At 34.0% G+C, this 144,179-nt stretch overlaps 8 protein-coding genes and 3 long non-coding RNA genes across 12 annotated transcripts; 5 read left to right on the plus strand and 6 right to left on the minus strand.

Moving 5' to 3' along the window:
• Positions 1 to 2,013: 2,013 nt before the first annotated feature.
• On the minus strand, positions 2,014 to 10,912 carry LOC123657197 (toll-like receptor 6; the record flags this gene model as incomplete). Its single annotated transcript, XM_045592775.1, has 7 exons — positions 2,014 to 2,244; positions 2,429 to 2,549; positions 2,997 to 3,178; positions 3,899 to 4,285; positions 4,365 to 4,632; positions 4,828 to 5,286; positions 10,647 to 10,912. Coding segments are annotated over 7 exons (1,914 nt in total), but the record flags the coding sequence as incomplete, so codon positions are not given.
• A 10,848-nt stretch (positions 10,913 to 21,760) lies between these two features.
• On the minus strand, positions 21,761 to 34,786 carry LOC123657284 (short-chain specific acyl-CoA dehydrogenase, mitochondrial-like). Its single transcript, XM_045592863.1, has 9 exons — positions 34,577 to 34,786; positions 33,842 to 34,011; positions 32,171 to 32,429; positions 29,377 to 29,538; positions 28,601 to 28,660; positions 26,240 to 26,401; positions 23,911 to 24,002; positions 22,908 to 23,107; positions 21,761 to 21,919 (listed from the first exon to the last, which is right to left on the minus strand). Exons 1-9 carry the CDS (start codon positions 34,611 to 34,613, stop codon positions 21,826 to 21,828), a joined length of 1,236 nt encoding a protein of 411 aa, XP_045448819.1. The 5' UTR covers positions 34,614 to 34,786; the 3' UTR covers positions 21,761 to 21,825.
• Positions 34,787 to 38,871: 4,085 nt separating this feature from the next.
• LOC123656975 (vacuolar protein sorting-associated protein 18 homolog) lies at positions 38,872 to 48,316 on the plus strand. Its single transcript, XM_045592583.1, has 11 exons — positions 38,872 to 38,980; positions 39,059 to 39,337; positions 39,699 to 40,030; positions 41,267 to 41,314; positions 41,439 to 41,750; positions 41,844 to 43,066; positions 43,525 to 43,694; positions 44,465 to 44,616; positions 44,715 to 44,780; positions 46,261 to 46,426; positions 47,694 to 48,316. Exons 2-11 carry the CDS (start codon positions 39,079 to 39,081, stop codon positions 47,927 to 47,929), a joined length of 2,964 nt encoding a protein of 987 aa, XP_045448539.1. The 5' UTR covers positions 38,872 to 38,980; positions 39,059 to 39,078; the 3' UTR covers positions 47,930 to 48,316.
• Positions 48,317 to 49,858: 1,542 nt separating this feature from the next.
• Positions 49,859 to 83,749, minus strand: LOC123656976 (BAG domain-containing protein Samui). 2 transcript variants are annotated; one of them, XM_045592584.1, is made up of 3 exons: positions 60,637 to 60,711; positions 52,196 to 52,340; positions 49,859 to 52,001 (listed from the first exon to the last, which is right to left on the minus strand). In XM_045592584.1, the coding sequence occupies exons 1-3, from the start codon at positions 60,694 to 60,696 to the stop codon at positions 50,164 to 50,166; spliced, it is 2,043 nt and encodes a 680-aa protein (XP_045448540.1). In that variant the 5' UTR covers positions 60,697 to 60,711; the 3' UTR covers positions 49,859 to 50,163. The 2 variants fall into 2 exon arrangements, 1 of the variants encoding a protein (XP_045448540.1); XR_006743628.1 differs by lacking the exons at positions 49,859 to 52,001; positions 52,196 to 52,340; positions 60,637 to 60,711 and adding exons at positions 74,883 to 74,906; positions 83,353 to 83,749.
• Positions 71,684 to 72,651, plus strand: LOC123656977. The gene is made up of 2 exons (XR_006743629.1): positions 71,684 to 71,864; positions 72,301 to 72,651. It is a non-coding gene; the product is annotated as an uncharacterized LOC123656977 (long non-coding RNA).
• A 9,032-nt stretch (positions 83,750 to 92,781) lies between the features above and the next one.
• LOC123656844 lies at positions 92,782 to 97,243 on the plus strand. The gene is made up of 5 exons (XM_045592463.1): positions 92,782 to 93,166; positions 93,769 to 95,186; positions 95,256 to 95,460; positions 95,953 to 96,128; positions 96,248 to 97,243. Exons 1-5 carry the CDS (start codon positions 93,043 to 93,045, stop codon positions 97,163 to 97,165), a joined length of 2,841 nt encoding a protein of 946 aa, XP_045448419.1. The 5' UTR covers positions 92,782 to 93,042; the 3' UTR covers positions 97,166 to 97,243.
• A 4,773-nt stretch (positions 97,244 to 102,016) lies between these two features.
• Positions 102,017 to 104,328, minus strand: LOC123656828 (39S ribosomal protein L12, mitochondrial). Its single transcript, XM_045592449.1, has 3 exons — positions 104,128 to 104,328; positions 103,639 to 103,918; positions 102,017 to 102,286 (listed from the first exon to the last, which is right to left on the minus strand). Exons 1-3 carry the CDS (start codon positions 104,187 to 104,189, stop codon positions 102,083 to 102,085), a joined length of 546 nt encoding a protein of 181 aa, XP_045448405.1. The 5' UTR covers positions 104,190 to 104,328; the 3' UTR covers positions 102,017 to 102,082.
• Positions 104,329 to 115,856: 11,528 nt separating this feature from the next.
• On the plus strand, positions 115,857 to 124,538 carry LOC123657392 (cryptochrome-1). Its single transcript, XM_045592943.1, has 12 exons — positions 115,857 to 115,986; positions 116,214 to 116,360; positions 116,661 to 116,848; positions 117,355 to 117,471; positions 117,584 to 117,717; positions 118,713 to 118,808; positions 118,882 to 118,955; positions 120,179 to 120,305; positions 121,190 to 121,372; positions 121,850 to 122,017; positions 122,271 to 122,394; positions 124,193 to 124,538. Exons 1-12 carry the CDS (start codon positions 115,857 to 115,859, stop codon positions 124,307 to 124,309), a joined length of 1,605 nt encoding a protein of 534 aa, XP_045448899.1. The 3' UTR covers positions 124,310 to 124,538.
• Positions 124,539 to 125,111: 573 nt separating this feature from the next.
• LOC123657394 lies at positions 125,112 to 141,001 on the plus strand. The gene is made up of 3 exons (XR_006743707.1): positions 125,112 to 125,540; positions 128,730 to 128,741; positions 140,991 to 141,001. It is a non-coding gene; the product is annotated as an uncharacterized LOC123657394 (long non-coding RNA).
• On the minus strand, positions 127,616 to 129,493 carry LOC123657393 (cytosolic Fe-S cluster assembly factor NUBP2 homolog). Its single transcript, XM_045592945.1, has 4 exons — positions 129,242 to 129,493; positions 128,896 to 129,166; positions 128,239 to 128,410; positions 127,616 to 128,006 (listed from the first exon to the last, which is right to left on the minus strand). The coding sequence occupies exons 1-4, from the start codon at positions 129,350 to 129,352 to the stop codon at positions 127,772 to 127,774; spliced, it is 789 nt and encodes a 262-aa protein (XP_045448901.1). The 5' UTR covers positions 129,353 to 129,493; the 3' UTR covers positions 127,616 to 127,771.
• On the minus strand, positions 129,539 to 129,825 carry LOC123657396. The gene is made up of 2 exons (XR_006743709.1): positions 129,743 to 129,825; positions 129,539 to 129,570 (listed from the first exon to the last, which is right to left on the minus strand). It is a non-coding gene; the product is annotated as an uncharacterized LOC123657396 (long non-coding RNA).
• Positions 141,002 to 144,179: the final 3,178 nt, after the last annotated feature.

A 144,179-nucleotide genomic window follows, 5' to 3' on the forward strand; every position in this document is an offset into this window, starting at 1 on the left:
TTCAACGTGATTAAAAAAATTTAATTGGCTTAACTTTTTTAATTAAGAACTGAAAAACTGAAGTAAACACTAAATGTTAAGCAAAGTTTACCATAATATATAAGTGAAAACCACATCTAAATCGGACCGGATGTATACACGGAACGTATACCAAAAAACATTTTTTACCATTTTTGTCTGTCTGTCTGTTTGTTTCGGCTAATCTCTGGAGCGGCTGGACTGATTTTGACGGAACTATCATTGGCAGATAGCTGATGTAGTAAGGAGTAACGTAAGCTACTTTTATTTAAGAAATTAATTAATTTATTTTATAACTCTGCGAACTGACAATATCTTTTTTGTTAAATTCCACGAAGACGGAGTCGCGGGCACAGCTAGTATGTAAATAAATATAAATGACATTTAAACTCTGGGCGGAAATCAAATCTACAACTGCCGGAACAGAAAACAGATTCATTGCGACGTGCGCTATTAATGGGCTAGTCAATTGGGATAATATTGAGTTCTCTAATGATTGTATGAACGACAAATAAATGACAACATTTGCTTTTTATATTTGTGTATCATTTTAAAAAAATTGGTTGTCTGTAAAGTTGGTTTATGGACGATAGTTCAACGTGATAACGTCGTAACAAAACATCTCCTCGGACGCATAGGCCAATCGAGTGGAAGAGAGATAGATGTGGCACAAGCGTACGATGCACGTAACCGGACAGCGGGTCATCATTTTTTGTGCATGCAGGCGGTGTGTATCGATTTATTAGACGTTGTCACGTCAAAAATGTGATTATATTTTGCTGTATAAATAGTAATAGTTAAAGTTACATGACTCTGATTTCACGGTTACATATATTCTAGTATACTTTCATTTGAATCACTTACGTATTTATTTCATACAAAATTGGCTCTGAGGACGAAATTTAACTAAATGTAGGTAAAAATCCTTAACCTAAACTAGATTATTGTAATCAATATAATAATATTCCAAATAAAATTTCGAATTCAAATTATTAAAACAAAAATTAACTTTTTTACATTGGAAAGGATATAATATAGGTAGGTTATATATGTACTCGTATCTATGTTTTAATATATAGGTATGACTAGGAGTGACTATGTGTTATAATACACATTGATTGCAAAAATACTTTCACATAAACAAGTCTAACAAACAGTAACTAAAACCAAAAAACAAACTTAACGAAGCTTAATAAAATATTTGCTTTGGAATTTTTTAATGGAATACTTCGACAAGTTTATCACTTATACCTACTATCAGTGTGTGGTTACGGCAGTAAAGAATATAGCCACCCCCTCTCTTCCCGTGGGTGTCGTAAGAGGCGACTAAGGGATAACACAGTTCACTACCATCTTGAAACTAAAAAGGCCCACCGATGGCGGCATAACCATCTAATTGCTGGCGCTGCTGCTGGCTTTAAAATACACAGGCCGAAAACGGGCAGCAGCGTCTTTGGTGCGACAAAGCCAGCCCTGCGGTCACCAACCCGCCTGCCCAGCGTGGTGACTATGGGCAACACACGTGAGTTTGCGCCATTTTTGGCGCGAACTTGTAGAGGCCTATGTCCAGCAGTGGACTGCGATAGGGTGAAGTGATGATGAAGTGAGTGTGAGTGATGACCTACTATGAACATCAACAATGACGTAAAACCGCACTTCATTACGTATTTTATAAAATATTATATCGAGGTTCATATAATCAAGAGACAATAAATGTATAAGTATATATCCTACATACTATTTCTACGCTTTGTGTAAAAAATCAGTCGTATAGAGTTTGACATATGGCTTTATATGTCTGAATATCATATATCTTGTGCCTAAACTTCTACTTGGCTGACTTTTTGGATGTAACTTCGTTTGTATGTAGTATGTGCCTAAACTACTGCTTCTACTTGGCTGACTTTTTGGATGTAGCTTCGTTTGTATGTAGTATAAGTGGTTTCATTTAATATCTCTCGCTTGTATCCACCTGCATACTTAATTACTGTATACTTAAGTTTTGTTCAAAGCAGTGAATTGTTCTCTTTGTAGACCATTCGAATTTTTCTCATCACTCGTGCTCTGTCTCTTCCTGTTCAAGGCAGCCTGCCTGATCCTCTGTCGTCTCCGACTCTTCACCAAGTACACGAACAGTGAGATCGCAATGAGCAATGCGACGAGGATGCAACCGACAAGGATTAATGTGAGAGAGGTCACCTTTGGACCAGAGTCCATTGATTGTATCTGGAATTTGCAACCGGTTTTGTTTAAATTATAATAATAAACTCATTATATTCTTTTTGGCTAATTTGAGTTTTTTTTGATGACTGAGAAGTTTATTCCAAGAAATAACGTAACATATTTGGTAGAAGTTTAGTTATTAGAAAATAGAAAAATTATAAAAGACAAATAAATAATACAACGTTACCACGTAGGTGCCTTGCGGGCCGCCTCTCATGTACTCGTAGTCATCATTGCACATCGCCTGCTCGGTCCAGTTGTACCAGTGCACGAGTCGTAGACCCTCGTATGCCCGTGGAGACCCGCATCTAATGATATTGTCATAACATATCCACTATTCTAAATCTATATTCAATTAGCTAAGCCTCTCGGTAGTTTAGCAATACAGAGTAGTGACATTTTAGTAATAATTTAAATTTGGCTCAAAGCGTCTCTCAAACCCAAACCTAATAAGCAAATGCCATATTTGAAACTAAAAAAATTCAATCCTATTTTTATTCCCAAACTGTAACTTTCAAAATGTTGAAACAAACTATTTTATAAATAGTTAGTAACAGCTTGAATAGTCCGGAAGTAGTTTTAGGGATTCTTAATTAGATTATACAATATATGCAAAGATTTGATTTATCGTTTTTATAAGAAATACACGAGCACGAGTAGAACTAAATACTGGCGTAAAAACATTTAATAATATTGTAAGCAGTGCTGCCCAACAAAACTTTTTTTAACCATTTTATCAGAAATTGTAACTATACCTCAATTCAGCAAGAAGTCTAGAATTGGCTCGGTACATCTGAGGTAGTAGGTCGTCCAGCAGCCACTGTAGTTCGCAAGAGCAGTGCCACGGATTGAACTGGAGATTGGCTCCCTCTGACAGCGTCGACCATTCCAATAACGTTTTAGACAAAGACGTTAAATTGTTTTTGCTTATGTCTAACTGGAAGAAATACTGCTTTTGTTATAATGTTAGATAATACGAGTAGTGGTATATGTATACACTTCAGTCTGTAATATCACACTGCTAGGCATAGGCCTTCTTTCCTCATGTAGGAGAAGTATCAGGGCTTAATCCACCACGCGGCTCCAAGGCGGGTTGGCGGATAAATTCCCTACTATGAGTAACGATCGCTATCAGATGCACATGGTAACAACCGGGGTCGACAGCTTAATGTGCTCTCCGAGGCACGGTGGGGAGACCCACAAGGATTGCACAAACACCCAGACCACGGAAAATATCTGTATGACCAATACAAATGTTTGTTGTGTGCGGGGATCGAACCCGCAACCGCACAGCTACAAACCAGTGCTGTGACCGTTACGCCAACGCTTGTAGTAATAAAGTATATTATGTTTATATGTTATTAAATGTTGGGTATCCTAGTTGTTAATTTTTTTTTACATTTACTAATTCAGCCTGTAACATCCCCGTGCTGGGTGTAGGCCTTTTCTCCATGTAGGACGGAGTTCTTTTATTTATTAGTATCAGTATATGTATAAGTATTTATTAGTCTGGCTAGTCTTGGCTAAATTTTAGACCATATAGATTTTAGTTACAGTGTCACAGTATTTCTAGTTTTTATTAAAAAAATTATTTGTTTTTCAATACAATAATATTATAATAATTTAAGCCATAAAACAATAAGTGAAGGTTAATTACCATACATAAAAACGTTCCATCAAATGCGCCCTCTTGTATTGTGTGCAGCGACGCACAATTTGACAGATAAAGAGTGAAACAATACTTTTCCCCTGACATTAGCTCACTAGTCCTTCCGATAACATTGCTGAAAGCCTTGTCCTCGACTACATGTAATTTGTTTAAATCATTCATGTATAAGGTCTTTAGTGCCAAAATGTTTTTAAAATAAATAGTTTCTATTGGGTTTCCATCTAACCGCAATTCCTCTAAATTGGGAAAGATTTGGCTGCTCAAACATTTTGGCACGTCTGAAATAAGGTTGTATGATATATCTAAACTAAATAGTTTTGGCAGTTTATTTTCAATGTGAAAATCTTTTATTTGGTTTCCGCCGATACTTAGAACCTAAAAACATATTATTTTTTTTTTAATTAAATGAATAAGTACAAATATAAATAAATTTCTGTGTCTAATGAATAAATACCTCTAAATTGTTGAAATCAACATTGTTTTCATTGTAAAGCGCAGATAATCGGTTGTATGATAAATCAATATACGTGATACTGCTTGGAAATTTTGGCCAATGGTATAAAGTGTTTATCTTTAGTATAGCAATTTGAAGAGTCTGTGGTAGAGCAAAAGTGAATGTTATATTATTCTGCGCAAGGTTCAGTTCTCTTAAATTAATGCAGGATAACAAAGCATCCTCTTCGACTACTTCAATTATGTTGTTAGATAAATCCAGGAGTTCTCTGGAAGAAGGTCAATTGTTTATTATTTAAAAAATGAGTTGCGTAAGTTTATGTAAGCACTAAAATTCACCTATCTAAATTTATTAGCTTTTAAAATGGTAGGTATATACTTTTGGTAATATAGATAATTATAAGAATTATTGAGAAAGAAATAGAATAATGATTATATTAAAAATAAATGTAGTATGTACTTACATATTATTATTCTCAGGAAAGGATTCTTTTCCAATTGATCGAATTCTGTTCCCGCTCAAATTTAACCTCGTTACTTTTTTTATTGATTCACTTTCAACTGTTCTTAGCATCACGTCGAATATACCATTCTTGCTAAGATCCAAGTCCTCTAACATAATCATTGGTTGTAAAGCCTCTACAGGAACTTTTTTTAAAAGGTTGCTTTGCAAGTTTAATCTTTTGACATGATGCAGGTTTTTGAAATCTAAAGGACTTATGTCCGTTATTTTATTATAAGAGAGATCTAAATCCTCCAATCCTGCTATTTTAGTGAAGAGATCAGGCGTTATCCCAGTTAGCTCATTTTGGGAAAAGGACAATTTCTTCAGATTTTGAACATCGCTAAACGGGTCTGGCCAGTACGTCTTGATGGCATTGTTGCTAAATCTGAGCGTTTCCACTTGAGCATTTGGAGGTAGCCTAAAAGTTTAATAACGAAACATTTATGTGTGGTTCAAATCATAAAAATAATCTTACTATAACATAATATAATATGATATATCAACATAACATAATATTATATAATTATATTAAATTGAATTTAGAATATTTGTATCAGTGACCTTCTAGGATATACGAGTATAGCTTGAGGTCGTATTGTAAATCTATTTTAAATACAATTAAATTAATTAAATAAAGAATATATTTCAATTACAATATTAGCAAATGCAAACGAGAATGAATCTATGTCAGACATTCGTATTTACATCAGAATATTTGTCATTGTTTCATACAGTATGTACTTTCCAAATAACTTTACAGCAGGATATTCGGTATCATCTCGGTATGGTGTCATCGGATAAAAATGGATCGTTACAACTTCTTAAGATTTAAACTACAAGACGGTCTCGATTATATCACTTACTCTATTTTTAATGTCATTGTTATTTATAGCTTGAATTCCAAAGGTCATGTCAGAAATAAAAAAGGACTATAGAATTTTCTAAAATAGGACTTATTAACAATGGGAAAGTAATAAAATATTAAAATAATTCTTAAATACTTCAGTAAACGGTTATTATGTAAAGGCGATTCAAATTTCTAAATTCTCTTTTTTTTGGTCAATCCATACCAGTGTATGAATCTAAACGAATTATTATAATAATTTAGTGAGTTTTTTTTTTTTTTGAGCTTCTTAAAGTGTTGTCTTTTTCGCATGAATGCTTGTGTAATAAGAAATTTTTAACCGACTTCCAAAAAAGGAGAAGGTTCTCAATTCGACTGTATTTTTTTTTATGTATGTTACATCAGAACTTTTGACCGGGTAGACCGATTTCGACAAATTTTGTTTTAATCGAAAGGTGGTGTGTGCCAATTTGTCCCATTTAAATTTATTTGATATCTAACAACTACTTTTCGAGTTATATCTAATAATGCGTTTTTACTTGACGTTTTTTTCGTCGACCTACGTTGTATTATACCGCATAACTTTTTACTGGATGTACCGATTTTGATAATTTTTTTTTTTTTTTTTGTTAAAAAGGAGATATCCCTAGTTTAGTACCATGATAAGGAAACCAGGATCTGATGATGGGATCACAGAGAAATCGAGGGAAACTCTTGAAAATCCGCAATAACTTTTTACTGGGTGTACCGATTTTAATAATTTTTAATTTAATCGAAAGCTGATGTTTATCATGTGGTCACATTTAAATTTCATTGAGATCCGATAACAAATTTTTGAGTAATCTTTGATAACACGAATTTACTTGACTATTTTTTCGTCTATCTACGTTGTATTACTTGTCGATGTAATTGAAGTCGGTTTTTTTTTCGTTTGCGAGCAAACACAATTATTAAGACATATCTTCTTTCTGAGAAAAATGGTAGTGTGAGTTTTGTCCGTTGTGTGATGATAATGACGTAAACGGAATATGATGTCAATTTACATTAATTGATAACGTGTAATTTAAATATTACAACTACATACATATCTCTATATTACATGCTTTTTATTTATTGTTTACACATTTGATTTAGAAGTTCGTGAATCCTTTCATCTATATAAAAAAAAAAATGAAATGTATTTTGTATTGTCTGTGTGGAAAGAAAAAAATGTGCAGATAATTAGTGGAAAATTAAATAAAACGTTTTCAAGCAATATCTTTCGGCTCAGCCAGTTAAAAATAGATTAACGATATTAAATTAACGATTACAAAGTAATTGAGTGCACGCAGATGTTTCTGATAGGTAATAATTATATCTACAGTATTTTCTGTCGATAACATTTTTAATTTATCTTTATTAGTTCTGTTTAACTGTTTTACCGCGTATCGTATTTACTGCCAGTTTCTAGTGACTTAAAAAAAGGGATTTTATATTACTTCTTTATGTAAATTTTTGGTATGTTCGAATATGTTAGTTAATTTTCAGAAAATTAATGAATTTTAGGACAATCGAGGACACTCCTAGAAAAAAAGACGCACAAGGACTTATGTAAATAAATAATATAAAACAGGTCGGTGTGGCAAGTAATTGTGGTGATGATTTGATGATGAACTCTAGAGATGTTTGAATCAATTTTTTAAATTTTATTAGTAAGAAGGATATTCTTTTAATGTTTTTTTTTGCAAAGACACAGGCTAGATTTGCATTAACTCCTTTCTTAAACAGGAGCCGGACAACGAAAACAATGATGGATTTGATCAGACTCAAAACTTTTATATTTATAATTTTCATGATATACCTGCACTGTTGTCCCCATTTTAAGTTTCATACAAAGTTTACTACTTCGTTGTTATTTAACTATTTACTGGCTGATTTAACTTGATATTTAGCACTTAATATATACATATACATATGTCAACATTGTAAAATAGTGGTATTTAGTCGGTGGTTCCAGAAAGCACCCAAAGCCGTTCGTGAAAGCAGAGCGTGGAGTAACTGAGTTAGGGAGTCTTACTGGTTAATTTGTTACGTTCAGTTTCGTTCATTGCTTTTCTTTACTATTATCAATTTTAAGTTTCGATAGCAAAGGACAAATATCGTCTACTTACAAACCTCACTAAGTACTTCAGATTTAAATATTATGTCAAATGGTCCCTCATCACTAAAAGCTAGTAACCACTGATATAGAAGATAGGTTTTTGACATTCTTTTAATAATTATTAGCGTAACAATGGATTTACTTAATTATAATGTGGTTTGGTTTAAACCTATCAATCAGTGTTGTATCGCGCATGTCACCTGTGTTTAAATTGCGAATCTACGCGAGAAGTCAGTAACCTTTTATCTCTGATTATGATTAGAACAATTTGGAACGCTACTAATTTTCTTGTCTTGTATTATTATTCTTCCTTGTATAAAGAGAAAAAATAAAAATCTATTTATTAACTGCGCCAACGGCTAGCCCGTTCTATAAATATCTAACTATGGTTAAATTTTAATTTTCAATTTTTCAACAACTATTTCTATAGACTAAACTGCATATTATATAATTTCGGGTGAGTGTAAGATTACGGGAAACCGTAATTTTTCTCGGTTTAAAGAGTAAGGTATTCAAAAAGTTGTTTTTTTATCGGACCAAAAGAATTTTTCATCGCCGGGCTGGAACTATATATGACTATATAGATGATTTTTTTTCTTTTCGTTGTTATAAAAAAAAACATGTAGCAATATTTAAATATGTACTTATATTTACTTTATATCTATATTTGTTAGATATTATATACTATTAAACGAGCAATTCTTGTATATATATATATATATATATATATATATATATATATATATATATATCGGAAACGGCTCCAACGATTTTCGTGAAATTTAGTATGCAGAGAATTTCGGGAGAGATAAATAAATCTAGCTAGGATTCATTTTAAGAAAATGTCGTTTTATCCCTGTTTTTAGGCAATGAAAAAATTGCTACAATATCGTTAGAATACGAAGGTAAATTTCGCGATTGTCAATAAAGTTGTAATAGCTCAGATGGGAAATCGGCCGGTCGCGATCGACCGAAATGATCACGTTTTAAATCCTCATGTTTCCAAGATCAATTATTATTTTTTCTTTTTTTTTTCTAGTTGCACTCGTTATTTTTTGTTTAAATAGCCAGTTCATATTTTTTATTATTATATCGGTAAAATTGAAAAATATTATTCCTATTTTATAAATATGTAATTCGTATTTAAATAAGATTTTCAAAAAACACGATTTACTAAAAATACCGAGCTAAGCTACCGAGCTTAGGTACTTTTTATTTTAAGGAATATGCGTCAATATTTTAAATTGGGTACATGTTTAATATGTTTAAATTAACTTAAAAATAATTTAAAAAACACTATCATTATGTGGGAAAGAGATGATCTAGCTATATATATATATATATATATATATATATATATATATATATATATATATATATATATATATATATATATATATATATATATATATATATATATCGTATACAATAGTTTCGGTCAGTCAATGGTTCAGATTGAAAGATACCTTTTTTCCCCTCGGTATTTTAATGGTATAGTTAGAAAACATTGTTTCATTAGTTACAATGTTCTTCATATCAGGTGTCGATATGATAAGTCCTTAAACTTTAGTCTTCAAACCGTTAGACATAAGTTCAGTACTGTCAGTGCTACATAATGGACGCTTTATGGAACATAAAAATATGTTATATTTTATCATAAATTGAATAATAGATACAACATAAGGCCAAATTCGCGTGAATTGCTACAAGTGGGTAGTATCACCCACTAGATGTCAAATAGAGGCCAGAATGCCTTGAATGCTGCGCGTGAATCAGAATAACAGTTACTAATATGTAAATGAATATAATAAGGTGGGTAGAATCTATAGATAAGCCGATAAAAACTTTTACGAGTGTCTATTGCAATGCATGCATTAAAGTGTAGATAATAATAGATAGATGCATGGGCGTATCCAGAACTTTGTAAAGGTGAGGCAATAACAAATAACTTGATACACTCGATAAGTAGTAGAAAATTAAATTGCTATTTATCATACTATTTCAATAATACCTTGCAGTTTTGGCTAAATCAACCTTAAAGTTACCATATTAAAATCTAAAATGTCATTATTAGTTTCATGTCAGGGTGGAGCAAATGTCAAACTTTGCCCCACTGTGGGTAGACCCATGGATAGATAGATATCGATTGAATGCATATGTACTTTTACAATTTAATGATGACTATGAGACTTATAATGCAAATTTATATATTATTTTAAAATTTTAATATATATTTATTTTAAATGAATCTATCACGTTTTGTGTCTTGTTCATAGATTACTATTTTTTAATTAATCAAGAAATAATGACTTTTAAAAAACATTTTTTAGACGTACCTATCTAAAAAAAATTAAAAAATAAAAGAAGTAAGCTTTACCTAATTTTAATATTAAACTTATTCAATAAGAGTGTATCCATTTTCTGTAGGTATAAAAATTCGTTATTCTAAAGTAAGATATAATAGAATATGATTATAGAATAGATAAAGCAATTAAGAGAATAAAGGTGATTCAAACCCACGGTTCCGCCTATATTATTGACATGTCGCCATATGATTTTCTCAATAACAAAACAAAAAAGTATTAATAGTAAACATTACAAGATAAACGTATTTTCTATTGAATGGTGTTAACATAGGATATATGAATCTTACTAAAAAAAAGTACTTAAATATATATTTGATACAGTTTTCATAGAATATTATCTGTGTAATGATTCACTGTCCTTTAATATAACCCTGAAAACATTTTTCATTTATAGTAGATAAAACTATGTACATAAATTGTTTACTCACTTGCCTAGAGTGGTAAGTCCTAACCCTTCGAAAGCGGCTGCAATTTTCAATCCATTGGGGTTAGCAGGCCATTGTATCTTGTCTAAATCAGCCAGATTTTCAATTTTGTCTAGCTCAGAACACTGAATATTTAAAACCAAATGTGTTCCATCAACATCAGGTATTTCACTGCATGTACAATAATTACACACTTTTATTAATCTGTGCACTTGCTCCGTCACCTCATCCTGGCAAAACACGGAATTGAAAATAAAAAAATAAAAAATAAAAAAGTTTATCGCGCCCATGTTTTATTTTTTAATCTTAACGGTACACATCTACGTACGGCTCGATATCGAGGTGGAATGATAAGATTCTTTTTATCGCAGCGTTATCGCAGCATTGGTGATGCGTGTGTACATTGCTGAAAATGACGTAGACGAGGTAGAAATAGATTAGCTTACTAGTTATGTGTTAGACCTTTATTTAAAGCAAACTTCCTCTTGAGAACCACAGTTACTAAATAGGTATATTGTATCACATTTAAACTATGCATTATAAACACTTAATAATAGGCAACTTTGAGAATATAAACACAGAGTGAGTGTAACATTCAAGACGTAGGAACGGTAGTCGTTCGCGCCAAACGACATAATGACCATTATCAGACCACCTGTAACATAAGCGTCATATTGACCACAATGCCACGGTATTTGTGTTTGGCTTTATGGTGATATATACTTACGAATCTATAACAATATATATACCTACATAATTATATATGTAATATATACGAGGTGTTCGACTCGTAACTGCGTTCCTTCAAATTGGGGGTTCTGTAAGTGAAATAGGTAACGTGAAAAAAAATTCTAGCCCATTTTAAAATTTGACTGAGTCTAATAGAGCTACTTTTTAGACCCATTCAGCATGATACATGATATGACGCCGCGTTGGCGCAGCGGTCACAGCCATGGATTGTACCCGTTGTGCTGGCGGTTGCGGGTTCGATCCCCGCACATGACAAACATTTGTATTGGCCATACAGGTGTTTGCCGTGGTCTGGGTGTTTGTGCAGTCCTTGTGGGTCTCCCCACCGTGCCTCGGAGAGCACGTTAAGCCGTCGGTCCCGGTTGTTATCATATACACCTGATAGCGATCGTTACTCATAGTAGGAAATATATCCGCCAACCCGCATTGGAGCAGCGTGGTGGATTAAGCTCTGATCCTTCTCCTACATGGGGAAAGAGGCCTATGCCCAACAGTGGGATATTACAGGCTGAAGCGCGGCATGATACGTTTCTTGAGCATGTATCTAAACAGTTAACAATGTCAAGACGCCATTAAATTACAATGAATAAAATTCTACGAGGAACAGAATTCTTTTCAATGCGTAGATCTTTAGTTATTTTCGCCACTTACTAATAATTTTCCTTTTTCTGGATTTTTAGGGCTATGTAAAATAGTATTAAATGTCTATCTAAGATGTGCTGTACGAACGTCTCGCATAGTATCGATATCTTTTAAATATCTAACACATTTAAAAATCACTCACGAAACGATAAAACTCTCGCGCGTATCGTGAACAAAAGATCAACTATAAACTATCGCAAGCAGCCGCTGACATCACGCCCTGACCTGCGACAAGAATTCACGAAGTCGCATAAGGATCTACATAAACCCAAACGCACGCACACATGATTCCAATTTTCCACAAAGTTGACCAGGCAAACAAATTAAATTAATGTTCAGGGAGAGGAGTAATAATAGGGCGTAATAATATGTTACCGTGTTTAAAAATTAGAATTATACGTTATTTAATCTTCGCATTTCTATTCTATTTTTCTATCTATTTCTTCGCATTTTTCTTTTTCTCACCAAAGCGTAATGGACAGAACCTTTCAATCTAACGATTAAGATGTGTCAAAACGAACTACAAACACTCTAACCTGTTCAACTCTTTTGTAAAGAAGTAATGATAGAATGAAGATTTTGGGGTGGTTGGGGTCTACCTCCTAGTGGTCCACCCTGGGCAACGGCGCCACTAACCTACCTGTGGCGACGGCTGAACGATCCCCACACAACGCGGTGGAAGGTCCTGCTTAGGGGCCGCCTGGCAGCGACCACCCTCCAGACTGAACCAGGCGCCAAGCAGCTTGCTGCGTTCCGTCTGTGTGCAGGAGTTCCAGTACCTTTGAGGGATAGAAGGGTGTCAGTTGCGCAGCTTGGCTCAGTTTTCGGAATCTTAAGCGACACCGTACCGGGTGGCTCATACTGGAGGGTAGCGGGATCTGAGGCACGGTCTTGCCGTTGACCGACCGCAGGCAGTTGGGGGCCCTAGCGCGCCAGCCACGTGGCAAAGGCTACCCCGCCACGTCGCGAAAAATCCTGAGATGGCTCCACCGTGCCAGTTGGTGACTGGATGGGAGGACCCGGTGGCGACTTCCAGGGGGGCTCGGGCGTCCCTGCAGTCTCCGGATGAGCTTCCCAATGGTCGGCTTAGTCCAAGGAATTCGCATGGTAAAAGCTGTGCCTCGACATCCAACTGTTTCCCCATCATCACTCCTCAACAACGAAAAAGTTTAAAAAACGGCTGCACTTCCTCCCACTGACGGTGCACCTCACTAACATCCGAGGTCTGCATTCCAACACTAACCCGGTCCACCACCACCTTGAGACCGCGAAGACGCAACTGTTTTTCTTAACGGAGACGCAAATTAAATCTCCAGCCGATGTGACGTATCTCAACTACCCATGCTACTCACTAGAACATAAGTTCAAGGAACACGCTGGGGACTGTGTGTACGTCCGCGATGACATTTGCTACAAGCGACTCCGGTGCTTTGAAGCAACCGGGTTCTCAACATTATGGGTTTTAGTAGACACCGACGTAGACAAAACTGTCTACGCTTGTGTTTATCGGTCGCACAGTGGAGATCAGGAGACGACCAGCCTTTTCGACAACCTTACAGAGATGGCAGACAAAGCACAGCAACGGTACCCGACGGCGGAACTTGTTTTTCTCGGGGACTTTAACGCCCACCACGAGTAGTGGTTGTTCCCGTACGAGAAAACATGCCACGCTGGGAGGGAAGCGCGTAAATTCGCGATAGCACTGGATCTCACCCAGATGGTACGGGTTGCAACGCGGGTACCGGATATCGTTAGCCATACAGCCAACTGCCTGGACCTTCTGCTAACTACGGATCCGGACAGACATTCGGTCTCAGATCTGCCCTGCTGCGTATCTTCCTGCTCTCCTCCGGACAACTGTCCAAGGGGCACAAGAAGATTATGGCGATATGAGTTAGCAGACTGGGAAGAGATGCAGCATTTCTATGCATCTTTCCCTTGGCAACAAGTCTGTTTTTCCTCGAGCGACCCCTCGTGCTCGGCTGAGGCAGTTGCGGACGTGATTCGGCTGGGAGTGGAATATTTCATCCCATTCTCCGACATGTCGCTCGACCATAAATCCCGACCTTGGTACAATGCTGAATGCGCCCATGCTGAGGCCCTCAAAGAGTCTGCTTACCAAGCTTGGGTACAAGTCCGCGATGCCAAAGCTGAAGCGCAGAGGGTTCGCACGAGGAAAAAAGCTTTTAGTTCAGCCGCCAAGTCCTGCAAGCGGACACTGCAAAGGGCCCGATCCGACCATATCCTTCGTATAGGTAGGTTTGACTAGCCCGTTGGCGCAGTTTGTAGTGGCCCTGCTTTCTGTTCTACGGGTTGCGGGTTCGATTTCCGCCTGAGTCTGGGTGTAATATTTATATTTTATATTTATATATGTATTATTTCTATGAATATTTATAAAAAAAAAAAAATAGAAATAACAGTCGGCTGTTATCTGTAACACAAGCATTAAGTTACCATAGGAACAGACGACCGTGTGTGTATGTTATATGATATTTATTTATTTATTATTTATTTATTTATAGGTGCAAAACTTGCCTCCTACCCCCTGGTAGTAGACCATTCTGGTCTCTGTCGAAGGCAGTACAATCCAATTTCTGCCGCCCTACATTGCTTCCTCTGCAGAAGCCTGATGGTTCGCTAGCTCACTCCGCAGTAGAAAAGGCAAACTTATTTGCATTTTTCTTTGCGAAAAATTCGCGTATTGACGCTGGCTCTACGCAGCCACCATCCCTGCCTTGATTTGACTCTTCTATGCAACAGATCACGATCCACAACAAAGAAGTCCGTAGAGTTCTGCTGAATCTTGACGTGAACAAAACTAGTGGACCTGACGGTATACCTGCGCGTCTCCTAAAGGCCTGTGCACCTGAGTTGTCTCCTGTTCTCACACGCACCTGTATATGTACCTCCTCTCTCTCCAATCTAAAATGGTCCAAAATTTTGGAAGCTATCTAATAGTAGACAATGCCCAAAAAGGGTAGCTGAGTCAATCCCTGCAACTACCGACCAATCGCCATCACCTCCATGCTTTGCAAAGTCATGGAAAAGGTACTTAACAGCAAGTTGCTGAACTACCTAGAAGACAATGCAATCCTTAGTGATCACCAATACGGCTTTCGTCAGGGGCGGTCTATTGGAGATCTTCTGGTATATGTCACACACTGCTGGGGCGAAGCCATTGTGAGGCCAGATGAGGCCTTCGCTGTATCACTCGATATCTCAAAGGTCTTTGACAGGGTTTGGCACGCAAGTCTCCTTAACAAGCTTCCTACTTACGGCATCCCTGCTGGGTTTGTAGCTGGATATCAGACTTCTTAAGCGAACGGTCGATCAGAGTGGTCGTCGACGGCTGCTCCTCTGACCTGATGCCGGTGCCCCTCAGGGTTCTGTTCTCTCTGCAACTCTTTTCCTGCTCCATATTAACGACATGTTACAACCAGGCATTGTTGGATACGCAGATGACAGTACGGTTGTTGAAAAATATCTGTCTGGCGCAAAAGACAACAGGGGCGTAATACATTCTCAGAGAGAGGCCATGGTAGAGCGTACGATCTCAATACTAGAGCACGTATCCCAATGGGGTGATTGCAACCTGGTCACGTTCAACGCCACCTAAACGCAGGCTTGTTTGTTCTCCCCAAACGGAGTCCTTTCAACTTGACTCCTACTTTCCTTGGTACACCTGTCCCTGTGTCCGATACCCTCGACCTCCTTGCCATGCAGTTGAGTTCTAACCTCCACTTTGGCAATTACATTGAGTCCAAACTGCAAACTGCAGCCAGAAAGCTTGGCATCTTAAACAAGGTCAAACGATATTTCACGCCTAAACAGCTTTTAACGCTATATAAAGCTCAAGTCCGATCGTGCATGGAATATTGCAGTCACTTGTGGGATGGCTCAGCTAAATATCAACTAGCCACACTGGACTCAGTGGAACGCAGAGCCAAGCGGCTAATCGGTAACACCAGATTGGTGCAGTCTCTTCACACTCTGGCCCACCAAAGAAAAGTTGCCAGTCTAACGGCCTTTTACAGATTGTACTTTGGGGAGTGTGCCCTACAGCTGCACGAGCTCATACCCCCAAGCGCTTCGAATCATCTTTTTTAATGCGCACGGCCAAGGAATTCCCTGCCGGCGTCTGTATTTCCGAGTTCATACAATCCGATCATGTTTAAAGCGCGAGTGAACAGGCTTTTTCTGTCTCTGCTCTAGAGCTAGACTGGTGTCAAGAGTAAGCCCATTATATAATTAAAAAAAAGATTGTTTTTGATTGAATCATAGCAGCATCACTACAGCGCAGCACAGCATCACTGCGGCCCTGCAGCACAGCAACACGGTAGCACTGCAGCACAGCAACACGGCAGCACTGCAGCACAGAATCACTGCGGCACTGCAGGAAAGCAGCACTGTAGCACTAAAGCACAGCATCATGGCAGCACTGCAGCACAGAATCACTGCCGCACTGCAGCACTGCAGCACAGCGTCGCTGCAGAACTGTATCACTACAGCACTGCAGCACGGCAGCCCTGCGGCACTGCAGCATACCAGCACTGCAGCACAGCAGAACTGCAGCACTGCAACACAGCGTCACTGCAGCACAGCAGCAATGCGGTACTTAACACAGCACCATAGCAGCACCGCACCGCACCGCACCGCACCGTAATTTAATTTAGAAAGTACGAATGACGTACCGGTCACTTTGATCTCAAATATGTCCTCTTTGGTTTAGAATTCCAAACCAAAATTATACAGCTATTTACTATTACTATACTATTTACTCATTTATTTGCGTTTCGCAAACCGTAATTTATTTATTTTTTCTCTTTTGTTTATCATCTTTGCGTCACTCAGTTTAGAAAATGGAAAACTTGAAATATCGTGTTATTTACAAGTACAATTTCCGCCGTGGCACCAGTGTCGCAGTAACGGCTTGAAGGGTTAATGATGTGTATGGCTGCTGAGTCGAAAAAGAAAACACAGGGCGTTTTTAGTTACAACGTTTTCGTTTTGGAAATTTCGACCTGCAGAACAAGCCCCGTGGACGGTCGGAGTCCAAAGTTGATAACCAACTAGACCATTTCCTGTGCCCCAAAGTTACCTTGAAGAGATCGCTTTTTAGCAATTAGACCGCTCTTATTTCCGTTTTTGGTGTTATATAAAGTGTATTATTATAATTAATTATAATGAAATAACATTTTCGGATTTTATCGTGGTTTATTAAGTCTTTTAGGTGCCGGAGGTTTCGGATGCTTTACAGCAATCATGGTCACAACAGGACTGAGATGTCAGACGTCCTAACTTTGCAAAGTTGTATTATTATTATTATTAGATAATGAAAAAAACCAGCTAGCTGTAAGTCAAGGGAAAAGTCGTCATATGATAAGATTCTGCTGCTTTATACCTTCAAGGTACCAGCTGACCAACTTTCCACCGAGATACAGCCAGCTGACATTAATTTTTATTTATAATAACATCTAAACTATCACCAGGTACATTTTTAGGGGAAATAAAATCATTGAAAAAAAAAAATTTTTTCCATGTTATGGTCACCTGATATTATTTTTCACATCCTGATATTATTTGACACATTTGAAGGTGGAAGGCAAGTATTTAAAAAAAAATTTTTTCTCCATGCGGCTGCCACTGGCCACCCCACCCACGGAGTCGCAGCTGGCAGTCGCGAATATTCATAATAAAAATCCCTTAAGCATTTAAGAAGTTTTGATTGGGAGGAAAAAAATGAAAATCTGTCACTGGCTCCCGGACCAATATCAGAATTTAAAATGAGGTTTGATTGTCAGTGCCAGTTTTAGTACTATCAACACCCTGGGCTAGATTTTAAGGGCGCCCCCTGATTGCAATTCAACGAGAGGATCTCCATAAAATTCCCGAAAATAAACCGCGATAAAATCCGAAAGAGTTGTTTCATTATAATGAGTGAAATTCGCGTAAACATTAGAAAATTAATTTCCTCAAATTCGAGCTTCAAGATTGCAAATAAAACGCATTAATAATTACAAAAATATATTTCATATAAATTGAACAACATTGTATATAAATCACATGTTATGTAAGTACTGATTTCATTAATGTAAAATATGAATTATATTGGACTTGGTTTAAAATTTTGCACAATTTTTGACGTGAAAAATCTATTGGTATTTTTGTATCTACGTATTTATGGATATAAGATTTACTATTTGAATAAAAAGTAGCTTTACATAATAAAGCTAAAATAAATCTTCGTAAAATAATATTATAAAATTTTTGGCACCAACCCTGTAACATAAAACAATTTCTAACAAAATTCGGAATGGCCATTTATTCTTACGTTACAAATGCCTCTCAGCCTTACAGACTAGTATTTCGTTTATACTTAAAATAAAACTGTAACAGGTCCTATTCTGTACATTAAAGGTTAAATTTTTATGTAGCTCCCTGTTCCAGACATTAAGCCAAAAGTATATTTTTTCTTTTTGTCTGTCTGCATCTTATAATATGACACTGGGTGTAATCTTGGTTCGTACTACGAGCTAAACCATTTAAGCACTGGACAGTTCCGTTGGAAGAGAGGATGAATGAAGATGTAACTTCATCGAAATTCATATATGGGTAATTTTTAATCGTTTATATCCAAAATAAGTTGAAACCCGGAATGTACAGAACGTTTTGAACGTAGGTCTCATCTTAAGATGAAGTCTATATTTTATCTAACAGTCTTAATCAAAGAAATGTTAAATGCGAACAAAGTCACGAGGACAGCTAGTACAAGATAAAACTGCTAACATATATAACAATGTTCGTTAAAATTAAGTCGTTAATAAATAATATAACCTTAATGATAAGCGCTTTTTAACATTAAAACTTTTTAATAAAATCAAAATGATATAGCAGAAGTTTTTTCACAAAAATAGAGGTAGTGAAGGCTAGTTTTTTTACCATTCACTATTTTGAAACAATGAAATATTTTATCTTTAAGGCACCTTGTTCAAATTTTCTTCTTCCTTTCGTAAATAAACTATACAACATTCAGCCTTGAAATGGAAGAAGATGTTATATAAGTATTACCTAAACAAGTAATCTTCTACAAAATCTGATTATTTTATATACGTAGCTATTGTACACGTAAATGTATACAAATCGTAAACGTATACATATATACGTAATACGTATATAGCTTTGTGACTATCTCTTATAGACTATTATTGTATTTTTTTTTATAGATTATTATTGTATTTGTAAGTACTTAAATAATATGCGTACATTTATATTTTTAAGACAAAAACCTATTTACCAAAACCCAAAGCTAATTAGTTCACTACGACATTTTATTCAAAATCAAAACTAAAATGATACAATTATAAGAAAAATAAATATTAATTCTAAAATTGTTAACATTTTAATACTTGATAAAACTTTTACCTTCCTTGGTCTTTAACGCGGCGGGAGGCGCGCCCTATAATGTAACACGGACGGTCGCTACCGCGTCAAAAATACCACAATGGATTTTATGTAAAAATGGGGGGTTTTTAACAGGTATTTCATAAAACTATTTTTTTCCTTAAATTTAATTACATTTTAATTTAAATAATCTGGGATAAAGTATTATTCGGTACTATTTTTAAATGAAATCACAGCGTATAATTATGTATTTCTTGCACATGTCTTTGAAAGAAACATTTTGACTCTAAGCGTATGGAAAATATTTAAAACAACTAGTTCAATATATAAAAAAAAATATTGTTAATTATGATAATAATTGTAATATGTGTTAAATTAAGAAAATTTTGAAAAAGAAACATTTGAAATATTACGTAAAAAAAATCAGCCTCTTTATATGTTATCGTGTTGATGATGACGTTCTTTAGAAATAGGAATATGTTCTCTAAATGTCTTTTTATGACACAAATTTTTATTAATTTTAGTTTATCGATCGTTTTTCCAAGGACACATTGCATATCGTGATGCTGATATATGCGAACGTGGATGCAGGTCTCTAACTCGCTTAGAGCGACTTAAATTGTCATGATTTCTATATATATATATATATATATATATATATGTTAATTTACCTAGTCAGTCATTTTTATACTAGGTAGGTAACACGGTAGCACAGTTTTAGTTTCATGAATTGGTCATAATATAATGCGATCGCAATCAACTATTCCGTGACAATTTACCGAGTTTGATGTAAAGCAAAGGCACGTCACCTGATTACTGACTATTTTGTATAAACAAGGCTGAGATATAATAGATTTTATAAGATGTCGAAATATGTGCGGATACCGATATGTGCTTGCTACCTCCTTTCTCTGAATTATTTTCATGGCGACTATATTATTAGTTATTGTCTTCAATTTTGGAAATATTTGTTCAGTACTAAAATGAGACACCTTGTTAGTCTAAAGCAGCAAAAAAAATTAGAATACTTAAAATAATAAAACAGAAATGGATACTAACTGATAAATAATACTATAAATTATGCGCCTAAAATGTCTGTTGGTGATGAATACAAACAGTAGTCAACCATTCAAACTGGTAGAACGTTGCACGTTTCTCGAAAGGTACTCAAAACGGCACAGCACAAAATTAAGCAGAAACCCAAAATATTCTCAAATATATGGACTATGTGGTAAATTTTACCCGGTAGCGCCTCCTGCCGGGTTAAAGTCGATCACTAAAAATTTTAAGACTTATATTAGATTTATTTATACGCTTATTGTACACATTCCCTATTTCTTCTTCTCTAGTTATGTTCCTTTTTTAACCGACTTCAAAAAAGGACGAAGGGAAGGGTTACTCAATTCGACCGTATGTATGTATGTTCGGGGATAACTTCGTCGTTTATGAACCGATTTTGATAATTATTTTTTTGTTATAAAGGAGATATTCTAAGTGTTGTACCATGAAAAGGGAACCAGGATCTGACGATGAGATTCCAGAGAAATCGAGGGAAACCCTTGAAAATCCGCATAACTTTTTACTGGGTGTTCCGATTTTGATGATTTTAAATTAAATCGAAAGCTGGTGTTTATCATGTGGTCACATTTAAATTTTATCGAGATCTGATCATATATCATGGTACTAAACTAGGGATATCCCCTTTCTAACAAAAAATGAATTATCCAAATCGGTATATTCAGTAGAAAGTTATGCGGTATAATACAACGTAGGTCGACGAAAAAAGCGTCAAGTAAAAACGCATTATTAGATATAACTCGAAAAGTAGTTGTTAGATCTCAAATAAATTTAAATGGGACCAATTGGCACACACCACCTTTCGATTAAAAGAAAATTTGTCGAAATCGCTCCACGCGGTCAAAAGTTCTGATGTAATACATAAAAATAAAAAAATACAGTCGAATTGAGAACCTCCTCCTTTTTTGGAAGTCGGTTAAAAAGGAGGACAAATACGATACAATAGCGTTATCCACAATTGGTGAAACAGGCCTTACGTAATTTCAAATAATTTAAGCTTAATAGCCAATACTTTGCAATATTTTTTAAACTTATTAATTTTTTTAATTTGTTAAATTTTAGTGACACTACTGGTCTTTTAAATTAAAAAATTGTTGCCATAAAAAAGGGACTTCATTAAAACTATATACAAAACATTACGATTTCAAAAACCTAATCACGCATTAGACGTTGTTTTAATAAGGCCTAAACATCACGCTACGAAGAAAGTGAAGCTGAAAAATTTACTATATATATATATATATATATATATATATATATATATATATATAAATCTGCAATGTGCTTTAGCTAACAGTCAATTTTTCAGCTATTATAGAGCGTCGTACTCTTTGAGAAGGTAGTGACCGACGAGACGCTTCTGTATGTCCGTCACACCGCCGTATATCTGCGTACCTCTTGCGTCTCTGTTGACAACATACACATTATATTATATCTGTTTTTATTAAAAAATAAAAAATACATTTCAAACAAATATTAATAATACGCTTTACATTAATAAAACGGCATTTTAAAGCCGCTTTGACGCAGTAGTTCAGTTCAATCACCAAAGGGGTAGTTTGTTTGTTTTAGCGCGTTAATCTCAGGATTATTCCCTATCAGTTTTAAACTAATCCTTCTGGTTCAGCATGCATCTTTATTGATAAAGCTATAAATACATCACGTAACGACTTATTAAAACGCAAACTATTTATGAACCCGGGCAAAATCAAGCAACCCCGCTCTATAGATTAATTTAAAAAAAGTGATATCAACAATATTTAACTAAGAATGCGAATTTTACTACGTCTCAGTTGATCTGTTACAATTTATTGGACAAAAAGGCAAATTTTCCAATTTCTTCAGGCCGGTCTCACAGTCGAAAAGGAAGATATTGGAATATTTGTTTTTATGCAAAACAATATCATTCTGCTTAAAACCAGAATCAAAAATGGCTCTTATACGATAGTTTCCTGGAAACAAAATTGCAGGGAGATACAGTAAGAGGCACACGAGTGTTCTGGACAACGCTCTGATCTATTCAGTCAACTACTATACTAATACTAACGTTATAAGCTAAAACGAATAAATAAATAAATAAATAAATAAATATTTACACAATATACACACAGTCGTCTGTTCCTAAAGTAAGCAACTTAATGCTTGTGTTATAGGTAACAGCCGACTGGTATATAGCTACATAATTTTTTTTTTTTCGATAAACATACTTATAAATAATACATATATGAATATATAAATAAATATTTATATTACACTCAGACTCGGGGTGGGAATCGAACCCACAACCCTCAGAGCAGAAAGCAGGGTCACTACAAACTGCGCCAACGGGCTAGTCATATATGTAATATGCATCTATGTCGTAACATATGTCATGATGGCTATTGTCAAGCGTACCTGTAGTGCCTCTCGGCGTCGTACTTGACGGACAGGCCGCGGCCGCCCAGGATCTGCACGCAGTGGTCGGCCACGGCGGTCGCGTTGCGGCCGGCCACGTACTTGGCCATGGAGCTGTTCTTGGTGGACACGTCCGTGGCCGCGCGGTACGTCAGCAGCCGCGCCGTCTCCACCAGGATGCACATGTCCGTCAGCCGGTCCTGGACGCACACAGAGTATTAGCGACTTTCATAAATTGACTCACACTAATTGTACTATTTTCGATATCACTTCCTCATTCTTACAACCGGTGGTACAAATTTTAATTTTAAGAGCCATTTCAGAATTATTTGCTCTGCAAGTTTAAGTAAATTTGGTCGCATCGCGCGAGTCGTACGAGGCGCGCGATCTTTGTGCTACTTGGTATAGTGTGACAACCAAAAAAACCATCTTGATCTTTTTCTAATGTATAATAAAAATTAATAACTATTCTAAGAAAAATATCTCTTTTAAAATCGTACTTATTTGTAAAATATTTGTAACTTTAAAATTTTATTACGGATTAACGAAGATACAAATGAAAAAAAATCTGCATTATGTATCAACAAAAACATATTCCACATATTACCATATTTTTCATATAGTTTTATATAAATCAAAATTCAAATTCATTATGTTACTACAATAAAGGTTGCTCTATTATATTTCAAAAATATAAATTACATTATTGCATCCAATATTGAGGTTAACGACGTCAAAATATTACAATTTCGCGGATTGTTACCGATTTTTGTGAAATGGCTCTTAAAGTTACACAAGGGTTTGTGCGATTTTAAATACTTATACTATTTTTAATCAAGAGATAAACAAAAAAAAAATCATTTTAACCTCATAAACATATAGACAAATAAAACTAAGCTAAGAATGTATATAAGAAATAGTAGTAAAGAAAGGTAATTATTTCCACAGGGCTAAATTACCGTGAAGCGATTGAAGTACGAGAACATTTACAGTCAGTGCTTACCTTGACCGAAGGTAGCCTCGTGAGGTTCTTATTAAAAGCGACCCTTTCTTTAGCATAATTGATAGCTGTATCGAGAGCGGCTTGAGCGATTCCTGTCAAAATATAATTTAATTAAAATAAATTGACAATTTTGTTTTTCAGATTTAATTCGAATGCATTGTTAATACACAAAATTTGCTGTTAAAATGAAAATGTAATAATATATACGACAATTTACTTTAACTATAAAAATGAGACTTTCCGACTTCAAGAAGTTTTATAATTATAGTCACTGTGAATCCCTGATATTGTCACTTGCCAAATATATATTGTAAAAAAAATTGACTTTTAATATACGAATGGTTAGAAATAAATGGAACCGGAGATTCGTACAGAGTATAGCATATTCTATTCGGTACTGAGTACACTCTATAGTTTTATTGTGATTGGATCGGCTGCTATAAATTGACAAGTATACATCGTCAATTGATGACCGATTCTTGAAAATTTCTTGAAGAAAGAATTTATATTTTTAACGCGCCCCTTATATTTTTTTATTTGTGTTAATCGATCATCGATAAATTTGAGTGGTATATGTCCCGCTATGCCCCACCTCAATAAATTTTTTTTTTTTTTTTTATTTATAAATTTTTGATCCACGGGCTCAAAATGCCCGTGCCTTTGTTTATCATGCATGCATTATAATACCACAGGCGATTTTTCTCCTTTTTATACTACAGATCAACAGTCCTGCCTAGTAAAACTAGGACATGGTCCGACGCTGACGGTTTTTTTTTTCCTTACTAAATACTGTTTATGCAGAAGTATACACATAATTGCTTTCTAATTTCTAACATTATTATTTTTCTTCTTTACGTCTATATTTACACTTATTTGCTAGTTATCATATATGTACACTTATTTCTAGTTACCATATATCGATGGCTCCTAAGTATACTGAGTCAACTCTACTTTTAATAACTTTATTTTTTTGTTACATAGGTAGACAGGAAATGAAGTAAATGTTATTAATATCTTAAAAAATTAAATTATCAAAAGTTGTTAGTTGGCTCAGTATACTTAGGAGCCATCGATATGTACACTTATGTTCTACTTACAATCATAGATATAGTAAAAAAAAGTAGATAATGCGCGGTCTTTGTTGTTAGTGAAGCCACAAAACTCGGCTCCTTCAAGTAAATACACGCGCTCACGCACACATATGCATCAAACTACGCTCATTTTCGTTAGTATCTCACGAGGCCTCGTACAGTAACTTTGCCTATAAAATGCCGTTCTTTTGTAGTTAAATGGTGCAAAAACAATACCAAAGTGAACAAAAAGTCTGAAGAAATATCGTTTCACACGTAAATACATACAAAACTTTATATTTTTTGTTATTCCAAAATAATATTGAGGTTATTAGGAACTTATAATTTCTATGCCTCGAAATGACGTACCGAGGGAGTGTTACCAGTAATTTTTATTTCCATTAGCCCAAAATGCGGGTAAGTAAATTGTAGGCAATCATAGAAAAATAATTAAGCAGAAAGTGGACATCATTATTGTGTTTTTTTTTTTATCGTGTGATTTTATGTGTTACCTAAATTGAAAATAAAAAAATCAAAATATATTTATGAATTATTAACTCGCTTGTTTTATGTTTTAACTTTTTACAATTTTTGAGTAAACTAGGTACCCATATTTTACTATCAAATTTCATGGTTTTAGGTTTCCAACGAATATTTTAATAAGAGGTGAATGGGTAGCGGCTGTAAGACTGAAAAAATGACTACGATTATGCTGGCCATGCGCATAAAGTCAATTTAATACGATTAGTGATTGAAAAATATTTGAACATAAGACTACATCATATTAGTAAAATGCAAACAATGATGACTCTGAGTTCTAAGCGACAAAAATTTAAAAAACTTATACAACATAAAGGATTCTAGGTTTAAGAAAAATAGTTAAAAAAAAAACCGACTGCAAACTGAAAAGAGATAAACAGAGGGGATAGGAAGTGTCCATTCATACGATTATCTTACGAATATTTTTTTTTATTATTCTACCGATTTTTTGTTTTATTTTTATTAAATTTATTTAAAACAAAAACAGGTTTTTATTTTCACATACCCATTTTACCTATATTAAATTAATTGTTTAATAAAAATTTTAGGGACTTTTTTTAAAAGGTGTCAACACTTCACTCACTCACACATCTTTAAAAAAGTGGCTTCAGTTTTCTGTTCTAGGTGCGTTATCTACCTTTTTTTACTTGATCTATGCTTACAATGTACACTTAACCAATAAAAATGTTAAAAATATAGAGCAGCACGCCCCGGCTCACCGACGGCGTGCGCGGCGATCCCGATGCGGCCCTGGTCCAGCTGCTCCATGGCGAGGCGGAAGCCGGCGCCCGCGGGCCCCAGCGCGCACGCGGCGGGCACGCGCACGTCGTCCAGCTGCAGGTCGCACGCCGTCACCGCCCTGGCGCACACCACCGCGACTGCTTTACACGCCCCTTCTCGCGCACACATTGCTCGCGGTCGGTAATACGCGCCAAAATGTATATGTATTTTTTTAAATACATACACCGGGTGTTAGGGGAATGGTTAGCCATAGATGTTGGGTAGGGGGGATCATTTGGAATCTATTTAGGCTAACTTACCTATATGCAAAGTGTTACGGATTTTTTTAATGATTTTTTTTCACTTTGATCACCAAATGACCCCCCCCCCCTACCCAACAATTCTCTATGGCTAACCATTCCCCTACCGCCCGGTACATAATTAGGTCGGCAAACAAGCGTACGGCTCACCTGATTGTAAGCCATTACCGTAACTTATAGACGTCTACAAGCGCATTACCGACCCTATCCCCAGTTCCCCCTAAGAGCTCTGGTTACCATTCTCACCAACAGGAACACAACACTGCTTGAAAACAGTATTATTTAGCTGTGATCTTCTGTAAAGTTAAGATACTACCCCAGTTGACTGCTCCAGATTTTGAGCAGGAAATGTCCTGCTGTGCCCTACATCAGTTCTTATATATAGGAGAGACGAATAGATATCGTACTTTATTCAGTAGACCTAGCTACGATTATGATATAGCCTAGTGTGTAGACTATAGGAGACGCTTACATTCATCGTTGTATGTATTAGAATTTCTGAAGAAAATCCTTTTCACCTTTCTATAATTAATGGTAACATACATTGTTTTTTATATTATATCTTCATTACCGAATCGAGTCTTTTCATGTAATCTATACAAATAACTAAAATTGGAGTGTCTATTTGTAATATTAAAATAACCGCTTTTTACTAAATGCAAATGGATTTATACACGGTACATATGCTAAGATGACATTTTTTTAAATTTTTGTCTGTCTGTCTGTTTGTTCTGACTAATCTCTGAAACGACTAGACCGGTTTTGCCGGGACTTTCACTGGCAGATAGCTGATGTAATAAGGAGTAACTTAGGCTACATCTATTGTAGAAATTTATTTATTTTATAACTCTGCGAACTGAACAATAACTTTTTTTGTGAAATTCCACGCAGACGAAGTTGCGCGCTCAACTAGTTTTAAATAAAATCAATTATCCTATAATTATTAGATAAAGCTTTACTGCAAATAACTAGATATATGATAAAACAAAAAAAAAGTTACACACAAAGTTACAAATTGATAATATCGTATTCTCTAAACAAAATATAAACTACTAGCTGACCTGGCGAACTTTGTACCGCCTTCTTTATTTTTTTCTTAAATATAATAATTAATTAATTTATTTATTTATATACAAGGGATGGTACACAGCACAGAAAAAATTATAAAACAAACAAGGATTAAATATAATTAAAAAGGCCAATTACGACCATCCATCCGTTTAAAATTTAAATTAACAAACGTGAAAAACAAAAAAAAAGGAAACACAAAACCATTAACACGGTGAAAAAAAAACAAACTTATTTCTATATTTAACCTATAAGTACCCATGGGAAGTATAATATGTATATCAAAATAAAATATAGCCTATCTTTCAAGTTGGATCGAACTGCACATGGTGTGCGAATTTTATTATAATCGGTTAAGTGGTTTAGGAGTCCATTGAGGACAAACATTGTGACACGAGATTTATATATATTAAGATTTTTGTCACGAACCATCGCTAATATTTGACTGTTGCGTTTATATTGAAAGAATTTAAGAAAATTAACTCACGTGCGTCTGCAAGAGTAACATTATCAATATTAATTTCTGTACCGTATTACTACATAGAAACAATTATGTTATTACTGAAGGTTTATTAATGCTTGTATACCATACACGTATGACATTTGTAGTAATCTCAAGACCATTCTAAAACGTTTTCTCGAAGATATTTTATCATATCTACTGAACGCCATACTGCTTACAACAATGTAATGTTATGCCACTACAGGCCAAATGCATTCTCTAATATATAGTTCATTAGTATTTTAATTTATTATAGAGTATAGTGAGTTATAGAAAATTATATAAGGAAATTCGACCAGGCTATTATATTGCAGTTATAATTTGATAATAAGTAATTATTACTTTTTTAAATCGTTGTCAGTTACTACAATCAATAAACGAATGGAAGTTTTATAAAACAATAAGATATACAATAAGATATGACAACAAATCATTTAGAAAACAAAAATTAATATTTACACACCTCACGCCCATTAAATGTTCCTTTTTTCCTCTAAAAACCCCCTCCGCGTCCAAAGGAACGAGGAAACCTGGAGAAAATACAGAGTCAAAGTATATACATTACATTTAAACTCAAACAATGGTTCAATCGTGTCATAATGACATTTGACTTTCAAACCAAAGATTATTGTTAAAGTGACTGACTACGATACGTGTACGATTGAAATATTGTGTGTTTCAATCTAAGAAAATAATGTTATTATACTTTTATTTAAAGAGAATACGAATCAACTGTTATTTTTCTAAGTTCTTTCTTCTTTCTTGGTTTTTACTAGTTGCTATAAGTAATTATAACATTATCCCATACATAAGTAAATCTTAGACTTCATCAGCAAAAGGTACACTAAGCCTTTGGGCCTTTTGATTCCTTAATGTTTTTTTACATGTTTTACGCATAGTGTGTACATTTGTAAAATAATTATATAATGCGTATTGCAAATGTACATCATTACATATAAAACAGTCGCTTCCCCCTGTCTGTATGTTTAGATCTTTAAAACTACGCAACGGATTTTGATGCGGTTTTCTTTAGTAAACAGAGGGATTACAGAGGAAGGTTTATATGTATAATACACCAATAATATAGTAGACGAACACTGATAATTTTTGCAACCGTGCGAAGCCAGGGCGGGTAGCTAGTATATAATATTACATAAAATATATCGTACAACTTTATCTGTTAGATACCGTTACACGTCAGATAAGTTTACTAGCAATCTGTGAAATAGGTCCGAAAACTACTTACAAGCCAATCCCTTGTGTTTGAGCTCAGGGTCGAAGGTCGCGAATACAGCTGCCGCAGACCCTTCAATGGCGGACGAGACCCAACTCTTCTTGCCGTTCAGGATCCAGTAGTCGCCATCTCGTCTCGCCGTCGTTTTGATATTTGCTACGTCACTGCCCGCATCTTTATTGTAGAAAAATGTTAAACATATTTAGCTCTCAGAACCAAACTCTTCTTGCACGTATTAGGATCGGATAAGAAGACTGCACTTTGCATAATGCGAAATGCGAATATTAGTTGTGTAATAATAGATACATATAAAATAAAACTCTGTAGATAAACTTCATCAGTCCGAGAATCCAGAAATCATGGTCTCGTAGCTACTAGCTACTTGATGACTATCTTGATATTGCATATTTTTTTATTGCAATATGCAATAAAAAAGCAAAGGATTTCGTTTGTAGCTTTCCCAGTAAAAATTTATGCGGATTTTCGAGGGTTTTCCTCGATTTCCCTGGGATCCCATCATCAGATCCTGGTTTCCTTATTATGGTACCACACTTAGGATATCTCCTTTTCAACAAAAAAGAATTATCAAAGTCGGTTCAAAAGCGACGAAGTTATCCCCGAACATACATAATATATATATAGACGCCGCGTTGGCGCAACGGTCACATCCATGGATTGTGACTGTTGCGCTGGCGATTGCGGGTTCGATTCCCGCACATGACAAACATTTGTATTGGCCATACAGGTATTTGCCGTGGTCTGGGTGTTTGTGCAGTCCTTGTGGGTCTCCCCACCGTGCCTCGGAGAGCACGTTAAGCCGTCGACCCCGGTTGTTATCATGTACACCTGGCAGCGATCGTTACTCATAGTAGGGAATGTATCCGCCAACCCACATTGGTGCAGCGTTTTGGATTAAGCTCTGATCCTTCTCCTACATGGGGAAAGAGGCCTATGCCCAATAGTGGAATATTACAGGCTGAAGCGAATATATATATATATACATATATTACCGTACCGACCGACCGTATATATATATGTCAACACTAGCGCTGTCATACGCAATTAGAAAGGAATTTATAAATAACAGATGCAACGATCGCGCCACCTAGCACATCTTTCGATAGTCATCTACCCTCATTTATTATATTACTCGAGTTATTCTGACGTGTACGAAACGAACGGTGCAACCGCCGCTAAGGCAGTCTTGGCTCTGGCTTGGCACGATACACTTGTTGTATCCTGCTAGTAGCTTAACGAATTAATTGTTATCTATTACGATTAATTTGGCTAGGCGAGGCGTATAACTCGAGCAGTGAAGGTGAGCGTTGATACGTATCTCAAAGGGGATCTCCTTAAACCTATACACCTAGGTCGCAAGTCCTAGGCACTGCTCTGAGTTACTCCCTCCGCCGCACGATAGACTCGATCGAAACGCTGAAGAGCGCGCACGCATCCACGTGTTCGGTGGACGTAACAATTTTGTTATAATCTTTTTAAGTACTACCTACATAATATTGTAAAGAACGCGAAAGTGTGTGTTAGTAAAACGTAGTGATAAATAAATAAGCGCCTCAAACTCAACGGAGCCCAGTAAGATTTTTTCCTGTGTTGTGTGTGTTGGGGTCTGAAAACACAGACAATACACAAAGATAAACGCCCCGACAACAGCAAACATTTGTCAAATAATTTCAGCTTATCGCAGTCCACTGCTGGACATAGGCCTTCACAAGTTTACGCCAAAAATAACGTGAACTTATGTGTTTTGCCCATAGTCACCACGCTGGGCAGGCGGGTTGGTGACCGCAGTACTGGCTTTGTCGCACCGAAGACGCTGCTGCCCGTCTCCGGCCTGTGTATTTCAAAGCCAGCAGTTGGATGGCTATCCCGCCACCGGTCGGCTTTTTAAGTTCCAAGGTGGTGCGGAACTGTGTTATCCCTTAGTCGCCTCTTACGACACCCATGGGAAGAGAGGGGGTGGCTATATTCTTTCGTACCGTAGCCACACAGTACAATTAAGCAATGTTCTTACATAATCTCTTAAAGACGAATTATGAGAAAATACTTGAATAGCACTTACATGAATCGTTTTTACTTAACATAATAGAATATAAAACCATAAGCATAAAATAACAACGCTGATTGAAATCTGTTGGATTATCAATTGACGTCATATATTGTCAATGACGTCTGGCAAAAATTTATCGGTTATAAATAAGTATAATAACATATTATTTGACTATTACTATATAAATGGGGCCCGCTTAGGGGTCGTCCATTAATCACGTGAGATTTTTTTAAAAACTTTTTGGACCCCCCTACCCCCTTTGACGATATTTGGTGAGGCTTTAACCCCCAATACCAAGAATTTGTGTATTTTTTTCTACTAAGTAAATTGTAATTCTCAGAATATTGTATTTAAATAGAAGTATAATCTGATTACATTTTGAAAAATTAAGCATTGTGATACTTTTGTTGGTTGTTTTTTGGTTTAGAAATCGCGCGTTTAACGAAAAATAAATAGACGTGATATCTTAATGTAACCCCCTCCCTCCTTGTGATATTTCGTGGTGTTGTTCCAACCCCGCCCCCTCCCTTCGAGCCTCACGTCACATTAATGGACAACCCCTTACCGCTTGCTACCGTTATTTTACTATGTTAATATATTAATTGAGTTCATATATCATTCGTTCAAGTTTCTCAAATTATGTTTTTTTGATACAATAAATTTATTTATCAAATCCAAGTCGTTATTTAATTTACCTAAATCTCCAACAGCATAAAAAATCACTTTCAAAAATCAACACACCTGGTTCACTCAACGCGAAGCATCCGATGGCGCCCTTAGTGTAATCCCCCAGGAACCTTTCCTTCTGTTCCGGAGTACCTTTCTCGTTAACCAGGTTCGCGTAGAGGAAGTTATGTATCGAGACCACCATGCCGGTGCTTGCGCAACCTCGTGATAGTTCCTCCACGGCGACGGCTAACGAGAGGTAGTCTCGACCGAGGCCTCCGTACTCCTCGTCGACGCACGCTCCCATTAGACCAAGGTTTGTGATATGTTTTATCTGTTGATAAATGTTATAATTACTTGTAATGCATAAATATTGTTAATACTAGTATAATCAAAAATATCTATATTTTAGCCAGTTTCAAAAGCACTTCAATTTAATGTAATGTGAAGATACAACCGCTTCGCAATGTAGATCCTGCTAAAAAAATGGACAAGAAACTTAGGAGTTTTAAAAAAGTCGATATATTACTCAACTGACACAAATCTGTCATTTACATAATCTTGTACTGAATTATGAATAATATTATTTGCCCAGTAAAGACCAATTAATATGAACTTTATTTATTAATTGGCAATTGTATAATCGTTTGTGGGAATTTATTATACTTTTGAATACCAAGCCGTAACCTATACTATTGTATCTACCCACTTGTATATACAATAGAATTTTTTATTCCGAAAATGATATATTCGTAATGTAAATTACTACAACAGTAAGAACAAAAGGCAACTTAGAAATTTATCACTGGTACTTAAGATAAAATGTATGATAAAGGGAATACACCATCACATTACAAAGTATCTTAAGAGAAATGTAAATATGAAGTTTACTGTTTGACCATGAAATCTTTAACCTCTAAAGGTCATAAAGTCATATAAAAGACACAAAGTCATTTAAAAGAAATCTATGAATGTCTGAAGTGATACAAGAATTGAGGCCATTCATATTTAATATCAAATAGAAAAATGAAATCAGTATTACTTTTTCACTATCTGCTTGGGAATTAATTGACATAAATTATATTAAAACTTTGTTAAAGTAAAAATATAGAGTGCAATTTAAAATAAATAAGGCTATAACAGGTTAAAACAAATAACCATGCAAACTTCAGAATATAATTCATAACATTTTCTTTGTAATCTCTTCTTCATAATATAATGTAATATAGGTATTCAACATATTAATTTTAACTGTGCTCTAATCATTTTAGTTTCATCATACTGTTTTCATAGTTGTATCCATATCCAATTCATGTGTTTTTGAACGAAATACTGTCAGGTAAGGTACCATCATCATCATCATCATCACATAAGCCTTTTGCAGTCCACTACTGGACATAGGCCTCTATATATAAGACTAGGTAAGCTATATGTGCCAACAATTGAGGTAGCACGCAAACTTTTTGTACGCTGGTAATATTTATTGTGAATGTATTAGAGTCTACCTTGTTGGCCATTATAAATAAATAATTGAAAGGTTTTTCTTTTTTTACAGTTGTCTATTACAAAGCCTGATGGCTTAATGGCTGGTCAAATTAGCTAATTTTGATACAATTAAAAGAACATGACAATAAAGTTTGAAACATATTTGCAATATACTGAAATTACATTAAAGACATTGTACACATAGATTGTATAAAATAAAATTTGAACAAAATAAAAGTTTGTAGTATCTATTCAACTTACCTCATCAAACGGGAATCTCCCTTCTAAATCAAGTTTGGAAGCTCTTGGCTTAAGATACGTATTTGCATAGTCTCTGGCTAATTCCTGAATAGCCAGCTGTTGTTCATTCAACTTGTTCGTGTAGGAGCGGTTTTGTGAAACTAATACTTTCATACATTGTGAGAGGTTGACTGAAAAAAAACAAATTACAAATTTACTTTTCATCCATTTTTTATTTAATAAATACTATTTACTGCTGTTTGTAAAAAAATAAAAGTTAAGTTTATTAAAATATACCAATAATTAAATTTTACTAGACAATATTAAAAAACAATGGAACTTTTTATATAATTGAAAGTATTAACAATGAGGTAGTTAAAGAAATTTAAGGTAAAATATATTTAGACCTCTAGATACAATTAGACCTCTAGATATAATTAGACCTCTTTACAACAGTTACAAATATATAACTCAGGCCATAATAATTCGTGAAGGAGATAGATAAAAAAACTAAGCCATGAAAATTTGTAGTGAGCTTTAATCAGACTATGATAGTATGTATAGTGATAAGTAGGATCACCTCCTTCAGTTAATTTTATTCTTACTGCAAGTGTATCTGTAGGTACTGTAAATATAAATATTTTACCTGCTATCATGGGCTAGAAGTGAACCATACCAAATTTTTTTTTACCTTTTTAATACCAAGTTATTTTTTTTTAATTTATATTTAAAATGGATAATAAAAATATAACTTACGGGATTTTGTTGATTTAAAGAAAATTCCTGCGATCATTTTGCTAACTAAATAAACTGGTTAAAATGATATAACTGTTCACTTTAATATTGCGATATTACATAAAAAACGTTTTACGATAAATATTGATAATGGCCAAGGTCATATGTTGACTTAATTTTTGGGGCATTTGTCAATATTTCAATAATCAAATGAAAACACAACTTTGTAAACGTAAACAAAGGCTATGTTCCACTTACTATCCATAACGCCATCGACCATTCCCGCTGAAATTCCACTAAGATAAGATTCCAATTTCCAAATTTAAGATAACCGCGGGCGTTGTAGGCGAATTTTAAAGGTGAAACGGATATTTGAGCGCTGTGTGCTTGCAATATGGTGACATGATAAAAACGTGCAGCTGTGTGGATTTTGAGTAAATATTTCGCTTGGATTGGAGTAAAATTTATCATTGCGTCTTTGACGAAACGAATGAGAGACGATAATTTGGAAAGTTCATCAAGTTCTAATGACATTCACAATTTGACATTATAAGTTGTTTTTTTTTTTCGAATTCCCTCCACGTTTTGGCACAAACCCCACCAATATTTTGTGGGCCAAGGGGGTACGATGTGGTCGTGAGCAGCGACTTCATCTATAACGTCGAGCGATCGCTCGCGATGACCACGGGCCTTGGGTGGGACACAGACATATACTTATACTTATATATAAGACTTAAATGTCTGTGGGGTGGGACGATACAGAGGATGTTGCAATCGTTGTGGACGTTTAGTGGAATGCACTTAGAGTATATAAAAAGGTAAAGAAGCAATAATTCAGGACAGGTTGAGCTTTTGGTTGAGTTCGGCTTATCTGCAGGGTACCAACTTTCTGGTTGAGCTATTTTTTTGCTTTAAATTAGTAGTAGTAATAAATAGTTTTGTCCAATTATTATCATCGAACCAGAAGTCGATAGTAGTGTGAAAAATTGTCGACAAAGCTATCGATATTTCTGCGCACGTGCTTGTTTAAGTTAATTATACATATTATAGTAAATAAAACACACCTTCGTTTTTTTATTATTTATATTTTAGGCTCTTCCAAAATAGTAATTAACCTCTGTTTTATTGATCTTTAATGTTACAAATTTACGTAATCCTAATGTACAAAAAAAAAAAGAAAAAAGTTTTTTTTTCTTAATCACAGCAAATTTTCACTATTTCGTATCACTCTCAACTTGTCTGGCTTACTTATAACAGAAAATGAATTGAAATTTTATATTAACAATATTTGAATTTAATCTTTTTTAATATTTTTAAACAACACAAAACTTCATAACTATATATTTACAGATAATTAGAGTTGAGCAGTGTCGTAAAATATGTTTTTATAACCTTGTGTTTAATTAAGCAATGTATTATCAAAGAATTATAAACGGGCTTTCTAACCCTGCTGAAAATTCCAAATAAAAAAACGATGATTTGTATGGGAAGTTATTGTGTTTCAACTTTGAAACTATCTATCTATCTATTGGGCTATCTGGATCTAGATAGATCTATCTAACATATCTAGCAATACTTGTGAATTAATCTCACTATACAGTAATACTTAGTAAAATAAATAAATAGAGTATGTGCTTAAGATCGCACGGTAGAAGTGATAACTTCATTGGCAATCACAATCAAGCAATAACGCAATAAGTCCCGAGTTCACCAGATCGAGCCTTTCACCGCTCAACAGCAAAGAGCAGCTGTCTGTATCTTTCTCACTCGTGTATACTCGGCGTCCCGAGTTCACCCGATCCTGCTTCACTGCGGGTTGGCGGATATGTTCCTCTATGAGTAACGATCGCTATCAGTTATTTATGATAACAACAGGAATTGACAGTTTAACGTGCTCTCCGAGGCACGGTAGGGAGACTCACAAAGACAGACAACCAAGCTGGAAAGAAATATTTGTACAAATACAAATATACATGCCTAGCAGGAATTGAACGTGCAAACCGTCGGTGTTTTATGCGATTACTTGCACCTCTACACCAGAGCGGTTATTCAGTAAACCTTCAGTAATTTGTACATTTTTGAAATCAGCATTAAAAGAAAAAAACATTAATAGTGGCAGCATTGATATTACAAATGTCAAACAGTCAATTTCTAATTAATACTATTTACGTTTTTAATTTGTTTTAAAAAATATCCGGGCTTATGGATAGATGATAAGTTGACTTGGAAAGGACTCTTAGAACATGTTAGAATCAAACTACTACCTATAACGGGTGCATTGAGAAAAAAGTACGAAAATATAGTACGATTGACAATTTATAACACCTTACAGTCCGGCCCCCGGTGGCGGGTTTCTCTATGCTCCATGGTCCGGCCGCTCTAAGAATGCGTTTCTGACAGATCGTGACAGACCGAGCGATGTAGCTTTGAACTGGCGTACAATTTACGGCAAAATTTTAAATATCTTTTAATTACCTTATTAACGAGTAATAAAATTAAAAATCGAATAATAATGCCAAATTACAGTAAATGTATTTATTTTGTGCTAAAATTATTACAATTACTTAATTAACAAATATAAAAACAATAGCTTTTAAAAGTCAATCCAAGTCAAACGGCGCTGTTTCAAGATTATGTCAACTGCTTGTTTTTGTAGTGATGTGACAAAAAACCGAGGCAATCGTCATCGAATATTTTTGTAATCTTAATATAATCTGTCAGTGTAATATAAAATTATAAATTATAACGTTATAATTTTATAATATATAATAGTTAATAATATAATAAAGCTGGTACGTCCAAACAAAACTTAAGAAAATTAGTGTCATAATATCAGTCAGATGAATAATAATTATTATGTTTGCAGGCAAACGAAAAAAACCGACTTCGATTTTATCGACGAGTACCTTCGCCTTGCCTACCTACCGCCACTTGTCGCCTACCGTCGACTTACTATCTGGCTACGGCAAGAATATAGCCACCCCTTCTCTTCCCGTTGGTTCGTAAGAGGCGACTAAGGGATAACAAGGTTCCACTACCACCTTGGAACTTAAAAAATCGACCGATGGCGGAATAGCCATCTAACCACTGGCTTTGAAACACACAGGCCGAAAACAGGCAGCAGTGTCTTAGGTGCGACAAAGCCAGCCCTGCGGTCACTAACCCGCCTGCCCAGCGTGGTGACTATGGGCAACACACATGATCCACGCATTTTTGGCGCGAAATTGTGGAGGCCTATGTCCAGCAGTGGACTGCAATTGGCTGGAATGATGATGATGATAATGATGATGACATGTGGGACGCCCTCAACAGCTTTCCCTCTCGAATAACTAATATTAGTTACAATCGATTCGATGAAAAGGAGAATGCAGTATTCTGCAAAAAGGAGAAAGGAGAAAAAGGAGAATTCTAAAAGGAGAATACTGCGCATTTTTAAAAAACCTCTAAAAAAGGTACCAGAATAGTTGAAAAGCGTGAAGTCTACTAAAATACTATCTCATTATAAGTGAACGCTATGTTTTTATGAGAAATAAATTCTTTAAATCTAAAATATTTATCTTGAACTGCCTAGGAAAAAATAATTTGAATTAATACAGTCACAGTTTTTCAATGTATAGACGAATATTTATTTGATAATTGATTTCATATCTGAATCGGAACGTAATAGTCACAACCATGTCAATGTTTGTGATTGTCAAATAAGTTGTAAGCAGTGTTGCCAACTTGGGGGATTTTCCTTTAAATCTAGGGATATTTTGCAAGTAACGGGAAAGTTTTAGTGGTTACATTTTTTAGGGTATTTTTTTGGGAATTTTTAATTTGCCAGAACGTAATATATTTTAATATAAAAAATGAATAAAAAATAACAATTCCTTAGTTATCAATTTTTAAAAGAACACATTCAATAAATAGTCGTTAGCAAGTATACAAAATTATTTTTTTTCTATTTTAAAACCCTTTGAAAAAAAAATGATTGTCTGTAAAGTTGGTTTACGGAGTACGGACCATGGTACGGACGATAGCTAACGTGACAACGTCATAACAAAACATCTCGAACGCATAATCAATCGAGCGAAAGAGAGATAGAACCAGCGTAAGCATGCAATGAGCGTAACGGGACAATAAGTCATCCTTTTTCGTGCATGGTGCCGGTGTTCATCGATTTTTTGGACGTTGTCACGTCAAAAATAATCTGAATGATTTTTAAACAATATCAGTTTTAGGTTTACGGGTTTTGCTAATTGTTTCACTTTTAAATGTGGGGATTTTTTTAAAATAATTAGGGAAAAGTTATTTCGAGAATTGGGAGCACTGGTTGTGGGAAAATTGTGGGATACGATTGTGATTGTGGTGAATCCCTATGTTATCAATTTGTTTATGAGAAATAGTTAAAAGTATTAAACTAGCTTTTACCTTTTAAGCGTAGTAAGTTTAAATACGATTTTAATAAAATACTTATAATTTATTTCAAAACGTGTTAAATGGCAGAATACTTTTTTACAGAACATTAATAATAAATCAAGATGACATCAATTTTTGATCAATATGAACAGGCCTCTCAGGTTTCACAGCGTTCTGTACCAGCCTCTGAACAGATGACGTCTTCTGGATATATCAATATGCAGTTAAATGATAACACACCTATGTTTTCCAAGCAGAAGATGAATTTTAATCCATCTGACTTGATAACTCACGTTGCTGTTTGCAGTGACTACTTAGTTCTTGCTATGGCTAATGGAAAGCTGTTTAGGCTTGATTTAAAAATGCCTGATCAACATGAAGGTAACAATACAAAGATGATTATCTTGAATCTTGTCTATACAGAGTGTGTTTACCTAACGAGTTTTAGTCAGTGGTTCATAAAATATTAATAATTATTCTAAAATTTAAAGTGACAGCACTAATGTCATTTCAATATATTCATGTTATTTTAATAATTATAATTTCATTACATTGTATCAAAAATTTAAATATAATCACTCATTTTAATTAGTCCTTATCAAAATAAAATCCTGTAACTAACAAATATATTTCAAATAATATAAATTGGTTTCAATATCAGATAGTGAGAATTAATAACTAACAGTAATAAGAAAGGACTAAAACTTTTATAAACTTTAAATTGATTGATTAAACTTTTTAGAAATACATTACTCAAAGTTTGTGCAACCAAATACAAAACTAACGTCCATATTCCTGGACCCTCTCGGCTACCATCTCCTCTTGGCCTTCACTCCAAGGAACAAGGATGGGAACCCTGAACTTGTATACTTACATCGTAAGAGCAGCAAGCTTAAGACAGTTACAAAATCTAGAAATTACGAAGTAACCGAAGTCGGTTGGAATTATGAAAATAAGTCGATAAACACAACTGGGCCCATATTACTTGGAACATCTCAAGGACATATATTAGAAACTGAATTAGAAGCTGACAGTGATAAAATGTTTACAGCCAGCCAGCAGTACTGGAGACAGGTATGCAATAACTTGTATGTTTAGAATACATAATATTGTGTTTGCTGGCAAACAAATAAAAAAAGACTTTAATTACATCGACAAGTAATACAACGTAGGTAGACGAAATAATAGTCAAGTAAATACGCATTATCAAAGTTTACTCTTACTCTTAAATGTGACCACATGATAAACATTGGCTTTCGATTAAATTAAAAACCATCAAAATTGTAAGTAACAATGGTAAAAAAGTGGTACACCTAGTAGAGTTGTGCGGATTTTCGAGGGTTTCCCTCGATTTCTCTGGAATCCCATTATCAGATCTTGGTTTCCTTATCATGGTACAACACTTAGAATATCTCCTTTCAAACAAAAAAGAATTTTCCAAATCGGTTCATAAACAACAAAGTTGTCCAAACATACATAAATATATATATACTAGCTGAACCGGCAATCGTTGTCTTGCCGCTAAACGCTATTAAAAATAGGGGTTGATGGTAGAGGGTTGAAAATTTAGGGTTGTATGTATTTTTTAATGTTGTATCATAAAAAAATAGAAATTAAAAATTTTGTCTAAAAAATAAAAAAATAAAAATTTTGGTGTGGACTACCCCTAACATTTAGAGGGATGAAAAATAGATTTTGGCCGATTGTCATAGATACGGGATAAGCACAAAAAATTTCATCAAAATCGGTCAAGCCGTTTCGGAGGAGTATGGCAACGAAAACTGTGACACAAGAATTTTATATATTAAGATATACGGTCGAATTGAGTAATCTTCTCCTTTTTTTAAGTCAGTTAATAGATGAAATACGTACCAATCGTAAATTGTAACTATAAAAAAGTCACGGACAATATGTTTAAAATAAAAGACTATTTAATTACTTATGTATGTGGAGACTTAGCTTATTTGGCTATTGACAACTTTATTTAGTGCAAAATTAAAAATAATGGATTACTACTTATATGATTTCAAAGTTAATTCTGTTTATATTTTAAAAGCTAGTCAACCTTTATAGAAAATAATATTATTGGAATCTTTAAGACTATGTTTCTCATTATTCATGCATATATAGATTTGTTCTTAATATGAATCTTGTATTATATTAATGTTGCAAGCTTCATAATCACAGGTACATCACACATGGTATATAATTATCCTATTTGATTTCTTAGTAATATTAGTAATGGTAGAAAAACAAAAGTTATAAAATGAATTTATATTTATGGTTTAAATGTGTTTTTATTTCCTCAAGCTGCCTAATTATCTGCCTTTATATGGAGGCAAGGAGATTGACGGTTTGGTAATATTGAAATTTCTATTTTTTTTTAAACTTTTTTTTTCAACGTTTTTATAGCTTCATTATTGTTTAGACTTTGGACAAAAATGGAATTTTATTTATTGTGGAAACCTTACTTATTTTGCAGATATTTGATATTGGTAAAGGTCAGGACACACCAATAACTGGGATCCAATTCCATAGAGTAGCAAACACAAGCAAGTACTTCATATTTGTTACAACACCAACAAGATTGTACCAGTTTATAGGACATGCTATGATAGCGGATGATAAACCATCCCTCCAGTCCATATTCCATACATATCTCACAACTCCAGAGACCGGTTTCCAGGAAATACCATCCACCTTAAAATATTCGAAACTTCAATTCTATTTTGATAAAACAAACACTCCTAAAACATTTGCTTGGTTGACAGAGCCTGGCATATTTTATGGACAAGTATGATTTTATTTAAAAATTATAATTCTTTAATTTCGTTTTTTTTTTTTTTTTTTTTAATTTAAATATTTAATTCACACTTTCTATTTACAGTTAGACCCAACGTCGCAACAAAATTCTAACTCACTTTTTACTCAAAGTGAACTCATTAACTATCCATCAAATGGTACTAACAGCAAAGATAATACACCACTCTCTTTCGTCCTAACAGAATTTCATGCGATTCTTATGTACCCTGATAGAGTTAAAGCTGTATCCCTGTTGAATCAAGAACTCGTCTATGAAGACAAATACTCCGAAGTTCATGGAAAATTAAAGAACATAGTAAAAGATCCGATAAGACGAACTATTTGGGCCGTCACAGGCAACGCTGTCTTTAGATACAAAGTCAGTCGAGAGGAGAGAAACGTATGGAGGATTTATTCGGACAAAGAACAATTCGATTTAGCAAAACAATATTGTCAAAATAATCCTGCTTTTATAGATATCATAAACGTGAAACAAGCGGAATTGCTTTTCACTAAAGGCGATTACGAGAAAAGCGCAGAAATTTACGCGGAAACACAAAGCAGTTTTGAAACAGTTTGCTTAAAGTTTTTGGAAGTGGAGCAAGTTAATGCGCTAAAAGTTTACTTAGGAAAGAGACTGAATGCTTTGGATGACGACAAAACTCTAATATCGATGATTGTGATTTGGATGACAGAGCTATATTTATCGCAGTTGGGGACAATGAGACGTACTGGTAAAGACGATTCACAGGAGTACCATCAAATTCAGAGTGATTTCGAAGTATTTTTACTTCAGCCAAAAGTAGTCAAGTGCATGCAGCATATAAAATCAGTGGTATATGACCTGATGTCCTCCCATGGAGATAAACAGAACCTTATTAAATTGACAGTAATCAATGAGGACTATGAAAATGTAGTCGCCCAAAACATTTACAAGAAATCGTACATGGAAGCTTTAAAAATGCTGACGACTTTGAAGAAATCTGATTTGTTTTACCAATTCGCGCCATCTCTACTGGAGGAAATACCCAAGCAGACGATTAACGCTCTAATCGCTCAAGGACCTCTACTAAGCCCTTCAAAATTATTACCAGCATTTCTTTCTTGTAAGAACGATGAAGTCCATATTACTGAAATTATAAGATATTTGGAGTTCATGCTTCAAAATTACAACGTTAAAGATCGAGCGATACATAATTACTTGTTGACATTGTATGTGGAAAACGACCAGCAAGCTTTAATGAGATATCTTGCAAGACAGGGTCAAGAATTGACAATGGTCAATTATGATGTTCATTATGCTTTGAGGTAAGTTTTGTTTTTTAGCTGCACTAACAAAATGTGCATCACTTATGCGTTTGTGTTTGTTAATATTTGGTTATATTGGCTTATATGTGTGTTATTTATAACTTATTACATGACAACAATCTATCATGAACGCTGGATCATCTAAAACCTTTTACATTTTCTTATTTCCATATCTACTGAAGTTTTGAAGGCAATAAAAGAACGATATAATTCTAAAGATTCTTTGAGTCATTTTCGAATATGAACCAAATGAATAATGTATTATTTTCATAGGAGTTGCATGTAACGTATTTTCTACTGCTGTTTTAGATCCCATGTAAACATTTGTGATACATGATATATAAATATATAAATATCAGTCTTTTGACTTCCATGCATTGGCTAGCAAAAATTTGAATAGCGTTAAGCCCTTCTTTAGCATAAGCTTTTCTATTGTACAAATAAATAAATAATTACAGGCTATGTAGAGAGAAAGGTCTCTCCGAGGCATGTGTGAAGCTGTCAGCTCTACTAGGCTTGTGGGAGTCAGCGGCTGAATTAGCATTAGAATTGGATTTATCTTTAGCGAAAAGTCTCGCAGATATGCCAGATGATATAAGCTTGCAAAGGCGATTATGGCTGGGCATTGGTAAGACAGTGAAATAGATGGTGTTTTAAGGAAGTTTCTAATCACCTGTATAAATCTTTGCCCGGGTTACCAATCTAGATCCCATAAAAGTTGTTGTTCTTACTAGTTTCTTTGTTAGCTTTGTTGTGACCTTCGTGGTACATCCATAGGTAATAGAAAATTTAATAATTCTTATAACAAACATTTTTTAATATCATATCAAAAATCAACCGTTCCAGCGGGAATCGAACCTGCATCTCCGACTGACCGTGTCGGTGCTCTAGCCAATCAAGCTATGGAACGATGTATCCACTAGATCGAAATTTTTTGATATGATATTAAAAAAATGTTTAGAATTTCCTAATGTTGTAACACAAACACACGTACAAATTCTTATTTTTTTTTAACATATTGTCCGTGACTTTTTATGGTTACAATTTACGATTGGTACATATTTCATTTACATTTTGATTTCATTACATTACATACTTTCCATATTTTTTTATCTAATAAAAAATAAAATAAAATATAAATACTTTATATAGAAAATATTCCCATAGTATGTGACCCTTTATACAATTTTTAACGACCCACCTTGGTGACCACCGGTAGTATTGGCCAAGACCCTCTCCTTCGTGTTTTCACGTAGTAATCCAGAAGTATGGCAAAAATAAAAATAATTTTTACACACGTCATGTAGTATGGGTACGTTCCTTTATTCAGTCAGTAACTTCAGTTTTGTTGTAATGAATATTAATAATTATTAAATTAACAGTATGGAAATATTTTAGCTGAACATGTTATAACGAAGAATCAAGATATAAAAGAAGCAATGAGTCTGCTCGAGGAGTGTCCCCTTATTAAAATAGAAGATATCCTGCCGTTCTTCAGCGACGTCGTTACTATTGATCACTTTAGGGAACCAATTTGTCAATCTTTGCAGGTAGAACTATTTATTTAATAAAATATTTTTAAACCTAATATTTCAAATAAGTTAATTTTTTGTGTACCGTTTTTTTTATTTTTTTATTTTTATTTTAGGAATACAACAATCAAATAGAGGAGTTAAAAGCTGAAATGGAAGATGCCACAAAATCGGCTGAATATGTAAGTTCTAATCCTCATAACTGGATATACAGAGAATGCTTAACGTCTCATTATTTTTGACACATACTACGGTAATATTGCTACTTTGAAGAAAATATAAATTGATGACAAAATGCACCTCTGACTCCTTTTTGGTCCTTAAATATTGCTTGTAAAGCTGATCACATGCTATAACAATTTTCTGTTAGAATTATATTGACGTAATCAGATGGCACCATTGCCCTTAGTCTCCGTTAGTTAGTGTGAAACAGACACTGTGTCGCCTAGGACGCTCTTTAGGAAAACGCAGAGTTGCCTAAGCTCTGCGCCACCCTCTCGACCTCACTGGCTAGGTCCACAGGAACGACGAGTGCAGCCAGTTCGGCTGCAGGGGTCTTTCGCGTTTTAGAGCTATGCCATGAATGCTTGACGTAGACCCCATTCCGGGTTTCAAATGAAATTTTTCTTCTCCAGGACCCTGATGATTTTGAGCCAGGTTTATCCCTCGGTCGTTTTTTACGACCCCCACGGGAAGAAAAGGGGTGGTGCTATTCTACTTGGGCGACCACACACGTCATAATCAGATTACATTTAAAAAATTTACATTGATTGTTTTGTAAAATTATTTTTAGTCTAAAAGTGCGAGGAGTTCTAATCCACGTTAGAATTTCTCTAAAAGAAATGTTTTTATTTACCGTTTATAAGATACGATTTTTGAGTAAACCTCATATCTTTAATTGATGCACTTTTTGTTTTTACGATTTATTATTTTTGATATACGAAAAATTTCAGTAAAAAATTGTTTTCTCTTAACATAAAAGTTTAGTGGCTAAATAACTTTGAATTTACGGGTTTAACGCAACTGCGCCAACGCACCGTCACTTGTGTAAACCCTATTGTACTTGTTTGTATTCACTTCAGCCTATCAGTCTACTGCTGGACATGGCCTCCACAAGTTCGCGCCGAAAATGGCGTAAACTCACGTGTTTTGCCCATAGTCACCACGCCGGGCCGGCGGGTTGGTGACCGGTCGTTTTACTAGACCGAGTAACTTGTTTCTATTATTGTACTCTAATTATCTGGTGGTCTCTGTACGCCTGGCATCTCTCTCTGCTAGATCGACGATTTGACGCTTGTCGAATTCGCTAAATCGTCGACTAAAGCTGTAGCTTAGTTCGTGCTCGTGAGTCGTCACAGTTGAGGTTTTTTTTTTTTATATCAGTAAGTCGGCAAACCAGCGTACGGCTCACCTGATGGTAAGAGATTACCGTAGCTTACCAGCCAGCAACACCAGAGGCATCGCAAGCGCGTTGCCGACCCAATCCCCCCAGGAGCTCTGGTCACCTTACTCACCAACAGGAACACAATACTGCTTGAAAACAGTATTATTTCGCTGTGATCTTCTGTAAAGTCGAGGTACTACCCCAGTCGGGCTGCTCCAGATCTCGAGCAGGAAATTCCTGCTGTGGCCTACCTCAGTTGAAAGTGTAGAGTGCGGCAGGTGCGCGGCGAGATCCAGTCGTTCCGCGCGCGCGCCGTGCTGGTGGGCGTGGCGGACGCGTGCTGCCTGTGCGACATCGCGCTGCTGCTGCGGCCCTTCTACCTGTTCCCCTGCGGACACCGCTTCCACGGCGACTGCCTGCTGGCCGAGGCGCAGCCCGCCCTAGGTACGTGAACCCTGTCGTACAGGTATTCAGGGGAAAGAGGAGTTGTTACTTTAAGCCAACTTTTCAGGAGAACCATTTTAAGGTCAAGTTTTAAGGAATTACGAAATAACAAAAAATGTATATAAGCTTTTTATTTATATGGTATATTATTTTAATAACATTTTTTTACGTTTTTTTTTTGTTTGTTAAAATGAAACTATTTAAATACGCTTCTAAAAGAAAGGAGGAAAAATGTTCCTCTTTGCGTCTATTTCCAAAACGGTTTTTTAGGAACGTGAATTGAACGTGAAAACTCGCGGATTTTTCAAAAACACTGTGACAACTCCCTTTTTCTGGTCCTTCAATTGCAATTTTAGTGGTAGTAAATTTTATGTAATAAAATAAAAGTAAATATCTTGCTAAAAATTTCTAATAGTACCCGCACCCTTACAGAAGTTCACAGCTAAATAACCTACTCTTAAGAAGTGTTATTCACGAGATTAGTAAGATAGCCAGAGCTCCGGGAGTGTTGGGATAAAGGTCGCCGACTCTAATCCCGCCGACTGTCGGCAACACGTAGGAAGAAATTCGTAATAGAGAAATTACTATGAATTGTAAATCCTGAGAATTTTTAATAGTAATAAAATCTTAAAAACTAAGGTCGATATAAAAATTAATAATTCTGATATTTTCCAAGTTAGCTTAGACATGTGTCTGCTATATCTGGCTGATTACTATCTGTCAGAACTGTTGGCGTTATACAGTCTTTAATACGGCTTACCTGATGATAAGCGATTACCGTAGCTTAAAGACGTCTGCATCACCAGAAGCATCGCAAGCGCGCTGCCGTCCCTATCCCCTACTCTACCCAGGAGCTCTGGTCACCTTACTCACAAACAAGAAACAAAACTGCTGAAAATAATACTATTTAGCTGTGATCTTCTGTAAAAGGTCGAGGTACTCCACTAGTCGGGCTGCTCCATATTTTGAGTAGGATATATCTTGCTGTGCCCTATCTCAGTTGCTCTAATAACATTGCCTTGGACGTATAGAAGGAGATATACACATGTGTCTGCTACATTTGTAAGATCATCTGCTAAAATTACAAATTAGAAAAATAACGAGAAAAACGTTGCAGATATGTTTATGGCAAAACTCAAATCACTAAAATTCAGAGGAAATAAGTAAAAAAATATCAAAGGAATACATACATACATATTTTAAGTTTTATATACCTAGCAGTAAATTATTTTTAAATACAATAATTAGAATAATATTTATCTATCAGCTCCAGCGCGTCGAAAGAAACTTACAGATCTCCAGCGGCAGCTCGCCGTGCTGTCGAACATCGAACTGTCCACGGTGACGTCGAGTGGGCTGCCCCTTAGAGAAGTATTGAGGAATGAAGTGGACGACATTGTGGCCAACGAGTGTATCTTCTGCGGCGAATATATGATCGCTTGCATCGACAAGCCGTTCATCGCTAATGAAGACTGGGACCGAGTCATGAAGGAATGGGAATGAATGAATTATTGAATAAAGATAACCAGTAAAATGGGAGTTTACGATTGAACTCATTCCTAGTGATTGTTCGCATGGGAGTGTTTTAGTATTGACTGATTTTTTTATTATTTTAAATTAGCTTCCAAAGAGAACTGTGGATATCTTAACACTGAACATTTGAATTTTATAAATACTAGATATATGATGGGATAGGCTTGCGTTGGACCACTATTTCACCTGATGCTGATATCAAGTGAAAATGCGGTCTAGGATGGAGCACGCATACCTAGAAGTAACCTCGTGACTTAAAGATCCCCAGGAACTATTTCATATTGAAAGTTTGCCCATTTGTTACTTCAAAAATACATGATTATCTATACTTCATAATAAAGCTAAATAGTTAACTCGTCTGTTTGTTTGACTGGACTAGCGTAATTATTCCAATTTAAATATTAATTAAAATATTTTATAATAAAATTATACAGGATCTATCTGTATAATAAACGACTTATAGGAATGCTGCAACTGAAGTATTCTGAATACCAAATAACCATTCGGAGGCCGAATAACTAATCGAATATCGAGTAATCATTTGTATGTTGTATAATTTTGCAAACACCGTATTTTGATTAATCAACAATCATTTGCATAATCTATATAAATAAAAATGAATCCCTAAACCGTTGTTGGTGCTGATCGCAAAACTCCGGAAAGATGATCAATTGCCGATTTTTTTGCGACTTTTCTAATACTTTGTAGAAATTCCTATGGAAAAAAGAGTATAGCAGGATAGGTTCCTAGGAAAAATTAGGTGAAATTTTGACTATAAAACCACCGTCTCAAGAGAAACGTTTACCTCAGCTATCACAGCTCTGCATAAGCTAGTTTTTTTTTTTTAAATAAAACCATTAATCGAAATTTGAACAAAAAAATCTTACAACCTAACTTGTACGTGTATATTTTTTTTAGAAACACTAGATACACTAAAGAGGCATTAAATAAGGTATTTTTAAGTCTCGGTAATTTATCGAAATAACACAAATTAAATTTTTTTGATTTAATAATCTCACATATTTGAAGATACTATCACAATTTTTTATAACAGCAGGTGAGGCAGTCGGGGGATTGTGATATTTCGATAAATCAATGACTGGAAATACGTAAAAAAATGCCTTATTTAATGCTTCTTTGGTATATCTAGTTTCTAAAAAAGTCAACATATAAACATTTTGTTGTAAGAGAATACCTTAGTTAATTATTATCGTAAAAGAATATTTTAATTATTCTGCTACATATACTTTTTGACAAAATTGCGTAAAAAATTAAAAATAAAAAATTTACCGATTATTTCAACATTGCCGTTTGTATTATTATCATATATATATATATATATATATATATATATATATATATATATGATAATAAGTTGTATTTATTCAAAAAGCCTTTACAATTAGTTATTAACCAGCACTCCATAACAAAGTTATCTACACTAAGGTATATCATTGTATTGTCTAAAGAATAAGGTACTCAGTGAAAGAACTTTGGTGTATATTTTGACAGAATTTTGTATAATGTATCTAAAATCCTAACACATACTTAGTAATCATAAATTGTCTCATCATTTATATATTATTTCAATTATCGTTATATTTTTACGAACCAATGAAATTTTCTCACGTTAGCATATACGTATTCATATTTTATTAATTATAATTATTATTTGATCTTGTTTAGTTTAAGTTGATAATAAATCGTTAAAAAGTATGCTGTGATTCTATGCATAATTTATAAATATCCTATTGTATTAAAATGTAATCTATGAATATAATATATAGATATTTCCTTATTAATTTCCTTTTACTTGAAAAAAATTATTAATATTAAAAAGATTTTTTCATTTATAAAATGAACATTTATTTTATATGGGTATATTAATGAAACCAAAACTATGGATTCATACATTTATTGAGAAAATTGTGTTATCAAGTAATGATAAACAATAAATTAATTTAAATATTAGGATTTTAAATTAGAGGACCGTTTCAAATCCTAGATTACATACATCGTGTCTAATTCATTGTTGCAAAATTAAAAACATAAAATGTACAAACGTAAACAATAATATGTGGCAACACCAGTGTTAGATAGCACAAAGGCACAAACAAATAACATGAAGAAGGAAAGGCAAGTCGTAGGCCGCGTGCGGCGGTATCTAACCGTGATTCTAAGCAATTTACTATTTCAAACTATATTTATTGACTAGCAGCACCGTCTACGTCCATCGCCTGCGAATCTGTTTTATTTGCATCACCCTTAGCATTAGTATCAACCTGCATCACATCTGCCTTTTCATCTTTATTATCTACACTCTTATCAACTATTGTCTCAGTATTTAAATTATCTTTTTTTTCAGTTACTTCATTTTTATCTGCAACTTCTTTTTTGTCTTCCGTTTTATTATCTTTAGATTCTTCGTTCTTATTTACACCTTCTTTTTTGTTGTCCTTAGAGGCATCTTTCTTATCTTTGCTTTTGTCTCGCTTTTTTACAGTTTTTTTGGGACTTTTCTTTTCGTTACTTTCTGGTACTTTTTGTGATTCAAGAGGTGGTTCTATAGTTACGTCTGAAGCTTTGGTCTCCTCGGGTCGCGTATCAGCTATAATTGGCTGTGCCGAGTCTTTATTTACTTCTTCACATGCCTGTACATCTTCTTTCTTAATATCTTCAGAATTTTGCTCTTTAATGTTTTCCTCAGTTTTTTGTACGGATACTGGTGTCGTAGTTTGTTGGTCTTGTTCTGTATGTGACTCCACTTTTTCTTCTTCTTTGGTTGCTTCATTCATTTCTACATCACCATTTTGTACACTTTCTTGTGTAGATTCTGCTTTTTCACTATCCGGATTTTGCATCTCTATATCTTGAGGTTGCAGTGAAGTAACACCTTTATCAGCTTTGGCCTCCAAAACGGCTATACACTTCTGAATACACTTTATAGCTTCTTTCCTCGCCAGCCTTATATTTTCTTTTCCATCTGTTTCGATATTATCTAATTTAATCAGATTTCTAGTCAACATCTCGTCTAGATATAAGTATTTTTTGTCTTTTTTTGTACCTTTGAAGTTTTCGACATCCGTCATAAGATTGAGGACGTCGGTCTGAATACTAAGGATTTGGGTTATAGGATCGTTAGCTGACGGTGCCGGTTGCGGGGGAGGCTGCGGCGCTTGGGGTGGCGCCTGGCTCTGCGACGGGTGCTGCGGAGCCGCGGTCTGCGGGGGCTGCTTCTGCTGCGGGGACGGCTGCTTCTGTTGTGGAGGCTGCTTCTGCTGCGGTTTGGACGGAGTTTCCGCTCTCGGCGGTTCTTGATAGGTTTGAGGCTTAGGTGATTGAGATCGCTGCGGAGATGCACCCCTCGCAAAAGCTTGTGGGTACATCTTCTGTTTTGTGAACGGCTGAGGTCCTTGTTTGAAGAAAGGTCTGTCAAAACTCTTGGCGAAAGGAAAACCTACTGGGCCATCGTCGGCGAAGTACTGTTCCCTATCGATATGTGGCTGCGGTGGTGGTACATAGGTGGGCTTCGGGTCCGCGAAATGAGTTCCATGGTCGACAGACTTATTAATTACTGGTTCGTCTCTACCTTCCACGAAGATCGGTATGTGCCTGACGTTGGAGGATTGCTCGGGCTGATGTTGTGGCTGCTGGTGTTCCTGGTGGTTCTGTCCACTCATTTTGTTGCTATTTTGATTTACTGAACGATGATCAGGGGGCGCGGACATAGACCTGTGTGCCCTATCGTCTGCATCAACCACACTGGGATCGGCTGGGCTCTTCTGTCCTAAATCGACAGTGTTCCTCAAACCGTATTGTGGTAGTGGAGTCGGGTCGACGTGTGAATGTTCCGTGTCCTGTTCAGTCTGTGTCGCTGCAGTCTGTTGCTGAGGCGAATGTGGCTGTGGCGATGATGGCTGCTGAAACGGTTCCTCTCTAGAACCGAACCGTCGGTTCCAATGTGAAGGAAAGTGTTCCCTAAATTCTGGCGGAATATCGTCGAAAGGAAATCTGTCGAAACCTCCGAAACTATCTGTGGAATCTGCAACAAAAGAAATTATTTGTTATTTATTACACAGCGTTAACAAATTATCTTTTCTGCCGTATTTATTTATATTTATAGTAATATTAAAGAACGAATGGTATATGACGCTCAAAATATTCGTAAAATAAAAGTTAGCTTCTACAAAAACTCTAATGTATTTATTTGCTTATTTTTAATAATAAATCACACACCGTCAATTCCGTCCTGGCTGGACGGACGTCGCTTCCTGGCCCAGGTAGCGGGCCGCTGTCGCAATCGCGCCGCTATGTCCGGGTGGCGCGCCGCGAGTTCGCTCCACGCGCCTGAACCCTCCTCCTCATCAAATGGGAAACCGCGCTGTTGACAAAAACAAAACTTTTCAAAATTTTATGATAATAGGTCCATACTTTAAACTACATTGAAAGTTCAGCTTGAATTATATTTATTGCTTTTGTTGTGTGTTTTAAATTGTAAATGTTTGGATTCAAAAAAGGCTAATAATATTAATTAAACGAAAAACGCAATTCATTAACAAAACGTGTTAAGTTTATACATATTATTAAAAAAAAAAGTTAAGTTACTTAAAATAAATATAAAAATATGCTGACAAGAATAACTGAACGTTTAAATTCTGCATATTTTAATATTTATGAATAGTTAATTGCCTTGGACTTTGTATTTAGGAAAATAAGATTACATGAAATATCAATGATAGCGGAGCGAATGAAAACGATATCGTGCGCCAGTAAGTCATTTGCGTTGCGAAGAACTTTCCATATTTGGCAGAAGAGGTCGTACAACGACCTTCCTAGTCTAGACTTCTGCGTTACGCTATCATTTCAATACCGTCGTAAGTATATTTCGATGAAAAATATTCGATTCGTAAAGAAATCTGTTAATATGCCGGTTCACGGTGGGGTATAATCAAATATCATTGCCAATAATTTTATTACGACAGGGACGGTTGGTAAAAGCGAAATTATACACTGAACGATTTAATTTATACTCAGTGTCGTCGATAAACATTGATCAGTTTAAAATTCGTTGAACTGGCGACCTTCGATTAAACGGTCGTTTGCGTTTAACATGTTATTAAAAATGTATACGGAGATGGAGAAGATAGCATATGGAATTGATACTCGTTTTATTTATTTATTGCGTTTATTATTATTAATTTGCAGTTCCGCATTTGTTCGTCCATTGGACAGTATTTGACGACGACAACGACGACGTGTTTCATATTTCGTGTTAAATAAAAAATTTAAATAAATCACAAACACACACACACATATATATATATATATATTGTGTATACATTAGATACACATACCAACGCAATGAGACATAAGACACAAATCTCTGATTATACTTATATGGTTACATCTCATACGGGATGTATGTAATGTTTATAGCCTGTATTCTTCTAGAACAAATAGACTTTTAAATTAATACCAATAACAAAAATAATATTTTCAAAAGTTAAGCCTAAAATTCAAAGCGAATAATATGTAAAGGTGTATTTACAGTTACATGGAACTGTATTCTTGTGTTATATCACTTTGGCAACAAACAAAGGTGCTATTAGTCAACCAGAATAAAATTGGAATTATAAAGAAAATTAGTCATTTTCTATCGTTGTTTGAAAACAACCACATGCATGACAATACTGTTTGGAATTAATTCATTCGTTTTGTTCGACAGCTTTAAAGTGTAAAAATAGCACAGATCATGTCGCCAATCACGTAGGTTTAAGAGTAGATAGATACACAAAGTAAATTGATCATTTTACAATGACCACATTATACAATGATGTATAATTATGTTCACAATAATAATTACTAATTGAACGTTTACTACCGATTCTCGGGGCGCCTTTGTTCTTAATTCATTTCCGTGACACAACCATTATCAAGTTTAATGAAGCGGTTTATTGTTTTTGTTATTGCATTTGAGGGTTAATTTATTTGTATAATTAGATGACAAATAACAAAAAAAAATATTTTCTTATGTTAACAATTATTTATACGCCTATGTATTTATTTAATTTTCAAATTTAACTGCCTAATCAAATATTATAGAGCTAACTAACTGACCTGGCAAACGTTGTTCGAATCGAATAGACACCATTAGTATCTAGCGGCCTAAATTATATGTATAACGGTATAAAAAAAAGTAAAAATTGCCTACGTCCTATTCTCATACCTAATAAATATACGCAAAAAAAAATCATAAAAAACGGTCGTCGTTTCAGAAGAGTTTTGTAACAAACAACTAGCTGACCTGGCGAACTTTACACTGCCTTATAAAATTTTTTTTCGTGAATATATAACGAGATAAAATATAGCCTATATTTTAAGTTGGAAAAAGTTACATATCTGTTCAAAATTTCGTTAAAATCGATCTAGTAGTTTCGGAGATTAGCCCGGACGAACATCGTGATATGAAAGTTTTATACATGTATATACAATATTTCAAGAAATTCTTTTGTAGTCTCGACGTAAAAAATACAATCACATAAAATTAATGTAGAAATGTAAAAAAATCATTTTGTATTTTCACACTTTTAACATGGATGAAACCGGCGGGACGATGCCAGTTAACGCTTAAAAAATCTGACGAATGTGTATAAAAAAAAAATAAAGTAACTTAGTATAGATAGGTCAGTTATTCCCTGAAACTAACTTTTTAGTCAAAGAACGAAAACGCGCTAAGGTTTAGGCGTAGTCAGATTACAGTTTACTTATTTGCATTTGACGCCTGTTCATTCCTATTTTCATTATTCAGTCTACAAACATCCAGGGGGTATTGACCAAAAATGTCAACAAACCTGACAAGTTACAGAACTCAAAGAGAAAAGACTGCGCGGTATGCCTAGTTGTAATACATTTAGTGTTGCACATGTTATAAATTATGTATAATCTAATCTGTTTACAAAATTATAATTTAAACAAAAAAAATTGACACAAAGACTTTTGACACATTACGATATATTCGTGGCCGTGAGAGATTATACTAATGACCTGCCCTGCTTTCACAGGTTTTAATGGTTATTCAATGTGACGTCATGAGTAAATTGTAATTATATTATGTCATTTAATCATGAAATTAAAAAAAAAAAACTTAACAAATACCTCAGTAGGCTAAAAACGATGTATAAGAGTCCCGAAACATACAAACATTTGTATGAAAAACATTGTACGATGGATTATAGATCGAACACGCGACCGCTAGCGCAACACATTTTCCATGTCTCGTCGCTGACATAATAATAATTATTTATGACAGCAACGAGAGACACATTACATAGACGGACAACAAATAACTTTATTCTTTACTACTAATAATAATCATAAGAATAAATTGAAAATCTAATAAGAAATATAATTTACAGGAGGACAAAGAGCTATTCATATTGGATTAGGTATATGTTAGTTATACTAGTTGACTCGGCAAACGTTGTTTTGGCGCTAAACGCTATTTAAAAATAGGGGTTGGTGGTAGAAGGGGGAAAATTTAGGGTTGTATATATTTTTTAACGCCAACTCATACTAAAATAAATAATTTATCTATAAATTAAAAAAAAAATTGGGGTAGACTACCCTTAACATTTAGGGGGATGAAAAATAGATTTTGTTCGATTCTCAGACCTACCCAATATGCACACAAAATTTCATGAGAATCGGTCAAGCCGTTTCGGAGGAGTTTAACTACAAACACCGCGACACGAGAATTTTATATATTAGATTATTTTCCTTTTACTTTTTAGAGGGTATTATTCAGGCTAACGACTCGTGGGCGTATTGCCATTGAATTCGACAAGGAAAAATATTTGTAATATGCATGTATGAGCTGTAATAAAATATACAAAATTAATGATAAAAATATTGTTTCAATGCATTCATAATTATTAACGATTATAGTCGTTGGAAGGAATCCGTGGTAATCCTTATCACAGTTTTATATTATTGGTAGGTTGGATATACAACAATCATAGTACTACTTACATCACATACACATACACATTACAGTAAGTATTCCTTTAGTATTATAGTTTACTAAAATGTAAAACTAAAATCGAAACCAAATAGTTAATAAGCTATTATATAACCCACGCCTGAACTTTCCCAAAGGTTACTTAACATCACGTTCTAAAGATTAAAACTCGATTTCATGTTGTGATTATTTAATCGTTTTATCGAGAATGACATCACCGCGTGTGGGAGATACTGAGCTGCGTCAGAGCTGGATAAACAAAAAAATAAAATAAATGTTATGAAGATTTTGCCGACAAAAAAGGTTTTTTTACAGTTGTTTAGAACACCGTCAATTAAATTATATACAGAGGTGGACTGTGTACAGTTTATTACTTTATGAGATGACACGTACTCAGCTATCGACTACTAGTTGCGTAATTATAAATAAATAAATAAAAGAAATATTATATTAGTCTCCACAACTGAAAAGAGTATTACCAATATAAGGTATGCATGTCTGATATAAATGTTCAATTTACGTACTGCCGACTGTGTAATTAAGCAAAAGATATAACAACATAGATTCCGCGATTGAAAACGTTTAAGTAATATCAAGAATAACCAATGTTCGGCCAATGTCAAGTTTTAACATTTGAGACAATATTTCAATTAAGTATAGTAATAAATTTAAAAAAGATAGTGAAAAAATGTCTATTCAAAAATGTTTAAGCATCAAAAATGTTTAATTCTGAATAACATTACTTAATACACGGTGTATAAAACCGAAGTCATTGGCCGACAAATAACATAGCAATTTCGCATCGACATCACAACGCGAAGATATCTAATATAATAAAAAATTAAAACTAATGACTAAACGACGAGACGAGATAAGTTTTGCACGTTAGCACTATGTTTAATATCAGAGTTTTAAAATCTTTAACGAGTATAGGTAATGTATTCCAATTGTCAGTTTGGTATTTTAATATAAAGATAGGGATCTTAGGGAGGGACCTACAAGAAAGCAAAATATCTAAGTCGGTATAACATTTTCTTTATAATTCACAACTAATATATATATATATATTCATGTCGAAATATTTAAATATTAATAAATTAAAACCGAGAAGGACGTTACATTACAATACATACGACATCGTATAGCGAGTGATAACTTTATTGTTAATTGTGAGAACGTAAAAAATAATCGAATTATAAACTAAAAGGAGAGATCAATTATCATTTGTCTTCGTCTCTGTCAATGTAATGAGGTTAATAAGAAAACGACAGGCTACGCTTTTTATGGTGCTAGTTACATATCCGGCGGTGTTTGCTCGCAAAAGAAAAAAAACCAACTTTAATTAATTAGATCAACAATTAATATAACGTAGGTAGACGAAAAAGTAGTCGAGTAAATACGCATTATTAAAGATAACTCAAATAGTACTCGGTTCGATAGAAATCGGTTCTGCCATGGAAAAGTTTTGAGGTAACATACGTTTAATGACGCCGCGTTGGCACAACGGTTACAGCCATGGATTGTACCTGTTGCGCTGGCGGTTGCGGGTTCGATCCCCGCACATGACAAACATTTGTATTGGCCATACAGGTGTTTGCTGTGGTCTGGGTGTGTGTGTGCAGTCCTTGTAAGTCTCCCCACCGTGCCTCGGAGAGCACGTTAAGCCGTCGGTCCCGGTTGTTATCATGTACACCTGATAGCGATCGTTACTCAAAGTAGGGAATATATCCGCCAACCCGCATTGGAGCAGCATGGTGGATTAAGCTCTGATCCTTCTCCTACATGGGGAAAGAGGCCTATGCCCAGCAGTGGGATATTACAGGCTGAAGCGTATATACGTTTAAAAAATGCAGTCGAATTGAGAACCTCCTCTTTTTTTTTGGAAGTCGGTTAATAAAGTATTAATCTCGAATGATTTCTCGTTGTCACACCGTATTTGCATCGTACACGTAGGCGACGTGACGCACTACAAACGGACCGTTCGCAGCCGATATTTTACCTTCTAAGCTAAACGGCGCTGACATCATCGGCTAAAGTTAGACAAATGTTTACTTAAAACGTAAATCCTCGTTTTAGCGTTCCGAAGCTGGTGTTCGTGGACGAATCCGTGAACTTGTCCAATGCTACATGTAAAATCTTTGTAATTTATATATTTAGCGTTCGCTGGATACCTACTTAAATGTAGTATAAGTATATATGTAGTATAAGTCAAGAGTAATTTTAATATTTCGTAATTTATTGCTTTCGATTTTATAGATTTACTACTTATGTTTTTGCAAATAGGTATACCGAAATTAACGTGTCCAACACTTTCCCAATACTTTTCTTTTAACTCTTATAAATTTTTCTATTTATTATATGTTATATTATTTTTCTATTAACATTTTATTAAGCTACACCTATATTCTAGTATGCAATAGGAAATGTCCAGGTCGTTGAATAAACAATTGTTTCAAAAATGGCCTTCTAAAAACTACGATTTTTTTTAAATTATTAAATAATTTGAAGGTAAACTTTTTAATTTAAACAGAAAGGAAGTTAAGCTTGAATTTTATTTTAACAGTTCAACTTAATTCTTTTTTATTTTTTAAACACAAGTGTATTTTTCATAAGTCTTGCTTTGTTTGTCTAGATATAAATGTCAATCACATAAAATGAACGAAAAACAATTAAAGTTTATTTTAATAATAAACTTTGGAAGAAAGATGGACTAAGAAGGGGTTCTGCGAAATATTAAACGATGAAAAAAAAGCTTCTCAATATTTTATTAACCAGAGAATACGCAATGATTGTGGATTGAACCGTTCTCTACATATAAGACCAATACCTATATATCAACCATCAGTTCAAAATAAACTTCCAAATAACACAAAACAGTTCCGTAGTAATCAAACCGAAACTACAACAGAAGCGGCGCCTTCCTATCGATATTGTATTTAGAGCAGCACTTAAAATGTTAAATTACGCAGACGCGGAATTATCTTCAACAGAAGGGCCTATAAGTGAACGTATAAGTAAGGATGTTATCAAGAGATTTAATATGGTTATCGAGGAAGGAAATTTTCAGCATTACTTCAAGATTGTTTCTATGTGACTACATGCTATCATAATATAACAAATGCCGTGTAAATTAGCGTAGAAAATTAGGAAATTATAATTTTTATACAAGACCGAAAATGCGAAGAAAAGTACATTATTAATACAAGTTTTATAATTGTGTATTTTTTTTTTCTTAAATAGAATTATTGATAACCAAGATCATGTCATTTTATTTAGGTTTCAAAAACTAGTTTTCTGGTAAATTTCATTATTTTTTTCATTTAAAGCTAGGTATTTATTACGAAAAATACTTTTTCAAAGTTTTTCTTTACTTTACGAATTGTAAGAATTGTTTAAAAAAATCGAGTGTGCTAACACACGAGTGAAATAAAACTTACGAAACGTAACTCTCTTTCTGTCTTCTCTAACTCATCTCCCTCTCAACTTTCGTTAGCCTCGCCGGATCACACTTTTCGTAACACTTTTGTCACGCATTTCACGCATTCCCAGCTTACTCCCCAAGTCAAACGTGCGTAAAGAAGTTTTACTTCAATTTAACTAAACAGGGTTGACCCTATTCCCTATTTCTCTCTCCTCGGAATATTAATAAGTTTAAGGTGGTAAAAAGTAGCACATCTATGTCATCTCCACGCCCTCGTCCCCCTGAGGTCACGTCCGTAGAAAACAACATTTTATTGAAGAGCCCACGTCTATAAATGGCGTTACGATAACAGCTGCGCGCGCGCCGTTGACTCACGGCCCGCAACGTGACAATTTACATTGGCTTTGTTTTATTTTTGAGGTAAAACAATGAATTATTCTCACGTGAATAATATCAATGTGTTTTAATGTAGCTTAAACTGTTTAAAATAAAATTAGTTTTTTTTATATAAATAGACATGTTCTCTAAAGTGTCTATGTGTGGATCGATCAAGTAAAAACAATTACAAATTTCAGTTTTAGTATTATTCTTCAGTAAACAATCATTTATTTTAAAACGATTTATCAATGCAGATGTTTAATGTGTGTAGTTATTTTATATTTTTCCATCGCGTTTTTAATATCAATATAAAAATCATCTATACAAATAAATAAAATTGGAGAGTCGTTTTGTAATAGTTAAATTATCGTTTTTTTACTAAATGAATATGGATGTATGACACGGTACGTATACCAAAATAACATTTTTTACAATTTTTGTCTGTTTATCTGTCTGTTTGTTCCGGCTAATCTCTGAAACCGCTGGACCGATTTTGACGGGACTTTCACTGACAAATAGCTGATGCAATAAGGAGTAACTTAGGCTACTTTTATTAAATAAATTTATTTTATAACCCTGCGAACTGAAAAATATTTTTTTGATAAATTCCACGCGGACGAAGTCGCGGTCACAGCTAGTAAATACATAAAAAATTCTTCCTATCTGTAATTGATTAAGTTGTAGTAATACTTGAATAAAAAAAAAAAATATATATATATATATATTAAATATTAAATCTTATTGTATTTAAAAAATAATTAATAAAATAATGAATGACCGTTTTTTAATTCATTGATCAGTTTCGAAGACCTAATTATTAATTATCTTATTAATAATATAAATCTTTATCAATGAAATTACCTCATTCGTAGCGTTCCCGTAATACTCCGGCGGCTTATCCACAACAACAGGTGATTCCATATTTCAATAAACACTGGAATGTATCACAGTATCACACAACACTACGGTACGACAAGTTTACGAGAAAATTGACGCTCAGTGCAAAACGTACTCTCCTATGTTTCAATATGAACTGAGTCAGATGGTAGAGAGCGATTTTATTTATACACTAGCGCACAACTCTCGAAAAGTCTGGACTGTTCGAGAGTAGCGTGTCTGCGGGGCTCCTACGTACTAGAACGGCGGTACGGCTTTATTGATTCAGAATCTTACATTGCTGGTTTTATACAGACGAAAAGTTAATAAACAGTATACTTTGAATAGCCAGCTAGCAATGTATATTATATTCGTTATGTTGTAGGCTTAAACTACCTTTGGTAAAGTAAGCTTGTACAAAATTGGTTGAGAATTTTCGAGTAGCTTTTCGATTTTTCATACATGAGTTTGTAAAAAAGTACTTATATTATTATTGAATGAAATAGTATAAGCAATACTAGCTGACCCCGCAAACGTCGTTTTGCCATATATCTTATTAACCCCCTTAATCCCCCCCCCCTACAACTTAGGGGTATGAAAAATAGATGTTGTTCGATTCTCAGACCTACCCGATATGCACACAAAATTTCATAAGAATCGGTCAAGCCGTTTCGGAGGAATTTAACTACAAACACCGCGAAACGAGAATTTTATATATAAGATGTAAACGAGGACTACTTTATTTACTTTTGTATTAGCATAATTGAACTTTTATACATCTGTAATTTATATTTAGAAATATTTTTTCCTTTAATTAGGTGCGCGGGATCTACCCGACCAGTGACTTTAGCTTTCTTTTTTTTACTATTTACACTAGAAACTTAAAATTTCTGCAAGCTACCTAGCTCGTTAGCGCGCCCCTTTCCACATCTGTAAGGTCTGTACAGCAGAAATGGTTAGACATGGAGTACGGTAGCATTTATGGACTTTGCGACCCCGCGCGGCTACTAGCGTAGTTCAAATTTAGTTCGGTATGTTTTTGTATTTTACGGTTTACGGCATGTTTTGACTTTATTTTATTAATTCTATAGAGTTAAACTGTTTATTACTTATATTTTATATTCTCATAAAATTAGAGATAGAGCGTTTATTTCAAATTCACGTATGCCAGTATATGCCAGAGGGATGGCGGATGGCTTTGTTTTACATGATAAAATATAAAAACGGGGATTGGGGTATCTAAGAAAACGTGACGTACGTACTAATTTTTTTTATATTCTCCTAACTTGATCGTTCTTAAAAAATTTTGATGACAACAAAATGTCATGATAAGGAGATGTTTTTGTGACGTATTATTTGCTAGGGGAGTTAATGAAAGCGTGAAAGCATCACAAAGTGGAAGGATGGGGTTCAGGGGGTTTGTTTCGTTCGTTCTTGACCATAAGTTATATACTATATTTTTTTCATCAAAATTTTATTCATCAGACTCAGACTCAGTCATCAGACTGTATATTATGACTGTATATTTGTATTACAAAAGCATTTTTAAAAGAAACTCGTAAAACATAGTGCAGCCTGATAGAGGTTTCCTTTATGATGGTGAAGTTCCAGGCCCTACAACAACAAACAGTGACTTTTAAGCAATTAAATGAGGAAGATGTCTCATCTGCCTACAAAATTGCAGTTGAAAAACGACCATGAAGTGTCGTAAATGTGCCAAATATATCTATGGTGATTGGTGACTACACGAAGAAAATGTGATAAATCTATAATTATATTACTACGTAAATACCCCTAATTACCTCTGTACATATAATTAAAATTGAAGTGTCTGTCTGTGATTTCAAAACAACTGTGTTTTTCAAATGCATATATATAGTTTTTACACAATACTAAAACACAAACGATTTTAAAATTCTTGTCTGTCTGTCTTTCTGTTTTTCCAGTATAATCTCCGAATCGGCTGAATCGATTTTGATGGGAATCTCACTAGAAGATACGCGGGTTAACCCTGGTTTACCACGCGCGAGTACTTACCGCCCAGATAGATATGAAATAACCAAACGTTTTCTATTAAATACGACAATTATTGCGAACAAATCTATACATCTATATTGATATTATAAAGCTATTAAGTTTATTTGTTTAAATGCGCTAATCTCAGCAAATACTGATTCTAATTGAAAAATTCATTTTGTGTTGAATAGCCCATTTACCGAGGAAGGCTTTTCTTCAAATTAACGCGGGTGAAACCGTGGGGCAAAGAGCAGCATGATGGATTAAGTGTTTATATATATAGATAACACATGTACAAAATTTAATTATAAATATACATTGTTTTAATCGAAAGAATATTACATTTTTCAGAAAGACTTCGTAAATTAATTATTATAATTATTTTAATATTATTTAACTATGTAGCAATATACTAATAATAAAAGTTATTTCATCTAAGATACCAATTACGTTTGCGATGTCGATAGTTCAGACGTTCTAAAAATAATAACATTTTCTTACGCACGCGGAAGAAACGCTGAAACATTCGTATCAGTAATCGACATACATATAATAGAAACGTTAATTCATTAAGCAAAAAACTCATTGAACGTAAAATTATAAAATAGGAATTAAAGAAACATTAGAAAACAATCAATTGTACCAACAATGTAGATTGTAGACGATATGTGAGAGTTGACTCTATTCACAACTATAGTACTTATAACATTTATAGGATGTTCGACTCCTAACTACGTTCCTTAAAATGGGGGTTCTGTAGGTGTTATAGATCACGTTCCACGTAAGAAAATACTTTTCCTAGCCCTTTTTTAAATTTTAATTTGTCTTAATATAGGGGCTATCCATAAATTCACACCCAGTTATTCACGATTTTTGGATCCCTCCCCCATACTTGTCACATTTCTGAGACCCTCCCTATCTAGTGTGACGTCATATATTTTGCATTATTCAACTATAAATTCTTATTTGTTAAATTAAAACATCAGTTTCAAAATTACTTATATTTTTATTTAATTATAACAAATATATTCTATTTTGAATTGTTATGTCACAAAATTTTCCCTCCCAAAGTCACACATATGACACTTCGTCGACCCAACGTGAAACGTAAGGGAGATGGGGACTTTTGGGCCAAAATGTAATGAGTGGAGATATAGTTTAAAAAATTGGTCATATTTTTTTATTTTAAAATATAAAATATCAGCTCAATTCTGCATCTGGAATCGGAGAAAATTGAGAAAAATCATTACAGCCTATACAGTCCACTGCTGGACATAGGCCTCCACAAATTTACGTCAAAAATAACGTGAACTCATGTGTTTTGCCCATAGTCACCACGCTGGGCAGGCGGGTTGGTGACCGCAGTACTGGCTTTGTCGCACCAAAGACGCTGCTACCCGTCTTCGGCCTGTGTATTTCAAAGCCAGCAGTTGGATGGTTATCCCGCCATCGGTCGGCTTCTTAAGTTCCAAGGTGGTTGTGGAACCTTGTTATCCCTTAGTCGCTTCTTACGACACCCACGGGAAGAGAGGGGGTGGCTAAATTCTTTAGTGCCGTAGCCACACAGCACATTGAGAAAAATAGTTTTCATCAAATTATTTCGGTATCGACTCAACTATAATCGATTACAGAATTCAAAAAGAAAATGTTTGCACTAGTTAATTAACTCAAGATATTTTGATGCACAATTAAAGCTGTAAACAATAAAGTGCATTTAAATAAAGTTACATTAATATCGAAAATATCAATTAATATCTGATAAACCAAAATGATTATCGAAATCGTATTGATTTAAAATAAGTCATATTTTTAATGACAGCTGTGACAGCTGACTAACAGTAATATTGTGTCCGTCACTCGTTTCGTGTTTACTGTTTTCCGATGCATTCTGGGTCCATTTCGGATATATATTTATGGTTTCAAGTATATATCAATATTTGTAATGAGTTTTCAAACAGTCTTCACTAAATATAACAAACATTAGTGCTACAAGGTGATCGGGTTTTTTTATAGACATTGTAACATAACCTCACTTGTAAAAAAAGTGTAATAACTCCACTCTCAGATAGCCAAAATATAGATAATTTTCAGCGAGGGATCAATAAGCCTAAATACATTAATCGATACCATTTTCATTTCATTGCATTTTGGCCCAAGAATGTATGGAATCGTATCCATCTCCTTTATGTAAAGCAAGCAAGCACGCACGCACGCACGCACGCACGCACGCACGCACGCACGCACGCACGCACGCACGCACGCACGCACGCACGCACGCACGCACGCACGCACGCACGCACACGAGTTACTCTAACAACGTACTTTTAATAATTTATTTATTTATTTAGGATCACCAGTAATTGTTAACACTAATACACAATAACGTGAACTTAATCTTAATTAATACTTTACAGCTAAGTGTTACAATTTCTTAAGGTGAAAGAAATTGTATTTTTTTTAAATGTATGTTCGGGGATAACTTCGTCTTTTATGAACAAGTTTTAATAATTTTTTTTTTTTTTTTGTTGGAAAGGAGATATCTCTAGTGTGGTGCCATAATAAGGAAACCAGGATCTGATGATGGAATCCCAGAGAAATCGAGGGAAACTCGAAAATCCGCATAACTTTTTACTGGTTGAACCGATTTTGATGTTTTTCAATTTAATCGAAAGCCGGTGTTTATCATGTGGTCACATTTAAAATTCATCGAGATCTGACTACAACTTTTGGAATAATCTTTGATAATGCGTATTTACTTGGCTAATTTTTCGTCTGCCTACGTTGTGTTACTTGTCGATATAATTGAAGTCGGTTTTTTTTAGTTTGCCTGCAAACACAATTATCTTAGGCATAAAAACATCCATAAAGTTAAATATGAATACTAACTGCCGCATGAAACTAAACAACCGCAGATGGAAACGAATTTGTTTGTCGTAGAATATTTTTTTATTGTAAACTATAGCCATGATAACGTGCTCACGAAACGTATCACTCGGAACGAGTCTATCAAAGCATCTCGTCTATTCGAACCAAGCCAAATGTAAAGCCAACTGCACCTTGAGTGTGGTGGTTTCGTCTAGAGCAAAACAACCCAAGCTTATTTCACACTCATAGGACCTTAGAGTAATTTAATTAATGTACGTAGATGATAAAAACCTCGAGTTAATTGATATTTTAGTTTAGTTTTGGACAATTTGCTCAGAGTTGTATAATTAAAATATTAAACTTATTTATGTTAACGTTTTGATATTGGTTTGTAGTCAGAATGACGCCATTTTTATTCAATGCCTTTTTTACTGACCATTAAGTTTTTTGTAATTCTTAGTTTACATAGTTTGCTACTTGGCACAGTCAAAATATTAATAAAAATCATAAGGTGAGGCCAAACGAGCGTAATTTTGTGAGTTGTCAGTCGCGTAATTTCGGTCACGTAATTTCTGCTGCATTCGTTTTCATACAAAAGTAAATTTCCGCTAGGCACCCTAAAAAAAGTATTTACTCGGTACTCTTATGATTGGTGAAATATGCTTTTCAATAAACGGGACCCGGTGATCTAGAAATTTCGTAAAATCGTTTTTTTTTAATATAAGTATTTCAAAAGTATACATTTAAAATTTGATGACGATATTTTCAGTATGTCATGTTGTAAAACTGATTTAAAAGGCCAGTGCCTAAGCAATCGGTCGGTGCTTCGGTTTCTTTACCTGAGTAGGTAAAGGGAAATATTTTAGTTTCGAGAACTGAAAAAAACTGAAGAAATTGAAGAGTTCAAAAGGACTAAGGATATACTCGTACTATGTGGTACTGGAATAGCTGATATATATTCCGTTCAAATCTAATTTTCCTGAGAATTTCCTTGACTAAAATTTTAAACGCGTTTATCTCAAAACAATTTTTTTCTGTCTAACATGCAGCAAAAAAAGTAAAGTAATCGAACACTTGAATGACTGAACTGAATGACTCTAATTACAGAGATATAATTATGATCCTTTAGGCAAATTATATTCACAATACGATATATGAAGGATGGTAGGGTTTCAAGTATCAAGTGACTTGTATATAATATAACACGAAGGATACGAAATACTATATTTTAACTCTTGCTGTAAATAATATGGTCAATCATATTTACTTAAAAATATAATACAATGCTACTGTTAAATAAGAATCAAAATTGTTTTGATAAATTGCTATATGTATTTTTGAAACGTTTTGTCATATTATTTGGTATGCTGTTGCTAACAATGATGGGAAATATGGCTGGAGGATTGATGGTGGAGAGATTTGGTCGCAAAAGTAATGTTTGGATAATCCACAACTATTTCCTTTCTGAACATGGATAATTGAAAATGTAATCTTTATTACTGTATAACATTAATAAATTACAATAATGAGCAGGCTTTTGGCAGGGATCGATAGTTAATAAAAGGTCGTTGCCCCCAGATCTAAATATACGCAAAGAGCATGTCAAATTAAATGAGGATCTGAACACAATGAGCAATACAGTTCCTTATTTCATGAGCATTTAGTGACCTGTGATAATATAAATCAAATCAATGAATGAGAATAATGCGTTACATCGATCGTTTATTATCATACGATTATATTCGAATAGGTATGAAATATTTTTTTTTAAATAATTGACTTATGTTTATGTATTTACTTTCTTATGTTATGTCTTTTTAGTAAATATCTCTATTTAAAGTTCTAATAGATCTAATTCTGTACATTGAAAGATTAAAAAAAATTGGAGGTAAGTACTTTATAATCAATATCTTGACCGAGCACTACTCCAAAATGCCTGAATAAATTTTACATAATTATATATAAAACTAACTACAGGTTAACTTCATAGATCGAAAACGGACACTAAATACTTTTTATGCTAAAACTCTGCACGGTTTTTTATACAGAAGATGAAGGTTTAATATGTACAAAGTCATAATTCTTTAACACTAGTCTGATTTCATTAACTGAACTTTAGTTATGAATACGATATTTTAAAAATTGTCCAGTAAATAATCAAGTCTTTTGTTAACCATGTCCAATAAACTTGATACTAGCAACTAGTGATGTGCCGGATCGTCAAAAATGTATATCCGCGGATACGGATCCGGATACGGATATTTAGTGTCAAGATCCGCGGATACGGATACGGATCTTTATTTACTCACTCAATCGGTGTCGGCGCGTGACCTGAGCATCTACCATGAGTTTTTGTTACAAGCGCACATGACATAGCTACAGTAGTAAACGTAGAAACACAACAGGAATAGTTATCTATACCATACCTATTATGAGTTATTCTAAATTTCACTATACAGTCTATCGAGCACTCGATAAGACTTATAGTTTTAAATGCGTTATATTGGTATTAGTTACTAATATCTTTATCTCTTTCTTTCGTATAGAAAAAAGAAAGAGTAAACATGATGACATTCGAATGTAGTGAGGTCTAAACGAAGTTTAAAATAATCCGACAAAAATGCAAAGCAGCATATTACAGTGAATTCATGCGAGCTCAAGAACTTTTAAATTTTTTCAAGTTATTCCGTCAGTTTAAATGTCTAACTTTAGTTGTTGTCAAACACTTGTGAAACAATCATATTGTTTAATTGTTATACAATAATTCTAAAACAACAAAATATAAAAAATGAGAACTAGCGCTTGCCAGTTCGAACTTATGGGGGATTGTATGGAAAAGTAAGTGTACATTTAAGTGTTATGGTTATTTATCTCTTTCTTTATTCACCTAAATCGCGATCATAATTTTATTCACGTAAATCGTGTTTTACGAACGGGGATGCATTTCACTTTGGAAGGCTTTTTGCTGCCGTCTTTCGTCTGTTAATGTAGCTGCTTCTAACATTTCCGTGGCAATATATGTTCTACCAAACATAACGCAAATAAATAGTATGTAACTTAATAATTATAAACTTCTCGCACGATTTTTTCAAGTGAGTGACGCAACTATAATAGTAACGTTAAACAGGGTGACATCTGTCAAATATGTTACTCATGGTAGCGAATTGTATGAAAATATCGGCGCTCTAGAATGACATTTACGAATGTAGTTAACATAACTGTCTTGAGAAAACTTAGGGTACCAAATATAGTAATGATAGTATCCGGTAGAGGCGCTGCTCAACTTGCCATACAAATTTTTTACTACACTCGCTAACGTGTATCGTCTCTGGAAACTCATGGTAGACCCACTGAAAACGATAGTTGACGTCACGCCCGGCGTAACGGGTAGGACAGGTTTCAACTTGCATTGTGCGTGTATTTTTTAGTTAACCGACTTTCAAAAAACGGAGCAGATTCTCAATTCGTCTGTATTTTTTTTATGTATGCCACCTTAGAACTTTTTACTGAATGGACCGATCTCGATGATTCTTTTTTTAAATCAAAAGGTGGTGCGTACCACGTGGTCCCATTAAAATTTAATTGAGATTTAACAAGTTATATCTAATAATACGTTATTACTTTTCAAGTTATATCTAATAATACGTGTTTGGACTATTTTTTCGTCGGTTTACGTTTGTATTATACCGCATAAGGACGTTTTAATCGAAAGCTGGTGCTTATCTTGTAGTTTCATTTAAATTTGATCGAGATATAGTAAGTAATATTTGATGACGCGTATTTATGTAACGGTGCGTAAGCGTCGTTGTCGTCACTTATTTTTTCGTTAACGTTATTAGAAACAACTTCGGTTTGAAGTATCGTATAACGTACTGAGCTATACTATCCACTATCACACGGGCAGTGGCAGTTTATTGTTTATAAATAATTATTATGATTCTTCTTTTAATCGCAAGCTGGTGCTTTTCTTGTGGTCCCATTTAAATTTGATCGAGATCTGATAGCTACTTTTGTAATTTAAGTCGGTTTTTTTTCGTTTGCGAGAAACAATTATTTAGCAATCGGGCATCTAAAAAGCTTAATAAACTGCGATAAAATCCGAAAAAGTTGTTTCAATAAAAAAGTTATTTGTTTATAAAAATAAAGTCATAACTTTCTATGTGTATGTGATCTCATAAGATAGTTGATCTAGTACCTTTGATTTCTATACTATTAATATGGTAACTTACTAGAATATATGTTTGGTACTAAAGGTGCCAAATGTTTGATTATAAATAAATAAATATCTACACAATACACACACGGTCGTCTGTTCCTAAACTAAGCAAACACTTGTGTTATAGGTAACGACCGATTGGTATAGCTACATATTTTTTCGATAAACATACTTATAAATAATATATATAAATAAATATATACATTACACCCAGACTCGGTGTGGGAATGGAACCCACAACCTCCGGAACAGAAAACAGGGTCACTTACAAACTGCGCCAACGGGCTAGTCAGATCAGTCAGATTTTAATAAAGAGATACTTTGAACGGGACTTTTTTAACAGGGATAGATAGTATCATGGTAATGTCTGTTCAAGAATGACACAAAAAAAATTCATAAACTAGACGTTAATATCGTGCTGGCATCATAATTATTAAATGTTTTGAAGACTTAAGAAACGTCTTATTACGTCATCGTTAACAAAACAATACGTATGTTCTGTCATTAAAACTACAACTTTTAATATGTTAATACACGGACTAATAAATGCAGGGATGCGGGTAGTTAGAGGGACATATTGATACGTTGCTCGTGTGTGTAACGTTGCCGCAAAGTCCTAACTGTCCATATTTTTGACATACACAAATAATTGTTCAATATGTCTACTGTATGTATAGTAAAGTTTAGTTTTGATATGTTGTGACACAAGGTACACATATTAGAATTTTTACTTTAAAGTTCATCAGAAATTAACGTTCTGGCGTACAAGATCGTATTTTTTCTAACGTAATGTGCCATTATATGATAATCTTACATTCTGACGTACTTAACGTACTGTCCGCGAAAGTGTTAATTATACTACTTAATCACATCATCTAAGTTATTATGCAGCATTTTATCCTGTCAATTGAATTTGTAAATTAATAAGAGATCCGTAAAAGATCCGCATGAAAAGTGATGGATACGGACACGGATCTCATTTTTCCCGCGGATATCCGCGGATACGGATATCTGGAACATCACTACTAGCAAAATACAGGAAACCTTTTATCATAAGAACTAATTGAATGAAATAGCGTATTAGAAGTATGTACGTAATTGCAACCGGGAAGCGAACGAAGTCGTGAAGATGTAAAATAAAAAAAACATTATCAAAACTTAATAAAATGGAATAGGTATGTGAAATACTTTTATGCACATTTAAAACGTTTTAGAGTGTAAATAAAAAAATCTTTTAAAGTTTATACAATACAGTTTCATTTCAAAATTGCCCGACCACCGCGCACCGCCATCACTACCTCCACAACAACAAAATAAATGTCAAACGATTTGTGAAACTTTAAGCTTGCGCATCATAAAACCGAATAAACCAAAACATATCAGCATTATACAAGTTTTCCTTATTTTCATTTGGTCTAATATTTTTTGTGGGTTAGTATAAATAAAGTGTGTAGAAAACTAAATGTTAGAGCAACTGTAATCAAAATTTACGCGCAATAGTGTCTCTGAGTGTCATGTTAATCATTGCTTTATAAATAATTTACTTAAGATGTTGATCTTGTAACTATAAAGTCAAAATATGATACGGATATAATTAAGAGACATATAGTGTTTCCACAAATAGTCCTTTCTAAATTGAAAATACTTCAGGGTTAATCTTTAAACTATAAACAATATTACTGGGGCGTACGTAGGAGGAGGCTCTGTGACTGAGTTCTAAATACCTCTTTACATTTAAATTTTGTAACAAATACATAAATCGTGTACAAAGTATAGGGTTTCCAAAATGATTTTATTGAATACCTAAATTGCGACAGGAAAAATATGGATGATAACGAAGACGTAGCGACAACTCCTTGTACACTTCAATCAGAGTAAACACTGACTGATGGCAACCCTAGCTGTGTTACCATCTAAACAATTGAACTATTTCTAAACGCTAAGAAGCAACAATCTGTCATTGTACTCACGTTTCGCTTCATTTTCAAACAGACATCGTCAACACGCGCACCTCGAGAGTAAAAATCGTTTATTTTCTGTTGATTTGTGCTAAAATTTTTCGATAAGTCCCCTCCAGTAGCGCTCACTTGTTCAACTCAGCGCGTTTTAATGTAAGGTGAGTGGGTGAGACGACTCCCCGAAATAGAACTTTTGGAATAACTCTACACAAACTATATTCCTGCGTCACTGTTGACGAGATGAAGATCAAATGCAGACGTATACCGGAATGCGTCTTGTCTATGATCCATTTTTCTATTATTTTTATAATAACTATATGTAAGCATTTCGTATTTAGTCGTCAACACTTAATTAGTATACCATATCACGTAAACCAATAAACAAATAATTCTAACAAATCGTCACATTCGACTTATAGTGATATAGTCTGGCTATGATCAAGAAGATAAATGCAGAATAAAAACAATTAGTACAACTTCTTAAAATATACGCATCCAGTAGCAAAATTTTATAAATGTTTGTAAAGAAAGGGATATGCCTATTTACGTTATAAGTAATTTTCATAAGAAGACCATGAAACTTAATATTAATAGGTTTTTTTCGTCGAGGCCGCAGCGGGACGCGTGCGCACCTTGCATTTCTTCCTCGACAAGTGCAGTAAAAGGAGAGTCCTTGGGCCCACTATCGTGAATCATTAGCACCTACGCGCGCTTTTAACAGAATGATTGGTTGACACCGTAGTGCTTACCGGGACCGCAATAGTGCAGCGCAATTTACGATAGGGTTGTCTTTTAACAATTATTATGGATTTTGTTATAGTTATGTAATTAATTTAAAAAAAATGTCAATTTTACTATCTCTTTTAGTATTAATTAAATCCATGTACGACTATTCGTTTTAATGTTGTAAGTGTTAATAAAGAATTGAATTGAATTTGAAAAATATAAAATGATTTTGACGTCAAATTTTATTCGTGTTTAAATTAGTGTCGTAATTTTTATTATTAAAAAAATAAAACAAAATAATGGGAAACTTTTTCAACTACATGTTGAATACATAGTTTTCATAAGTTGGTCAGCCCTACTACATCAGATAATTATGTTATAGTATTACAATAATAATGAATAACGAGTTATAGCGATTGCGCATTGCTGGATGACCGCATGTTATTGTAATATTAGAACAATCTTGAAAGCGAAATCGTTTTTGATCGTAAGGTAAAATTAATGGTTTTGCTACTTCGGATTATTGCAACTCGGGACTCCTTAACCTAATTCCTATGTAACATGGAATGTTCTGCGCTAGTATCATTTGAGAATACCTTTACTAATAGACAGTACTACAAAATGCTATTTGTTTTTATATATACATATATTCTATTTTATTAATAATGGTCATGACATTTTTTTTAATTTTATAATTTCGAACAGAATCTACTGGACGCAGTATAAAAATAAAATTTGAAACAAGTTTAAAAAAACATACTTTTTTACATCGTCGTGTAAACTACTACCATTCTCATATACATATATTGATTATTTTATGTGCAAAATAATTACGAAAACAAAAAAAAAAAAACATTCTGGAATCGTTAGGGCAGGTAAAATAGTTGCACCTGAGGCGTGTGCTGAATAATTTGTGTGTAAATCCGTTACGTGACGTGACTAGGTAGAAATACCAATACAGGTAAGTATTAAAAATATTAATGTCATGCTATAATTGTGTAACGCGATTATAATGTGACATAAATAATAATACAAATTCATATACACTGGATTACTAATATCACATTTAACTTATAAAACCTTTAAAACCTGATGACAAACACCGCGTAATCTTAACTTTCAGCTAGGTTAGTTAAATATGAATTGATAAAGTTAAAAGTTCCGCTTAGATAATAGCCAATATATATATTTAATTAGAAGGGAAATATACGACGTTTTGGTATAGTACTCCTTTTAGGTATTGATCGATCACGCGCCATTTACCGATTAGGATATTTTGTTGGCAATCATATTTTTGTATAATATAAGTTGCGTTCGAAAGTTTTTTCTCAACAATAACCATTCGATGCTATTACGAATACATGGTGATTCAACATCCTAATGTGAAATACATGGAAAGTAGCATTCCTTTATAAGGAATGTAGAATCACACATATACTATTTATTGAGGTAGGGAATGGTCGGAAATATCCTGCTCAACACCTGCAGCAAACCGTCTGGGGAAGTATTTTATCTTTAGGTAAGATCACAGCTAAATAATACTCTAATGATTGTGTGTTAATTAAGATGGCCAGAGCTCCCGGGGACTGTCAAGAGTAAGGTCGTCAATGCGCTTATGATGCTTCTTGTTTTGTAGGCTTCTATAGACAACGGTAACCACCTATAATCAGGGGAACCTTACGCCTGTTTGCCAACCTGGTAGTATGAAAAAAAATATCTAGAAGGGGTCTCATCCCTAATACCTGCTATATGGTTGCTATATTCAGAATAAAAGTTAGCCTTGTTTAAAAATGAATAGTTTGTAAGCAGAACGAACCGTTTCACAAATATAGCAAACCAGGCTAAGTGAACTTTTCACATCGTGCTGCCCTGTTAAGCAGTTAAACATGAGTTGGGTCTTGGCACCAGACAGATTTATATGATATTGCTAGTCAACTTTTACGAATCGTAAGAGATGTTAGCCTATTTAGTTTCTAGATAGCTTTCCAATGGATATTAAACTGTGGTGACCATGAGTATGTCGATAATCTTAGGTACTTCAAATAATAAAAACAATGGTTGGTTAACGTATGATTTAATAAATTCAGCCACAGTTAATTTGTTCGGATAAGGTTAAAAGTGTATCATATTCTTATTTCTTATACGACTACAATTTAAATTTGGATAACAAAAAAATGGGATATAGAAGAGGTTTTAAACAATATTTTTGAAATAATTTGCCTTAACTAAAACTGTTTGCTGTGTGGTTATGGCAGTAAAGAATATAGCCACCTCTTCTCTTCCCGTGGGTGTCGTAAGAGGCAACTAAGGGATAACACAGTTCCACTATCACCTTGGAACTTAAAAAGCCGACCGATGGCGGGATAACCATCCAACTGCTGACTTTGAAATACACAGGCCGACGACGGGCAGCAGCGTCTTCGGTGCGATAAAGCCAGCCCTGCGGTCACCAGCCCGCCTGCCCAGCGTAGTGACTATTGGCAAAACACGTTCACGCCATTTTTGGCGCGAACCTGTGGAGACCTATGTCCAGCAATAGTCTGCGATAGGCCGAAGTGATGAAAGCTGTTTATCAGCGATATATGTAAAATATAACAATTTAAACACACTAAAAAAAAAAAAAATGTTTTATCTTAGGCGTTTCCGTAACGTATATTGTTATATAAAACTATTTTATGTCAAGACACATTAAATCAGCATAAAATAATAGCGCCGGCATAAAGAAGTTTAATGGCCGAATTTTCTTTTAAACTTTGTTAATTTTCACTTGTTGCAGTTATTTTAAGCTGAATCCTAGATTTTTGGCATTGATAGAGACAGATTCAAAAGTTCTTACAGTCTAAGAATTTAATGTTGTCCGACACAAACTAAATCATGCGCATTTACAAATTCACTGTGTGTATCGTTAAATAATGCGTTAAGAATATATCAATGATCAGCTGAAGGCGCAGCGGTCGCGGCACTGGCTGTAGCGCTGACGGTCGCGGGTTCGATCACTATTCATGGCAAACTTTTGTATAGAATTTTGTCATAGTATGGGCGTTTGTACGTTTGTATTGTATTTGTTTCTGGACCGACACAGGCATAAATCTCAGTGAGGGCCCTTATTAGGCGTTAATTTATTTGTCCGGAATTTAACTTATTTTAAAAAATTTACCAACTCAATCAATCAAGCTTAAAACTATCACGTTGAATTACGTTAATCAATTATTATTTACACGTAACGAGTTAGTAATAAAAGCTACGAAGCACCTAATATCTAAATAACTCTGTTTGAGAAATAGCCCAGCCATCTAGCGCTACAAGATAATGTTTGATGTTCAGCAAAGTTTTGTCACATTGTGATACTCACACTTTAACCTACTACTTTATTTTTATTTTTACATCTATGCACCCTATGTCCAACCATATATTCCAATAAAGTGTTTGCCAACGTTGTTTTATAAATTGGCTTTTATTAACTTTTGGCGTTAAATAAATTACAACTATGAGTCTGGGCGCTGGTTACTTTTTATTCCGGAATTTAGTATGGTTCCCTTGGGACAGAGAATGAAAGTCTAAATATGAAACAGCGAATAACAACGAGTACAGCTTGTATATGCATAAATAATATTACCTAGTAAAAAGCACAGCTTTACAAGGGTTTGCGAGTATATTTTAACATAGTACTCGTAATATTAACTTTGAAATATTTTTCATGGTATGTCTTTCGGACATTTTTTATTTGCAACAGTCAAACAGTAGCTAACATTCTGATCGCATCATTAAAACGAATACGATCATTTTGTGATGATACGTATAGGTATTACGTATGTGTAAGAATATTAATATTAATATTAATAAAATAGTACACGGAGCTTACACTCTTTGTCACTAATACTTCATAATCAATCATGGCTTACAATTACAATAAAATATTTAAGCTTTGCATTATTATTTCTTACAGTATTGTTAGGTTAGTATTAGTAAAATGACGTAAACACTAATTAAAATATGTCATATTTTGATGAAAATTGGTCACTTGATCACTACATCCAAATTGATCAGATCATAAGACGATACCCGTAATAATTGTGTTTGCTCACAAACGAAAAAAAAACCGACTTCAATTACATCGACAAGTAATACAACGTAGATCGTCGAAAAAATAGTCAAGCAACTACGCGTTATCAAAGATTACTCAAAAGGTAGTTATCAGATCTCGATAAAATTTATATGTGACCACATGATAAACATCAGCTTTCGATTAAATTAAAAATTATCAAAATCGGTACACCCAGTAAAAAGTTATTGCGGATTTTCAAGAGTTTCCCTCGATTTCTCTGGGATCCCATCATCAGATCCTGGTTTCCTTATCACTATATCAAACTAGGGATATCCCCTTTCTAACAAAAAAAGAATTATCAAAATCGGTACATCTAGTAGAAAGTTATGCGGTATAATACAACGTAGGTCGACGAAAAAAGCGTCAAGTAAAAACGCATTATTAGATATAACTCGAAAAGTAGTTGTTAGATCTCAAATAAATTTAAATAGGACCAATTGGCACACACCACCTTTCGATTAAAACAAAATTTGTCGAAAATGGGTCTACCCGGTCAAAAGTTCTGATGTAACATACATAAAAAAAAATAAAAAAAAATAAAAAAATAAATAAAAAAAATACAGTCGAATTGAGAACCTCCTCCTTTTTTGGAAGTCGGTTAATAAAATGTCGAATTTGAGCAATTAATTGTTCTTAAAGAAATGTTAATCATTTTTAAACATCATGTTGTGGTCCAGAAATCATTATTGTCAATATAAAATTAATTTATGCTATTTTGTTCTTGAAAAGTAAAACAGTGATATACGACGACGACTTCATTAATTTTCTTGTAGTATATTTCCTTTGGAGTGGCGTAGTCCTTATGGACACAGTCCATTTTCTTCCCTATGTAAGTCAAAACAACGAAGATGACAAAAATTACAATATTTAGTCCTAAGTTTTTCTGTGCTGTCTCAAAATTAGCGACATGCTTTAAAAATTGAGAATTGTCACGAAGTAAACTTTTTTCCGCATCTCGAGGTTTTTGCTGACGTTCTCTTCTACGATTTATCATAATGGACGCCACTACAAAGATTTGACCACGATTGAAACCACGTGTAACGACTAGTATCACTCTAATTCGAAACTAATAACAAAATATCTTCGAAAATGTTCGTACGTACACGTGTCTTAATTTGGCACATATACATTACTCATTACATTGACATCTATGTATACAAAAATTTCGTCTCACGATGTACGTGGGCGATAAGCTCCGAAACTACTGAACAAATTTTTGTCGATTTTTGTAAGCATTTGTAATTTGGTCCAACTTGGGAGATAGGGTAGTTTTTATCTGAATCGGACCCGGTAATTGGCGCTGCTATCTGTATATAAGCAATGAAATTTGGTAGCTGTTTTTCGGGCAGGACTACAGGACTACGTCTGCCGGGTCCGCTAGTAATTATATATATATATATATATATATATATATATTGTTTTGTTCATTGACTATGCATACAGCATTTACGGCGTTTTCCAGGATTTGAAACAGTGTATGTAAGTCGTTGTTAGGTAAGCCAATTTTCTAAGATCATTGGGATAGAACAAGTGCACGTAAATTAAGACGAAATTATTTTCTTAATTGGATAATATAATGAACTTAGAGGTACGAATATGAATTCGTTGGAAAAATAACAAATTAATCTTTTTTTGCGTGTAAATAGGAACAAAAATGATTATACCTAATTTTGTTTAATTTTAGGATATCGATCTATTGTTAGTATACATTGAAATTATAAGCTGTGCCAAGAGTTTATTATCTTTATTACTAACAATGTCACCCGGCGAAATTCGAACAGCCATCAATACATGTATAAGAACCTATTTATTTTGTTTTTTGTTTGTCGAATGAAATCACACAATGATTGTCTTCTTCTTCTTCTTAAAATACTTTAGGAAACACAACAATAATTGTCATTAAAAAACGTTCTAGAATGTTCAGAAATCTGAGTGCACAATTATCGAGTACAATGCACATAGGTACGTCGACGGTATTTCCTGTCGTGTACCGGCGCAGTATAAAGTGTATTTATATATTCTATTTTTTGTAATTGACTACCGCTACTGAACGATCAGCGAAGACGAACGTAAGATGAAGCGACTAGGATGGTACGATCCTACTTCCAACTATTTGTTCTTGACAGCGATTAAATTATAAAACAAAATGTTGCATCTTCCAGCTCAATGGTTTTTTCCCCTTGCGTTACATATTAATATTTTTTACAAAAATCAAGAATACAAATAAAAAGTATTATTGAAGAGGGACTTTAGTGGGGGCCATTGTCTTACACAAATAGTGGCATAGATTCGTTACTTTCTTATTTTTAGGTAGTTTAAACGGTATAAAAGATTTTATGATCGGTAATAAAAGATGAATACATTCTTAGCGCTTATTTACGTCCGAAAAAAGGCAAATATTTTAAAGTATATCATAACAAAATGCAAATCACGTCACTTTCTTTATCACCTATATGTTAATACAATTTTCTAAATTTAAAAGAGAAACTATTAAGAAATTCAATCCAAAAAATAATAATTTTTATTTCATTTTTTACCAACTAAACTAAATTTTAATGTGACCTAAAAATTACAGATGTTCATTCCGAAGTAATAATTATGCAATAGCTACTGAAAACTATGTTAAGAATAGAATATGACTTTATAGTCATATTCTATTCTTTAGTCTGTAAATATTAATTGTAGATAATTATATGATACATAAGAAAGCGAATATAAAAACGGACCAAGTCCTCAAATCAGATTTTTTAGCTAACCTGACTTCCAAGAACTAAAGTTAATATTCCTACTTTATATAACAACGTCAATAAATTAATATCGTCATAAATTACGAGTTGCATTTCGCAGTTTTAACTTCGTAACTTCCGATCTCGTTGGAATATCGGGATAAAATAAAGCCAAAGCCTTCCAAATTTTCATATTTCGACACCTCCATCTTATATCACACCATCTTAATATTAGTTCTACTACTACTGGGAGCTGCTGAGACTGCAATTTTTAGAAGCTCCTTTGAGTAATAAGATAAATCATACAAAACCACTTCTTCGTTTAATGTCTAGATAAATTCCTATTGAAATCAATTTACGTACATCTCTATTATACAATAAGACAGTAGGATCCCGGAAAGACTTCAAGGCGAGCCATATGAGACATGTGTCACTCACCTTAAATGTTTCAATTCTTACATGAGATTCTCCAACTGTGTAATACCAGATATGGAATGAGAATAAATACTCAGAGAACAAAGGACTATCGATGACAACAAGAAAAAAACGAAGTATAAATTTATTATGTACGCTTATATTTCGTAAAAAAACAATCATACTTAACGTCAAGGCGTAATGAATAAACGATTTCGTCTTACCACAATATCAACAAGTCTTTGTAAGGAGTGTAAGGCACTACCACTTTACAATACAACAGAGCCTTGCCAAACTTTATATTAATTGAAAATTTTAGGAAATATGAACTAATTGAAAGCGCATAAAATTATTACGTTTTTTCTTAACATCTGTATGGTCACAAGTCTAGGTGGACTCTTATATGAGTCTCGGACTTACGACTATAAATTAAGCTTTTTCTTCTATTTGGAGCAACAATTAGTACATAACTACATATATCCATGTCTAAAGTTTACTACTATAGCTATGTTAAGATTTACAATAAGATTTAAATGAATTATATATTCATAAAGGGAGCTTAACTCGCACCCGTGGCATAATACCTTTTAGCGTGCCCCCCCCCCCCCCCCTCGAACACTTTAGATTATGTTCAGTAATTTTTTGTTTTCATCGAGTTTTCACTTTGACGATTCCGCAATGCTTGAAGACAAAGGTCTTCGAGCAATGCGTCCTGCCTGTGTTAACATACGGAGCCGAGATGTGGACACTGACGAAGGGACTGGTCCACAAGTTTAAAGTCACTCAACGTGCAATGGAACGGGCTATGCTGGGGGTTTCTCTCAAAGATAGGATTAGAAATGAGACTATCCGCGAGAGAACGAAAGTAACCGACATAGCCCACAGAATTAGCAAGTCTAAGTGGCAGTGGGCTGGTCATCTGTGTCGCAGGACGGATGGCCGTTGGAGTAGACGGGTCCAGGAGTGGAGACCGCGTTTTGAAAAACGCAGTTTGGGACGTCCTCGGGCCCGTTGGACCGACGGTCTTCGTAAGATTGCCGGTGTAGGCTGGATGAGGATAGCGGAAAACCGGGATGTCTGGCGCGAACTTGGGGAGGCCTATGTCCAGCAGTGGACTGCCATAGGCTGAAGTGATGATGATGAGTGATGAATTTTTTGTTTTGCGAACCTTTGTGAGTAGGGCCCGGGGCATGATTACTCCCCCTCGCTACGCCACTGTTTGGCTACTAATGAAACTACAATATTAAGAAATAATCAAAGTTGAAACAAATATTTGTATAGGCCATGCAGATATTTATAAGTCCTGAGCATTTGTGTTTGTATGGTGTGTGGTTTTAGAGCACCGATACAATGTTCTTCATACTAGGGGTCGAGTGTGTCCCATATATGTAACTATTAAATTTTCTTCGCCACAGAACTAGCAGTAAAATTATAATGGAACTTATAAGAAAGATATGGAAAAATAACATTACGGTAGATAGGTATAATCATATGTTAAATGACAATGTGAGTTGTATGTTAAATGAAAATGGAAACAGATTACATCACAGTCCAATATGTACTAATCTATCCTCGTGTCAATATTAACACACAAGCACTAGTATATTGTGTTCATGTCTAATCAGTAAAAAAGTGATTGATATTTTATGTGATATGACCTGTAAATGTATGTTTTACCGAAATACCAAAATTGAGTTTTAATATTAAACTGCTTGCATGTCAGTGTGTATACAATATACCTCCAAATTAATTATTAAATAGTCTCCAACTCTTCTTCTATATAGAAAAAAAAAACTTGTGACCAATTGTAAGTAAAGTTTTCATGCTGTTTAAATAAATAAGAATCTATTGATTACATCAAGATTTACAATAATTTCTGAATGATTCTTAATAACAAGAGTTTTAAAGTCTATGGATCTGAAGTATGAATAGATTCTTTGGCCAAATGCAGTAAAACGATTGATAGAAAAACACTATACACTAAAGAAAGTAATAAAATTTTGAAATCAATGACAAAAGGCTTGATTTTGAATTATTATCATGCTAGTTTTTACATGTAGAATTTATTTACTTTTTAAACGACTTCCAAAAAAGGAGGATGTTCTCAATTCGACTGTATTTTTTTTTTATGATGTTACTTCAGAACTTTTGACTGGGTGGAGCGATTTCGACAAATTTTCTTTTAATCGAAAGGTGGTGTGTGTCATTAGGTCCCATTTAAATTTATTTGAGATCTAAGAACTACTTTTCGAGTTATATCTAATAATGCGTTTTTTTTACTTGACGCTTTTTTCGTCGACCTACATTGTATTATACCGCATAACTTTCTACTGGATGTACCGATTTTGATAATTCTTTTTTGTTGGAAAGGGGATATCCCTAGTTTGGACCCATGATAAGGAAACCAGGATCTGATGATGGGATCCCAGAGAAATCGAGAGAAACTTTTTACTGGGTATACCGATTTTGATAATTTTTAATTTAATCAAAAGCTGATGTTTATCATGTGGTCACATATAAATTTTATCGAGATCTGATAACTACTTTTTGTGTAATCTTTGATAACGCGTAGTTACTAGACTATCGTATTTTTCGTCGATCTACGTTGTATTACTCGTTGATGTAATTGAAGTCGGTTTTTTTTTGTTTGCGAGCAAACACAATTACTAAATAATTACATGTTAATTATAAAACTTTAAAATAAAGTAAAAATTTATGTTTATGACTATACAACGACACAAACAATAACACTGGAATCTAAATGACACAGTCATCTGAATGTAATTATTCTAAGAAAAACTGTTACGTTTTTTAAGGTCATGTTCACAGATAACATAGTATTGAATTATGAAAAATGTTGCTACAAGTCTGCACAATAAAATTGTCTTCATAAATTAATCACTTCCCATTGTGTACTCAGAAGCTGAAAAAAATGTGTTCCATTGGCAATGATACAGATTAAATTTATTGAGAACATATTCTTGGAATTATAGATGTTTAAAAGAAAAACAAAGCTATGCAAGCAAATTTACAACTTTTTTATACTGAATTTTTCTTATCTAACAACAAGAAAATTACAATAATTTTTATTGGTTTATTAATCTTATGTTATTAATCCAACACTTGCTGCAAGGTGTTATATAACATTTATTGAAATTCATTTTTAACAGCAAAAAAAAAAAATGTGTTAATGCTGCATTTATGCAGTTTTAGCCTTTGAACAAAAAAAAATGTTAGTATAATATGTATGGATTTGCCTGTAATTATTAATCAATAATATTTATTGATAATGTCTTATATTAATGGAAATCTACAAGAATAAAATATAAACTGTTACTTTTGTGTTATTTTTTAAAAAACTAAGCAATTTAAATACAACTTTCTTTGGAGTTATAAGAACATTTCAGACTTGTTGTATGAGCAATATTATAATTATAAGCACAAATATTTTACTGCACATTAGTTATCCAACACCAATACTTATAGAATGTCATAACCATACAATACAGATATGACAATTAATTCAGCTTAATAAAACAGCATCATTGAACTCCATTCAATATTGTGCCATACTTCTTTATATTGTACTCAATTTTTTTGAGACTTGGGATCATGAAGAGAGAAGTATGTTACAAATGACTATTTTACACTTCAAATACTTATAATAGAACTAACCTCACAAGCAGGCAGTTAGATGGCACTCAGGAGCACTTGTGTTATAGGCAGGCATCAACCGTCCTGTGGAAAACCATATCAGTGTTGCATATTCATTAAATATATCCCATATTAGTTAGTAAAAATTAATTGCCAAACATTATTATACAGTCAAGGATACTATAATTGGACCCAAGCCAAGTACTTTGTACTGAACCGAACGAAACTGAAAATCATCAATACAATCGTGGTTTAAGCAGTAAGTTGTCACAGTAATTGGCAAAATTAGTAAACAAATATGGGATGATGGCCAAAAAATATTGCATAACACCCGGTACACAAAAAGTGAAAAAAAACGTGCATGGTAAAATCAAGCGCAAGGCAAAAAACTAGACGATGTTAGATATCGTATAGCAGTGATAAGATACTCACAAAACTTCTTCCTCGAAAGGGCATTTCACTCACAAACACGGAAAATTGACAGTTAATCACTTTAAATTAATATATGTTTAATGCAACAAATTCACTTAAAATCACTAGTGTCACGAACTGCACTAGCACAATTTCTAAACAATTTTATCCGTCTCATTCGCTGTTCTCAGTAGATAAAGTTTGACAGAACTATTCTCTTTTCTAGAACAATCATATAAAAAGTTCCTGTACACGCATACTACACACAAGTCCACGCCGTTTAGAGAATTGTAACGTGTTTACACTTTATATAATGTAGAAGATTAGTTAAGTAGCTATAAAAAATACGTTTCCATATTTTTTGTCTATTAATATTTCTTAAGTTACAGTTTTGTTTTGCTGGTGATATATATATTTTTTTCCGTATAATACGATTCCGGTCTTCACAGACCGTGCTAATGTTCAATGATGCATTTAGACAGCGGAAAAGATATATAAATATATGACACTAATAGGGTATTCCACTATGTTTGAAAAAGTACTTTGGCAAAATAAACATCCTTTCATGTCATAAACTTAAATTATATTTAAATTTTAAATTTTTTTATTTCCGCGAAAACGCTACCAGCCATTTTGGTGACGTAATATGGTTAAAAACAAAAGTCGTGTATGATGTATGTAAGACCGAAGTCGCTTAATACGTCAAAAGTTCAATACCTTATACATATACTCTTTGTCGTTCAACGTTAACAGCTACAAATATCTAATGTTTCTGTGTAAAATAATAAATTACAATAGCTATCGCTAGTGTGTAGTGTCTAGCTGTACAAATACTAGCATTATAAAAAAACTATTAAGTCTTAATTTGGCAGTAACATAAGGAATATAATTGTGTTTGCTCGCAAACGAAAAAAAAACCGACTTCAATTACATCGACTAGTAATACAACGTAGATCGACGAAAAAATACTCAAGTAACTGCGCGTTATCAAAGATTACTCAAAAAGTAGTTATTAATTCTCAATAAAATTTATATGTGACCACATGACAAACATCAGCTTTCGATCAAATTAAAAATTATTAAAATAAAAAAAAACCCAGTAAAAAGTTATTGCGGATTTTCAAGAAGTTCCCTCGATTTCTCTGGGATCCCATCATCAGATCCTGGTTTCCTTATCATGGTACTAAACTAGGGATATCTTCTTTCCAACAAAAAAAGAATTATCAAAATCGGCACACCCAGTAAAAAGTTATTACGGATTTTCAAGAGTTTCCCTCGATTTCTCTAGGATCCCATCATCAGACCCTGGTTTCCTTATCATGGTACTAAACTTGGGATATCTCCTTTCCAACAAAAAAAGAATTATCAAAATCGGTACATCCAGTAGAAAGTTATGCGGTATAATACAACGTAGGTCGACGAAAAAAGCGTCAAGTAAAAACGCATTATTAGATATAGCTCGAAAAGTAGTTGTTAGATCTCAAATAAATTTAAATGGGACCAATTGGCACACACCACCTTTCGATTAAAAGAAAATTTGTCGAAATCGCTCCACCCAGTCAAAAGTTCTGATGTAACATACATAAAAAAAAAAAAAATACAGTCGAATTGAGAACCTCCTCCTTTTTTGGAAGTCGGTTAAAAACATAACCTAACACTTTCTAACATGATTTTTCAAATTAGGTATTCCCGTTTTTTTTAGCGTGGAGAAAATCCTCATGGACACCTTCCAGCGTGGCGGCTCCGAAAGGGATTCAGACTCTTACTGAATAAAAACCGACATGTGTGTCCGCCTAGGCGCCTATGTGGCGGGGTCGCGGGGATGCTGTAGCATACTTCCGCAAACCCCGCCGACGCTTGCCCTTGCGGGCCCACCACGGTGCAAAGCACCTCGGAAGGCGCGCTCAAACACAAAACGCGCCCTCCCCGACTTGGGACCGCGCAATGCGGACGACGAATCCCCCGACCCATCGCCCGCTTGGCCCCCGCGGGCAGTGAGAAAACCCCTCGCCCGCCCACCGTGTCCTATGGCATCGCGCCCAAAGGATGCCACCTCCTCACGTCGCCCCGGCACCCCAGGCTTAGCCCAGGCGCACCAGGCCTATCCTGGGTCGGACAGTGCCAACCGGAATCGACAAAGGCCAGGGTAGCCACGGCCCTCCAAACACGGGCTGGCCACGGCCTTGGCGCGAGTGCGCGCTTTTGCACGCCTTAGGGTGGGCGAGCAAACCCACCCACCCCGTCCTCCGCGTGGGGGAAGGAAGAACAGACCCCCACGTCACCACGCCGTCTCAGCGCCACACACACCTCCGCACCTCCGTGACAACACACCTCCGCTCACAGGTCCACTCCGATGATCAGAGCGGTACCCGGAGCGCATCGTCTGGTTTTGATCCGCGGGGGTCCGAAGACCCCTACCACCGGCAGTCGTTAGACCGCAGGCGGCGTTCCCCTATCCGCCACCCGGGGGACGCGCCCAGTAGAAGTTCAGCAACTTCTCCCCTTGGAGCCTAGGGCCCAGACCTCAGTCTGAGGCCTAGGCTCCAAAGGCCTGGAAAATTAGGTAAACCTGGCACTTACATTAAAAAAAAAACAGTATAATATAACAAGTTATACTTACAAAGATGGTTTAACATTCCGAAATTCGACAGAACAGAAGTCTGGGTTACATGCAAAAAACTTTGCAACCATCATTGAATCAATTTTTGGCAGATTCGTACTATCTGCTTTTACAAAATCTTTTTGCATTTTAATAAATAAATAGGTACAAATGAAATGCACTAACGAAAGAACACAACTATTACTCCTTGAAGTTAATATTGATAGATATGTACCTAGCTGTTAACAGCACTAACAGAATTTTGTTATTGTCCTTATGACGTCATACCATGGCGGGTAGTGTTTTAGGTCACGTGATATACAGATTAAAATGTACGACTTTTAATTTCAATATATTAAAACAATAATGCTTTTATGATTCCAAATCAAAATATTTAAGTGTATTTCTAATTTTCTACATCAATGTTAATTTTTATCAAATTTTATAATTTATTTTTCACTACCGAAAGATATTTTAGTTATTCAATATAAATATATGGATCTATACTCATCATCTGCGCAGGATGAACCTAAGGCATTTGTTGACGAACACTTGTAGCTTGTACGTCAGACCCTTTGTCTCTTTCCATGTCTCGCAGCCGAAGAGCAAGACATTTCAACAATTCATCCTGCGCAGATTCTGGCCGAACACTATCAGCAACGAGGATCTCTGGAATCGATGCCACCAAATCCCGATCAAGCAAGAAATTGCTCAGCGGAAGTGGAAGTGGATAGGACACACCCTCCGAAGAGCAGAGCACAGCGCCGCCAGGGTCGCGTTCACGTGGAGGCCGCGCGGGAGCAGGAGACGGGGCCGGCCGGCGCACACGTGGCAGCGGACTATCGACGCCGAGCTGCGAGCGGCCGGGCTTAGTTGGAGGGACGTGGAGTGAGAGGCACAGGACAGGAGCGGATGGAGACATCCCACGAGGGCCCTTTATACCACTGGGGTACCTTAGGACAGCAACAACAACAACAACAACAATACTCATCATCATTGGTCTTAATTCGTCTATTGCAGACGATTTAGGCAGTGTCAGACAGACACTGCGTCACCTAGGACACTCTTCTGGAAAACGCAGAGGTGCCTAAGCTCTGCGTCACCCTCTCGACTGGCTAGGCTCACAGGAACATAGAGCAACACAGAGGGGAGTAGCCATGTACAGGCGTTCCCCTCTGTCAAGGTATAAGTCCAAATGGTCCTACGCTTACCATAAAACTAGTTGCAGCCGCACTGATCACTAGACTAAATCTAGTTGCGCGATTGAATCAACGTCCTTCATGAAATGCCGAATTGTTCTGTTTTTTTGTCTGTTGATTTACCACGTCAAATTTTCATATGTAAGTATTTTTTAATTACATTATTATTGTATACTTCTTTTAAACCTCTTTTAAACTTAAAAATTACAAATGTTATTGGTCGTGTTGTTTCGAATTTGTTTACCAATACAGGCCGCTTGCCCTCATACAATATGCGGATCGGTCGAGCGACTGATCCGAGTCTATTTCCGAGAAGTTGCTGTCGCCGAGCGATAGTGTTGTTACCGGTTTGTTTGTAGATAGTTATCGATAAAAACGGCAAAGGCAAAAGAGGAGTAAGACATTTTTGAGATTTTGATTTATTTATAATATAATATTGCGAGCTTAATTTTAATATACATAGTTTTATAATAAAATTGCATTAAATTGAATATAATACAATACTTACGTGTATTAAAGCATTTTACTACAATTCATCATTCATCATCATTACAGCCTATACAGTCCACTGCTGGACATAGGCCTCCACAAGTTTACGCCAAAAATAACGTGAACTCATGAGTAGTCCCATAGTCACCACGCTGGGCAGGCGGGTTGGTGACCGCAGGGCTGGCTTTGTCGCACCGAAGACGCTGCTCCCCGTCTTCGGCCTGTGTATTTCAAAGCCAGCAGTTGGATGGTTATCCCGCCACCGGTCGGCTTTTTAAGTCCCAAGGTGGTAGCGGAACTGTGTTATCCCTTAGTCGCCTCTTACGACACCCATTTACTACAATTAATTATTGTCAACTTCGACCATAATGTTTTATATTAATTTTTGCAGGTTTCCTAAGGATCCAAATTTAAGGCATAATGGAATTTTTTTTGTAAAAACAAACTAACATGAACGAAGGAAATAGTGTCATTTGCTCAAATCATTTCAATACCTCTGACTTTCAAGTGTGGAACTGGCGAGATTAATAAATAAAAATATACCGGTACGAAATGCTTTTCTTTCTTAATGAAAAAAGAAAACCCACAAAAACGTATTCGTCATATTTATAGAAAACTAATCCATTTTAAAAACCAGTAATAGACATTTTTTAATATCATATCAAAAATCGACCGTTCAAATGGGGATCGAAACTAAATCTGTAAAGAACTCACTATAGATGGCGCCACGGTCGCTTAGACCGAATATAAAATCATCATATCAAAAATTTCGATCTAGCGAGTGATACCTTAATTGGCTAGAGCACCGACACGGTCAGTCGAAGATGCAGGTTCGATCCCCGCTGGAACGGTCGATTTTTGATATGATATTAAAAAAATTTTTTAGTATTTCCATACAATATAACTGTCACCGTTTTTAAAATGATATGAAGCATTTGGTTTATTTTTAACATGATAATTATTGTAGTACATAATAAATTAAGTCACGTGAGTCAAGTAAAACCTAATTTTCCTTAACCAAGTACTTGAATTTGTCGATAATGTGTATCGACAGTTGTTACAACCACGGCTGTAAGCAACGTATCAGTGTAGTTGCGGTGTGTCATTATACTGTAATGACACAGACTGTATCTATGTGTGTGTCATAGATCAAGTAAAAAAAGGTAGATAACGCACCTAGAACAGAAAACTGAAGCCACTTTTTTAAAGATGTGTGAGTGAGTGAAGTGTTGACACCTTTTAAAAAAAGTCCCTAAAATTTTTATTAAACAATTAATTTAATATAGGTAAAATGGGTATGTGAAAATAAAAACCTGTTTATAGTTTTAAATAAATTTACTAAAAATAAAACAAAAGATCGGTAGAATAATAAAAAAATATATTCGTAAGATAATCGTATGAATGGACACTTCCTATCCCCTCTGTTTATCTCTTTTCAGTTTGCAGTCGGTTTTTTTTTAACTATTTTTCTTAAATCTAGAATCCTTTATGTTGTATAAGTTTTTTAAATTTTTGTCGCTTAGAACTCAGAGTCATCGTCATTGTTTGCATTTTACTAATATGATGTAGTCTTATGTTCAAATATTTTTCAATCACTAATCGTATTAAATTGACTTTATATGCATGGCCAGCATAATCGTGGTCATTTTCTCAGTCTTACAGCCGCTACCCATTCACCTCTTATTAAAATATTCGTTGGAAACCTAAAACCATGAAATTTGATAGTAAAATATGGGTACCTAGTTTACTCAAAAATTGTAAAAAGTTAAAACATAAAACAAACGAGTTAATAATTCATAAATATATTTTGATTTTTTTATTTTCAATTTATGTAACATAAAATAACACGAGAGAAAAAAAAACAATAACTATGTCTACTTTTTACTTAATTATTTTTCTGATTGCGTACAATTTACTTACCCACATTTTGGGGTATTGAAAAAAAGAACTACTGGCAACACTCCCGTGGTACGTCATTTCTGAAATTGAAATTATAAGTTCCGAATAACCTCAATATTATTTTGGAATAACAATAAATTTAAAGTTTTATATGTACTTACGTGTGAAACGATATTCCGTCAGTTTTTTTGTTTACTTTGGTATTGTTTTTGCACCATTTAATTACACAAGACGGCATTTTATAAGCAAAGTTACTGTATGAAGCCTCGTGACATACTAACGAAAATGAGCGTAGTTTGATGCATATGTCTGTGTGAGCGCGTGTATTTACTTGAAGGAGCCGAGTTTTGTGGCTTCACTAACAACAAAGGCCGCGCATTATCTACTTTTTTTTACTATATCTATGGTGTGTGTGTGTGAAAAATGTAAGTGCGTTTTTAATTTAGTATGAGTTTCGTAGCGACAGACGATTGTTTTTGCGTGTAAATTAGATAAAGTGTTCCTGTCAGTGATTTCCCCCCGCAAAAAATGACAGACAGTTTTGTATCGGAGAACGCTATGGCGACTCCCCTCCGTGTTGATCTTTGCACAGGAACGACGAGTTGATACGTGTGGAGCTAGTTCGGCTGCAGGAATCTTTCGCATTTTAGAGCTATGCCACGAATGCTTGACGGAGACCCCATTCCGGGTTTCATTCGAAGTTTTCCTTCTCCAGGACTCTGATGATTTTGAGCCAGGTTTATCCCTCGGTCGCCTTTTACGACCCCAACGGGAAGAAAGGGGGTGGTGCTATTCTATTCGGCACATGGCATAGAATATATACTATTAATATTATATAGCTGAAGCGTTTATTTATTTAAACGTACAAAGCTTAAGAATAAGGTCCTGGATTGAATTTAAAAAAATTTTTGTGTTAGATAGTCCAATTTGAATTGGAAGGCTATACGCTAAATAACATTTATTACCTTTTTTAACCGACTTCCAAAAAAGGAGGAGGTTCTCAATTCGACTGTATTTTTTTTTATGTATGTTACATCAGAACTTTTGACCGGGTAGACCGATTTCGACAAATTTTGTTTTAATCGAAAGGTGGTGTGTGCCAATTGGTCCCATTTAAATTTATTTGAGATCTAACAACTACTTTTCGAGTTATATCTAATAATGCGTTTTTACTTGACGCTTTTTTCGTCGACCTACGTTGTATTATACCGCATAACTTTCTACTGGATGTACCGATTTTGATAATTCTTTTTTTGTTAGGAAGGAGATATCCCTAGTTTAGTACCGTGATAAGGAAACCAGGATCTGATGATGGGATCCCAGAGAAATCGAGGGAAATGCTCGAAATCCGTAATAACTTTTTACTGGGTGTACCGATTTTGATAATTTTTAATTTAATCGAAAGCTGATGTTTATCATGTGGTCACATTTAAATTACATCGAGATCGACACAATTATTCTCAAATTAACATGGGTGAAACCACGGGGGACAGCTAGTTACTAAATAATTAAAAGTGAAAACCTCATCCTAATTCAAAATTTACCGTTCTAAGTAACCTTCGGGTCTTCATACGTTCCTATTTACTTGCTTTGGTGAGCCTATTTATTTATTTAAACGCAAGTATATGTATATCTTATTCACATCCTTACCATACCTTTTAATCTCGTATCAAATCAAATTGGGCATAGTTTTAAATATTTTATCAGATATCCTATAATAATAATTATTTTTTATGTTACTAGGTCGGCAAACAAGCGTACGGCTCACCTAATGGTAAGCGATTACCGTAGCTTATAGACACCTGCAACACCAGAAGCATCGCAAGCGCGTTGCCGATCCAATCCCCAATCCTATAAATTAATAATATGAATGCTTATTTTTTGGTGAGTATATCAATTATAAATTACTTATTATAAACACTTTTGTAGATATTAACCAAGTTTTAAGTCACTGAAATCGAGTAAATATATTTTATAGCAGTTTATACGTTCATTATACCAATTTGTTGCAAATTTCTCACTAGTTTCGTATGATTAAATCAAGATGAGATATTCTATTATACAGGTAAATTTATTAATGATACCGATTTGGTAGCTTCTAATTCCACTACCAGTTTTGTCCCTATTGATATCGCAATTCCTATTAACCCCGTTTTACGATACTTTATGCGGTATACCTGGTACGAAACTGTAAGAAACAGTAAAAGAATTATTAATAACTGTGTTTAAAAGTATTTTTGAAAAATACGTTCATATTTTTGGTGCATTAAAAAATATGATAGAATATATTGAGAGTATTCTTTTCACGCTAACATTATAGTAACATGCAATTTCTAATAATTACAAAACGTCTCAAAAACAGTTACGTTCTAAGTCTTTTTTTAAATACTAGTGCTGTAACTAATTAGTGACTGAGTTACACCAGCTTCGTTCGATTTTAATCGTAATTAAATATTGTGTAGCGATCTTTTCTGAAAAAAAGAGCTTGGCGCTCAAAGCCGTAAATAAAATTTTGATTTGGCTAATAAACAGTGATAAAAAACGAAAAAAATAATTCATTATAATTATTAAAATTCGTGTAAACATTAGAAAATGATATAAAAATATAAAATAAAGACAAATTGATCTTTTGTTTCACTGTGTTATTTCAAATTACCTAGAATATTAAAGTTTAAGTTAAATTTTTGATCAAAATTTTAATCAAATGAATTTTAAAATAAATAATCAAATCGATCAAATACTCACACAAACTTTAATCGATGACCATACTTCACTTATCACTATTTACGTCTCGATGAAAAATGTCAAAACGGGCCTATTATTTTTTGACGGCAAGGTGACGGCTATATATTGTATTGTACCTTTATATAATACCTAACCTTTATATACTCCACAGAGTACATTGAATATATAGGTATAATTTGAAACTTGTGTTAAGAGTTTAGAGTATCGCTTAATGCGTAGCTTTCGAAATATTTTTTTATATTACTTTAATGTGAATATTGAATTGTTTTTACGTAAAACACTTTCCGCTACTAACTAAAGTTGTTTTGATAGATATGTAGGTATAACGTAACTATTAGTGCCTGCTACAATTATCTATAAATTATCACCATGGATAATATTTTGGTGCAAAATAAAGTTAAACTATTATTTGAGAAGATTTCCCAACCTCAATATGTTATGAACAACTACTATGTTGACCACTTTTTTATAAAAATAAATTCCAATGACCCGGGTAAGTGCATTTTATACAAAATTTTGAGCTCATACTATAAATTATTAATATAATTACACTTATTCTATCCTAAAACTATTGTTTTTTAACAAAACAAATTAGTTTATTTTTTCTAGACATATGTTCCCATATTTCGTTTTCACTAATATTAATCTTTATATTAATTATTTCAATGTACAACAAAGTATAAAAGCTATCCCTAAGGATTATATGAATATGGTATCAACTGAAAACATTCAAAATATCCAACTTAACTGGCTAGTATTCTGTGTCAGTCCTATGCTGTGTGTTACTAATTCAATTATATTTATTTGTATTATAAAATAATAACTTTTATCTATTATTAGTTTAATTTTGGCCAGGTTGGTGATTTTAGTCCACCCTAGCATACTTCTCATCCTACTAAAAACCTATTAAACAAGTATTGTACTAAATAGTTGTACGATGTTATAGGTTACCTTTGTCCCCCCCCCCTCCTGAATCGACATTCCGAATTATTGGAGCTTCAACCAAACGAATAATAATTTATGAAATAGAATTTTTTTATTTGATTTGATATAACAATAAAATGATAGCTTAACTGATGTGGTTTTTCATTTCAGATGTTGTGTGTCTGAAAACATGGGCTGCTTGGCCGGAATTGCTTCTAAAAGCCATTGAGCATATTGATAAATACCATAATACAGTAAAAGTTTTTCTTATAAGATTATTAGGTGTTTTTGCTGGAGTAGAAGTACATTTTGCCAAAATTTTTTATAAAAAAGAAGAAGAGCTTTCTAGAGCATTCACTGAAATTAATTCAGTAAACATGAACCCAAGTTTGAGAGTGGCATACATGGAGGTAGCTCTCTCTCTTACGAATCATAATTCTGGGATTTGCTGGCTTTATGAAACAAATGCTTGGAAAGAAATTCTTAGCTTGTGCAATGAGAAACAAACAGTTTTCATTGTTCGTCAAACATATAAATTTGCAGCTACATTTGTTTGGAAACTAATGTTCTTAGGATGTAATACTGGTGTCAATACAGTTTTGAGTCATATAATAAGACCTTTTACTGAAAATGATTTCATGAGATTAGATTCCTTATCTGGTGAAGAAGAAGATGTCCTCTGTAAAACACTTGAACCTATGTATCAAATACTTATAGCTATTATCAGTCACGAAGATTATATTAAAACTCCAAATTGGGTAATGGAGTTTATGGTCAAAGATTCAAAAGTTATCACATACTGTCATATAGTTTTAGATAGATTGAGGAGGAAAGACATATGTCTACTTATATCTAAGTTTTTGTTTTGGTTAACCATAGCAAAAATGTTTTATTCGAAGCCTATGTTGCCCAGTGTGGAGTATACTAAAGAAGATTTCATGGAGCTTAGTGTACTGTATATCAATACTATCCATGCTCATATTAATCGTCGCTGTGCAACATTAGTATTCGATTTCTGCAATGCTTGCAATTTAATATGGGCATCTCTCTGGAATAAAACAAAACTGGCAATGTTAGAAATTGATGACAACAAAGTTGATTTCCAGAAGCAACTTTTAGTGATATGTCTTGTACCGCCTATGGTCTATGCTTGCAATGGGAATAGTTATGAGGCCAAGATACAGGATTACATTTCACAGATAATGAACTCACCTTGTGAACATACAACTCGAACTGCCTATGCAATGAGAGATCTGATGGAGCAACTGGACATTCAAGCAACAACGTTACAAAGTGTTAAGCGTTTAACTTGCTTGAAAGATCACTTGAACAATGAACAAGCAAATTTGGTATTTCAAGCTCTGTTCCTAATTCTTCACGAATACGATCCAATAGACGACGAAGGCAAGTTGAAAGTTGAGCAAAACTCTGTAGACGATCAAGAAAAAGTGCTTGTGATGACATACGTTTTAGACACAGTGCTATCACTTGTTAAAAATTACAATATAAATTGGCAAGAGAGCCTTGAAGTTCTGTGCTTGTATAACGTTGTATTTAATGTTTTGAAAAGATCAAATCTTTCGTGTAAGGTAAGGCTTTGACATCTTGATTTGCTTACCACTCGGAGTGTTTAATATTAATAAATTTCTTCTTTTCAGTTTGTAGTAACAGCCTTGAACGTAATAGCGATAACAGTGAAAAAGTTCCTTCCGCCAAATCTCTCTCTTTTAATGGATTCTCAACCAGGCTCAACTATGCACGAGCTGGGAAAACTAATTTATATGAAAATGCACGACATCAATTGGGAAGTTCGAGATTCGGCTCTCGAGCTATTATATGTGTGCACAGACATCGCATTTATCAGTAAGATTATGATTTTATCAACTATGTAACCCAATGAAAGAAAATTGTGTATAGAATTTAAACAAGCTATCCCCTATCAAAAAATTTTGGGCCCGTAGTTCTCTTATGTATTTTTTATTCTTTAGGATTTCGAAGTTTGTAGACTCTGGTGCAATGAAGAAGTGTAGGACCCTATTTTGGACAGATATTTTTAATATATCAATTCACTGATTAAAATAGACAATTTTGGATGTCGAAATTAGTATTCAGAAACAATATAGAGCAGTTTGTACATGTTTTCTAGTTAAAAATGTGAATAATGAACTGAAAATATCGAAATTTGGAAGTTCGAAGTTTCGATCGATTATCGAAAGTTTTTTTAAATCTCCATTATGGGCCTCTTCCGTGTCAAGGCTTCGACTGCAGTCCACCATGATTTCTAAAAGTCTAGTCTTGATTATAAATAGAAACAGCTTAGAAAATATTTCTCAATTCTTTTTTTCTATCTTTTAGAATTTCCACCATTCCAACACCAAATTCTATCTAGCAATCTTATAAATGTGGCTGCTACGATGGCATTGTTTGATCATGAGTTCTATGTACGTGCATCGGCCTTAAAGTGCCTTGGCGTGGCAACTAAGATCTCTCCTCTATGGGAGCATCTTAAGCAGGAACACCAAGATATACAGGTATGAAAACTAACGTACGAGAATTAATCTTCCTGTGTGTATATATGTCATATAGCTTATAATATACATATTGGTTACTGTTATTATTAAAAGTATTTGAATTTAGACTTTACTTTCAGGAACAGCTTTTATCATTACTTTATAACAATCCGGAAGGAATTGTTCGTAAAGAAGCCTGCAACGTTCTGTGTGAGATTTATCAGAACGTCAAATTAACCCGTAACTTTAAAGTAATGCTATATGATTACATGGTATCCGCGGCCTTATGCGATTTCCATTGGGAAGTTCAATTAAGTGCACTAAAATTCTGGAAAATTGTAATACAATCGTTTCTAACCGATCAGGGCATGCTAGATGGAACATTTCCTCCAGTAACATTCTCTAGAGAAACGCGAAAAATCGTGACACTCAATGAAGCAGAAATTCAAAGACGTCTGACACGAATTCTAGAAGAGCTTGCGTCTATTGGGTGCTTGACAGTTTTAATAAAGTTACTTCACGATGATACGGAAGTCGATATCATGGAAGCCGCTCTTGGTATAGCTATAGAATTAACAGATATTCTCGATAGGTACAAGGTACCACAAAATCTTACTCCGCACGATGGCGATACAAGAAGCGTCGATGATTTACTAAATAAAATTAAACTGGACTGTTTAAGTTTTCTTAAATCTGAAAACGCCGAAGATGGGGAAACAGGGGAAACCGGGGAAGTGGGGGAACAGGGTAATAAAGCAGAAAATGTCATTGAGGGTATAATTAACGTAGACGATATAAATTTATTAGCGAGCATATATGAACGACACATGAGTCTGCAGTCAAAGGAAACGGACACAGTGAAGAAAAATAAGTGTCGACTTTTGAGGTTTGCGCCACCGCACATGTTCGTGTCGTTCATTAGGAGTAGAGATTTTAAAACGATTATTGAACAAAAGAAAAATTGGAAAGATGGTATTAAAAGTCTTTCATCTTTACTAGACGACGTTCTAGGTATATATGAAGTTAACGAAGAAGTGAATGTCTTAGATTGCTACTGAAATTGTTTAGCAAATAATTATTAGATTTATTACAATTTTGTAAAATAAATACATAAAACATATTTTCTTGAATAAATTCTTTAACATTTATAAATGTATTTTTAAATATTTTTGGTTTAATTTTGCATACTATTGTGATTTTTATCAGAATGTAAAAGCTATTCGTTAAATATATTTGATACTAGCTGACCCGGCAAACGTTGTCTTGCCGCTAAACGCTATTAGGAAATAGGGGTTGGTGGTAGAAGGGTGAAAATTTAGGGTTGTAGGTATTTTTTAATGTTTTATCATGAAAAAATAGAAATTAAAAATTTTGTCTAAAAAATAAAAATAAAAAAAATTAGGGGTGGACTACCCCTAACATTTAGGGGGATGAAAAATAGATGTTGGCCGATTCTCATAGATATCGGATAAGCACAAAAAATTTCATCAAAATCGGTCAAGCCGTTTCGGAGGAGTATGGCAACGAAAACTGTGACACGAGAATTTTATATATTAGATTTTTTATCTATCTACTTATATACAGGGTGTCCCAGAAATCAACGTCAAGCCGGCAATGAGCGATAGGCCAATTGATGGTGGTTATCAGAAAAATAAGAAAAAAAATATTTATGAATAATTTAAAAAAATAATGGCTTTTTAAAAAAAATCGAGAAATTGACACCCTGTGACAGTCTTTCAAACTTTGTGACTAGAAACCTTGACTATGCTTTGTTTTTTTTTGTGTAACGGGTCCCTGAATAACTGTTTTATTAATTGTAATCTAAAATTAATACAAAAATACCTCAGCTTTAGAAAAACACCATTTTATTGCGCAACCATTACGCAAAAAAGATAACAACATCTATCTTTATGTGACTGTCTTGTAAAAAAAATGTACTACGCTCTTTTGGCAAGTGGCTTTAAAAGATGGCGCATTTAGTCTGGATTCTAAAATGGTACTACATTTAGTAGTTTACACTTATAATTCGGTAGGAAAAAAATATAAACCAAATGAAAGTTAATTATTTTTATATCACTCAAATTGCTATGGACCGCGTTTGAGTACGAATGCTTTAATATAGTGACCCTATTGTGCCGTGTGTGAGCGAGACAGACAGTCATAGTATTGTGAAAAGGTGGCGCATTTAGTCTGGATTCTAAAATGGCAGTACACTTAGGAGACTACACCTAACATTCGGTAGAAAAAAAATGTAAACCAAATGAAGGTTAATTATTTTTATATCACTCTAATTGCTATGGACCGCGTTTGAGTACAAATGCTATAATATAGTGACCCTATTGTGTCGTGTGTGAGCGAGACAGTGGCACTAGACTTAGAAGACTGTTACCTAAATTAGGACAAAAAAAAATACGGTTGAAATAAAATTCAGTTATTGGAATCAAAGTTTATTTATTCATAACAAATGTTCGAATTGTTTGCCTTCGGCCGAAATGCAAGCCCTACATCTTCTTAAAAAAGAGCGGTTTACAAGACGAGCGTACCTTTTCGAGTTGATCTCTTCAACAGCTGCCGCAATTTTTTCTCGTAATTCGTTTAAACTTTGACGTGGTTTAGAATATACTTTTTCTTTTAACGTTCCCCAGTAAAAGAAGTCGACTGGATTTAAGTCCGGTGAACGGGCTGGCCACGAAATTGGACCAGACCGTCCTATCCATCTACCTCGGTATTCTAGATCGAGAAATTCTCTGACTGAGCGAGTATAATGTGCTGGGCAGCCATCTTGTTGAAACCAAATGCTTCGGTAAATGTCAAGTGAGACGTCTTCCAGTAAATTTGGTAAATGGTTTTCTATAAAATCCAGATAAACCTCGCCGGTCAAATTTTCTGGTAACTCGAATGGCCCAATAATTTTTCCATTTAAAATGCCGGTCCACATATTTATTTTAAAGCGATACTGAGATCGATCTTCTCGCATTAAGTGTGGATTTTCCAAATGCCACTCGTGCAGATTATGCAGATTCATGTATCCGTCTCTTTTTAGGGTAGATTCATCGGACCATAGAATTTTGTTTAAAAATTGCGGATCTTCCCTATACTTTTGCAACATCGTTTGACAAAATGCAAGCCTTGCAGGGTAATCCTGGGGCAGGAGACTTTGTACTCGTTGTACATGGTACGGGTGAAACTCGTTTCTCTTTAAAATTCGGTGTGCTGTACTTTTTGACACCCCCGTCCTTGCTTCAATTAAACGGACTGAGGTACTCGGGTCGTAACTGACTTCTTGCAAGACCATGTCTTCATTAGAAGTATTCGGTCTTCCCTCACTAGTCACTTGGTTGGGCCTGTCTGTCTCGCTCACACACGGCACAATAGGGTCACTATATTATAGCATTCGTACTCAAACGCGGTCCATAGCAATTTGAGTGATATAAAAATAATTAACTTTCATTTGGTTTACATTTTTTTCCTACCGAATTATAAGTGTAAACTACTAAATGTAGTACCATTTTAGAATCCAGACTAAATGCGCCATCTTTTAAAGCCACTTGCCAAAAGAGCGTAGTACATTTTTTTTACAAGACAGTCACATAAAGATAGATGTTGTTATCTTTTTTGCGTAATGGTTGCGCAATAAAATGGTGTTTTTCTAAAGCTGAGGCAGTTTTGTATTAATTTTAGATTACAATTAATAAAACAGTTATTCAGGGACCCGTTACACAAAAAAAAACAAAGCATAGTCAAGGTTTCTAGTCACAAAGTTTGAAAGACTGTCACAGGGTGTCAATTTCTCGATTTTTTTTTAAAAAGCCATTATTTTTTTAAATTATTCATAAATATTTTTTTTCTTATTTTTCTGATAACCACCATCAATTGGCCTATCGCTCATTGCCGGCTTGACGTTGATTTCTGGGACACCCTGTATATTAACTATCCACTTTATATATTGTTAATATAACTATTGTTGAAACGCCTTTTTAACCGACTTCAAAAAAAGGCGGAAGTTACTCAATTCGACCGTACAACATCCGTACCGTACCGACCGTAATATAAACATACATTTATATAAGATATATATATAAAAGCGAAAGGTCACTCACTCATCACGAAATCTCCGAAACTATAACACCTCCAAACTTGAAATTTGGCAGGTAGGCTCCTTATAAAACGTAGGCATCCACCAAGAACGGATGTTACGAAACTCGACCCCTAAGGGGGTAAAACGGGGGTTGGAATTTTGTATGAAAGTCCTATGTTTTTGAAGTAAGAGACTTGAAATTTAAAATGTATGCTCTATAGATAGTGAGAAGATGTCCAAATAATGCATCATAATCTATATATATATAAAAGCGAAAGGTCACTCACTCATCCCGAATTCTCCGAAACTATAACACCTACAAACTTGAATTTGGCAAGTAGGCTCCTTATAAGACGTAGGCATCCGCTAAGAACGGATTTTACGAAACTCTACCCCTAAGGGAAGTAAAACGAGGGTTGGAAGTTTGTATGAAAGTCCTATGTTTTTGAAGTAAGAAACTTGAAATTTAAAAGGTAAGCTCTATAGATGGTGAAAAGGTGTCCAAATAATGTATCTTTAGAAATCAACTCCTTTGTGGGGTTAAAACGGGGGATCGTAGGTTGACTCACTGATCACGAAATCTCCGAAACTATAACATCTACAAACTTGAAATTTAACAAGTAGGCTCCTTATAGGGCGTAAACTACAGTTAAGAATGGATTTTACGAAACTCGACCCCTAGGGGTGTAAAACGGGGGTTGGAAGTTTGTATGAAAGTCCTATGTGTTAGAAGTAAGAGACTTGAAATTTAAAATGTACGCTCTATAGATGGTGAGAAGGTGTCCAAATAATATATCTTTGGAAATTAACTCCCTTTTGGAGTTAAAACGGGGGATGGTAGGTTGACTCACTCATCACAAATTCTCCGAAACTATAACACCTAAAAACTTGAAATTTGGCAGATATGCTCCTCATAGGACGTATAAATCCGCTAAGAACGGATTTTACGAAACAAGACCCCTAAGGGGATAAAACGGGGGTTGGAAATTTGTATGAAAGTCCTATGTTTTTGAAGTAAGAGACTTGAAATTTAAAATGTATGCTCTATAGATGGTAAGGTGTCCAAATAATGCATCGTAATCTATATATATAAAAGAGAAAGGTTACTGACTCACTAATCACGAGAACTCAAAAACCGCTGGATGGTCTATCCATCCAGGATGGACAAAGATGAAATTTGGCAGGGAGGTAGATTATAGTTATTAGACGTCCGCTACGAACGGATTTTGCGATATTCCACAGCTAATGGGGATCAATTGGGGTTGATAGTTTGTATGAAACATATACAGCAGCTAGCTATAAGTTCGCCTGATAGGTTATTTATATTGCAGCCTGAAAAAAACTAAAAAAAAAAAATTAATAGCAGGGTATAAATTTATAGGTTAGTATATAGTAGTAGTAGGATATTAACAGGCTAGTAATAAATAATTTTAATGATGCTTGTTTTAATCGAAACCTAATTTTGTCATATGGTCACATATAATTTGATCAAGATCTGATGTCCACTTTTTGAGTAATCTTTGATAATAAGGATTTACTTGGAAGGATTGACTATTTTGCGTCCACTTACGTTGTATTACTTGTCAATGTAATTGAGGTTGGTTTTTCTTTTCGTTTGTGAGCAAACAATTATTTTTAAATAATATTGCTTGCAAAACTTCAAACAGTAAAAGAAATACTAAAATGATTACAATTAGTTATTTTAATGGTGCCTCCAGTTTTTGTCAATCTTTTTAACCCAAGTACGAAGGTGTTAGGGGTTTTTTGCTTGCCAAAGACATAAATATCTTTTACTTTCAATTACAATTAATAATAAATAAAATAAAATAAAAAATGTTTAATATTTTAATTACTAATTTACCATAAGATACTAAAATTATAATATATTTCTTTAAATCTAATCAATTTCTATAACAGCACCAACTTTAGTTAATGCTTCCTTTAATTTTTCTGCTTCATCTTTGGAAATATCTGCTTTAACAACTGTAGGTACACTCTCAACAAACTTCTTGGCTTGCACCAAATTAAAGCCTTCTAGAAGACTCTTGATTTCTTTGATGAGTGCCACCTTCTGTTTATCATCAAATTTGGTCATTTTAACCTGGAATTAAACATAATAATTTTAAAGATATTTGATTATTGAATTATATATATTTTATATGGATGGATTTCTATGCATACATAGGAGAGAAAACACTAATTTCACAATAAATGGCTTTATATTTGGGCCTGTTTCACCGGGTGTGGATATGATATATATATGATAACAACCAGGACCAACAGTTAACATGCTCTCCAAGGCACGGTGGGGAGACCCAGAAGGACAGACATCTACACTGTAAGGAAATATATACATTCAAATATCTATTCCAAGCGGGAATCATACTTGCAAAATACCGGTTGTTGGGCGCGTTCATGGCACATGCACCACTACATTAGAGCGTTATTAGATAAGTGCCTATTTCACTTTAATTAATACTCTACAAGTTCTTGATTAACGATTACAAATAAAAATAGTAATATCCCATAAATAAACTGGAATCCAAAAGTAAAAAATGTCGCCATGTCAAATTAGCATTAATGTCAAACTGGTGCTACATTATTAGTTCCTTCTATAGGCTTTAATGTTAGTAGAAATTTATACTAGTCTTGGGTTTAATCGGACGTTTTAAGGTGCACACTCTATTTGTACTATTCGAAAAATGTACCAGTACACCCTTTTTAGTACTATTAGTACTTAGAGTTTTTGACCCAATGATAATAAATAATACCTGGCTACAAAATGGTGTACAGGTCGAAATGCTTTTTTTTTATCATTTTGATATTTTTTTTGTCTTCTAGGACTAAAGATACGATTGTGAAACAAGCAACCTCATTATACACATTATTTGATTTCCATAAATATAACGTAAACAAATTCCTTTTACGTAAAAGTTTATTTAAAAGGTTTTTAAATCACTAAAATTCTCAATTTTTACTTGGACAGTTGGACAGTGTGATACTTGGACCCATAGACGTACAATACAAACTCATATTAAACAAGTCAATAAACATTTAATCGCAATATTCCTTTTGCATATACTATTTAAATAATACATTCATCATACACAAAATGAAATCGATAATTCAGTCGTCGGACCGTGGTGAACTGTGATAGTTGATAGTACTGTTACAGTGTACGATTAGTACGATTAGGTCTGAATAGCGATTGACGTTTGGTACTTTTACATTTCGTACCTTACTAAGTAATGTAACCTTTTAGTACATTGTACATGTGCTACCCAAGACTAATTTATACACAAAAGTGGCCAAGATTTTTTTTTGTTACCTTAAAAGAATGCAATATTTTTTATGTGATAAACTAATTTAATAATGAGGCCAATATTATATGTTGTGTAAACTGTACATTTTATTAAGCTAAGTGAAAATTATAAGAAATATTAATAGGAATACCGTAAAGCTTGTCTTCACTGCTTTTGGTGTAGCTTCCTCTTCTTCCTGAGCTGCCGGCGCAGGCATGGCAGCAAAGCCTCCCATAGGCATTACTGGTGCGTCAGGCAAATTCAATCTTTTTTTCAAAACCTGACTCAGTTCTGACACTTCTAATAAATTAAGATTCGTGATTTCGGATACGATTTTTTCAATTTTAGGGGACACTGGCTTGTCAACACCTTCTGGAGGAGGGATGGTAAGAGGGTTGATCGCTTCAGCAACTTCTTGATTCAGGGCAGTGCTGAAAATGTTTAAGTATATAATATTTACACCTTCAAAATATATCATATGAGAACATCAATAACAGTGAGTATATATAATTAATTACGAAATTATAAATAATACTAACTACAAACCCTGATATTATAATTATTACTGTATTTATACATAAAAGTTATTTCGATATTACATTGATACATAACCTACAAATGTAATAATTGGAGTAATTACCATCTTGAGAATGAACGCCATTGTCGTGTTGGAAGCCGTCTAATTATTCTGATACTGTTCATATTGTAAATAATTTTTATTTAAGTAGGTATATATTTTATTAAAAATCTTGACACCACCTGCCTTCCAACTGCCTTTAGATTTTTTTTTTGTCGGGTTGCCTACCCTATATTACATTAGTTTAGTAAGTAGGTCTATGGGGTTGCCAACAAAGAGTCTTAGCCAAAACATTTTTGAATATCATATTAAAAATGTTTAGAATTCCTAATGTGTGGGTAACACAAAAATAAATTCGTAAGTATTAGCCAACTTCAACAAAATCTTTTCTAAAAAAAAAAAAAAACGAGTGTGCTTTAGAGTTTTAGACTACACAACTGAAGTAAAACTTCTTTGGGTTGGATTTAGAAACGTTTGGCACGAATTTAACCTTTTGACCGCCGTAGTCACCTATACTTGACAAGGGCTCGCGAGTCCTGTGCGCCAGCGACGTCTATAGGTGACAAAAAACCCGGACCACAAAAATATTAAATAAAATTATTAAAAAAATATTTCTAGTATTTTAATTCAACATTTATGAAAATAGAATATCCCCGCAACATTTGAGTATAAAAAACAAGTCTTTTAGAGCTACACGTACTGAGAAACATTGAAATAAAAACATGCATTTTTATTCCACGTAAATGATATGTCCAGAACGCCGAAGTCGTCTATAGTTGACCGCTAGGGATGTGACGCAAGAGGTATAAATAAATAATAAATAAATATTTACAACATACACACACGGTCATCTGTTCCTAAAGTAAGCAACTTAATGCTTGTGTTATAGGTAACAGCTGGTATAGCTATTTTTTTTTTTTTTTTTTGATAAGCATACATATAAATATAAATAAATATATATTTTACCCAGACTCGGGGTGGGAATCAAACCCATAACCTCCGGAGCAGAAAGCACCGCTGACCTGTAGTCGCTACAAACTGCGCCAACGGGCTAGTCAAAATGGTATAGATGATTTATATATTCTTTATTGCACTTTAAAAAAATCATAATTACAAGTAATTTTTGCAATTAACTCTTCAAAATTCAACTCAAACGTGTTATATTTTCTATAAATAATTTAATATTTGAATAAAACAAAAGTTAAAATACAGAAAACTATCATCAGCTAACACATAAATAGCAAATGAATAAAAAATCAAATCAACTAAAATCAATCAAATCGCCATAATAAATCTGATATCTCAAATCTGGCGCATCTCTAGCGCGTAGTCATTAATCCGTTCTCTACACGCCGTTGTCAAGTATAGACGACACGCTGATGACGTCATAAGCGAATAGCGAGAAAACTAGTGAAGTGCAAGACGAGCAATACCTTAGAACATCGTCGCATTTTGGAAGGCGTCGATGATTTTAATAATATACAATAAAAAAAAAAAAAAAAAAATTTTTTATCTAAGGTTAAGAGCGAAATTACGATTTTCTTTCTCATTCTCAAAATCATCTGGCAGCATCAATATCATCTCTAACCCCCACTCTCATAAAAGCTTTTTTTCTAAGACCCATGTCGTGTCGTGTGTCGTGAAATATTTGATTTGAAATATTGCTACTTACTCAGTAGGTACTGTTTTAGTACTATTTGCTACCTAAGCAAAAAAATATTTAACGCACGTAAATATTTCTTTTAAACTAAGGCTGGCATCGACCGCACCGATTATATTAATTTGCTTCATCGGATCAACTAGTGAGTTGGGGAACAATGGAACACGGGGCACTATGGAATAGTGTCGATAAAAATTTGAATTCTAAACTAATTCGTGTGGTAACGCTTCGACCAATTACAGCGCGTAGGGACTCTTGAAAATTCGTAATAACTTTTTACTGGGTGTACCGATTTTGATAATTTTTAATTTTATCGGAAGCTAATGTTTATCCAGACACCACCACATGGTCACATATAAATTTCATGAGATCTGATATCTACTTTTTGAGTAATCTTTGATAACGCGTAGTTACTTGACTATTTTTTCGTCGATCTACGTTGTATTCGAGCAAACACAATTATTCTTGTTCAAAAGTTGAGATTTCTTTTCAAAGTACTTTCTTTTTAGTAAAAAAGTTTAAAGAATAGGTAAATGATATTTTTTTTCATTAATTTTAATCATTTGAGACAATTGTGTGGAAAGTTCAAAAAATAACCTAAGTTTTTATAAAACTCGTTTAAAACGTTGGCCTTATGGGGCACTATGGAACGGGGCACAGTGGAATACTGTTCTAATGAACCTTAAATAATAAACTATTATCTAATAAGATAATAATTGTGTTTGCAGGCAAACGAAAAAACTAACTTCAATTATATCGACAAGTAATACAACGTAGGTAGACGAAAAAATAGTCAAGTAAATACGCATTATCAAAGATCAATCAAAAAGTTGTAATCGGGTTTAGATGAAATTTAAATGTGACTACATGATAAACATCGGCTTTCGATTAAATTAAAAATCATCAAAATCGGTGCACCCAGTAAAAGTTATGCAGATTTTCGAGATCTCATTATAAAATCCTGGTTTCCTTAGCATGGTACTATACCGGGGTTATCTCCTTTCCAACAAAAAAAGAATTATCAAAATCGTTTCATAAACGACAAAGTTATCCCCGAACATAAATAAAAAAAATATAAAATATATATCGAATCGGTCGAATTGAGTAACCTCCTCCTTTTTTGAAGTCTGTTAAAAATTACAAATTTGAATTCGGTTAATTTTTTTCTAAATTACTTTTCATGTATATATCGATTCGATTCGAAATCGATATATAGCCTGCGGCTTCCTTGCGTGCGACACAGCACGTCTCTAAAGAGAGTTTCATAACCGTAGGTCAGCTGCGCCGTAGTCGTCCAGTCGTGACAATGACGTCATGGCGATAGAAAAGAGTGTTGTGCTTTACTACGATTATTTTTGTAATGTTTGTTTTTTATTTATGTTGTTGTAAGTATATATAACGAGTGCAAGATAACACAAGAAAAATATTAAAAAATAAACCTTCTTAGATTATATAAGTAGTCATTTATTGCATAAAAACCATCAAAAACAAGTCACTGTGTGGTCACTCGATAACGACTCTTGGCAGCACTATTTTTTTCGTAGGTATTTTTGTTTATTTTATGCCTTGGCGTACAGGGCACGGGAATGGTTTTGAGGCGTGGCGGTCAAAAGGTTAAGTGTGAAAAGGGGATGAAGGAGTCCCTCTCAAACCTCTCATACCACTTGCAATAGAAACAAGGTAACGGCGGTAATGTATTCTTGAAAAAAAAAGAAATCCCATAGACCTAACCAAATAAAATATACAAAATTAAGCCATTCATCGGTATAATATCGTTCCGTTTCGTTCCGGCGCTACTAAATAGATTTACTAGAAATAAAACTATTTCTACAAAAATCGACAGTAAGGAAAGAATAATCGATTATTTTTTAACATCTCTAGTTACAGTTATTTTTCCTAAACCAGTGACAGTGACAGACTGTGACAGTTAAATGACAAGTATTTGTACGAGTGACGGTAAATACGAACTTCGAGACCACTGTACCTATGTAAATTATAGTAACTTTTAGCTTATTTTATTTATCATGTACATTCCTTACTCAATCTCGTTGGTAAACAGTCGTCTTTTAAATTTAAACGAGTATTTATTCGCTATCATATTATTTAATATTTCTTAACAAATTCTGTAAAAACATACTTTATTATATTTATATTGACTTTAGCTTAAGTTAAAACTGTCTTCTGATTTATTATTAAGGTAAGTACGTAGCTTAAGACTTAAACTTCTATTAATTGGATAAAATCATCCGTAATATGTAGCGGCATTTCTTATTATATGATAAATTTTTCTTTTTATATTTTAGCAAAACGTTTTTCTGGATATATGACATTACATAAACATAGAATAAAAAATAACTTATACATAAAAGTATTATGATGGTAAAAATTCTTATGTAGTTAAATTAAAGCTTAAAACTTGTTTAATAATTTATTAAATATTATTTTTAAAACAATTATCCATTTTTTTTACAAAAAGTGTAATACATTAATTTGATTAAATGCAAGTATCTAAAAATATTGCATTCGTAGGCATACCTTTATTTTATTTTTTTATTTTTTATTCTAAATTAAATATTTTTTAAAGAGGTAAAAGGTATATAATACTATGGCAAAGAAAGTTTTCTAAAAATTTGAAAATAACAATATGACTAAAATATGAATTTTCCATTACAGTATTCAAAACCATGAGATTACTATGATAAATCTCTTTCACATTTATTTTATTTTAAGGAGAGAAGATAAGACACATTTGAATTTTACCAGTATGTAGATAAGACACATTTGAATTTTACCAAATCAAGGATCTACACCCTTTTTACCTGACTGCCAAGGAAGGGTATAAGAGACCGTTGAGTTTCTGCACACTTTAAGACATTAATCTGAAAAATAAAGAGAGATATCCATTTGTTAGCAATCATGTCCACAATCTTTTTCTCTTATCTAGTTCTAATATTTTTTAACCGACTTCCAAAAAAGGAGGAGGTTCTCAATTCGACTGTATTTTTTTTTAAGTATGTTATTTCAGAACTTTTGACTGCGTGGACCGATTTCGACAAAAATTTTATTAATCGAAAGGTGGTGTGTGTTATTTGGTCCCATTTAAATTTATTTGACATCTAAAAACTACTTTTCGAGTTATATCTAATAATGCGTTTTTAGTTGACGCTTTTTTTGTCGACCTACGTTGTATTATACCACATAACTTTCTACTGGATATACTGATTTTGATAATTCTTTTTTCGTTGGAAAGTAGATATCCCTAGCTTGGTACCATGATAAGGAAACCAGGATCTGATGATAGGATCCCAGAGAAATCGAGGGAAACTCTCGAAAATCCGCAATAACTTTTTACTGGGTGTACCGATTTTGATAATTTTTAATTTAATCGAAAGCTGATGTTTATCATGTGATCACATAAAAATTTTATCGAGATCTGATAACTACTTTTTGAGTAATCTTTGATAACGCGTAGTTACTTGACTATTTTTTCGTCGATTTACGTTGTATTAATAATAATAATAGCCTTTATTAGCAATCTTATATGTTACATTTCCTCAGGTGTTTAGGACTCCCCAGGTGTTTTCCACAACAATCGATCTCTTGCTATCCTCATCCGGCATGGTCCTGCTACCTCCTTGATATCATCCTCCCACCTTCGATACTGCCTTCCTTCTTATTATATCTAGGGCACCATTCCGTCACTTCGTTTGTCCACTTTTCCTGCCCTACTTCTTGTTGTGTCCAGCCCATTTCCATTTCAGTTGTTTAATTTGGTATTTTATATCTTTAATCTTAGTTCGTTTTCTGATTGTTTTAACTTAATTTTATCTTTTAATTTTATGTTGAGTATGCTTCTTTCTACTCGGTGTTGACAGGTTTCTAGTGATTTGATATTTTTCTTTGTACAACTCCATGTCTGGCATCCGTAGGTCATGCTTGGTAGAACGCATGTATTAAATATTTCCTTCTTCCCTTCTATTGGTATTTCCGAGTTTTTCATAATATCTTTTAGAGCCCAGTATCTCTTCCATCTTAGGTTTATTCTATTTTGAATTTCTTTTGTTGTGATGTCTGTTGGGGATATTATTTGACCTAAGTATGTATATTCATTAACATATTCCAGTTCAGCAGCATTTTTAGGTTTAATGGGAATTTTGATGTAATTTATCATTAACTTTGTTTTACTGGTATTTATTAATAGTCCTACCTTTTCGCTTTTGTTTATCAGTTGTTCCATCATAACTTGCAGTGTTTGGATCACCACATATTAATATAAGATCATCTGCGAATCTTAGATGGTTTAGTAATACTCCATTAACATTAATACCGTATTCCTTCCAATCCAATTGTCGAAATATATGTTCTAGGGTTGCCAAGAACAGTTTGGGTGATAAGGGATCTCCCTGTCTAACTCCTTTCTTAATGGGAAAACATTCTGCTATCTTTTCTGTGCGTATTTTGGCTGTCATGTTTATGTATATATTCTTTATTACGTTTATGTATTTACTGTGGACGTTGTATTACTACGGACGTTGTGTGACTACGTTGTATTACTACTATGTAATTGAAGTCGGTTTTTTTTCGTTTGTGAGCAAACACAATTATTTTCTTTTTGTTTTTTTCTTTGTTTTCTCACGTCTTTTTATGTAATGTAATATTTTATAGAAATAAATACATTTTTACTTAGTACATTTTAAATAAAAGTTATTTGGTAAGAATGATTGTGAAGAAGATTTAATTTTTAAATAGAATTTTTGTTGCTATAACAATAATTAGCTATTTCCTGATCTTTATCTCAAAAATTGATAGATCAATTGGCACTTTCCTGATATGCTTATAAGTAAAAAAAAAATGTATTTTCGACCTTAAGTTTATATCACAGAGTTCAAAATAACTACTAATGATCCACACTCTTATGCAGTTTCGAGCAATTGCTTTAAATTGCATAAGAGTGCATCAATTGCTTTTCTATTTGTTTTATATGACATCAAAGATTATATTGTTTAAAAAGGAGAAGGTTGAAGAAAAAGTCTTTGTTTTTGTATTTATAAAATTAAAGAAAACTCTCTTTGGATCTGGCTGGTTTAAATAATAATAAATCACTCACCATCATCATCACTTCAGCCTATCGTAGTTCACTGCTGGAAATAGGCCTCCACAAGTTTGCGCCAAAAGTGGCGTAAATTCATGTGTGTTACCATGTAGTCACCACGCTGGGCAGGCGGGTTGGTGACCGCAGGGCTGGCTTTGTCGCACCGAAGACGTTGCTGTCCGTCTTCGGCCTGTGTATTCCAAAGCCAACAGTTGGATGGTTACCCCGCCATCGAATCGAAAATCGAACTGTGTTATCCCAAAAGGCGACCTTTTATGACACCCACGGGAAGAGAGGAGGTGACTATATTCTTTACTGCCGCAACCACACATAAATATACATAATATAATAAGGAAAAGAAAAATAAATATGAAAAACACTCCCTTCGTTTTTAATATTTTTTTTTTTCTTTTAAAATGTGTAAATCTAATAAAAAAATTCTGACGTTTTATTAAAGAAAATAAAAAAAAAAAAACAGAATATTAAATAAGAATAAGAATAGAGAATAAAATTGTGTTTGCAGGCAAACGAAGAAAAACCGTCTTCAATTATATCGATAAGTACAACGTAGGTAGACGAAAAAATAGTCAAGTAAATACGCATTATCAAAGATTACTCCAAAAGTTGTAATCAGATCTCGATGAAATTTAAATGTGACCACATGATAAACATCGGCTTTCGATTAAATTAAAAATCATCAAAATCGGTTCATAAACGACGGGGTTATCCCCGAACATATATATATATATATATATACGGTCGAATTGAGTAACCTCCTCCTTTTTTTTTGAAGTCGGTTAAAAAGGGAAAATGACTGAAGGTGCGAAAGAAATTTGTCACGTTTATGGACCCAATCCAGTGTCAGTAAGCATACCACAAATTTGATTCAACCATTTTCCGTTTGAAAATTTTGATGTCAAAGATATAGCTCACTCTTGTCGTGCTCATTCAGAATATTTTTATGCCATTTTTGAAAAAGTGGAATAAGATCGGCATATTAGTAATTAAGAACGAGCTGAGAAATGGAGGATTCACCAAAAACAGAAGCTATTTTGACACGACCTTTTTAAAAAGTCTGGTTCACTCATACTCGTGTGTTGTCGTTGTACACTATTGAAACGTAAGGAAACTGTTCAATTTTTTAAAGCTGTACTTCTTTTGGCGCCTTAAGGAAAAATTATGAGACTAAATTTTTAGGATGCGCGCGCACACCGTCACAAAAGAACCGACACCCTGAAGTTCGCTAGTCAACGAAGAAAAAGTTAGCAACGTTAGCTAACCATTGAAGTATAACTTCTTACGTGCATACATAGTGCGTTTAGTGTTTGCGTTTTTTAATAATAAAATTAAGTCGGCGAATAAGCTAACGGCTCACTTGGTGGTAAGCGATTACCATAGCTTATAGACGCCTGCAACACCAAAAGCATCGCAAGCACGTTGCCGACCTTACACCCTAGGAGCTTTGGTCACCTTACTCACTACAGGGACACGAAACTGCTTGAAAGCAGTATTATTTAGCTGTGATCTTATGTAAGGTCGAAGTACTTCCCAAATCGGTCGGCTCCAGATTTTGAGCGAAAAAAATGGGCCACCTACGACAAGAACCTGCAAAAAAGTTCATTCAAGGGATACTCCAGCTCCACAGACTGGCGAAACACGGATTAACACACAATAAGATGATGGTGTGTGTATGGAGATATTGGATGGGAACTTTCGATTCGGTTTCCTACTGCCAACTACTAATAAGATTCAAGCAAGAAATTGAGAAAACCGGTTGGAAGTAAACAATAGATGGTGACTGGTTTCTTCATCCTGATAACGTCAGACCACACTCATCTTTTTGAGAAAGCTTGGTTGGGAAGTGTTAATCCACCATAATTATATATTGTCCTGATGTTGCCCTTTCTCCGACCTAATTAATATAAAATGGTGTAACAAATTTTCTTATTTTTCTTTTTATAACTTTTAACTAACGACGTTGTTATTAGTTTTAAGATTTTTCAATAAACTTTTATATTAAAATAAATTCAATTAGTCACTTTTCAGTTTTATAACAAAAAAACAACATATTTTTATTACTTGATAATTCCGGAGCAAAATCTTATAAAAATGTTTAAAAAAAATTGCAATAAAATTGCTGACTATTTTTAGGATTCCGTGTCCCTCGATTGTGTATTACTTTTAGACTAGTATTACATATTTTGCACATTTTATTCAATATAATATACAAAGTCTTGCCCTAAATATTGTTACAAAGAAAAAAACATTTTTAACAAAAAACAGTAACATTTATCATCATGATTACAGTGTGTTAGTTTAATAAATTAATATAAAACCATTAAAATATATAAAGCTTATTCTAAGTGGTCTCCATTGGTTGCAATACAGTCCTTTAGACGTTGAGGGCAGTTATCAATAGAAGCACGCACTCTTTCCACGGGAAAATTCTTCACTGCCAAGCGTATATTGTTTTGGGGACTCCAAATTATCATGGCATTAGAGCAAGCCATACTCTCTAAAACTGACCATAAATCATAATATAACGGATTAAGATCGGGACTAGATGACGGCCAGTCTTTAGCTCTGATGAAGTTCGGAACGTTAGTTACTACGCAGTTGTTTTTTTTTTCATTTGAGAGAAAACAATTTTTATATATTTTTTAAATATATTTTAATATATCAATTTTTATATATTTTTTAATACTTTAGAATGTTTCCTGGAAATTCAAATACTATATTTTATAAAGGAAAGCATTACCTACAAGCTTATGAAATTATGAACTTTATTCAAATCAACCATGGGATCTCTAACTGATGCGTCATACATATGTAACAGAATCGGCAAAACACTAACCGAGGATTCCGTAAAACTTAACCCGATTCACGGCTAAACTGACTTGATTTTAAATTTTGATTTCAATATAATAGTTAGAAATTTCTGTTTTATCATATATGTTTTATGTTATGTATGTAGGATGTGTAATCTTAACATGTATGTTGTATGTTCTGGAATCACTCTATTTACTGAAGAAAACCGCATCAAAATCCATTGCCTAGTTTGAAAGATTTAAGCATACAGACAGTGGCTAGTGACTTTGTTTTATACTATGTAATATAATAAACGTTTTTAATTTAATGAATGTCGATGAATGTGCTGCTTAATGAAACTTAATTTTTCTACTAGATATAGGAACCTTTAGTTTACATACACACCTTAACCAGTTAACCAAGATCCTTGTGTTATGCATTTTCCTTCTTTTGGAATATGGTTTCCTTTACATGTGTACGTTAAATTATACTGGTTCATAATTACAATAGTAGCCTATTGTGTGATATTGGAAACGCAAACTTAAAATACCTATTCAAGTTATTATGTTGTATAGGTATAGTGTACATATGTACTTATATTTTGTCTATGTATGTATGTACATTTGGTAGTGATGGTTATTGTGTTTTTGTTGACGTATCTAAATTCAAAGGAATTATTACTTAAACTCTTCAACCAACTTTAAAAAAAAAATGTTATCAATTCGACGGTATTTTTATGTGTTACCTTATAACCTTTTATTAGGTATTCCGATTTTTAACGGACTTCAAAAAAGGAGGAGGTTACTCAATTCGACCGTGTATATATGTATATATATATATAAACTTGACTTAAATATGATATTTGCATCATATATCAGAATAAAATATAGCCTATCTTTCAAGTTGGATCAAATCGGTTTAAGTAGTTTAGCAATCTATCGCGGACACACAACGTGATGCGTAATTTATATAATTATATTAAGATATGTCTATAGAAAAACTATGATGTAAATGTATATAGGTATATGATACAGCATTGCTGATGTACACGTCATATAACGTAGAAAACTGGATATATTCCTATTAAGTCCTCTCAGATCTAGAAAAGAAAAATGTCCCGATTTAATATAGTTATTAAAGCTATATATAAATAACTATTTATAAACAACGAGAGATTTGCGTTAAGATGTTATTTTTCATGAAAAATTTTGCAAGCAAGGTAGGTATGTTTTTTGTTGTTATAATTATAATAATTTTTTGTGGAACATTTTCAATTTATTTTTGTTACAAATTAATATTTTATCGTTAATAATTTCGATTTAGGTCATATGTGGGTCAGTACAGGCCGTTAAACACAGCTGTTATTTTACTTGTAGTATAAGCGCGATGAATGTCTTTGACGTGTGCCTGAAACTACGTAATTGCATACGGAGAAATAGGCATTGATATGACCTAGATTGCTATTTGCTTACAGAAACATGTTATTGACATGAAATACTTCCTGTATTTGGATTATACAGAGGTTTCTATTATGAATGCTCGTTTGTAATAAACTAAATGCCTTATTTTTATGCGATGTACCCATACAATTTTTTCAAAACATATTCGTGCCCTCAGCGTCACGACCTCTGTGGAAACCCTTCATTTTAATGACCGTTATTAAAGTAAATTTAATTTATATAAAGTTTTTATTTTCTTTTATTAAAATGTTCTATAGAAATTACTTTTCCAATCAAAAGAAGCCTTATTTTACTTCAAATGTCGAAAACAAAAGATCGTAAAATGTTTGACGTAACGGGAGTGGTGAAAATGTTAGGGTAAGATAGAATACGTTTACGAATATAAGAAAATGTTAAAAAAATAACTTGGCAAATAAAGGAACACTTCTCATGTTTAAATATACATAGTAGTTACCTAATTTTGTTATTTCATGACAATTACTCGAGTTTAAATGGAAAATTATTGTAGTTCTTGATGAAATGCTATCCAATTACATACACATGATACACAGAGGAGCAATTATAGGAAACGGGACTTTATGTTTAATGAGCACTTATATAAATATTTCAACAGTTTTATTATAAACTTATTTTAATAATGACTAAACTATAATTATAGTAAAAATATTCGAAGAAAAAACGGAATAGTCGTGTTAAGAATATTATATTTACTTAAAAGTTATATACCTATATTATTTTTTATTTTATATTATTAGCACTCGTAACTACCAAGATGATGGGTGGCAGCGTGCTATGGTTTCGGCATGGACTGCGTCTGCACGACAATCCGTCGTTGCAGGCAGCGTTACAAGATAGGAGTATACCCTTCTTTCCTGTTTTCATCTTTGACGGAGAGACGGCAGGTAAGTCACAATCACGTGTCATTTTGAATCATCACAAGCGCGTTATCGACCCTATTCCCGCAGTCAACATAGCTTATTTCCAGGAGCAGTGGATATTTGATACATAATTCACAAGCAACATATGTAAAGCGTGCAATGTCTTTATTCAGTCACAATAACTGTTCAATATTTAGATTTCTTTAGACTTTTTGAAATAACATCTATTAAAGGATAAAACTCTTCAATAGGCACTAAAGAAGTGGGGTATAATCGGATGCGGTATTTGCTCGAGGCCTTGAACGATTTGGACATCCAGTTTAACAAGTATGGCGGAAAACTTCACATGATAAAAGGGAAGCCCGATGTTGTATTCCGACGTCTTTGGGAGGAACTCGGTTAGTATACAATTACAAAAACAACCACGTTGACGTTTCCGTAGTGATTTGTTTTAAAAAAAACTACGTAAGGCAGTTTTAGAAATTTAAATATTTTATGCCTCTCATAAATGAATGAGATATTTCATATTATTGCCAAAGTCATATTAAGAGTATTATCAGGCTAAAATTCAGGTGCTAAGTTCAGATAATTTAGAGATTTTATGTTTGAGAACCTTTCCAATAAGTTTTTTAACAAAATTGTTAAAGTTTAGAAAATATTGTAAGCCTTATAAACTAATAGAATGTGTTTTTTATCAGGTATTCGCAAGATTTGCTTTGAACAGGACTGTGAGCCCATATGGCGCGCTCGTGATGAGCGCGTGCGAAACCTCTGCCGAGAAATAGGAGTGTCGTGCTGTGAAAACGTCTCTCATACCCTATGGGATCCAGATAAAGTCATAAACGCTAACGGTGGCATTCCACCACTGACCTATCAGATGTTTCTGGTTTGTGGACATTATGAACTTTTTTAAGATTTTTTATGTTTGTGTTCTTAACTTGTTTTATGGTTCTTGTTCAGATAAATTTAATATTTTGTCCAACGTTTTCATTGACGCTAAGTGATGACTAGCTCTCATAGATATTTTGAGGTCCATATATTTTTTAGTTAGAAATGCAGTGCTTTCTAAAACAACGAAATAATAGAGCTGTAGCCTGGTGTAAGATAAAATTTATTATTATTTATATTATATTTGGGATAAGGAAAGAGATTAGCTTCCAATCCTTACCTACCTTATGTAGTAACCTAAAATCAAGTAACCGAATATCTTAAGCGCTGTTTCACGCCTCTACTAAGAACTTGACAACTTTGTTTGAATTAGCCTATTAGTTATAGCATTTCTACGAAGAGTAGCCAATTTCTTATAGCTGACTACTACCACTCCAAAAATAAGACTTTTATATTCTTATTAAGACATGTTAAACTGCTTGATTAAATACGACATGTTTTCAGCATACTGTTGGAATCATTGGCAACCCACCTCGCCCTGTGGATGACGTAGACTTGAAAGGAGTCAACTTTGGTACTCTTCCTAAAAGCTTCTATGAAGAATTTACTGTTTTCGATAAGGTAAATTTTTGTTTCGATCAATGTTATTAAAACCATTTTTAAATCGAAAGGGGATATTCATATTTATTCGTGGTGGTTATTTATTAATTAATATTTTATTTTGTCTAAAAAGTCCCCAAAACCGGAAGATTTGGGAGTTTTTTTGGAAAACGAGGACATTCGCATGATACGTTGGGTTGGTGGTGAGACAGCCGCGTTGAATCAGATGCAGAACCGTCTGGCCGTCGAATACGAGACTTTTCTCAGGTAAAATTAAACCTCTACTTGGATTTGCTTGTTTTATGGCATCATTAGATAGTACTAGCTGCTGCCCGCGACGTCGTCCGAGTGAACGCTATACAGCACCAAAAATACCTACGGTTATACCTTTTAAAATAACATTCATTTACCCGTTTCTTCTTTACATTTCATATCTACAGAAAAATCTCATAGATGGCGCTGCTTTAAAATTGTCTTGTTTACTTATATTAATTTAATTATGTTTATCGGCTTAGTTACTTATATTGCGTGATTTTTATAATGTGAAGCTAGCTTATATAGCATGGTTATTAACATAATAATAACAACATTCAAATATGCGTCGTTAGATTACACGTTGTTACAGAATGCGTTGAGGAAATAAAGTTTCACTGCTTGTTCCCCGTAGGTGATAGCGTAATAATATGTAGCCTATATGTTGACCCGACTTCTTAATAATATTCGTGCCAAATTTGAAGTAAATCCATGCGGTACTATTTGAGTTTATCCCGGACATACATACAGACGAACAGACAAACTGACAAACAGACAAAAATTCTAAAAACTATATTTTTGGCTTCGGTATGGATTGTAGATCATATCCCAAGTATTCTTTTTAAAAAATATTCAATGTACAGTTTTGACTTTTCTACCATTTTATTATATATGTATATAGATTGCTACAAAGAAATAAAATTTGGCAAATTATGAAAACTAACTAAATACAATAACTATGATTGTGATGTTAAGATTCGGTTTCTCAATTTCCAAAACTTGCCAGTTTACTAGGGATATAGTATACTAGGGATTTCAACTGTATAAAATACTTAGTATGTATTATTTTAGTAATTTACTCTCGTATGTCTTTTCTGACTCTATCACGTAGGGAAATACCGAGCACTGCCCTCTCCATCGCCCGCTGAGCGACTTTGAGCCTTCTTATGAGGCCCATATTTAGCGACCACGTCATCATAAATAATAATAAGTAATTATAAATATTACAGAGGCTCGTATTTACCGACGCATGGTAACCCTGACTTGCTCGGATCGCCTATTTCCTTGAGTCCAGCACTTCGTTTTGGCTGCCTCTCAGTTCGCCGGTGAGTACACGTTGAAAGTATTATATTAAAAATATATTTTTAATCATAATAATAACGTAAACTTTTCTTCTAGATTCTATTGGTCTGTCCAAGATCTGTTCCAACAAGTGCATCAAGGGCGTCTCTCTGCGACTCAGTTTATCACTGGTATGTACGTAGTCGTACAGTACATATTATGATATTCTAGTTGATCATTCAGACGTTGTCCTGTCTAAACTATGAATATTCGATGTAATTAAAAACGCTGTAATTAAAAACGGCAAACTGTCAAATACGTAAAATTTAAACACTCGTAAGCGCGTTCTAATTGAAACTTCGTACTACATATATGTATGTACTAGTACATACGTATATAGATTATCATAATGAAATGTTGTTACAAATTACTTTTAGAATGACAAAAGAAGTAAAGAAGACGACGTTAAAAACGTTTTGCTTTAGAATATTCATTTAACTTTGTAATATTGCGTTATATATCTAATGTTGTACTAGTTATTCACGTCAAATAAATAGTTGTCTGCAACTGACGGGTGGAAGGTACGTTCACAATTGATTTAAAATACAAACCTTCGTATAAACAAGAAGTTTAATTGAATTTTATATATAACTAGCTGACCCCGCAAACGTTGTTTTGCCATATATGTTATTAAAACCCTTAACTTAGGGGTATGAAAAATAAATGTTAGCCGATTCTCAGACCTAACCGACGCACACAAAATTTCATAAAAATCGGTCCAGCCCTTTCGGAGGAGTAGGTAATTAACATTGTGACACGAGAATTTTATATCATTACGTAGTATAAAACAAAGTCGCTTTTCACTGTCTGTATGCTTAGATCTTTAAAACTACGCAACGTATTTTGATGCGGTTTCCTTTAGTAAACAGAGGGATTACAGAGGAAGGTTTATATGTATAATACATGCATAATATAGTAGAGGAACATTGGTAGTTTTTGCACCCGTGAGAAGCCGGGGCGGGTGGCTAGTATAAGATATACCTTTTGTCTCATGGGCTTTCACTTTTGATTCGTCATTTTATAAATTATAACCAGTTATGATCGTGATTTGCTGATGAGCGTGGCTAGTAATAAGCTTAAGCAGACAATGACAATTGCTACTTAATTAATGTACAATGAATAGCGTTAGTTAATTACAAAATTAAAATAATCAATAATAAAATATATATATAAAACTTATTGACAATTTAAGTGTTTGTTGGATGGGTAATCACAATTATACATATCAAAAACTGCTGTTATAGACGTATTTTTAAGTCATATATATATTTTATTTGTCTGCTTCTTTGACATCTTGATTATTTAAACTTTCAATGTAATTTATTTAAATGCCTACTGTTTGTTTTATTCCAAGGTCAACTCATATGGCGCGAATATTTCTACACCATGAGCGTGAACAATCCAAACTACGCGCAGATGGCCGGCAATCCTATATGCTTGGACATACCCTGGAAGGAGCCAGAAAACGATGAACTTCAAAGGTTTTATAATTTCTTTTTTTTTGTTTTAATTAGTTTAGTTAAGCACTAACATCGCTGAAAGTACTGATATTTATTTTAAAAAAGAATATAGCAACCCTTATGTAGGATTATATGAGATAGATATATATAGTAATAAAAGGAAAGATTAGACAATGATATTGCCATTTGAACGAACAAGAGATTCTTTCTATTGAATAAACCACTTTTGCATTTTAACAATGTCTGCAGTAAGTACTAAACAGGTTAGTTTTTAGGATGGCTAAGAAAAAGAGACATGCGGGAGGGGCATCCGAACTCGTTCTCAATCGACGTAGATTTTTATAAATGCGAAACCACTATAACTAACTACTCACCACTACTACTGTTACTGTTACCACCACCACAACTAACCACCACTACTACTGTTACTGTTACCACCACCACAACTAACCACCACTACTACTGTTACTGATACAACCACCACAACTACTGTTACTGTTACCACCACCACAACTAACCACCACTACTACTGTTACTGTTACAACCACCACAACTACCCACCACTACTACTGTTACCACCACCACAACTACCCACCACTACTACTGTCACTGTTACCACCACCATAATTAACCACCACTACTACTGTTACTGATACCACCACCACAACTACCCACCACTACTACTGTTACCACCACCACAACTACTACTGTTACCGTTACCACCACCACAACTACTACTGTTACCGTTACCACCACCACAACTAACCACCACTACTACTGTTAAGGACTTAGTTTTACTCATTAAGTTGATATTTATTTTGGTGAAGAACTACGTCAACCGAGGAACCCTTGGTTCTCAGTTGACGTAGAGGGGGCTTGAGTGATGAGGCTCGCGTTGCCCTCAGATGGAAGGAGGGCCGCACGGGGTTCCCGTTCGTGGACGCGGCCATGCGGCAACTGCGCACGGAGGGCTGGCTGCACCACGTCGTGCGCAACACTGTCGCCTCCTTCCTCACGCGCGGCACGCTGTGGCTGTCCTGGGAGCACGGCCTGGCGCACTTCCTCAAGTACCTGCTGGACGCCGACTGGTGAGCCTCGTCCCCGCTCCTCACTGGGGGCCTTCTTCCTCGGTGGGGGCGTCCTTACTCTATGCTGCGGGTAGTCTAGCAATACGTTTAGAAGTTAACTGAACTTGTTGTAGTGCAGGTAGCACTAGTTCAACAGATGTCAGCAAAATACGGAATTTTATTTTCATACAGCTTTATCGACAAACAAGTGTACGTCCCATTTGTTGGTAAGCGGTTAACATAGCCTATAAACCCCTGCAACACCAGAAGGATCGCAAGCGCATTCGACTTTACCCCCGAACCTCCCCAACAGTTCTGGCCACCTTACCACAGGAACACAACACTACTTGTTGGTGCTATTTAGCTGTGGTCTTCGGTAAGGTTTAGGTACTTTCCTAGCTGGGCTGCTCCCAATTTTGAGCATGATATATGATGATAGCAGTACCTCAATATCATTTTTAAGGCATTTGAATTTTGTGAGTGTGTTCTCTTGCTCAGGTCGGTGTGCGCCGGCAACTGGATGTGGGTATCGTCGAGCGCGTTCGAGGCGCTGCTGGACTCGGGCGAGTGCGCGTGCCCGGTGCGGCTGGGGCGCCGCCTGGAGCCCACCGGCCAGTACGTGCGCCGCTACGTGCCCGAGCTGGCGCGCATGCCCGTCGAATACATGTACGATCTTCTTCCTTACTTCTACTTTCAATAAAACTTTTTTGGCCTGTCCTTTGTTACGTTTGGTTATATATTTTCTGTTTTATCTATGCCTTATTGTAAAATAAAATTGCCTCAAAAAAGAAGTTCGTTATTTAGTCGTGCGAGAGCGTCACTATTAAAATTAAAAGAGTTAAAACTCCGCTAGCTGTGCTAGTTATGCCACTAATTTTTGTTTTTACCATGCTTGCATTAATTCGTACGCGCGCCGCAGCTACGACCCGTGGAACGCGCCGCTGCAGGTGCAGCAGCGCGCGGGCTGCGTGGTGGGGCGGCACTACCCCGCGCGCGTCGTCGACCAGCGCGCCGCCGCGCAGCGCAACCGCGCCGCGATGCAGGTATTTTCGTTCAAATTAGAGATAATTGTGTTTGCTCGCAAACGAAAAAAAACCGACTGCAATTACATCCACGAGTAATACAACGTAGATCGACGAAAAATAACCAAGTAACTACGCGTTATCAAAGATTACTCAAAAATTAGTTATCAGATCTCGATAAAATTTATATATGACCACATGATAAACATCGACTTTCGATTAAATTAAAAATTATCAAAATCGGTACACCCGGTAAAAAGTTACTGCGGATTTTCGAGAGTTTCCCTCGATTTCTCTGGAATTCCATCATCAGATCCTGGTTTCCTTATCATGGTACTAAACTAGGAATATCTACTTTCCAACAAAACAGAATTATCAAAATCGGTACATCCAGTAGAAAGTTATGCGGTATAAATACAACGTAGGTCGAAGAAAAAAGCGTCAAGTAAAAACGCATTATTAGATATAACTCGAAAAGTAGTTCTTAGATCTGAAACAAATTTAAATGGGACCAATTGACGCACACCACCTTTCGATAAAATAAAAATAAAAATGTCGAAATCGGTCCACACGGGCCAAAGTTCTGATGTAACATACATTAAAAAAAAAATAAAAAAAAATACAGTCGAATTGAGAACCTCTTCCTTTTTTGGAAGTCGGTTAAAAAGTGTGTGTATACTTATACTAGCTAACTTCACGTTGCTAACTTCTTCTTCGTTGACTAGCTAACTTCAATGTGTCGGTTTATTCGTCTAGCTAACTTCAGTGTGTTTTTTTTTGTGTGTGTGCGCACCTATCGTAAAAATTTACCCTCATAATTTTTCCCTAACGCGCCAAAAGAAGTATAACTTCAAAAAGAACATGACACCTTTTCATATCTAGTTGTCTGCGCACCTGACGGGTAAAGGTACGTTCACAATTCAGTTAAAATACAAATGATTATGTATAAGAATAGGTTAGTTGAATTATATATATAATTTGCCCTTGGGCTTTTTAAGCACTTGAATTATACTACTCAGTTATGGTCCTTGTGGTTGTTGGGCGTGACTAATTGTAAGCTTAAGAAGACATTGACCTTTTTACTTAAAAAAAAAATCATACTTAGGCTTCATGGTCATACATGTCTTTTCTATAAGATATATAGTGAAAATAGTAAATAAAAAAAATATGGCTTTAGAGATTAAATATAAAGTGCTTGTATGGTTTAGGTTAACTGAGTAGTGTAGTTTTTAACTGAGGTAGGGCACAGCAGGAATTTCCTGCTCAAAATAGGAAGCAGCCCGACTGGGGTAGTACCTCGACCTTACAGAAGATCACAGCAAAATAATACTGTTTTCAAGCAGTATTGTGTTCCTGTTGGTGAGTAAGGTGACCAGAGCTCCTGGGGGGATTGGGGATTGGGTCGGCAACGCGCTTGCGATGCTTCTGGTATTGCAGGTGTCTATAAGCTACGGTAATCGCTTACCATCAGGTGAGCCGTACGCTTGTTTGCCGACCTAGTGACATAAAAAAAAGGTAATGCCTATACATTTTTCATAAGAAATGAATAGGCTGGAAAAATGCAAGTTAATTACTTATTTGGCTTCTTAAAATGTTAGGTTCTTTATAATGGATCTAGGTGGGCTAGGATCTTTGTAATGTTACTATAGAAAAGTTAAAAATTAATACTTACTTAAAAATACTAAAACTATTAACAGTTTTTTTCTTGGTGTAATAACTTTTATTTAACTTTCCTTAACCTTATTACAATCATCTAAAATATATATTAAAAAAAATTAATGTATAAGTTTTATTACAAAAATTTTATCATTATTTTCAGGAACTACGTCGAATGCTCGAAAAGGTACCACCTCATTGCTGTCCTTCTTCGGAGGATGAGGTTCGCCAGTTCATGTGGCTCGGGGAAGAGACTCAGGCTGAGGTTTCTACATCTTAAAAACGATGATATTTTATACACTATTATCTGAACTTTTCTTATTTTTTACAGGAAATACCATATTTAGTCGTTATATATTTTTATATGTTGATTTTTAAAGATCTGAAAATGTTTTGAACAAATAGTAAAATGTATTTTCAGAAGTAAGTGCCAAAGCCAAATCTAATATTTTGTTGTAGGTATTTAAATTTCTCACAGATTTAGAAAAATAAAAACAATAGTTTATTAATTTTTATGCTTTAATTATGAATACTATTTACTGATATTTGAAATAAAAATATCAGTGATCATTATATAGTGGTCATTATAAAAAAAAATATTTTCGTTAACCGCAACACTGGAACTGTTAGTTGTCGAATATTAATTTTTAAGTTAATTTTTAATTTTATTACGAGAGGTAAAGTTATACTTCTTATTTTAAATTTTAGGAAGAAATTGAAAAGTCGTAATATATCACTTTTTAAACTTTCATTGTCATTGACACTATAATTAAGACAACGGTTTATATCTTATATATAAAGATGAATCGCAAAATGTGTTGCTAAGCGCAAAACTCGAGAACGGTTGGACCGATTTCGCTAATTCTTTTTTTAAAATGTTCCTTGAAGTACGAGGATGGTTCTTACGGAGAGAAAAATTCTAAAAAAAAAAAAATTTAAATTTCCTGAAAAAGTCTAAAAACAACACTTTTCTATACTCGCATACAAAAGATTTGTGATAATACTTAAAAGTCAATTTGAACTTGAATACCATACGATAAAGTTTGTGTTAGGCGATACGAAGTTCGCCGGGTCAGCTAGTTTATTATAGTTATAAATTTACCATGTTTGTTGTTAGTCATTCTAAGTTCCTGATGATGACTTACAAGAGCTATGGTCACGTATACATTGTGTATTTGGATTCTAAATATGTTGTCTTTAATTTTTAATGAATTATAATGGAATTCTATTATATGTTATAGTTTTAAGTTTGATCAGATTTTTCTTAGAATTTAAGTATTGTATGGATGTTAGACGTAAATAAAATAATTTGATATTATTTGATGTTCTTAAAAATGTTTGTAACTACACCATACGAAAAACTATTTTCTCGGTAGCATGAATGCATTAAATATTGCATTTTAACTGGTAACCCAGAAACTGCGTGAGAGAAACGGTTAGAAGTATATATTTTTAATTAGGCCATTTAAAATTTTATCGTTCGTAATTATTTTAAGGTTGGGAAAATATTGGTAGGGCACATCAGGATATATCATCAGAACACAAGACCACAGCTAAATAACACTCATAAGTAGTGTTGTGTTCCTGTAGAAAGGCGGCCAGAACTGTTGATGAGGGTCGGGGTAGAGTCGGGAATGCGCTGGCAATCATTCTGATGTTGCAGGGGTTTATAGGCTACGGTAACCGCTTACCAACAGGAGTGGGTTTGGAGCATTAGATTTCATATGATTGAGCTTACAATCGATAAGTGAGACTACTGACGGATTTTAATTGATTAACGGTTGAGTTTCTTTTCATTTTTTCTCAGAAAAGTCTACATTACGAATCTGAACTAGTTAATTAACTTAAACTGGTGTAAAATTGGAAAGTGTTAAAGTTTTTTTTTGTGATCTCGACCGCACCGATTACTAAGATAAGATCATTAAGATACTTCGTATATGACGACGAGTATATTGACGAAATCATTAAGTTGTACTATTGTGACACAACTGGAAGCTATTAAATCCAAATAAATGTATGAAGCATAGAAGTTAAAATTTGCACTACATAATATTAGTAAAATGGGTAGCTAATATATTAGTTATGTATGAAACTTTGATATTAATTAGTTAGTTTGTTCAACTTATCGCAGTCCACTGTGTTTTCAAGTTTGATATTGTCTATGGAAATTTTTATAATAATTTTTTGTCTATTAGCTCATATATTGTTTTCTAATGTTTACGCGAATTTTACTCATTTAATGAAACAACTTTTTTCGGATTTTATCATTCATTAATTACAGCCTATACAGTCCACTGCTGGGCATAGGCCTCCACAAGTTCGCGCCAAAAATGCGTGAACTCATGTGTGTTGCCCATAGTCACCACGCTGGGCAGGCGGGTTGGTGACCGCAGGGCTGGCTTTGTCGCACCGAAGACGCTGCTGCCCGTCTTCGGCCTGTGTATTTCAAAGCCAGCAGTCGGATGGCTTTCCCGCCACCGGTCGGCTTTTTAAGTTCCAAGGATTTTATCGCGGTTTATTAATTTTTTTTGATTCCCAACCTTCGTTGATGTATGTCTGGTAGTTTCGAATAACTTTGTAACGTTAGGACGTCTGACACCTCAGTCCTCCCGTGACCATGGTTGCTGTAAAGTGTCCGAAAGGTCGGGAATCAAAAAAAAAGTTAATAAACCGCGATAAAATCCGAAAAAAGTTGTTTTATTAGCGCATATTTTTTGTATTTTTTTTTTCTTAGAGAAAGCAACAGTATATTGACAGATGTATAAATTGTTTATTAAAAATTGATGGAAGGACTATATTTACAACTGAAAAACATACAATATAGCTTAGTCTATATTTTTTTTAAATAGTTATAAGCTTTGTCCTCAAATCCCTAATCCTGTCTTTTATAATTGACGTTATAGATGGAATATTTTAATAAATGTGGAACAAAATAATGAATTTTTTATTTTAAATGTCGTCAAAGGAATTTAATTTTTTTTGATAAAATTTAAAAAGAGCAATACCTCAATAAACGCTAACATTTAACGGCTACCAGTAGCATGTAAATCCTGTTTGGGAGTCCGAAATATTCACAATGGCTTGACCACGACATATATTTGTGTGGTAGATAAAAATATTTATCATGTGTGTGATCAAACCCATCAGGTGGTTGTGAATAGTATCGTAGTTGGCAGTGACCCTGATTTCTGCTCTAGGGGCTGTGGGTTCGATTTCCGTTGAGTGTGGATGTAATATGTATATTTCTTTCTGGGCATACCTATTAATTAAAAAAAAATGTGTGTATTTATCGGCTAGCCAACTTCACGTTGCTAACTTCTTCTTCGTTGACTTGCTAACTTCAGAGTGTCGATTTTTTGTGACGATGTGCGCGCATATTGTAAAAATTTACTCTGATCATTTTAATGTAGCTTATGTATATGAGTTGGCATTTGCCTATAATACAGGCATTAGGTTACCTATCTTAGGAACAGACAACTGCGTACGTTAAAGATAATTATTTATTACTTACCTAATAATCTTCCTCGATAAATAGACACATAACATACTTGTATATTAGAGTGGAGAGAATTATTAAAAAGGAACATGATTTTGTACTTCTGTCTTTATTTTTATACAATATATACAATCATAGATTTTATTTCAATCTTCATTAAGAATATACAACAGTATAATACGAAACAATTTTTAACATCATAATTATTTAGTAAATAATCAGTATACAGTTGTCTTAGAATTGACACTATAAAGCATTTGTTGTCGATTCAGATAACTTATTTGCTAATTCATTAAAAACCTTGCTTGTTGTGCATTCTGGTAGCTCCTTAATAGCTGAAACACCTTTACCGGCCAATGCTCCAATTCTAGGATCTATAGGTATACTCCCTAGATACTGTATCTTTGATATTTCTGCTAGGGATTTCCCTCCACCAGTTGAAAATATGTTCGTGCATTCACTGCATTTTGGACATTCGTATCTGGAATTATTCAATAAATAATGGTATTGCAAACTTTAGCAAGCCATTTTAGTAATTCATTGATAACGTGAAGCTCGAAAAGGGAAGATGAAATGAGGGTGTTAAAATGTCGCTAAAAATCATCATGTGATGGACAACCTGTTTTTGTATTAAAGAAACTTAATCTATTTATTTATATTTATTATATTTATTTATTTCACATGATTATATTTGACAAGTCTTTATTCCTTACCCACTCATATTTTCAATAATGCCCATTATAGGTATGCCAGTTTTTCTGCAAAATGTTATTTCTTTACGAACATCCTCAATAGCAACTTCTTGGGGTGTTGTTACAAGTATTGCTGAACATTGGGGAACCTGCCGTAGGTTTTCCATTACTGTAATATGTTCATCTGATGTTCCTGTGAATGTAATAAAATAATTATAATACATTCACAAGACTTAGTATTAGTACAACAAATTTGTTGTTAGGGGTTACCATAAATTTAAAGAAAAAGATAGAATAAATCTTTTCTAATCTGTTTATTTTTTAATCAACATCTAATTACATGAAATATTCATAATTTACAGATATATGCTGATTAAAACACATATTTATATTTGTAAGGTAGTATTTTCTTTTTAGTTCAGTAATGTATAATTAAGATTTCATATGTAACTAATAAATTGTAATGCAGATAATAATAAATTAAAAACAATCTTTTATAAAACATTTTTAAGTATTGATACATAGTTTTTCAGAATATTTTAAATTACTCATAATAAATTTTTGCCAAAATGCCTTTAAACAGTTACAACACCTATGGTTGTGAACAAACATCTCAATAGAGTATTATTATGTACCATTTTACAAATAAATTATGTAAGAAAATTGTTAGTTAAGTACCTGGAGGAGTATCAATTATGAGATAATCCAAATCTTGCCAATAAACGTCTTCCAAAAATTGTTTAATCATAGATGTCTTTTTAGGCCCCCTCCACACAACAGCGTCATTTCGTGATTTTAAAAGAAAGCCGATGGACATAACACCTAATTTTTGTTCATTGTCTAAATACACCGGAACCCAACCCTCAGGACCTTGATGAATATTTTGATTTTCCAAATTTAAAAGATAAGGAACGCTTGGACCGCATAAGTCGATATCAAGTAGTCCAACCTGAATGGTAAATTTGATTTGTCATGATTTTGTAAATTGGAAGTAAAAACATTTAATACAAATAAAACTTCTCACCTTAAAGCCTTTTTCTTTAAGAGTTAAAGCTAACTGTGTGCTGACTGTTGATTTTCCTACGCCTCCTTTCCCAGACAGTACTAATATTACTTGTTTTACGTTTTCTAACATTTTATCGAGAGGAATTAAATTTAACTATATGAGAAAAAACAAAAACAGCTTCTAAACATCCAATAGAATGATTGATTTATTAATTGATAAATTTAATGGTTTTTATTTGTGAGCACGGTTGATTCCGCCAATGTCACGTAGAGTGGAGAACACTCGAAGGAGATTGATTGATCAATCTCCTTGGCAAAATAGTCAGACTTTTATTGTTACACCTTAACCTAAAACAACACAAACATTTAATGTTAAACTAAGATTAGTGCTGTTAGTAACTAAACTATTACAAACTATAAGTACACTAGGACAGACACATGATTTATTTACAACTTAATATTATTTATTTCAAAATATTTACACAAAAATGTACAGTAGAAACCATGGGTAGAAACTAACAATTAACAAGTCGTCTCCTGTATAGGCAAGTTATTTTACTCTTTGCAAGTCGTCAACAGAATACAGATCATATTATAGAGATTACATTGAAATTTGAATATTCAATATATACCTATAAAGTCATCATCTCGTCAGTCATGTGTACTATTGCTGTCACTGTCAAGTGTCAAGTCAAAAAAAAAAAACCAAAGAGACTTCAACTTGACTTACTTCCATGGAGCATCATGCTTACTTCATTACTTGACAACATAAGAAAATCCTTTCAAAAATCTAGTTTTTGCTGTTTGTTCCTGGATATTAGTATGTGTATGAAGACATCATTTTATATTATAATGAATATTAATAATGTTGATGATGAAATCCAATAATGCGTACATAAAAAAAGTTTGGTGCGAATAATTGAAGCATTTATGTAGAGTGTTATAAATAGAGAACTTTCTATCTAATTTACTTTTAATAAACGTAAGCAAATATACAGGTATTGAAATCATTAAAAAAAAGTTCTATTAGCGCTTGCGCCAAACACAAACAGCAACAGTAGCGCCGCGTTGAATGTTTTTTTGTCAGTTTTGAATAGGGTTTCTCGTTAGAGGTTGTGTCTATCGTGTACCGGTACTTGAATAAGGAGATGCTACAATTTTATCATTTTGTAACAGACTATTGGACGTTTTGTAACATATATAGTTTCTGATATAAGTTACAATTTTAATTTCTTATAATTTCTAAGTGAACAGCAGTGTTAGAAGTGTTTTATTTGCGTAAAATTTGAGTTCAGTGCTTGTGCAAGGGTTTATGAAGACAAGGCACAAGATTGGGAACAAAATTCCTCGTTCTTGATTACTTTCAGGTATTTTACCCTAATATTTTATATATTTACAGTGTACCAATTTACGTTGCCTTTTTATAGTCATTTATAATGTTTAGTAAAAATTCATACCACGAGCGTAGTGTCGTGAGCTTAGTTTGATCCACCCTTAATAAATTTTACTGAATGGTCACCGGCATTTTTTTTATAAAATTAAGAAGACCGATTTACATTTATTAACATTTTAATTTAAATATCTTGAGTATATTAATAATTACGGCATTTAATGAGTTTAAAAAAGAAAGTAAAGGGATATTTCAAAAAACGTTATTACGTTAGACATTATTATGTGTAATAAAAAGATAATATATAAATATAATGTAAAAGTTGAACAAAATCTGTGTGATAAAATTGAATGCATGATCTGGAAATCTCTTAGTGGGTGGGAGAAAGTGGGAAACTAGTATCTCTAATATTCTATTTCTTATATGTACATATCTTGACTTAGTTTGAATTTTTTTATTTTCATTTCATTTTACGTTTTTTGCTAGCTAACTACTTGCTAGATCAAATGTACTTTCTAGTTTAAAAAAAAATATATTTTTTTTGTGATTTCTAGCCATTTTGGCGGTTTTTTGAAATTTAGTCAAAATTAGGGGGTGTAGGGACCAAACAGACACCAAATTCGGATTTAGAACATCGAAATACTTAAGCCTGGCTGGGTCTGGTCAAAGGTACAGACAACTTTTTGTTTTGTGGGCCAGTGTATTTAATATATCCCTATGAGTATTGTGTCATGTTTATGGTTTTACATTAAATATGGTAATGGGTTACTGTTTTGTCATTTGTATTTAAATTAGTTTATACAATTATCACCTATGTCTAGGGCCTTGTGTGTTTTTGTCTGATGACAAATTAATAAATACATCTGTTTTCTTTTTTTAAGTATACATTTCACTACTAGTTTTCAAAAACAAAATCAAAAATGACTTTATCCAAGTAGGCTTCAAAAGAACTTTTGAATTTTCATTTTACAAATCAAAATTATGTAAGGTACTTTAATTAATTAATTCGAGTTCAAATTAAAGCTATCACCCATTCGGAATGTGGATTCTGCAGAGAATCGGCAAGAAACTACTCTCAGTTTTTTTTTTTAAAGATCCAATTTGCATAATATGGAAAGGCTGTATGGTGTAGAACTTTGCTTAGCATTAAAGTTTCTTTTAATTCCAAGAAATAATTACAGTTCACTTCTTTTTTTTACAATTCAAACATATTTTATTTCCTTGACACTGTATTACACTACCTTATAATAATGGTACAGTAAAAGTTCCACAGTGTACTAATCTATACTAATATTATAAAGCTGAAGAGTTTGTTTGTTTGAACGTGCTAATCTCAGAAACTACTGGTCTGATTTGAAAAATTCTTTCAGTTTTAGATAGCCTATTTATCGAGGATGGCTATAGGCTGTATATCATCACAGTAAGAGTAATAAGAGTGGAGCACCAGTGACATCCTGCCAATGAAACTACACAACCAATTAAATGAAATCCAACTACTCGGGCAGCAGCGTCTTCGATGCCAGCCCTGCGGGGTCACAAAACCGCTTGTCCAGTGACTATGGGCAAAACACATGAGTTCACGCCATTTTTGGCTCGAACTTGTTGAGGCCTATGTCCAATAGTGGACTGCAATAGGCTGATGTGATGATGATGACCAATGAAAAATGTTTCCAAATCAGGGTTTTCTTTTTCTTTTTGAGAACTTCTGCTGCGTGCGTTGCGTAAATAGTTTAAGTTTCACAAAAATCATGTATAACAGAATTGTTCCTATTCCACACGGACAAAGTCGACGGCAGAAGCTAGTTCCTTATAAATTTTAAAGTTCATTTACTTTTATTATTTTTAAAATTTACATCACAAAGTTTAGCTATTATCTAATCTAATGTTTAATAAGATAGGATCATCTAATGTTTAATAAGATTTTTTTTTTTTATTATTTTTGCAAAAATTGAAATCCATACATAGATTTTATATCTTTAAATAGAATGTCGTAATAATAATAAAAATAATTAAATAAGTGTGCTCAGTTCCACTTCCAGCCCCATGACCTTGGAGATAACATCAAGTCATAAATAAGGGTGTAGTAAATGTTTATTTTCACCCCTCCTGAGTCACAAGTTTGATGAGGGTTTACTTTTAAAATGTCTAGTTATTTATTGCTTAATATTTTTAAAACAAGATTTCCTGTCTATCAAAAAATTTACAAATGTTTAAAATGTTGCTTTTTTGAACACAGTTTTTTAGTAGATGAACTTTGCTTTGTTTTTCAGTCTTGGCGTTTGTTGCGTGTGTTTCTAGATACGCAAAACGGGATTCATCATTTTGCTTAGGGTTGTCGAGTTTGTGGCGCTTTTTTTATTGTTGTTTGCCATGACTCAGTGTGAAATTCAATAGATTGTAAGCCAGTGGTCATATTATAAACTTACTATGACACAGTTATTTGGTATTATTTGTGTGAAAAAAAATTGGAATTAATAGCATTTGCTTCCGGTATGTTTTGAGGATTTCGAGGATTTAAGAGTAATATGTTCAATAACAAAATTCTGTCTCGTTACTCGTTCCTAAATAATTACAATGATTTCAGAGCAATCACAAGAGTGATTGATCAATGAACCGGATAATTATGCTATTTAAGATGTGAAAAAGGTATTGCAAGTAGACTTCTAAACTACAAAAAACATGTTATAAAAGAATAACCTAATTACGATTTTTCGTGTCAGGAAACACGCAAATTTGACATAGACACACCTATGAATACCTAATTAAAAGTTTTTACTTTTTTATTAACACATTGTAGTAGACAAGTGGTACTACTACCTACTTGTGTTACTTTATAGTAACTTTAGAAAAAAAAAACAATATTTCTTTAAATTGCGGAATGCATAATTACGTTCCAAAAAGACTTATTATCTAAAAATGCATTTTTAATAGTGTAGGAGGTTTTAAAATAATGTTCTTATTGGTACTCTGGATGCACCGAGATAAGCATAACTTTAAAGTAACCAAAGAACAGGTTTTTATTTAAAATGACCAGTTCATCTCTGTAGCTGAAACCATTTTTCCTAATACGTACATAGCTACTAGCAAAGACGTCAAAACTAGCTAATGATGATTTTAGTCAGTCGCTAACTATCTATCTGTAAGTGCACATTACTCCATATACCTCTCGAGGGAATTACGATGCGCGCTGAGAAACAAGAAGCATATCCCTTTGTTCGTTTTATACCGTCATGCATTAAACAGACTTGATATTTGATATATTATAAACATTAAAAGTTTTTTTAAAATTATTTTTTCATCTTTACTTATCGTTATTATCGTTTCTAAATACTCATTTTTTAATTTGTTTATTTTCAAAAGACATGTAAGAAAACTTTTGAGTTTTATCATGTTAAGTTGTAGTGTGAAAATTTTGTCCTTTTGTCCTAAACAGTTGTTTTTTAACAAGATGTAACTTCTATTATGTACTAACTACTACTTACTACTACTACTAGTTAGTGTATTACAGACGACAATACTGCAATTAATAATTTAGTGGAGCTGAATGTAGCCATTAACAGAGTATCTATTGTAAATCATCATCATCATCATCAGTTCAGCCTATCACAGGCTACTGCTGGACATGGCCTCCACAAGTTTGCGCCAAAAATGGCGTGAACTCATGTGTTTTGCCCATAGTCACCACGCTGGGCGGTCGGGTTGATGACCGCAGGGCTGGCTTTGTCGCACCGAAGACGCTGCTGCCCGTCTTCGGCCTGTGTATTTCAAAGCCAGCACTTGGATTGTTATCCCACCATCGGTCGGATTTTTAAGTTCCAAGATGGTAGTGGCATTATATTATCCCTTAGTCGCCTCTTACGACACCCACGGGAAGAGGGGGGGGGGGTATATTCTTTAATGCCGCAACCACACAGCATATAGCTATTGTAAATATATGTCAGTAATGAAACCAACTTAGATGTTAAATTTTGTCTCAATAACGTGATTACAGTATACATATACCTATGTCTAATTATAAGCTTAAAATGCCTCTACGCTATATTTAGACATATATCTTGTATAAAGAAACGCTACGATTTATTGAAGTATTAAAAACTCGAAAGAACGCAAACTTTCACTGTAAAATCATATTTTAAAATAAATATTATATTTTGTGTATTCATTATAGCACTTAAAATATTAAGTATTTAAATTCCATAAATGAAATAAAGTCGCACGGAAATCAACATAGCAAACGAGAGTCAAAAACAGAAGCAGTCGAGCTTATTCGAGAACCCGAAACGCTGTTGTGTAAAAACTCGTACCGGCTCGGGACATATTTTCCGTCGAAAGCAAATTAAATATTCGTTTCTAAAACGTTTAATAATTACTTAATACACTTTGTTCTATCGTTTTATTCCAAGTCTTTTTGTTTTTTTGTGTACTGGCTCTTGTCTGCGACTTGCGTCGAATTTGTAAAAGTATATGAGATGCGTATGTGTGCATAAACATATTATCAAAACCAATAATTTTTTTCCAATTTACGCAAAATTTTTTATAGATACTCCGCTCCTATTAGTCGTAGTGTGATGTTATATAGCCTATATGCTTCCTCGATAAATGAGCTATTCAACATTTAACAGTTTCAACAGATTAGCGCGTTCAACCAAAGAAGCTCTTTAGCTATATAATATTGATGTTACTAAATAGAAATTGGAATAATTGTGTTTGCAGGCAAACGAAAAAAAAAACCGACTTCAATTACATCGACAAGTAATACAACGTAGATCGACGAAAAAATAGTCAAGTAACTACGCGTTATCAAAGATTACTCAAAAAGTAGTTATCAGATCTCGATGAAATTTAAATGTGACCACATGATAAACATCGGCTTTCGATTAAATTAAAAATTATCAAAATCGAAACACCCAGTAAAAAGTTATTGCGGATTTTCGAGAGTTTCCCTCGATTTCTCGGGGATCCCATCATCAGATCCTGGTTTCCTTATCATGGTACCACACCGGGGATATCTCCTTTCCAACAAAAAAATAATTATCAAAATCGGATCATAAACAACGAAGTTATCCCCGAACATACATAAAAAATTACTGTCGAATTTGGTAACCTCCTCCTTTTTTTAAGTCGGTTAAAAAAGTTTCGCGTTCAGCCTCTAACATCCACTGCTGGGCATAGGCCTCTTTCTCCATGTAGGAGAAGGATAGAAATGGAAAAGTTTGAATAAGTGTAACTTCTTTGTTCAGTATATTTTTAACTAATCTATTAGTGCAAATTACACGCACCTTTTAAACCGTTGGTTAAATTACAGAGTGCAGTTTAAAAAAAAATTATAGTCGGACGAATAAATGGCTATAATTATATAATAACTCAGTGATAGCAAAGGCTGAATTTGCCCCGAGGTATTCTATTAATGTATTCATAGAACAGATGCTATTGTAGATATATGGATTATTGTAATCGCAAGAATAAAAGGGTGGGTGAACTTTATTGTAGGTAAGCATATGTAGTATCCACAGAAAAAGGAACGCAAATGAAATTACAATAAAGAACAATTGGTTTTACTTAAAGAAAATTCTTAATAATTATGTTAAAGCTTAACCACTTCGCTAGAGTTACTTGCATTCCGACTACGTGTTTTTACTTGTTCATCGTCTACAAGCTACTATTATTATATAATACATTTTCTTAATAAATCCCTCGGTAAGTATACCTACTGAGAGCTAATCCCCGTTTGGCAATGCATTCACAAATATCTAGGTCATAAATCACCAACATGGGGGATCGCCTATTATTGGCTGCATCCAACTGGGAATTGTTTCTTTTATTAGTTTTATAATCTAGCGGTCGTATCCCTTCATTTATATGTTAATAACTTTAGTTATGACTTGTAATCTTGTTTATACGTATGAAAACAGCTGGCGTATACTTAAATTAATTCTGTAATTGCAGTTAGTAATACTTTAGAAAATATAAAAATAAGTTCTTGTTGTTAACTTGTATATTCATTTTTATTATAAAAACGACTTGTGAAATACGTTTAAACTTAAATCGAATTTGTAAAACTTTATGACATGTTCAAGCATGTAGCTTGAGGCGCAATTCTAATTTCCAAATAACTTTCATGTTATTAGTCTCTAGAGAATACTCATGAAATTAATCAACTTTCTAGAAGGGGAAATTCAAAATTAATAAGTTAATACTTGCATTATTTTATTCCCTATTTATTAAAAATTCAAAGGAATTTTAAATAAAAACATTAGCATATAACGGTGTGACAAATATGATTGTTGATTTATCCCCACATCGGCACACATAGTTTATACAAACAAGTAAATGTGTCTTTATTCCGATAATAAAAATAAATCTTACACAACTTTTGTTTCGAAACGCTAAATCTGTTTTGAATTGTCACTTCGGGGATGGACTTAAAATGATTGGGTTTAGATTGAATCAACAAATTATTGTAATTAAATTATTTAAATTTGACTTCGTCACCGTTTAAAAAATGCGGGCGTGGCGGACTTTTAGAGATGGCAAAATTTGGTAACCGTAAAAATAAGTCAAGAGGAACAGCTTAAAAATATAAAATTAAGAGAACATTGTCCTTTATTGAAGTTTGAAAATTCAGCAGTGAAAAGTCTTATTCGCAAAATGGGACGCAGTGTTGTACGTTGAATTGTAAAAGGCTTGCAGTTTAAAACCGTAGTTTTGTTCAAGTATTCGACCACTGCAGCTCTCGCGCTTTCGGAGGTGGAGCGCTTTGAATTGAATTAATGTTTTCTTTTTCCTCGTACTATATCTTCACTTATGGGTCCAGCAGTGGGACCGTTTGATCGGTTACGTGGTGCTCGTAAGTGGGTTTTTTAGTTCTCTATCTACACGACCTCTCGCTTTGCGAATGAAAGAATTGTTTTAAATAAGAGTAAAAAAATATAATTAGATATTAGCATATCTTATGCTAAAAATGTCGGTGCGGTTTTAGACATTTATTGGTTTTGTTATTCCCACGATATAGGTATTCATGATGATTTGCGTGTTCCGGTTATGTGGTAAAGTTATTTTATATCATTTTGTGTCAGCATTTTTGATAGTTTCACAACAATTTATTTTACCCGTTTTTAATACGATATTTCACGTGACTCAATCGCTCAAAGTGTATAAACACAACCTTTTACACCATTCCAATCAAATTTAATTATACGTGTTAAATAAATTAACTTGTGTATATTTTAAACAATGTAGCTTAAAAGCTACTAATGTATTCGCTAGGTATTATATTTTACAATTTATATTTAACTATCCATTTTGGTACTTTTCAATTCAATTTATCAGTAATGCTTATTCGTGTTGACGCTGGGGTGGAAATCCAATCAACTCCCCCACAAGTAAGCTCTCTCAATTTGTTTCGACGAATCAACAACGCACTACGCCTTACACAGAATTACCCTAAAAATTGGATCTATGGAGCGAACTTAGAACTTTACTTTTCGATCTTATTTTAGCCTTGGTAAATATAGAGCTATATATCTATACAAATAAATAAAATTGTAGTTTCTGTTTGTAATATTAAAATAACCGCTTTTTACGAAATGCATATGGATGTATAGACGACGGTACATATAGCAAAATAACATTTTTAACAATTTTTGTCTGTATGTCTATCTGTTTGTTCCTGCTAATCTCTGAAATGGCTGGACTGATTTTGACGGGACTTTCACTGGCAGATAACTGATGTAATAAGGAGTAACTTAGAATACTTTTATTTTAGAAATGTATTCATTTTATAACTGCGAACTGAACAATAACTTTTTGTTAAATTCCACGCGGACGAAGTCGTGGGCACAGCTAGTTTAAAATAACTGAGGAAATGTACTAAAGATTATTATGTGTTTTTATTGTACTACTAGTATACCAAAACAAATTCAAACTACATAATAATACATATACAAGAGACAGGCCGATTTTAATATGTAATTCTTTGTATCGCATAGTCTGTTTGTTACGAAAGTTAAAACCAAAACACGTTAATTAATCGGTCAACTTACCTGCTTGCTGAATAAGTATATAGAAATTAATGTAGGGGAATATTTAACGTTAGAGAAGCCGCGGGATGCACATTTTCCTTAAGCACCTTTTTGATAAACTTTTACAAATTTAATGCCTACAATTAATTTGAAAAAAAAAAATGTATAAATAAAAATAATTCGTACTTATATCATTTTGTCTATAATTTTTAGGATTTTTAAATATAATTTTCGTTGCAAAATACTTTCTACTAATCAGAGTAATTAAAATTGTAAAAACGCTTTCGTCTCGCAAGATGAAGAGAATTTATTTTGGGCTTAGAGAAGTGTTTAAATAGCATTCAATTTGAAGTGTCTCATTAAAACATTTTAAATACAAATAGAGAGCTTTTATTACAGTGGATATAAGACTTTTTAAAAGTAATAATTAATCAATAATACGACTAAATAAAAACTTTTATGTCTGTTGCTCCCAAGCGAGCGGCAATTACGCCTTGACATATGGTTGTTTCTCAGAAACTGTCTGACCTTCTGTTGGAAAGATTGCAACACATAATAAGACACGGACCTAAACACTTGGGGTCGAAAACTTGATAATAGAAGCCACAGACACTCACTTGCATCATTAGTAAAATTATAAGTCTGAGCTCTTAGATTTCGATAATGTACTGCAAAATCGATTCAGGAATATATTATTTCTTTCGTCGTTTCTATGATTTACTAGTTAGAGACAGTATGTTCAATATCATACTATATTGTTGAACAGTAGGTAAATAAAACAGTTGCTATAACATTCAACTTCTGACGAGATTCCAACCTCTTGTTTTTTTTTAATTTTATTTACGCATTGAACAATTATCACAACACTCATACATTAAAAAAAATCGTAAGAAAAACAACAATCAATCAAGTTTTTGTGTAGCTGATATTGCATATGTGATGAAACTTCTCTAAAAAAAACATACACAATTTCCCGCGCCTTTAAATAAGTGGCCGCTGATCAATTTTTCCATATCAAATATACAGCACATGTAAAACGTGTAAGACTATGAGGTCTAATCCTAGTAATAGCCATGTCGAAATAATATACGCGAAAAAATATCCGTCTGTGCAAGATTTGATAGGTATAGCTTCTCTAAGCTGAAATGGCATGAATACACTAAGTATTGACTACAAAATGTATGTGGGGACATGCTAAAGTTATATCCGGACGCTATAATAAAAGGTGAAAATCCAGTTAGAGCCGGATGTCTGCTAGGCCTTTTAATTAATATATTCATAAATCCTTCACAGGTAATTAAGATCACGTTACCATTAGAGTATAGTAGTATAGTATATACGTTTAAATACGGTATAGTTTATAATTGATATATTATTTTTTTATTCTATGTATTTAGCTAATCTAGTCTTGTAAGCCAGAGTTATCATTGTGATTTTATATCACATTCGAATAGATGATTAATTAATTTATTTTACTTATAAATAATTTCTAGAAATTAACCAGAGTTCGCAAAATTTTTCAACCACATCTTCACAGCTTTTAAGTCTTGTTCTTGTTACTTGTAAACTCTCTTAATGGGCAGTATGAAATTGATTTACAATTATTTATAATTAATCAACAATAATAATAAGCAATAGATAGATAATTTGAGATACTCGCTAAGATTTGTACCTATATATATGTATGTGCTTTAGCACGCTGTCTTTACTTGAATTTTTTCAAGTGGTAAATTGACAATTCATCTCGTAATCGTTGTTGGGGAAAGTCATCCCTAATTCTCCATTTATCGAAGTCAAAATGAATTCTGCGGTAGAGCAGTCCCGTCCTGAATCCTTTTCCTTAAGAGGATTGAAAGGGCTCAACAGTAAGAGGCACTCAAGTGTTCTGTTATGTAATTTATATTAGAATCAGTAATTATTATATTATTAATACTGACATTAATTGAATAAAGGTTTAATTAAAAAAATGTGTTGTATAGCTTATAGTTATTATTTTTTGCCCGCCTGCTCAGCGTGGTGACTATGGGCAAAACACATGAGTTTACGCCATTTTTGGCACAAACTTGTGAAGGCCTGTGTCCAGCAGTGGACTGTGATAGACTGAAATGATGATTATTTTTTTAATTTTTAGGGTTCCTTACCTCAAAAAAAAAAAAAACGGAACCCTTATAGGATCACTTTGTTGTCCGTCTGTCTGTCAAGACCCTTTTTCTCAGGAATGCGTGGAGGTATCAAGGAGGAATTTATATCAAATACTTAAGTCTACTGTCTTTTGGAGCTGTGAAAAAATCAAACTTCTAAGCCAACGCAATCAAAAGATACAGCCGTTTATGGCGGAAATTATCGACACTCGTAAGGAAATTAAAACCTACAGGGTGAACAGGCAAGTGAACTTAGAATACATTAGTTACATCTATAGTAAAAATATTTTTAATAATTTTTGTACGCAGACCTCGGTGCGCGAGTCCAAATCGCACTTGACCCGTTTTTATTTTTTCTTTCTTCGTCAACTTGAAATTCGAATTATTTCGCCTATTTTATGTAGGATGGAAGAGATACAATACATATCTATTGTTCGTGGGAAAATCCAACAATATTTAAATTCTTAAGATGTTTTAAATAGCGTTAATTTCATTATTAATTCTTAATTTAGACCATAAAGATAAAAAATGTCATAAAATACAAAAGAATCAGAGGTACCCCTGCTGAAAGGTCCAAATAAAAAACGATGATTGTATGGGAAGTTATTGTAAACTATTGTGTGTTTGAAACAGGGATATCAAAATTTTCATACAATTTTTATCTGTTTTTATCTGGGCTATTGGATCTAGATAGATCTATCTGGATTCCCGTTTTTTATTCAGAGCTTTCAGCAGGGTATGCTCCTTTAGGGTACTAAAAGGCATGAATTTGCCATATTTATGGAAAGTGATTACAGAAAAGATAATGTTTTTTTCTTTTTTTTTATGTCACTAGGTCGGCAAACAAGCGTATGGCTCACCTGATGGTAAGCGATTACCGTAGCTTATAGATGCCTGCAACACCAGAAGCAGCGCAAGCGCGTTGCCGACCCCATCCCCAATCCCCCCAGGAGCTCTGGTCACCTTACTCACCAACAGGAACACAATACTGCTTGAAAACAGTATTATTTAGCTGTGATCTTCTGTAAGGTCGAGGTACTACCCCTGTCGGGCTGCTCCATATTTTGAGCAGGAAATTCCTGCTGTGCCCTACCTCAGTTATTCCTGCTGTGCCCTACCTCAGTTATTCCTGCTGTGCCCTACCTCAGTTAAAGTCAGTTAGTACCCTATTCAATCATTTTAGTAATACTCTTTAAAGTATTATTCATGAAGAGTACAAAACGTTTCAATATGTATTTTTGTAGCTAGATAAATGTCCTAGTTACATTTTTTATATTTACAATCAACGCTAAAATTATATGACGGTAATCGGCAACTTGGAACGTGCCATGATTAGCAAAATATTTAGTGTTTAATTTCGACGAATCCATTAAATATATCTTGTTCTACATTTCGTTATTAAACAATGACATCAGTATCGTAATAACAATATGTTCCCGTGAATGCCTCTATGCAACTGCGACCAGTTCCCACACGCTTATCGGTCAGTGGGCGGTGTCCGGGATGATAGCGGATCTGCTACTATGTACCTATCGTATGGTTTATGTTGCGAATGTGAATAACCAATGAAAATAAATATTTATAATTGATAAGATGGTTTGTTTAAAGCTTCATTAAAGCCGTTATAAGTTTGTTTCAACTTTAATTTCAGTACTCGATGTACTGAAAAGAAAGGTACATAATGCGTAGTGTTTTTTTTATGATAAACTAGCTGCCCGGGCTGCCTTCGTTCTGTTGTAGTTAATAGTAAATTTTTATTTCTTATTTTTATTAGTATTAACCTTACGTAGGCCTTAAGGAATATATAAAAAAATAAATTAGCCGAATTGGTCGAGCCATACTCGAGTTATGCGCTTAGCAGCATTCATTTTTATTTATATAGAAGATGTGATAAACTAAAAAATATATAAAGTATATTTGTTATCAAGGGGAGGTAATGCTCAATACTTAAATAGGGTATTTTACTCTCGGTCACACCCGTGCCGTAGGCGGGGTCATTACACACGCGAGTTACAATGTCCTATTTTGTTTCCCAGTTTAATATATATATTTTTTTACCACGTCGTGTTTTGAAAATTCTATAACTGAAAAATGGTTACGTTTAAAGCATGATGATAAAATAAATGTAATTAAACGTGAATAATATTACTTTTACTACAGAACAAACGCTTTAAAAGTAGGATCCTCATTAAAGTAGTTTTTACAATGATGGAGGCGTTTGTAGTTAGCCAGGCTCCGCTTGATAGTAGAGCCAAATGCGGCTATATGATGAAGCTCTCTTTACGAGAATAAAGAATTAATGATCCAATTAACGGTGTTGTTTAATGTCACTGTTGTTATCAATGTTTATTATAAATTTGATGTTTTTCTGTTGAAGTATCTACCAATGAAAACAAAGTTAATGATTCTTTTTACGAATGATAAAATTATGTACCTATTATCATGGAAAAATATAATATGCCTTTGTGCTCTTTAGGTACATATAATAGTCTACATTTTAACACGCAATAGTTAGATCGTTGTTTAGTCATACAATGAGTTAAATATTCATTAAAATTTGTTTTTAATGTATAAATTGTTTTAAACGATATGGGAAAATGTGTTTATTGAATTGCATATTTTATGTATCTAATATATAAAATTCTCGTGTCGCGGTGCTTGTAGTTAAACTCCTCCGAAACGGCTTGACTGATTCTCATGAAATTTTGAGTGCATATTGGGTAGGTCTGAGAATCGAACAACATCTATTTTTCATACCCCTAAGTTATAAAGGGGAAGGGGGGATTAAGGGATTAATAAGGGGGCGTTCATAAAATACGTGAGATGTTTAAGGGGGGGAGGGGGTCGAGTCAAATCTCATCTAATCTTACGTTGGTGAGAGGGGGGGCCTCGGCAAATATCACGCAAATTTTTTTCTGATTGAAACAAAAAAAAAATATACTATTTTGGTCCATTTAATACAGATTGTACAATTGTACATGCTTAAGATTTAATCTTAAGCGTAATCGTAATACGATTAAGATCATTCACTAATTCGTTCGAAAGAAAATAATAATTTCATTCATACTTCGACGTTATACATCTACTGACTGTCTGATTTGTTGATAGTGTCTGATTACTAGTCTTAACTAGTCGTAAATAAAAGCACGAATCATTTTTTTTTCTTTTTACAATAACAATACAACGCGTTAACGTAATAAACTCACATTTTGAAAAATCTCACGTGAGATTGGGGGTTGGGGGAGGGGGTTAAATAAAATCTCACGACATCTCACCAGGGGGGAGGGAGGGACAGAAAATTTAAAAAAACACCTCACGTAATTTATGGACGCCCCTAACATACATATGGCAAAACAACGTTTGCGGGGTCAGCTAGTATTTTTATAAAAAAAGTTCATTGCATTC

This window comes from Melitaea cinxia, chromosome 10, assembly GCF_905220565.1.
Source record: "Melitaea cinxia chromosome 10, ilMelCinx1.1, whole genome shotgun sequence".
Lineage (NCBI taxonomy): Eukaryota > Metazoa > Arthropoda > Insecta > Lepidoptera > Nymphalidae > Melitaea > Melitaea cinxia.

Bases quoted from the DNA above. Each gene is read 5' to 3' on its own strand.
- LOC123657284 (XM_045592863.1), bottom strand. From the start codon at position 34,613: ATGATCGCAGGAATTTTCTTTAAATCAACAAAATCCC. The intron at 29,539-32,170 runs GTGTGTTGATTT...TCTACAATAAAG, and splicing joins CTTCGCGTTGAGTGAACCAG to ATGCGGGCAGTGACGTAGCA. The intron at 21,920-22,907 runs GTACGCTTGACA...TGTTGTCAACAG, and splicing joins GACGCCGAGAGGCACTACAG to AGACGCAAGAGGTACGCAGA.
- LOC123656975 (XM_045592583.1), top strand. From the start codon at position 39,079: ATGACATCAATTTTTGATCAATATGAACAGGCCTCTCAGGTTTCACAG. The intron at 40,031-41,266 runs GTATGCAATAAC...TATTTCCTCAAG, and splicing joins GCCAGCAGTACTGGAGACAG to CTGCCTAATTATCTGCCTTT. The intron at 44,781-46,260 runs GTAAGTTCTAAT...AGAGTGCGGCAG, and splicing joins CCACAAAATCGGCTGAATAT to GTGCGCGGCGAGATCCAGTC.
- LOC123656976 (XM_045592584.1), bottom strand. From the start codon at position 60,696: ATGGAATCACCTGTTGTTGTGGATAAGCCGCCGGAGTATTACGGGAAC. The intron at 52,341-60,636 runs GTAATTTCATTG...TTTTGTCAACAG, and splicing joins ACGGGAACGCTACGAATGAG to CGCGGTTTCCCATTTGATGA. The intron at 52,002-52,195 runs GTGTGTGATTTA...CTTTTGTTGCAG, and splicing joins CAGCCAGGACGGAATTGACG to ATTCCACAGATAGTTTCGGA.
- LOC123656844 (XM_045592463.1), top strand. From the start codon at position 93,043: ATGGATAATATTTTGGTGCAAAATAAAGTTAAACTATTATTTGAGAAG. The intron at 95,187-95,255 runs GTAAGGCTTTGA...TCTTCTTTTCAG, and splicing joins GATCAAATCTTTCGTGTAAG to TTTGTAGTAACAGCCTTGAA. The intron at 96,129-96,247 runs GTATGAAAACTA...CTTTACTTTCAG, and splicing joins AGGAACACCAAGATATACAG to GAACAGCTTTTATCATTACT.
- LOC123656828 (XM_045592449.1), bottom strand. From the start codon at position 104,189: ATGAACAGTATCAGAATAATTAGACGGCTTCCAACACGACAATGGCGT. The intron at 103,919-104,127 runs GTAATTACTCCA...AAACATTTTCAG, and splicing joins TGGCGTTCATTCTCAAGATG to CACTGCCCTGAATCAAGAAG. The intron at 102,287-103,638 runs GTATTCCTATTA...GTTTAATTCCAG, and splicing joins CAGTGAAGACAAGCTTTACG to GTTAAAATGACCAAATTTGA.
- LOC123657392 (XM_045592943.1), top strand. From the start codon at position 115,857: ATGATGGGTGGCAGCGTGCTATGGTTTCGGCATGGACTGCGTCTGCAC. The intron at 117,472-117,583 runs GTAAATTTTTGT...TTGTCTAAAAAG, and splicing joins AATTTACTGTTTTCGATAAG to TCCCCAAAACCGGAAGATTT. The intron at 118,809-118,881 runs GTGAGTACACGT...CTTTTCTTCTAG, and splicing joins GGCTGCCTCTCAGTTCGCCG to ATTCTATTGGTCTGTCCAAG.
- LOC123657393 (XM_045592945.1), bottom strand. From the start codon at position 129,352: ATGTTAGAAAACGTAAAACAAGTAATATTAGTACTGTCTGGGAAAGGA. The intron at 129,167-129,241 runs GTGAGAAGTTTT...TTTACCATTCAG, and splicing joins TTAAAGAAAAAGGCTTTAAG to GTTGGACTACTTGATATCGA. The intron at 128,007-128,238 runs GTAAGGAATAAA...GAATAATTCCAG, and splicing joins ATTATTGAAAATATGAGTGG to ATACGAATGTCCAAAATGCA.